The sequence below is a fragment of the Macrobrachium rosenbergii genome, chromosome 44 (genome assembly GCF_040412425.1).
Source record: "Macrobrachium rosenbergii isolate ZJJX-2024 chromosome 44, ASM4041242v1, whole genome shotgun sequence".
In the NCBI taxonomy this organism is placed as follows: Eukaryota; Metazoa; Arthropoda; class Malacostraca; order Decapoda; family Palaemonidae; genus Macrobrachium; species Macrobrachium rosenbergii.
The window spans coordinates 1,072,161-1,216,339 of NC_089784.1; the positions used below are offsets into that span (position 1 = coordinate 1,072,161).

Here is a 144,179-nt window from a genome sequence, read left to right on the forward strand (position 1 = left end):
CTCTCTCTCTCTCTCTCTCTCTCTCTCTCTCAACATGTATTTTTCATGTAATAGCGGCGGCTGCAGAAAGTGTAAGCAGTTTCAACTTCCTAATTCACCCTTTAGCTATTGGCACATGGATGAATCCTTCACACACACACACACACATACACACACACACACACACACACACACATATATATATATATATATATATATATATATATATATATATATATATATATATATATATATATATATATATATATATATATATATATATATATATATATATATATATATATATATATATATATAAACCCTACCAGTCTTTAGGCTTTAAAGATAGGGCCCTGTTTTCCGTTCCTTTCCATGGAGGTCTTTTCGCCATTCTGACTTATCCGGAGCGGCGAGAGGTGTAATCGTCAGTAAACATCTTTTCATTTCCTTCCCCCCTAATTCATTCATCCGAGAAAAAAAAGAAAAGAAGCTGAAGTAATTCACAGGAAACTTTTAACAATTTCCTTCTTACCAAGTTCAACAGTTCCAAGGAAATGAGAAAAAAATAATAATACCAAAGAAACCTTCGCACTATTTCCACTCAGTAATTCGAAAATAAGTAAAACACGAAAACAAAATCTGTATGAAAAAGGGTGAGAGAAGAAGAAGAGCAAAGAGTCAAAACTACAAAAACGTGAGTAGAAAAATTATTCATGAAAACTATTTTTTTTTTTTTTTCTAAAATTTGGAATATTTTATGGCGTGTCACTTTTTTCGAAATAATTCACGGTGCTCGACGGCGAACTGAATAGATAACAAAGCGGACGTATAAAAAATTTGTCTGGTGAAACCACTGCGAGAACGACTTTCATTTTTGCATCATTCCCGGATCCGGCAGATGCAAAAAGCTGCAATTAAGTACTAGCTAGTTAGAAGAGGAATGTATGAGGGGAAAAAAATACGTCTAAAACTTACAGAAATATCTGTATCTGTATAGATATAGATGTGTAATTGAATCACGAAAATATGGAACGTGATGAATGTATATATATAAAGACAAAATCCACGGAGAGAGGGAAACAACGGAGTGCTGCAAGGCCTTTCGACTTATGGTCCTTTAATATAAGTCGAAAGGCCTTGCAGTACTCCGTCTTTCTCGTTCCTTCGTGGATTTTGTCTTTGTTATAGATATAGATATAAATATGGATAAAAATAAAAATAAAATGAAAATATAGACAAAAATAAAAATATAGCTAAAATATAAATAAAAATAATATAGATAAAAATAAAAACATATAAACAAAAATATAGATATAAATAAAAAATAAAGTTATAGATATAAATAAAAATAAAAATAGAAATATGCATATAAATAAAAATAAATTCGAAATTTATAAGCACAGTTGAGGAAAAGACAAAATCCTTATTGAAATCGCTGCAAGAAAACTCTAGGGAAGCTTCTGCAATCAAATAAAAAGTCAGCCACAAATTCTCGCCGTATTGTTCTCCAGACATCCAAGAATATCGTCCAACCTTTCCTTTATTATTTCTCAAAAGGCAGCAAATCATTTTTATTTAGTTTTCCAGTCTTAAAACAATTGCAGAAATAAACAATAACAATACTTGAAGCTGCTTTTTGTTAGGTAGTGAGAGTAGAAATTTGAGAACATTTCAAAATCGCTCAAGTAAAGCCCATAGTTTCGTAACTTCAAGCTTTGACCTAAGTAGGCGAGAGAGAGAGAGAGAGAGAGAGAGAGAGAGAGAGAGAGAGAGAGAGAGAGAGAGAGAGAGATAATGATAATAAATGAAAACCCATAAGTCCCATAACAAGAGAAAAACACTCATTTCATCGTTCTCAGATTAACTTTAGGGATGTTTGTAGTTTTATAGAGCTGACATGGAATGAGATCTGCGCCAAGGTTAATTTTTTTTATTTTGGTACAAAAACTTGGAGATTTTCTCAAATCTACGCGAACAACTTTTCATTTCACCAAAGGCATGGTCTTAGACAGCTTGCAAATAATAATAATAATAATAATAATAATAATAATAATAATAATAATAATAATAATAATAATAATAATAATAATAATAATAGTGAAGGATTTAACAATGATAACTGAACTGCAAAGGATATTCTGAACAGTCGTGGCTATTTATCTATGTGCAAGAGCCCAAGAATAAATAAAAAAAAAAATATAGTGTATTCCAGATCTAAGATTTTTTTTTTTTTTTTTTTTTTTATAGATAGTGAGTCGTCCTTTCATCTGAGCTTTCATTCAGTAGTAGCTCTTTGAAACAAGAAAGCCCCTTCAAACCCAAACCTCTTTTAAGGTAAACGAGCAAAAAACCACTTCCTAACCTCTTAGAGATTCTGGACTGACAGACCTAGAAGTCAGCTGGTGTGATTGTAGAGTCTCCGTCTAGTGAATAGGTGGTTTTAATGCGAAAGTTCATTAAGATCTTGATTTTTGTGACCTTTGTGTTCAGCTCACGGAAGTCTTTGTCTTGGAATTCATGAATAATTTAAGTGAATTTGTTCTTTTTTTTTTTTTAACCTCGACAAAGCCACTGACTCGTCTTGTGCTCAGGTATTACAGAAGTATTTAAATGTCTACCACTTCAGCGGTGCTTATTCAGTTTTATTTATATATATATATATATATATATATATATATATATATATATATATATATATATATATATATATATATATATATATATATATATATATATATATATATAGTTTCAGTATGATTAACCTTCTTGTGTCATCAGTTCATTCTTCCAGGTCGCCATTGTGTAATTAAATTTCATTGGGATTATTTTTTGCACAGTTAGCTTTCATGTCCTCTTTCTCATTTTTCACCCAGAGGCGTCAATAAGATTCATCCTCTTTATATCGGCAGTTCACTTCCCTTTTATATTATTCTTTAAAATTTCAGTAGATTTACTTTCGTACGTGTTCCCAATTTCCCAAAATTTCGTTAATGTGAACTCGTTAACTCTCTCTGCATCTTAACTTATTGCCAATTACTCTCATCTCGGCCCCTTCCGCGAAGTCTTGGTGGGAAAATGCGTCACATTGAGAAAATACCGAACGACTTCGCCAAAAGGAAAGGACGTGGCATTTAATGCTCGTTCCTTATAAACTAGTGTTTCTCCCACGAGGGATTTTCATAATTATCAGCTTTTATTTTTCCTTGCATTAACCTCTTTACGTTTTAGCCCGTTGGAGTTGGTTGCCCTTCTGCAGGGGAAACACCCAAGGCTTTCTGTAATGCAGATTGCTGTAATTATCACAAATGAGTTGAAGGAGACCAAGTGATCATTTACCTTTACTTTCCTAGAGCTGATCCGAAGGATTTGCTCTTCAGTGTGGGGTGAAGATTACTGCAAAACAAATTTAAAGGAGTTGGACAGTTAAGTGGAAAGAAACCAAAGGGAACCAGTGAACAGTGCGTAGCGGAAAGAATCTTCCCTGCTACCTACAGTGAGCCGGGCATGTCCCAGAAGTTTTAGACATAGGGCTGCAACAGTCTACAAGAACGGTTCAATTCAAGTCAGCTGGACTACCTGAACTATCATTATCTTATATAACATTTCGATCCAGATAAAACGAACGACTCAATATAAATATAAATGTCATGAACATTTTTATTTCATGTATCGTAATATTTCAAGGGTTAATGTTACTATTTAACTATTTATTTTCAAGACCGAAAAATCTCAGAGCTAGCTCTGGGCAGCCACGTTAAAACTGGAGATTAATCTGTCTGCTATCATCCCTCGTTGTGACCTAAAGATGATTCCTCCAGACGGTAAGGTTTTCTGCAAGTTTTATTACAACCTTCGTTGTCAAAATGCAAGAAGACCCTTCGCCTCAGCATAACCTACAAGAGGGACCACTATTAACAACAAGGAAAAGCATAGCTTGAAAATAATAGATTCCAAGACGAGAAACTCACACCTCGAGCAGGGGAGATTTTCTGCTTTCCAGACGAACTTCCAGACACCAGGAATGGAAGCGTGACCTCTTCCAGCGAGAAGCACTATTTCCAGCTCATTCAAGCAAAACTCCTTCCTCGGCCTTTGAGGCGCCTGGCCTCAGGGCGTTCTAAGTCAGCAGATTATTCAGTGGCTTCCGCGTGGGATCAGTTTCACGACCGAGGTTTGTATGAAGGTGAAGCGTCTGCTCATTTCACTGCTACAGAAATAACAGATGATCGTGTACAGTTTTAATGGAGTAATAATGAGAGCATTCACGTCTCTTATTCTTTCTCTCAGTTTCTTACCATCAGCAGCGAACCACGATAATGAATTGAAAGCCTAGGGTACTTAATTTACAGTTCGGGTCAACGTAGAGATATCAGGTAGTAGGAAAACGTGCCTACACCATTCATTTCATTTCTTGTCCTTTCTATTGAATGCTGGTCTAGTCTCTTATTGCCTGAAGGCACTACCGCCTGCTCTGAGAGAGAGAGAGAGAGAGAGAGAGAGAGAGAGAGAGAGAGAGAGAGAGAGAGAGAGAGAGAGAATGGTTTCAGGTAAATAACTAAGACTTCAGAAGTCGTAAATCTGAGAACTCGTAAACTCTACCAGATGATAGTGCAGCATCATTAACACCCACATTACCTCAGTAATCTTAAATAAAGTCCAAGATCTTCATTAAACTTTTGCACACTGTTCATAAAGGACTACGTGTTCCGTACGACACTGCACGTGCATTCTTGAAAACCATTGCAAAGCAAAAAGTGGAAAACAGAACTCTGGTGAAATTATGATTTTTCTAAGAGCAGAACCAATGGGATGGGTAAGCTAAAGTGCTCTTCTAGCCCAGACCAGCAAGGAACACAGAAAAACGCAAAGACAAAAAGGCAGGCCTTAACCAAAATGGATGCAACAGGGAAGAACTGTTGATTCAGGGAAAACAGGTGCAGGAAGAAAGTACCAAAGCTTGGTAGCAACAAGCAGAAGGCAGTTGGGGAACTGGCAATCCGGAGATTGCTTATACTCACCAAGTAATTGTAGTCAAAGATTGCCTAAGCATATAGCGCGCTTTACTTACGAATAGGTTATACCTTCCCCAAACCACCTACAAACCCAGTATATAACCTATTCCAGACTGTTGCCTATCCCTAAACTGGCCATCTACCGGGACAGTGACCTGCATCCAGTATTGTGTATGACGAGACCACCCTTGTTTTTCAGGGCGAAAGTTACAAAAATAATTTCATACGGGCTACATTTTTCCAGCTCCATGGATGCTTGACAGAATTTCATACAAAGAAAAAAAGTAACGTGCGATTTTTGTTGACCTGTCAGTCCATTTGACAATGTCATAGTTCTACGGTCAGAAAACAATTTTTTGTATATTGATTTGCAATATATATTTTCCTTCGCCCCCTTTGGATTATTCACTTATTTTTATTCGGGTGGAGTGAGGCGGAGAGCGATGGCTTTCTCTCAGGATATTTTCATTTGTTAATTCATTATTGAAGATAGGTAAATTTTTTTCACGTTTTTTTATTACGGCGGTTGCATTATTTTAGGTGAGGCGAAATCCGTTCGCATTGCTGATAAAATCAGTATCTATTCTATGCTTCAAAAACATGTGATTTTATGAAGGCGGGATAAAGGTTATCAGCCAATAAATCAAGGGGCTAAAATATCCTGGTGTTTTTATGCAGAATCAAATCTGGTATACGTGCGCAGGGAGAGAGTGCGAGATCGATCACGGAGGTTAAGCGACGTAGACTAGCTCCCTCTATTGCCTACCTCTGAGTGAGGCATCTGGTAGTCAGTAGACATTTTGGAGTCGCAGCCAAGGGTAAAGGTGAGGGACTAGCAACCTCATCCCAAAATACTTGCTTAGAGCAGGACGGTTAACCCTGGAGCCTCACTGTTTGTCCCTCTACGTCAGTGGTTCTCAACCTGGGGGGCGCGCCCCCCTAGGGGGGCGTCAGCAATTTCCAGGGGAGGCGCGAGGCCTAGGGAAAATTTATAAATTCTAGAATTATATTCGTTATTTTCTTAACAAGAGTGAGGAGCTAATATTCAGAAGTTTATAAAAAAAAATGAAAAAGTATCGCCTTTTAACGTTAGATTCCTTTAGTCTACCATTCTAGCTAGACTCGCTAGGCTTACCATTATTTTGTAATTATTTACCTCCTCCCAACCCCTCGAAACCCCTAATTTTCCTCTTAATCTGGGAGGGAATTTTACTCATAGATGCAAGGGGGGCGTGGAGGGAAGGACCAGCTCTTAGAGGGGGCGTGGTAATAAAAGGGTTGAGAACCACTGCTCTACGTGCTAAGGAGAGCCATAGACCAGTATAGAACAATAATAAGGAAATAGAACAATAATAAGGAATGGATGAATGGGAGGAAGGGAAAAGAATTCTAAGACGAGAAGCTTGTTGGATGATGAGCTTTTGTAAGAAACTGTTTCACTGATAATGAATAACAAATTTTGTAAAAGAAGGAATATTAAAACCCTGTTAATCATTGTTTTATTAGAAACTGACTCCTGAAATTATTTACTTTTATTCTTCGATAATTCCGTCTCTTCTCACAAACGCACAAAAGTGCAGGTAACATCACATGACAGTTCGGTGAACATCTCTTTAAAAAGTATGTCTGTCTTGTCTGTCAATCTGTCTCACAAACAGACGAGCACAAACACAAACGCGTATAACGTCTAGTGCAAGTGAAAATTAAGTTACTCCCGTGAGTTAATGCTAAATCTCTCTCTCTCTCTCTCTCTCTCTCTCTCTCTCTCTCTCTCTCTCTCTCTCTCTCTCTCTCTCTCTCATGGCGGGCCATGATGTACTGTACTTGCGAGTGACTGGCATAGAATTTCAATGGCATTTTAAAATTCCAATTGGATATCGCCAGCACTCCATTTTATTTCAATTCCGGCGCTTCGCAATAAAGAATGAGGAAAATTTTGCTTGATAACATTAATAATTAACGCATACACGTGCACACGCACTCATATATATACAGTATAAATGTGTGTGTGTGTATTCATACATAAATATATATATATATATATATATATATATATATATATATATATATATATATATATATATATATATATATATATATATATATATATATATATTGGTGTGTGTGTTATTGCTCCCAACATCAAGCGCGTGGCTAAGGGCCTCTGTGAAATTCTGCTACTCATTACCTGAATAAGCCTTATTTACTATATAAATCTCCACACACCTCACACCTTCCTTCTCATAGTTTTTATCGAAGTAGATCTCTGGATCGTCCAAATCCTATGATGGCCACTGGAGCCCAGTTGTCACTATCACACACTCTACTGGGAATTGTGCGAAGGACATGTCCAAGCTTTATCTCTGTCTCCCTCTCATTAGTGCGTTACCTGGATATGGAACTTCCGTGTTTCCCGTATGGGGATCATTCCGGAGTTTCTCCTGCCGTCAGATTCCTAATACCCGCTCGAAGGCTTTATTCCCAAGTCGAAGAAAATCTTTTAGATATACTTAATTGTCACATCATGTTTTATTTCCGCAGAGGAAAATAGATCGAAGTAACACACATACACACATGTATATATACATATGCGTGTGTATGTGTGTGTGTGTGTGTGTGTGCGTTTGCGGGAAACGGTATATATGTAAATGCTTTTAACGAATTTCAGTTACGTCCTGTGAAAAGGTGGACGAAGGGTCAAGGAAGATGTGATTAGATTTTTTTTTTATTTCATGAATCCGAATCTGAATGCGTTTCCAGAAGGATTTTTATTCTCATTTGATTTAATTTTTCTTTTCGCGATATGTCGGCCGAGTGAAGCTTACGAGGTTCCCGGCTGCCTTTCGTAACCCGTAAAACTTAGAAGTGCAAATTGCTGGGGAAAAAATCTCAAACGTACTGTAAAATGGCCTGAAATTGAATACTGAAAATTGAATTTGGTTTCCATCTGCTATTCAAAGGGCAGAAAGAACTGGGCAGTTGTTAGGAATACCAAACTTTCTGGAACGGAGTGAACAGAAAGGTACAGAAGAGCAGAGAGGCAAAGGGAGGAACGAGGAATGGACCGCTTAGCCAAACGGCCAGGTGACTGAACAGAAACCAGTTGACAACCGAGTTGCGCAGGTCATGGCGACCAAATGTGTGCGCATGCGCAGTTCATGCAGTTATCACGTTTCATTGCTAACATATTCATCGAAATGATTTTTGTTTAAACGTTTTTGAGGATAACACACACAAAAACATATATATATATATATATATATATATATATATATATATATATATATATATATATATATATATATATATATATATATATATATATATATATTGCTACAACGTTAGTTTGATTGCAAGTTCTTACCTTGGAAGTTAACACATCTAATTGGGAACCAACATTTTGGGGCGAGAAATAAATGCTAGGAGAATTATGATTCGAGTAAATGGAAGAACTCGGGAGAGAAATTTCAGGTCTAAGTAAATTGAAAATGTATTTACATTAAATCAGAAGATCAATTACAAAGAGCCATTACGTTGGGCTATTGGCACCTCTCAAGTGAAACGAGACAAGATTAAATAACTAGGGCACCACACAGTTAATAATAAGACGTAATTAAAATCAATTTGAGGGCTTGATTGATGGACGTAGGGGCACAGAAGGGTACAGATGTTCTACAGCGTTTCAAACACCCCCTTCTGTAATTTATGGAGACTGTGTAGGCAGCCAAGGAAATTAATATAATATATATGTATATATATATATATTATGTGTGTGTGTGTGTGTGTACAGAATAAATCTCTCACGCAATTAAAGTGAATGGTTCCATCATCCCGGGCAAATTCCCGATTTTCATGGGAGAAACCTTAATGGCATCCAGATATTTTTTGGCAGTGTCCACTGCGATATCTGAGGGGAATCGGAAAGAAAGAACTTGAATATAATGACATTTCACATAACAATTCCCAGCACTTCTCTTTGACAAGTCCTTTTTCCTCTTTCTCGTATCGACATTTTTTTCGTGGGAGTCTGCTGAACAGGCTAAAAGTATAATGCCTGTTCACATGATTGTTTTCTGATGTCTAAATAATGATTCTAATAATTATTGAACGCTGTTATGTAGATGTTAAAGGCCTCCATAGTTTGTTCGACCCATATTTATATTCACATTTAATAATAATAATGTTATATTACAACTTGCATCACCATATTACCTCGCATCCAACTGCACATCAAGGTTACGGTCAGTAAATCTCCCTATTAAGGGATTTAGAAAACTTTTAAACGAGGCAAAACCCTATGAAGACCCATCATAACAGCCGCTTTGTCCCAAGTTATCCCTCTGATTGGTTTCATTAACAAATAATTGGAGTTTTCAAAAGGAACATTTAATGAATGTCGATTCACTGTGCCCACCTGAATTTGGCTTGACAAGTATTCTTAATAAGGGGAGCCAATAGATTTCATTGCGTGTAAAATTATGATATATTGAGTGTATGCATGTTTAATTTGGATGCAAAATACAATATTATTATCTGTATATCACGCTTTTACCCTTGAAATTGTTTTAGTTATGTATAATTTCATGTTGTCAATGTACATGTTTTGTATATTGAACTTTACAACTTACCTAACTATGTATAGTTACCATTACTGTTGAATATTATTAAAATTATTTTCTGGTTTTGGTAAATTTGGTATATTATGGACTAAATGTTTATAATTGTAATTCAAGAAAAATTAGATTGCTTTTGAAATGCAAAGACATTGTGCCCGACCTTATGCGGTCGTTGGTGGTTTAAAAGTACACTTTTTCAAGATATCATTTCGGGACTTAACTCGATTCCACCGAAAGAATGATGAAAGCACGAATTGTTTCTCATCTTGCAGTCAGCCAAAGAACAGGCTGTACTTTGAGTAAGGAGTTTTCCATCATTAGAGAACGTGCTGACGGGTGTATATCTTGAATATCTTATGATGATTTCGAAATCATGGAATAAGCCACCGGTGAGGTCTCTCTTCTTAATCTCAGTCCTTAAATATCAAATAGCTGGTTACATTACTGAACAGTCAGCCATCCTGTCCCTGTGTGTATACTACAAAAAAATGTTTCTTTCTTCTTTTCTTGGTCCATATCTTGAGGCTTTAAGTTGACTTAATTCGTAGGTCACTATTGCATGTAATTATAATTTAATGTTGTATTTAATAGAACCCTTTTCATTGATTTAAATTTTTTTTTTTACCCCTGATGATGAAGCATATTTTGAGATGCTGGCAAGAAATTAATCCGCTTAAGCGTCACCTGCTTTTCATATATAAAGTTATTAGTAATAAGCTAAGACGATCTTTTATACAAAATTGGTGTAGGATTAATAATAAGCTAAGACGATCTTTTATACAAAATTGGTGTAGGTTGTATATCCCTTCACCTCAGCTTGAAGCCTAATTTTAAAACCCGATTTAACAACATACCAAAATAAAGTCAAGTCGAATTAGATTAATACGTTTCTTTATGTGGGAGACATTTTCTCTGTCTTAAACTCTTCTGTTGGTTTTAACAAATAGTAATTTGCTTTGAGAACTTAATAGCATTGTCACCTGGTTCCAAACCAGTGTAATGATAATGTAATAATATTAATATTGATAATAGTATTTGGAAACAGAGTGAGATGGTTGAGACAGTCATTAAGAAAAAGGTTGTGACCTTTTGGTCTCTGACAAGATGAAAACCGTGATTGCTAAACTTTCTGCATGTATTACAGCAAAACTTTCAAAACAATGAATTTTGCTTTTCGGAATATTTTGTTGAAACTGCAGACTGCAAAAAAGTAATTTTTGACTTATTCAAAGGATTACATATTTTCCCATCTGAGAAGTTAAAATTCCCGTAACAAAAGCAATTAGTTGAGGATTTTGATACAGTTTACAAAAATTTTCATCTTCGTCGTAAAGACGATATATAACAATAATTCGGAAATTTGAATAGAATTCACGAAACGATTCATGGCATTTCGTCACAGGTACAAAAAAAAAAAAAAAAGGCCGGGTGGGTATTTGGTGGATCTGAGAATAATTCAAAGTATTTTTCGTGAAACTTAATTAAAAAATATGAATATTTCGAGGGTCTGAATATTATTCACATTTTCGAGATTTTATGACTCAGCTTCATCTTTGATAATAGATATGGTCACAAAAATGACGTATAATAGGCTTGAACCCCGTTTTTTTTTTTTTTTTTTTGACAAAGTGACATAATCAAGATGCTAAAAATACTGAAAAATACAAAGTGACATAAGCTTCAAGATGAGAGACAAAAAGTAGTAGTATGAGAAATGAAAAATAGTATGAAAAATGCTACATGAAAATACTAAGAAAAAGAGAGAGAGAGAGATGGAGAGTACCTGAGAGATAAAGAGAAGTGGTAGAGAAAAAGTGAGATATAGAGAGAAAAAATACTGCGAAAAATAGAGAGAGAGAGAGAGAGAGAGAGAGAGAGAGAGAGAGAGAGAGAGACTGCAATAGCTCTTATTTGCACCTGGGAGACATAGAAAGAAGCTATATGAGCAAAAGAGAGATAAGTATGAAAAATGCTCTGAAAAACATGGAAAGAGAGAAATAGAAAAATCAAAGTGACAATTCATCTAATGTCGTATGACCTCTGAATATTCATTTCATTTGCAAACAGCAGTGAAGAGGAATATTATACCAGACATAGTTTTTTTGCCAGATAGTTTGCATGCAAGTTCCTAAGATGATTATTATTATTATTATTATTATTATTATTATTATTATTATTATTATTATTATTATTATTCAGAAGATGAAACCTTGTTATTATTATTATTATTATTATTATTATTATTATTATTATTATTATTATTATTATTATTCAGAAGATGAAACCTTGTTCATTAGGGAGAAGTAAGAGGAATTTCTCGCTCTCTCCTTCGCTGATTTCCTCTATTCATTTTTTATTTCCTGTTACAGAGACTCTCTCTCTCTCTCTCTCTCTCTCTCTCTCTCTCTCTCTCTCTCTCTCTCTCTCTCTGTTCCCTTACATTACTCATCCTTTCTCACAAAATCACAAACCATCTCATGTGTCCACCAGTCAATCATTATCGCTTGTATTAACATTGGCCGTCACATTAAATGGATGTGTTTGGTTCACTGGTCAAGCAGTGACGTCAGAGAGCCCTTTTTACATTAATGATCTTCGTACCATAAGCAAATAAAATCATACAGTTTTCATAGATTGGAATCAAGATAAATAAATACTAACGAAGATAAAAGAGCCCTTTTTACATTAATGATCTTTGTGCCATACCCCGAAGATGACTGATAAATAAAAGCATACAGTTTTCGTAGGTTGGAATCAAGATAAATAAACATTAACGACGATAAACAAAACTCGATAAAACACCAACGAAAAAACATTTATATTTAAAAGAGAAGGAAGATGTTTTACAGATATGTTATCCACTTGATGAACTGGATTTTTCTGGGGGGAAATGGATGTCCGTTATGCTCCCATAACAAATTAAATCTTTTATTTGAGTACATGTTGAAAAACATGTGATATCCATTATTGGCTAGGAGAAATTTATGATTGTCATTTGTCGACCACGGTACAGAATTGTAACGATGCAAATTGAAATAAATCCCCCCCCCTTCGGTATTCCCGTTAAATCTAAACCATCAATAGTGAGCTTCAGCATGGGACCGTTTTTAATGATACGTTCGTTTATGAGTAATTTTTTTGTTTTTACACACACACACACACACACACACACATATATATATATATATATATATATATATATATATATATATATATATATATATATATATATATATATGTATATATATATATATATATATATATATATATATATATATATATATATATATATATATATATATATATATACACACACACATACATAAATATATACACAGTATATCGACGATACCGAGGGGCTTAAGTGCTTCAATCATGCCAAGCCACTTTTACTTCAAAGTGATAAGGAAATTCCTTTAAAAAACCCGGGTAGATTTTAGGGTTCGCAAAACTCGGTCGATACCTCTTTACGATGAGTATCCATTACCGCGGACTGTCCTTAATTACGGTCGTTTTTGCCAGAGCGACGACGGATTTGGTAAAAACGCGATTCCTAGAACGTGCAGGCAGGGAAAGGAGTTCCGCCAACAGAGAGCCTTGACTAGTTCGCCACAGATAGTTCTTCATTCCTTTGTAGGTAGATTTGAGCCCCAAGAGCATTGCTTCATGTCTTTCACTGTCAGCCGTTCCCACTGGCCTCTTCTAAATTGCTGTCCAACACCTTTAACTCTACCTTGCCTCAGTTTTCTCCTCCTACAAAGCAATAAGTCTCTGGGCTATATGCACGTCTAAAAATGCGACTCAGTAGTTACGCTGAATAATAATAATAATAATAATAATAATAATAATAATAATAATAATAATAATAATAATAATAATAGTAACTGCCCTTTCAACGGTATTCAGCTTATACAGCCTTCACTGTTTTTCTCATCATATTCTTCTCCTCAGCAAGGAAACAGTGTAATAAAAACTTCCCAAGAATATTGAAAGAACACTCCGCTTTCGTTGCTTATTTTCATGTTTGGTTTCCACTCACACAAGCGGCCATCAGCCGAGAGAACGAATGAAACATAAAAGTGGACAGGTTCTTATGGCGGGGAAGCCGGTTCCAGTTTAGCGCCTAACCTGCTTTTTCAGAATGACCCCTTTCCTACTTTTGGTAATCATATTGAGGAGCACGTAGTAGTGGTTGTCGCTTCGAGACCTAATTTAGCTTGGGAGTCTTTTTCTTTCCTCTCCTCGTCCAAATGGAGGAGCGCCGGAATAAAGTTGGTCAGGCGCTAAACTAAAACCGTGGGTATTTGTGGCTCCACCAGTTTAAATACCCGCCTTTGTGTTTCGTTCATTCTCTCTCTCTCTGTAGATGACCGCCTATGTGTGTGTGGGAGTCGAGACCTGACGGTAAATATAAACAATGAAAGAAGAATATCTTTGAACGTCATTAAGGCGGTTTATTAAACATTTTAGCCGATGATGAGAAGAATATAATAAGCAAAAGAGTGGAGATTCTACCAGCAGAACGCCGTTGACAGTGCAATTGTTTTCAGTAACACTGCGCTAAAAGATGGACTCCTTGCACATAATAATAATAATAATAATAATAATAATAATAATAATAATAATAATATTATTATTATTATTATTATTATTATTATTATTATTATCATCACTGGCAAATCACCGATACCGGCCTCAAGGCCTACATTGGTTTTACCTTGGCCGCCAAATCCTCATTTGCATACAGATTGACGTGAAATGAAAAACGTCACTCGCCCTCGTATGCACCCGCTGCGTACGAAGCATGTAGTCATTTCCTCGAGGAGTTCTGAAGACGAAGCTGTCTGAACTTGTTTTTAGGTGGGAAACATTTTCTGTTATGGCAGCCACGTCACAGGACAGTGACATCAGATTACATACCCACTGTCATTTAGTCCTCGTAGCTATCCGCGCTCGTAACACCAGTGAGCTGGGTTTGGCTAAATGCAGATGCACACGCATATATATATATATATATATATATATATATATATATATATATATATATATATATATATATATATATATATATATATATATATATATATATATATATATATATATATATATATATATATACTGTACACATATATATGTGTACAGTGTATATATAGTGACCTCTTCACTTATCCGAAGAGCGTGAAGAAATCGTGAAGTTAAAAGGTATTAGATCTATTAAAAATACATATAAATCTGGTAAGAAAGTAAACAATAGATTTTGTATATTTAGAACAACAATACATTGACACGAGCTTATTTAAAGAACTCTCCCGACAGTGCTAAAGTATATATATATATATATATATATATATATATATATATATATATATATATATATATATATATATATATATATATATATATATATGTATGTATATCAAGGTGAAGATGAAATCATTTTATTAATAAATATTCGACACAAGTATATACATACCAGAAGAAATAAATAGCCATTTCTCTCAAAGACTTAGTGTACAGATACCGCCCCCTAAAAATGCATAGGTTACCATGGCATTTCAGAAAAGACCTTACTAACGAGCGAATATTTTTACGCTACCCAAAGGATTTCTACCCCTGAACGAAAGGACAAGAAATTACAAAGGAATAACTAACAGTTCCCCTTAAATGGCCTGACCAGTTTCTCCAGAGAGTCAGATCGTCTGTATCAGACTCCGATGCCTGGGAAAAACAACAATGATAATAGCGGCCGCTGAATTTCAGGGGGAAGAGGGAACGGCCAGACGTATTGCCGTATAAACGATGTGAAACAAATGTGAGCTGAATATCGTGCAGAGTTCAAAAATATACCTGTCTCGGAAAAAATCGTGTCAGTTGTACCCCTCTTATGGTGAATGTCTGTTTAACTTTTTGCCAAAATTTGGCCGTTAAAATCAGTATCTGGCAACTTAGCCGCGCCGTACTTTGCAAGGGTCCGGTAATTGAAACTGGTACCGTTGTTAATACAAAAATGAATCTGTTACAAAAGTTATGGAACACACATCTTTTTGAACACTGAGATGAGACGGAAACTGAATCGACTTAGCCCCAAATTGCCTGCGAATTAGGCGCTATTTCCTTTACAAACATTGCACACTCATATTACTATTTTATAAGAACACAGACACACATTATTTATATATATATATATATATATATATATATATATATATATATATATATATATATATATATATATATATATATATATATATATATAAATGTATTTATATATATGTGTGTGTGTGCATTATTCTCACAAATTTCCAAACAGAAATCATTTCGATGCATATATGAATAATGAAGCCTGAAAACTACACGAACTGCGGATCCCTTTGGTCGCCATGACCTGCGCATCTCGTTTGTCAGCCGTTTTTCGCCCACTCAACTGCCCGTTGAGCTCAGCAATCCATTCTTCGTTTCTCCCTTTGCCTCTTTGCTTTTCCATACCTTTCTGTCCAATTCATTCCAGAAGTTTGGTACTTCTAACGATAGCCCAATTCCTTTTGCCCTGTGAATAGCAGGTGGAAACCAAACTCAATTCTCAGTAGTCAGTTTCAGACCATTTTACAGTGTTTGATTATTTTCGGCAATTTGCGCTTCTTCTAAGTTTTATGAGTTACAAAAGTCAGTCAGGAATCTCATGAGCTTCACTCAGCTGATGCCCAACAAAAAGAAAAATTAAATCAAATAAAAAAAAACGTCTTCCTGGAAACGTATTCAGATTCAGATTCGTGTGAAAAATCTAATCACATCTTCCTCGACCCTCTGTCCACTTTTTCACAGTGTAAGTGGAATTCGTTGGAAGCACTTTCATATATGCCATTTCTTGCAAAGGCACGCGCACATACATACACACACGTATATATATAAATGTGTATATATATACATATATATATATGCATTGTGTCATAAATTCATGGCGCAGTTTAAAATACTTGTAACTCCATAACTAGGCATGACAGAGTTAATCTGTAAAAAGGATAAGAAATGGTAGTGTGTCTAGTTATTTGTTCTTCTGAGCTTTTATTAACATTTGCTAATAATTTCCAATATATAACAATAATAATGATAACTAAGATAAAACTTCACCTCCATATACTAATATACCTTTGAATTTTAATTATGGTTTTTGATCCATCCCAAACCAAACATTAATGTGAAGGGAATTTCATCAAGTTATTATGTGAATAGATGATAAGGAATGCGATCTAAAATTTCAATAATCAAATTAACGTTTGATAGAATCTTCTGAATCGGAAATCAAATTACGGTTTGGATTAGCAGGAATCGAATGAAAAAATATTCAAATTTGGAAATAACGGGACACGGGGTATTTGAGCCCCATTGACAATATATAATTCCTGAAGAACACAGAACAATTATTTGATGATTATTGTTACCCGGATATTATTATTATTATTATTATTATTATTATTATTATTATTATTATTATTATTATTATTATTATTATTATTTGTGAATAAAACCACGATGATGCCAGTGTAAATATATATATTATAAATATTTCTAAAATATATAAATATAAATGTATCAGTTGATAAAGAGAGTCAACGGGTTCTAGACGACTCTTGTTTTATTTATAATACATTTTTACACAGATATTATTGTGGGTTTCTTCACTATTTCAGTGACTCATGACGTCATGAGATTATTATTATTATTATTATTATTATTATTATTATTATTATTATTATTATTATTATTATTATTATTATTATTATTATCATCATCATCATCTTAATGTTGAATCATCCACACCGTTTCAGGACAAATAATGAAATTATTATTATTATTAATTATTATTATTATTATCTTAAATCAAATGCATTCTAAACTAACTGAAAAAATGTTCAACATTTTAATTTCATCGCGCTAAATTTGATTACTATACTTTTTCTCATGAAAAGCTTTGGGCGGCGATTACATTAAACTTGTACTGTGGAGCGAACATATAAAAATTTTTATTTTAGTTTTTACTTTTGTTAATTTTCCTCGCTCTTCTTATCCTTGAGCACATTTGGAGGACTGCAATTACGCTTTTCTCTAGAGAGATTTGGTTAATTTTCAATGTTACCGAACACAATTTTTCCGTGCTCTTCAATGTAGTGGTGAAGCGCTGGAATTGAGATAAAATGGAGAGATGGCGATATCAAACTGGAATTTTAAAATGCGCTCGAAATTCGGTGCCAGTCACTCGCGAATACAGTACATCGTGCCGCCATTTGAAATTGTGGCCCACCATAGAGAAAGAGAGAGAGAGAGAGAGAGAGAGAGAGAGAGAGAGAGAGAGAGAGAGAGAGAGAGAGAGAGAGAGAGAGAGAGAAATATTCAGCATTAACTGACAGGAGCAACTAAATTCTCACGGGCATTAGACGTTATACACATTTGTGTTCGTGTCGAGTATTTGTGGGGCACGGACTGACAGACTTTTAGAGAGACGGTCAGTAAAATTCTTATGAGTAATCTAATTCTCATGTTATCTGCGTTTGTGTGCGTGTGTGTGTGTGTGTGTGTGTGTGTGTGTGTTCTTGGGAAAGAAACTAAATACGCAAAGAACAGGGGTAAATTATGTCAGAAGTCAAGGTTTGTACAGGAAGAATGATTGACGGGGCTTTAATATTTATTTTACTACAAAATGTATCTTTGATTATTAACGAAACACTTCCTTGTTGAACAGCATCCAACACTCTTCTCGCCAGTGCAGAGTGAGAGTACTCTTGAAAATTTCAGAAGTACTTTTCTTACCTTCCTTTCAGTCTGGTCTGTGGTTCTTTTTAACCCCTAGAGTCTCAGACAGTGAGGCTGGAGGTACAACCTCCCTATTCTCAACGAGATTTTTGGGTTGAGGTTGCTTATAGTTCCTTACCTTCACAAATCCTGGCTGTCGACTGACTACCAACTGCCTTGTTCACTGGTAGTCAATAGAGGGAACGTGGATTTTTCAGTGAGGTAGTCTAAATCACTCATCCTCCTTGATCGGTCTCGTACAATCTTCCTTTGTACGTACATCAGATTAGAATTTGCATAAAAACTTTAGGAGACTTTAGCCCCTTGATACATTTGCTGATAACCTTTATCCTGCCTTTATAAACTCGAATGCTTTTTGAAGGACATTGCGAAGAAAAGAACGCATGTTGATGTTGCATTTCTCAACAAAGCGAATGAATTTCTCTTCACTGAAAATTTTATAATTGTCGCCGTGAAGAAAACTTTATCAATTTTACGGATCTTCAGCAAGGAGAGTGAATAATCTAAAGGGGTCCAAAGGAAAATATATATTGCAAATGAATATTCAAGAATTTGTTTTCTGATCGTTGAACTGTGACATATTCAAATGGACTCTGACAGGTCAACAAAAATCGCATGCTGCATTTTTCTTTACATGAAGTTCTGTCAGATATCCATGGATATGGAAAAATGAAGACGGTATAAAATTATTTTTGCATCTTTCCCTCTGAAAAACAAATATCGCATACGATATATGTAGAGATCATTTTATTTATGTACTGGTTTCTAGGTTGTCTAACCCTGTTCGTAAGGAAATTGCACAGCATGATTAGGCAACCTCTGCCCACACTTGATGAACATCTGCAATCTCCGGACTGACCGGCCCCTTAAATTTGTCTTTTAACTGACGTTACCAAGCTCTGGTATTTTTTCCTGCTTTTGTTTTCAATGACTGAACCTTTCTTCTTTTGAGAGACATGGCTTCCTTCGTGTATAAGGCCTGCCTTTCTGCCTTCGCTTTTTTCTTTTCTCTGTTCCTTACAGATCTGGGCTTGAGAAGCGCTGTAAGTTACCCATCTAGATGGGCCTGGTCTTAGAAAAAACCATAATTTCACTCGAGCTCTGCCTAGCCGTAGTTTGTGTTTGTTAGTTATGTTTTGCACGAATGGATATACAGTGTCTTGTGAAACTCATAGACCTCTGTGAACAGTATGAAAAATGAACTTATAAACTGAAATAGTTGATATGCATGACAGTATAAACTGGTAACTTAAACGCATTCTGTAAATGCCTGCTTTAAATTAATCAGATTTAAATGAAAATCTCTGGTATTTCTGATGCATGAAGTATAAACTGGTAGTTGATAATGCTTTAAAATGCCTGCTTAACGTTTATGGGATGAAAGTTGAGATGGAGTAGATGGAGAGGCAAGTGTGTGAAATGAAATGAGTTCTCGGTAACTGATCATTGTGTTTGATGATGACATTGGAAAGAATTTGCAGAACGTCGTGAAAGCATTGAAATGATCTTTTACCAGAAAGTAAAAAGTGATATTAGCGGGCTAATACAGAAGATTTAGGAACGCAAGCGCTTTCTAATCTTTGGATGGTCGGAGTGAAAGTCGGTTCTGCATCATGGAATGTCGTTGGTGATATGGGTGGCCGGCACCTTCCTCCCCGCCCGTGACTCAGAGCAGAGCTCCCACACGCCTTTGCAAGTGGGTCGACTGAGTAGCCGCTAAACAGCCCGAAACAGCCCATTTGGATAGGCGGAGGACCTAAGCAAGTGGCTCAGCCATGTAAGAAACGCGAGAGACGAGATCTGCGATAAAGATATGACCTACAGAATCACAGGGAACTGGACAAGGGAAAACATTGCAGTCACCCGGATGGATGGATGGTCTGTCGACGTACTGAAGTAAATGGAAGATCTTTTCAACTGATATCCTCAACTCTCTCTCTCTCTCTCTCTCTCTCTCTCTCTCTCTCTCTCTCTCTCTCTCTCTCTCTTTTACTTCATTTAAAATTACTGCGGTAATGTGGAAGCTAACTCTCTCTCTCTCTCTCTCTCTCTCTCTCTCTCTCTCTCTCTCTCTCTCTCTCAGAGCAGGCGGTAGTGTCATCGGCTAGTGACTGAAAAGATCCTTGTTCAATAGAAAGAACGAGAAAGAGATGATAAAGGCTTGTTCTCTTACTATCTAATCTCTATCTGTTGACCCGGCCCGCAAATTAAGCACCTGGATGCAAATTCACTGTTGTTGTCCGGCCGGTGAGCGTAAGAATACAGAGAAAAAGTAACAGGCGTTATTTCTGTAGCAGGGAAATTGACATATCACATTCATACAAAACTCAGTCGTTAAATCGATCACACTCGGGAGTCGCTGAATATTCTATCGGCTTAGAACGCCAAGAACCCAGGCACTTCAAAGGCAAAGGAAGGAGTTGTGCTTGAATAAGCTGGAAGGTGTTTTGACAAAGTTCCTCGCTGGAACAGGTCTGGCTTCCATTACAAGAGTCTGGAAGTTCGTCTGGAAAGCAAAAACACTCGTCTGCTCAAGGTCTGTGTGTTTTTCGTCTTGGAATTTTTTTTTCAAGGTATTTTCAAGTTAGTTTTTTCCTTGTTATTGATGGTATTCCCTCCACTAAGGTCATGCTTTGGTTAAGAGTTAATCCGTGTACTTTGGAAACGAAAGCAGTAATTAAACTTGCGAAAAAACCTGAGTGTTCTGGTTTATTCAGCTATGGGTCACAATGAGACCTGATGGCAGGCAGAACAAGGTCTATTTCTAGCGTGGTTCTCAGATAAACAAAGAGTTAGTTTTGAAGTTATGAAGCACCTTAAATGTGTTGTAACATTAATCCTATGTATAACGACATCCAGAGTAAAACTCATTCTGACATTTTTTTCTTACGATTTTGTGTCGTTCATTTTATCTGTATCGAATTGCTATAAAACTTCTGCGTAATGCCCGGATCACTGTAGGCATCAGTTCAAGTTTTTTTCGCCGTGCAGTGTTCTCTTTCCACAAGCTGTCCAACTTCTTGAACTTCGTTTTCCTCTAATCTTCATCTAAACAATGAAGAACAAACCCTTGGGGCCAGTTCTATGAAATTCGAGGTTAAATGACTCCTCGGTCTCGTTCAGCTAATTTGTGATGATTGCAGTAAACAGCATTACAGAAAACCAACCATCTTTTATGAGCCAAAACGTGAAGAGGTTAATAAAAGGAAAGATAAAGAGCTGGTAATTGGGAAAATCCCTTGTGATGTCGTCACTCCTCAGGGGAGAAGCACATATTTTCCCAAAATATGACGCATTAAAAGTTACGTCGTTTCTTTCTGGTGAAGGCATTCGGTATTTTATGAATGCGACGCCTTTTCCCGTAAAGGCTCCAGATACGGAGGCCAAGATGGGGAGTGACTGGCTTTAAGGTTTTAAATGTAAAAGAGTGAACATTAACAAAATTTGGGAAGATTGGCGATCCCTATTGAAAAAGTGAAAACTTGCAGAAATTGTGCTTAATATCATAGGAGAGAAAATGAACTTCTGATGTAAAAAGGGTCAATTTTATTGAAGGCTTTGGATAAAAACTGGAAAAAAAATTAAAGTTAGCTGTGCTGAAAATAACCCGAACGAAATACGATTATTAAAAGGCAACCAGGAAGAATGACCTGATGATACAAGAACATTAATCATTCTGGAATTATGACATAAAAAATGAAAACATAAAATCAAAAATGAAAACATAAAATCAACGAGAAAATGAAAACGTAAAATCAACGGCAGCTGAAGTGGAAGAAATAAAAATAACCTGACGATACCTGAACACAAGAATTCAGTGGAATTTCTAAGGCTAACAAGAAGAAAAATAGCGAAATTAATTGAATTGTTCGTGAATGCCAACACAAAGATAGCCGTGAGCTGCATATGTAGGTTTCAAAATTCTTAAAAAAAAATTTTATCTACAACTGTCCAACGACAATTTCAGTTCTAAAGTAGTTGTTCAAAAATATCCCTCGAAAATTGCATATAGGATATTCTCTCCTTTATTTCCGTGTCTTGGGAAGGGATTGACTGACGATGAATTGTCCGGGCACAAATTAACCGACGACGAATTAACCAGGGACGAACTGTCCTAGCACCCAAAATCTTGATATTAACTTTTTCATTATGCGTCCGGTCATTTAACACAGCCCTTTCACTAGACGGAGATTCTACAGTACATTTACCACTTTTTTTTTTCTGTCCAAAATCTTAGAAAAAAAAATTTCTGTCCAAAATCTTAGAAAAAAATTTTCTGTCCAAAATCTTAGAAAAAAAAATTTCTGTCCAAAATCTTAGAAAAAAAAATTTCTGTCCAAAATCTTAGAAAAAAATTTTCTGTCCAAAAATCTTAGAAAAACAAAATCTTAGAAAAAAATTTCTGTCCAAAATCTTAAAAAAAATTTTCTGTAAAAAAAAAAAATTTCTGTCCAAAATCTTAGAAAAAAAAAAATTCTGTCCAAAATCTTAAAATTTTATGAAGGGACAACGGATTGTTTGTTGTTTGCCTTGGCAGAGGCAGGAGCCTAAAGGCGCTTGTTTTTGTAACATAAATAGTTATGACTGTTCATGGTTGATATAAATGGGAAAATGGTCCGGCTAAAGTACGTACTAGGAAGCATTGATCTCTCTCTCTCTCTCTCTCTCTCTCTCTCTCTCTCTCTCTCTCTCTCTCTCTCTCTCTCTCTCCCTGCTTGAAGATTTACGTGGGATAAAGTTGATAAAGTTACGAAACTAGCTATAAGTTGCACTCGAGTGATTTTGAAATGTTCCCAAGTTTCAACTGCCCTTATCCAACAAAAAAGCAGCTTCATATTTGGTTACTGTTTCTTTACTGTTGTTATAAAACTGAAAAGTAAAAGTAACTTGCCGTCTTTTTGGAAATAGGAAAACAAGGAAAGATAATTGTGGATGTTTGGAGATCAATGAACCTAGTATTATGTGGCGGACTTTCCAATAATTCCAGATGCTTTCCTACAGATTTCTTGCAGCGATTTTAAATAGGATTTTTAATTCTGTTCTTTCCCAACTTTGCACCTTGTAAATTTCATGCATTTGGAATCACCTGTAAAAGAATATTCAGATTTTATATTTAAAAGTAAATTTTTTCTCATATCTTCCACCTAGTTACTGCTTGATTACGGCTGTTTGTATCTACCGGATCCGGGAATCATGCAAGAAATAAGTTTTTTTCGCAATCATTTCACCCGCTTCATTCATCGACTCAGTCCACCATCGAGCAACGTGAATTATTTCGAAAAGAATGACACAGAAAAAAAAAATACTCTTTCTCTACACACACATCTGTAGTTTTGAGTCTGTAGGGTTCCTATTTTATCCCTTTTTCATACAGCTTTGTTTTTTTTAATGATATCTTCGGATTAGTGACTCGAGCAGAAAGTGTTCGAAAAAGTTGCGTTGATATTTTTTCCTCATGCTAGTCGAAGTGTTGAGCCGAGTAGAAGGGAAAGGTTAGAAAGCTGCCAGTCTGTTATTTCCTTCTTCTCTTATTTTTCTCAAATGAATGAGCTGGGGAGCAAGGAAATGAAAACAAGTTGCTGATGGTTACATCTCTCGCTGCTCCGGATAGATCAGAATGGGGAGAAGAAGATGTCCTTGAAAAGGAATGGAAACCAGACGCCTTAAGACTTGGCTAAGGAGCACTTTCATTCACGAAGATGGTAGCACCGGTGTATATATATAATTTATATGTGTGTGTGTGTGTGTGTGTGTGTGTGTGTGTGTGTGTGTGTGTGTGTGTGTGAGAGTGAGTGCAGAGCGACCTGAGTCATAGGACTTCTGTGCACAGAGGGTTCATCCTTGTTCAACCAACTAAAGGATGAATTGGGACGTTGAAACTGCTAATTCTCTGAAGCCACCGTCATTACGAAAAATGCAAATCGAGAGATGAGAGAGAGAGAGAGAGAGAGAGAGAGAGAGAGAGAGAGAGAGAACGTCTCATATAAAAATGATAAATTTGATATCAGTGACTTCCTTTCATTAGACTTTTAGAATTACAATCTGCAATTAGTCTCACACCTCTGGCCTTTGAGCATATTTGGTTGCAAGATGCTTTCATCGATCTATTTATCCATTATTTGTTTTACAGAAACCAGGGGTGTTAACCGCTTACTCTTCTTCTCATATCGGCTTCGTGTCCCCGGGAGAGAATGTGCTTAAACGGTTAATTCTGAAACAATATTAATAAAAAAAAAAACATAAAATAACTGTGTCAGTTTCAATAATCTTTTACGCTGACAGTATATAAAATAGTTCCAACTCAAAATAACCTTCAGTTGTCGATCATGAAGAGTAGTCATTCGATACATCGCCTCGTTCTCGCGTTACTCGGCTTGCGAATGCAATTATCTCAGGATAAATGTAAACGATAATGAGGCCAAACAATTAGACACACTCCACTTCGGTTTCATCACATTCAGCCAGTCACCTGCCCCAGGTCGGAGATGAAGAGGAAACTGAAATGCGATCATGCACTAAGGAATGCTTGTTGCAAAAGCAATGTAACGGGAGAGAAACGTTCATTGAATCGCTCTCCAATTACGTCAGTCACATCTCGAGGATTATTCCTTTTGCTCTGCCACTTAGCTTTGGAGGTATTTCCGTAGGTCTGTTTTTAAATTTTTTAGTTTTCTGTAGAAGAAAACTATTGAGATAGCTATTTTTGTCTGTCCGTCCGCACTTTTTCTGTCCGCCCTCAGATCGTGAAAACTGATGAGTCTAGAGGGCTGCAAAGTGGTATGTTGATCATCCACCCTCCAATCATCAAACATACCAAATTGCAGCCTTCTAGCCTCAGTAGTTTTTATTTTATTGAAGGTTAAATTTATCCATGATCGTGCTTCTGGCATTGCTATAGGTGCCAACAACACCGCGCCGTGGTTGAAAGTTTCATGGACAGCGGCTGAGAGTTTCATACAGCATTATTCGCTGTACAGAAAACTCGATAGCATTTTTTACTTGTTTCTCTTCATATCTGAGCAAAAGTAAGGACATTAGCTTCCCGTCCCAAACAGCCTCTGAGCAACAAAAGAATATAGCCCAACTAGAGAGAAGCATTAATATTAATATTACCTTCCGGTTACGTTGTCTAGCAAGACTCCAAATTTCATTACATTTATCAGGCTCCACCTCACGGAGATATAATTCTGCCCGAGAAAGCCCTTCGCATCTTGGGCGCCATTCTCATCTCTGTTATTTTTCTCTCATTGTTTTTCTCCATTTCACGTCTTTGCGGATGTAGAATCTGGTTTACTCTTTACTGTAGTCTATTCTGTTGCACATTGCTTCAGTTGATCTGTTGCTGTTGAATTTCTGCTCCACGCCCGGGATCAGTCTACAATGTCGCTGAAGAAGAGAGACTTGTATAATTTATAAATACACTCACATACGCACACACATATGTGTATATATATATACAGATATATAGGCGTACATGTATAAATACATACATATATATATATATATATATATATATCTGTGTGTATGTATGTATGCATGCGAGAAATCGACATTGTCTGCCTAGCTTTAATAGAAACTTAATTCATTATTCTACTAAGAATAATGAAGAGGTCGAACAGCAAATATTTAATATATATATATATATATATATATATATATATATATATATATATATATATATAGACACACATATATATATATATGTGTATGTATATATATATATATATATATATATATATATATATATATATATATATATATATATATATATATATATATATATATCAATGTGTCTGAGACTCTCTGTGGGCTTGTAAATACGGTATAGATAAAGAGGAGGAGACTGCGTTCGTGATACTGATTAAAAATGTATTCTTGAAAGCAACATGAATCTTGATAGACAAGACTTAATAGGCATAACTAGTTTAATAAACGTTGTTGCACCGGTAACCACCCAAAGATGCCCAGGCGTAAATTCCTGAGCAAAGGAGCTCAAAGATAAAACTTTGTCACGCCAAAGTACATTCTAGAGACAGAACCGACTTGACGCTATTATGATCGTTCATCTCCCGTACTTTAAAAGCTTCTGAAAAGGGAAGGGAATTCCGCAAGACATTTTTATCACGTGTGTAACTCCTTTGGTGAAGACCGAATTTCCAACACGACTCGACATTCTCATAGTTTTCCCTCAATGGCGTTGTTTTGATTCTTTCTCCAAGCCTGGAGGGCCGATGAAGACCACCAAAGCTTGCTTTAAAGAGGCCGGATTTTTGTTGTTTGCTTGAAAAATGAATGATACAATTTGAAATTCGTGTTCCTTTCTCCCTCCCACTTTTTCTTAGCGGGGTGGGGGGGTTGGGTATGTGGATGGGGTACCCCTTAAAAAAAGTATTTTTTCCTTTCTTCTCTTAGTACCGGATACCCCTTATAGCTGCTGAATTATTTAGCTCTGACCAAAGGTTCAAATTCTTTGAACCATGCATCAGAGTTCAGGAATTGTTTACGGATACTAAAGGTTGGCGACAAGCAACGTTGCCCCCTTGTCAACCTGGCCGGTGGAATATGTCATCCGACAGTTTGATGGTCAGTACTTGGATGGGTGACCTGCAATTAAAACCGGAGGCCGTTCATGCCCTTGTGAGGGGCCAGCACCCTCACACGGAAAAATTGTAATGAAAAGCAGCGTACATTCTTGATCGTGTGAGGAGGGAGGGTGGGAGAGAGCCTAGCGCTCTCACATGAAAATAGCAATTGGAATCCTGCATCACAAATCAGGAATGTTCTTTGAACGACAATGAGTCTCAGATAGACACGTGAATCCAACAGTGGAAGAGAAGGTATAATATCTCGCAGGAAAATAGAAACATGTTTTTCGGAGCGATGCGGTAATTGGGATCCTCATCGCGCGGTGATTATCGTCCACGTCAAAACTGGACCTTTGCCTAAGGCAAAACAAGAGCTCGGCTTTGCGTTCAAAGGCAGATTTAGTAATGAATAGCGAGGGTTCAAGCGTTGGTGCTACGATCATCGCCGTTTGAAGTTAATATTTCACCGGGAAAGTGCTTCGTTGATAAGCCGCGAATGGTATTCTGCTCAAAAATAGTTTTCACTACCAACAGAGACTCATTGCTGCTCTCTCTCTCTCTCTCTCTCTCTCTCTCTCTCTCTCTCTCTCTCTCTCTCTCTCTCTCTCTCTCTCTTTACTCATTAGCTACCTACATACCTATTTAATCAGCGCATCAAAGGGCGAAAATGAGCAACAGAGATAATAGAATCTCTTTGAGAATTGCTATCACTGAATAAATCTTCTTCCACGCGAATATTAACATCAGAGATGAATGGCAGATAAAGCCGGTAATCTCCCCGTGACAGAAGGAAAAATGAGCCTTCCCGTTATTCATAAAGATATCAAAAAAAGTTAAGAATTTTAAACTGACAACCTTCTGACTTTAGTTGATACAATTAAATAGCTTAACTTTCGAGCAGAAATCACACCCTAAGTCACGAGACAGTATATTTGTCTCATTAATATATAATCTATGATATCGAAGACGACGAAAAATTCACTTGTTGAACAATGATGATAATCGAGATATTGATGGATGATATACTAATATAATTATTATTATTATAATGAGGCTCGTTGTTAACTTATGACACTTGAAGACGACAAACTTCTTCAATGATTATGTTAGTCAAAATATTTCGGGATATTATTATTATTATTATTATTATTATTATTATTATTATTATTATTATTATTATTATTATTATTATTATCCACAGCGTGCCGTCATTTTAAAAAGGTTATTAACTAGCCAGGAAGGTTACATAGAATAGAAAGGTTATAGATCCCATTATTATTATTATTATTATTATTATTATTATTATTATTATTATTATTATTATTATTATCCACATCATCAAGATTCCACAAAATACACAAGCAGTAATTTAACGTGAAAAAAGAATGCCCATAGATAAACTGAATTGCGAAAAGTGAGAGAAGAGATAACGAATAATGTAAAATGCGAATCAATTTCACAAATAGAGTAGATATGATAATCCTTGAACCTTGAAACCCGAGTGACATTTCTTGAAACGAATATTGAAATGAACATGGTGTTTTTGAAGTTGTATCAACGTTCCCAGGAAATAGCAGCGTTTTAAACTCCTTCCAAACAATCTTTCAATACTGCGGAAAGAAATGACATTTCTTTCGTCTTTGGCTTTTCATCTCCCGAATGCAATGCGCTGACATGCTTGACTGATCCTGGAAAATGAGGCTGGGAAAGACGACGCTCACCTCAAATGCCAGAGGTACGATCGTGTCTATAAGCGTTCGGGAGAAAAGTACATTTTATATTCTCTGTTGGGAAGTAAAATGAGTCCTCCTCGGAGAGCCGTTTCGTTGAAAATGATGGCAGTCTGTGCCGCATTCGGTTCAGTGTTTGTCGTCAGGCGGTAGATTGTGCAACCTCTCTAAATTCCATAAAGAAAACCCCCATATTTTCTGTTATTTGAAATTTTTCTGATGTTCCGTGAGGTTGCAGCTTTGCAAGGTCACAGAGGGTCAGGACCTAGCAAAGTATTAGTTGTAAGAGATTGGTCTGGTTTCATGGCGGCACAGGCTCTTTCTTCTGTAGCACCCCATAAGTTTTTTTTTCAGTCTTTGTAAAGAAGAGACGATAGTGTTAGTGATATTAAGAGAAAACTGGACAGGCAGAGTTACAACCCCATTAAACCTTCTGGGACCTGTCAGTGTGGAGAAAGATACACAGAAGTGACTCCCGTCCAAGGCTGACACACTTACAAGGGAGGCAGAAATGGATCTATTGTTAGGGCTTGTTCAGCAATAAAGGTTTGTCGCATTTGAAATTTCCACTGAAGTGCGAGGGTGAGGGAAAGGGAATATGTAAAGAAGGATATGGATCGTGCATTCGCGTGACTCACTCCAGTCGGTTTGCTGAACTTTGGTTAGCTGTTGAAGGGTGCAACGTAGTCTTATTTGCAGCCTTATAGGTCTTATGGGACCAAGTAAGGCATGTATTTTATGGCTGTTTGTGAAGGTGGCAAGTGAGATGTTCGGAGATTCGAGTTCTGTGTCGACCTATGCAATTTTGATGGCATCCGTCAGTAGGGTGTTCAGATTGGTAGAGTAGTAAACATTTCTTCTTGTCAAGTCGTGATGTGGAGGAGTGATGTTGCTCTACAAGAGTGGGTCACTGGTCTTCAGAATCTTATAACACATCATTAGGTTGATCTTGTCATCTGAGCAGGTGGTGTAAATATTGTAAGGGATGAATCTCCAAGGGAGATTGCACTCATTGAACTCTTCCTGCATGATACCTTCCAAAAGATCTGTACTAGTATTATGTCGTATCATTGCTATTACTGCTTTTCGTCCTTGGTGTTATTTGTTCATGGTGGTAATACCTTCTTTTCAGACTGACAGCTGGAGAAACTATTTCTGTAATCTCATCCTTCCATGATGAGCAGTAGGTGAGTCCCCATCTGATGAAAGAATCCGCCACCGATTTCATATAGCCCTTAGGGCACTCCCCGAGTCTGTAAAGGCAACTGCCTAGGTTAGTTGGTTTACTTTGGTTATTCCTTGATTAATTTTCAATCTTTTGGTGGCATTCATCATATCTTGTGTTATCAACAGTCTTTTGTGTATGATGTTCCTTTCAGTAAGAGACTCAGCGCGTAGTTATTGATAACGGTAGTTACTAGGCTAGTTAAACTAATTCTCATTTGCATAGTTTTTTGATTCCTTTTATAACATAGTAGGTATTATTGATTTCTTTCATTACCTCAAATATCAAAGATGCACAAGTTTCGATATACAGTTATTGAGATTGAGATAACTCCTATTATTATTATTATTATTATTATTATTATTATTATTATTATTATTATTATTATTATTATTATTATTATTATTATTATTATGGGAAAGCATTCAGATTGAATAAGTCGACAGTATGAAATTTTGTGCTGTTCTGCCGAAAATGACGAACGAATAATGGTGGATTAACAAACATTGATCCATGACAGGCTTCATCAAGCATTAATGTTCATGCTGTACAAGCAACATTGGCACGAAAGTTCAGGCACCATCTGTTGTGACCCGCGGCTATGCGAATGTCTTCCATTTATCTCGATTTAATTTATCGTTGTTTGTTCAGCCTGGCGCTTCAGAGAGACTGGAACAGTTTTGTGTGTTATAGGGCACAAATATTTAATTTTATGTACAGCTACTCAAAAGTCGTGTTTAGTGCACAACTTTCCTTTCTTCTAACGCTGACAGAAGCTTGCAGTCAAAATGGACTTTGTGATAAATGTGCGAATTTTTAATGTTATTTCTTAGTTGTCTTTCCTCTGCATTTCTCGAAAAACTTTGTAGTATAAATTGACTCTGGAATAAATTACTGAAGTATCATTGCATCAGTTTCACTTTTACTTACTGTTTGTCCTGGAAACGCTTCAGGGAAAAATTGTTTGTCCTGGAAACGCTTCAGGGGAAAACTTTTGTCCTGGAAACGCTTCAGGGAAAAACTCTTTGTCCTGGAAACGCTTCAGGGAAAAACTTTTTGTCCTGGAAACGCTTCAGGGAAAAACTCTTTGTCTTGGAAACGCTTCAGGGAAAAACTTTTTGTCCTGGAAACGCTTCAGGGAAAAACATTTTGTCCTGGAAACGTTTCAGGGAAAAACTTTTTGTCCTGGAAACGCTTCAGGGAAAAACTCTCTGTCCTGGAAACGCCTCAGGGAAAATCGCTCCATGAGGGTATGAAATTTTAACTTTATTTGTAAAATATCCCTGCTGTTTCTTTCTTAATGTAGGCATACAATGAAATTAGGCTCTAGAAGGAATGAATGTAATTCCAATAACATTCGAACGAATTTTCCATTCTAATCTTCGTAGCAGTACACCGCCTGGATTGAAACGGAAAACCGATTGCTTGCGATATCCGTTTGAAATTCTAAAATGCTCTTGAAATTGCCTGCCAGTCACTCACAAACACCGTGACAGTGCTTCGTAAGGCCATTTGCTGTTGTGTCCCGATATGAGGATGAGAGAGAGAGAGAGAGAGAGAGAGAGAGAGAGAGAGAGAGAGAGAGAGAGAGAGCTAAATGCGTGAGAAGAAATGCTCAACAAAACCATATTTTTTCTTTTTTTTTATCATTTTGAATGAGAAAGTTTCTTAAACAATCAACAATCGCCACCCAGCACAGCGTATCCTGCTAAGTTTCAGAAATATCTTTTGTATGTTTTTTTTGTTTTCTGTAAAAGAAAACTATTGAGATGGCTTTTTCTGTCCGCCTCAGATCTTAAAAACTACCGAGGCTAGAGGGCTGCAAATTGGTATGTTGATCATCCACCCTCCAGTCATCAAACATACCAAATTGCAGCCCTCTAGCCTAAGCAGTTTTTATTTGATTTAAAGTTAAAGTTAGCCATGATCATGCGTCTGGCACCGCTATAGGTGCCAACAAACAGGCCACCACCAGACCGTGGCTGAAAGTTTCATGGGCCGTGGCTGAGAGTTTGCACTATACACTGTACAGAAAACTCGATTGCGCTGAAGAAACTTCGACGGATTTTTTTTTTTTTCTGGTTGAAGGTCTGCCGCTACTTAGGTGCTTAGACTGGGTGCTTCAGTATAACCTTCCTGTTCTCAGCAAATACTTTGGGATGAGGTTGCTAGCCCCATGCCTTTTTCCTCTCTCTCTTTCTCTCGCAAAGTTTTCAAAGAAAATTTTTAACAAAAAAAAAAAGAGTGGATATTATAAAAAAAAATGAGCAATGGGAAAGAATTTCTCTGAGAAACAAAATTTACTACTGACATGAAAATAAACACAAACTTATAGAATTTCTTTTATAAAGTCATCTGAATGATTTTGCAAAACTCCGACAGTGAACTGTTTAGAAAAACTGATTCTTTTATGGTAAAATCTGCAAAGCGGTTGAAGCTGCCCGCCCCAGTCAGAAAAGAGGGGCCTCCTAAGGTAAAATAATTTAGGAAATGCTGAATTTTGACCCACTGGAACGAGAAGTATGAAGGTTAAATTCTCCGGTGCGCTACTTTGAATGACAAATGGAGAATTCATACAGTAAGTAAATGGACAAACTTTTTCGTTCTGACCTAAAAATATATGACATTTGGAAATGGGCTTTGACAGCCCAACACGTATTCGAAGTTGCTTTCTCGTGTGGAGTGGTGTCAAAAATCCATGGGGCTGAATAGAAAGGACCCAGACAGGAATTGTTTTTGTATCGTTTGCTTTCCCAGACGAAATTTATGTAGGCTTGTCTGGCAGACTTCCAGACAAGGGGCCCGCCCCCAGCAAGAGTTCGGTTCGGGAGATTTGGGGAAACGTTTGGAATTTTGAATGTATATCTTATCTGAATTTTCACAACGGCACATTTTAAGCAAGAGAAGTCTTTGGTTATTTTAGTCATCGCTAACAGCTGTAACTAGGCAAGTGAAAAATGACCCGAAGTTTCTTCGGCGCAATCGAGTTTTCTGTACAGCCGCCACAGCGTGTCATCAAGACCACCGAAAAAGGCATCTATCTTTCAGTGGTCTCGGTGTAATGCTGCATGAGTCGCGGCCCATGAAACTTTGACCACGGGCCGGTGGTGACCTATCCTATATCGTTGCCAAAAGCACGATTATGGATAACTTTAACCTTGAATAAAATAAAAACTATACTGGCTCTCTCTCTCTCTCTCTCTCTCTCTCTCTCTCTCTCTCTCTCTCTCTCTCTCTCTCTCTCTCTCTCTCCTAGATTTACCTTGCCGGACACTTATATCAACTCTGCCTTAACCGAAGTTACAAGTCCTGGTGATAACATGATAGAGAATTGGAGTACTTTACGGTTTGAGTTACAGATTTTCAAGTCGAATTTATATACTTGAATTTCCACGGTCACGATTATCTTCATGTTGTTGAGTTAACAGCAATACTTATTTCCTCAGATTTAGGTGTTACCAATTTTTGCATGTTTATTATTATCATCATTATCATTTTCTTTTTCCCTTATTCATGAGTACCTACTTTCCCATACGCATGACTTATGATGAAACGAATTAAGGCATCTCTTTAACATATTTTCACATAAGTTATGATTATTGGCTTAATGCTGTGTAACCGACACCTCTCTCTCTCTCTCTCTCTCTCTCTCTCTCTCTCTCTCTCTCTCTCTCTCTCTCTCTCTCTCTCAGAGCTAGTGGTACTGCGATCAGTTAACAAATGAACAAACAGCATTCGATAAAGGGTTGAGGAATAATGTAGGCCTTGTTGGTATAAGTAGTGAATTAAGTTCCTGACTGGTAATCCAGTGCCGTTGTTCGCTGCTGCTATTAAGAAGAGAGGAAGAGAGAAGAAAATACACTAATAAACATGAACGATCAATGCTCCGTCACAATATCAGTAAATTACAGTAACGAACAGGAGGATAATCTAAGCGTGATGACATATATTATTCCATAGACCTCAGTCATGAAATCGATAAGACTCGCAAGTCCATTCAATATTCTATTGGCTAAGAACGCCCAGATCCAAGTCACTTCAAAGGCCGAGGAAGGAGTCGTGCTTGAACAACTTGGAAAGTGTTTTGATAGTGCTTCTCGCTGGAACAGGTCCCTGGCTTCCATTACCGGCGTCTGGAAGTTCTCCTGGAAAGCCGAAAAACTCACCTGCTCGACGTGAGTTTCTAGTGTTGGGAATAATGTTTTTCAAATTACATTCACTCCCAGTCGAGCCTTCTTCCGTAATTATTAATATATTACCTTCACCAAGTAGTTTATTTGTTGTTTGCATGTTTGTCAGCTTGTTAACGGGACTTCTGGAAATGTTTTCAGTGTATTTTTACGAGATTCCATCCGAAGTCGGACCCGGTAACGGTAACAAGTTGTTATAGGTTTTGGGGAAGATAGGCCTGCAGCTTTTGGGAAGACGGAAACTTTTGGAATATAGATTGCTCGGCTTATTAGTTTTCTGTAAAAGAAAACTATTGTGCCGGCTTTTTCTGTCCGCCCTCAGATCTTAAAAACTACTGAGGCTAGAGGGCTGCAAATTGCTATGTTGATCATTCACCTTCCAATCATCAAACATACCAAATTGCAGCCCTCTAGCCCCAGTAGTTTTTATTTTATTTAAGGTTAAAGTTAGCCATGATCGTGCGTCTGGAAAAGATACAGGACAGGCCACCACCATGCCGCGGTTAAAGTTTCATGGGCCGCGGCTCATACAGCATTATACCGAGACCACCGAAAGATAGATCTATTTTCGGTGGCCTTGATTAGACACTGTACAGTAAACTCGATTGCGCCGAAGAAACTTAGGGGCCATTTTTTTAATTGTTTCTAAAGTTCCAAGCTTAGGTTCCTAAGCCCTAGTCAGCATCGCTATGGATTTTGGGTACCAAATCTGGTATTATTAGTTTCCCAAAAAAAAGGCTTCGCTTGGGTCCCCGAAATTATCAGTTTCTGATAGGGAGACTTACGAAGGCGCTTGGCAACGGAAATGCACTCTGAGTAAGTTTTTTTATCTCTCTTATTATTGCTGTTATCGTTGTTATTTTGCTTTTGCGTATCTCATCTTGATATCATTGCTTTTCAAGTTGCAATCATAAGCTCTCCGTAGGGTGAGCCGGTAGAGCTGCGGACTGTCACTCGATGGGCCGGGGTTCAATTCCCCAGGCCGGCTGATGAAATGCTTGTAGTTAGAGGAATTTATTTCTGGTGGTAGAAATTCATTTCTCGCTATAATGTGGTTCGGATTCCACAATAAGCTGTAGGTCCCGTTGCTAAGTAACCAATTGGTTCTTAGCCACGTAAAAGAAGTCTAATCCTTCTCCTAGGTTCCCAGCCCTGGGAGAGCTGTTAATCAGCTCTTCAGTGGTCAGGTAAAACTAAGGTTTACTTAACTTTATTTCAGCTTAGTGTCTCTGGTATCCTGTCATTGCCACCACTAGTTCCTTTGCTCACCACTACTACCAGTGAAGTTACCGTTCCTGATGATGCTTGTACTTAAGCCACAGCTAGTTCCTTTGCCCCTGCTCAGGCAGTGGTGGGGACAGAAATTCCTCCCGTAATTTGTTTATAATTCTGTCATTCGTGTTCATTTTTTCTTATTTTTATTGACAGTACTGTTGACTTTCTCTGTATTTCTTTAACGTAATATTTCCTATCCCGCTTTGGACATTTTCATTCGTATTTTCAAAAATTAAAAATCGTCACGTTTTGGAAACGTTTTTCTTAGAAACGTTTTTCCTACTATTTTCGTTGTTTTTCAGCTTCCTGTGCTGCGTTGATCGTTTTCTATATAGCGTTCATAATTGTTAATTAATATAGATACTTATAGTTTTAATCACTTCATTTCTATATTCCTCCTTCGTTCTAAAAACGTTTCCAGTCATTTTAGTGTCTTCATCATTCGCGTCTATAGAATGTTTAAACGGAAATTGGAGCCGAGCTTTGAAATTCTCTTTTTCCTTCTTTTTTCCTTAACTCTTAACCTACCCCAAACAGATAATCACTTTTGATGAGCAGTTAGACCATTGCCGCCTTCGTGAGTAAACTACCACCTTTCCTCTCTTCTTTTCCGTTTCTTGTTTTCTTCCTGCCTGGGCTCGAAAAGGGCGTGTTGGGGGTGGGGGGGGGTATCCCACCCCTCAGCCTCTGGTGTTAAAATATATAAAAGATATTTAATGGTAACTCTTCGGCGAGAAGAAACAAAAATGACACTTCTTATAAATCTCTGAGGAAGTTTAAGTGCTTTCACAAATACCCCCGAAAGTTCCTTTCTTGGAGTTATGAATGATGAATGAGTGTTCATCTTTTATCTTCGATTTCCTACTCCTTTCTTTCGACTTTGTATTCTTCTCTCTCTCTCTCTCTCTCTCTCTCTCTCTCTCTCTCTCTCTCTCTCTCGTGAGAATTTGAGAGTTTATGCCAGGTCAGAACAAAAGATGGCGGTCTGGTAATGGGTTAGTCGTTGCGTTTTAAGAATAAAAACGTTGCAAAAATTTTCAACAGACCTTAGCGTCTGGATACAAGCGTTCATGGGTTATAGCTGAAGTTGAGAACCAAACAAAGCTCTCTTTTTGAGGGTGCCTCGAAAACCATTGTAAACGAAGAGACGTTCTGGATTTTTCTTGCTTGAAAGAAATAGCTTCCATTGTCACGTCAAACTCCGAAATACTAAAGAAAACAGAATTTCAAAATATGCTTTCATGACGTGTTTATTTTTCATTTAAGGTGTCTCTCATTTTACTTACAGTACGTCATGGCGTAACACACGATCTGTCTTGTTGTAAAATCATGCATTGTTACATCTTAAAAATCAACGTTCCAAATTTTGCCTGATACGACTGGAAGACACTTGAAATGAATCGTAATCTGTGTACTGAACCGTTCGCATGAGAATGACCCAAGTATTCCCGTTCATCTAATTTGTATTGACCTTACCAGCCAGCGTTCAGGAAAATCCTCGATTTTCCCTTACAGAATCACCAGCCGTCTTTAATAGACCAGAACGAAAAGGAGATAACGAAAAAGAAAGATGAAAGTTGGTAATAATGAAAATTATCATTCTTTGCGCTGTCTTGAGACCTCGGGGGAAAACCCCTATTCACAAATAATGAGCTTTAAAGGTCATTCGCTATTCTGTTAATATGACTTACTGTCGTGTAAAGGCTTCGTGAAAGGATCCTGAGAAGAAAGTCAGTAACAAAAGGTTTTAGATGTGAAGAAGAGTTAGCTTTAATGTAACTCAGATGTCGGACTGAGAACATGTAAATGAGTTTTGGTTGCATGCAGCGTAAAATTAATGTAACTTGATTATGAGTTTTTATAACACAAAATGAACTTTAGACAACAAAAGGGTGAGCTTACTGAAACTCAGATACAACATTTTCGTAGATAAAATAGAATTATAAAAGAAGAAATGAATGTTAATTGCAAGAAGAGTAACCCTGGCGTATGACAGATATAAAATGGAAACAGCAGAATTAACTGACGATGCCAGAATTTTAATGATACTTGGAATAGGATACAAAAAAAAAAAAAATGAATAACTACCACCGGATTGGAAGAAACAGAAATGCCCTCGTAATTTCAGGGCACAAGAAGAGTCGGTGGCATCACTGAGGCTTACAAAAGAAAATGAATGAAATCAGTTGAATTATTCATGAATTCCAAGACAGAGTTGGCCGTGGGCTGAATAGAAAGGTCACAGAAATTAAGATCTAAATTAACTTTCACATTATGCGTCGGGTCATTTATTTCCGCTGCCTGTTAACTGGACAGAGATTATGCATTTTTATCCTGAAACATTATTTCGTGCATTATTTGGCTGTTTTTGCAGAGGTTTGCTCTTGAAAGGTCTGAAGAGAAGACGACCTACTTTCTAAATTCTGTTAAGAGATAGAACAAAAAATCTTATCTTTTTATTAATGTAATTTTTGCATAAATTCTCTAGTTGTTAATATTCTCCGTTCTCTTTGCAGTACATGAATTATTATTATTATTATTATTATTATTATTATTATTATTATTATTATTATTATTATTAAAAAAACAAGCTTCCCGTTGAGTGTACAAAGTTAAGAAGAAATACTCTTGAGGCAAAATTATCGTACGGATAGTTTTCCTTTTGGAGTTCTCTCTCTCTCTCTCTCTCTCTCTCTCTCTCTCTCTCTCTCTCTCTCTCTCTCTCTCTCTGCATAAGACAATAAAAGCAAAAAATGTATCTATAATAATAAAATCCGAGTGGGTGACACGAATGGAGACATGACACAGCCACCCACCCAATGCAAACCGGTTTGTCCGCCCCAGGTGGGGGGGTGGGGGAACGGGAGGGTAGGGGAGAAATCCACCCCCCCTCCTGCAAACCTGTTTGTCCGCCCTGGGTTGGGGTGGGGTAGGTAGGGGATTGGGAGGGTAGAGGAGACAGCAGTGGCGGCCAGCGCACGTAGCGCGCACTAACAAGCTCGTATAATAATAATAATAATAATAATAATAATAATAATAATAATAATAATGTGTAAAAAACGCGTTCATTTAATTTTTTCCATTGCGCCGTCTTACAAGAAGCCGCGAGTTTCGTTCCCAGATTGTCCCTATGGAAATGTAATTTTGTCTCAGAAAATCTTTTACATTTCGAGCGCCCTGCCTCTTCCCCTAATGCGCCCAGTCCTATTTCTCAACTGCTGTCCGCGTAGGTTTGGTTTGCTGTTTTGATTCTGCCATTTTCATTAGTATCTCTCTCTCTCTCTCTCTCTCTCTCTCTCTCTCAACGCTGGTGGGTGTTTTAATCAGTCGAATGTAAAAGGATGTATGCACATATCGGTCAGATATTTTTTTATTTTCACATCATTATTTTACTCTTATTTTGTCCGTGTTTATTTTTCTGTACACAAGGGTGGCAATCGTGTGCGTGAATGTTGTGTGACCGCCAAATAATGTTGCTTGCCCTAGAGCTGACCTTTAAGCTTTTAGATTTAAAAAAATAACTTTTTTCCTCTTTTCATATATAGCCATTTCGTTCTGTGGAAGCTTACATAGCAATATAATGACCTATATATTATATACAGTATGTACTGTATATATATAATTATATATATGTATATAATATATATATATATATATATATATATATATATATATATATATATATATATATATATATATATATATATATATATATATATATATATATATATATATTCTCCAGGAGCACATCCTTGAATCCTATACCTTGGAAGAGAAACAGGATTCTAAACCCGGTCAGTAATCAAAATTGCCGTTGAATCATTAGCTACTGACCAAGTGGAGGAGGTAGGGGGGGGAGGGGCTAGCAAGATCACACTAAACCTTATTAATTAGATATTCAAAACATACAATAGACCTCAGGCTTGTTGCGTGAGCGACAAGAGGTCACAATGAGACCCGTGAGTCGAACAGTGGGGGACGGAGATTCAGCGTTTCAGGGCAAAGTACAATTAATGTTCTCGGAGCGTTGCGGTAATTGGAATTTTCACCCGGTGATTATCTTTTGCTTTGAAACCAGAGCTGTGCTTTGGGCAAAGCGAGAGGCAGCTTTGCGTTCAAAAGCAAATGCGGTAATGAACAGCAAGTGGGGAAAGTGCTCCACTGATAAGCACAGTGTTTTACTTTTCAAAAATAGTTTCCAGCATAAGCAAAGTGTTGATTGCTTTCTCTCTCTCTCTCTCTCTCTCTCTCTCTCTCTCTCTCTCTCTCTCTCTCTCTCTCTCTAAAATATATATATATAAATATATATATATATATATATATATATATATATATATATATATATATATATATATATATATATATATATATATATGATGTGATGTGTGTGCATGAGCTACAATAACTCTGAAATGCATCGAGCAATTTCAACCAAAATTGGTAAACATGTGACTTACTATCTAGGAATCAGCACTGGGGTGTAAGACATCACTAGCACCAAAGTGCACCAGAGGCCGGGGGCGGGGGGGGGATGGGGAATGGCTTCCCTGAAATAAGGCTGGTTCTGCCCGTGAAACGGGGCTGGGTATGCCCGTAGACTTAGTAACTTACGAATTTGTCGTAATTCTAATTTCGTTATACATATGACTTACTATCTGGAAAAGAACACTGTGGCACCAAAGGGGGTGGGGGTTGGGAAGGGGGTGACAGAGAGAGATTGAGAGGGAGAGGAAGTGAGAGAGAGAGAGAAAGTAGAGGGGGTGTTTGGGAGAAGAAAGAGGGAACAAGAGAGGGAGAGGAAGTGAGAGAGAGTAGAGGGGGTGTTAGAGAGGAGAGAAAGTGAGAGAGAGAGTAGAAGGGGTGTTAGGGAGGAGAAAGAGGGAAAAAGTGAAGGAGAGAGAGAGAGAGAGAGAGTAGAGGGGGTGTTAGGGAGGAGAGAGAGAGAGAGAGAGAGAGAGAGAGAGAGAGAGAGAGAGAGAGAGAGAGAGAGTGTTTATCAGTTGTCATTCAGAGTTTTCATGGGCAGCACCAGGTTGGTCAGCGTGTATGTGTATGTGTGTATAATATATATATATATATATATATATATATATATATATATATATATATATATATATATATATATATATATATATTGTTACGAAGTGTTCAAGCACCTGGTTATTACACAAATAGGTCAACAAATCTGTTGTACAAATGATAATACCAAAAGTTACCTCACATCGACCAGATACTTGAAACCTCATAACAAAGCTTCGACTGAATCTCTAAAGGTATAATGATCCCAAAAACTTACTTATCACTGGAGAAAATCAACGTAACTTTATCAAGTTATGGATGAGGTAATAATTATTAAGTTATATCCAGATTAATGGAATATGAGTTTCACTTCATTCAGCACTGTAGCTGTCTCTCTGGTTCTATTTTACCTAGATAGCCTAAGTCTTAGGTGAACAAACAGGAACATCACTTACCTTATACACACACTCATTAATGTCTGTAAGTACTGGTATTCAAAATGAAACGCTATGTTTTAAAAACTTTAAACAAACAGGTGTATTTCTAAGTTCAAAAGTTATATGTAAAGTTTACAATCTCAAAAGATTTACCATTAATGGACAACGGTGTAAGATATAAGTATCTCTTAATCAAGTTTAATTCACAAAACTTTGCTTTATCAAGAAAACAATCTGGTTATATAAGAATCAAACTATTAACTATCACTTAAGTGCCAAGCTTTTACCTGTTTCAACAATTACAAACAGTCACCAAAATATTACTGATTGAAATCCACATAACATTCTCCAAAAAATCTCTGTAACAGGTAGGCACTAACAAAATGCTAAGAAATCACCAGCAAAACACGGCAACAATAAAATCACAATAATATGATAGCACAGACATATAAAAATGCGGTACACAAAAACGAAAACACCACAATCACCAATAATGCGTTTAAAAACTACATCAATCTTTTATATAACTTTCCTTATAAAAAGAAAAGTCAGACTCACTTCTTTCTATGACTTATTCAAACATAACAATTCTCTTTTACCAAGAATGCCTTTTAACAAAACTCAAGTCACCACATTACCTTCAGTAAACATTACACCAATATATATCTCCTCTTCAACACTTGTACAAAATATTCCTGAATATCTTTTACAAAATTAACACATTCCTGGGGTGAGTTTAACAGAGCTTTTCAATGAATATTTTCTTGTTATTCCTGTTATATATAACAGGGGAGAGAGAGAGAGAGAGAGAGAGAGAGAGAGAGAGAGAGAGAGAGAGAGAGAGAGAGAGAGAGAGAGAGAATGTTCCTCTCAGAACCCTTTATACCAGACTGCCCTGTCTTTTACAAGACACTGTGGATTTAAGTCTCGTAGGCCGAGAATACACATAGGGTGTTCACACAGAATACACATGTATGAATACACATACACACACGTATACAAGGATACTTGTACACACGATCGGTTCGAAGCAAAACGTTATCGCTATGATTGACACTTCCTGGCCAGGGTTCACAAAAATCTTTTGTCAACCTGAGGGGCTGGGCAAATACTAGATATGAAACAACAGCACTTATTGGCTATTTCCCTATTCTCTTTCTTAAATTACGAATAGAACAGGCATAGGCAGAGTTAATACAGACGGAATAAGCACACAGTGATGAAAACATAACAGTTTAACTCGCCGACTGGGTGACAGTTCGTCAGATAACCAAAAGTAGATGTTTTTCCCCAAAGCACCTGATCAGATACAAAAGCTAACCTCTTCTCTCGGCAAACAGGATGTAGTGACCATCTGATAAGCTTTTCAAAATACAATTTCAAAAGATTAAACAAAAGGGGAAAAATATCCCACAGAATCATGAGTTTATATAACACACAACATATCTGTAAGAAAAGACATTTTAAAATCACGTCTTCACAACAAATGACGAATCTTGTAGCAAAAAATAAAAAATTTTCACAGGGACATTACAAACAATTACAAAATGGTTATAAATATTATATCACCTTTTAATATATATATATATATATATATATATATATATATATATATATATATATGTGTGTGTGTGTGTGTGTGTGTGTGTGTGTGTGTATGTGTGTGTGCGCGTGTCTGTGCAAATACAGTTTCATATCGGACATGGTAGGAATTACATTTCTATATTTTCGATGCTAATGTCATTTGCCTTTGCAAATAATAAATGATTCTGTCCCCTTCACAGCTCTCCTGATCTTAAATTTCCACTGACATTTTTCAGGAGCCTTGTAAATATTGTGGTAATTATTTGCCATCACACATATCACATATATATTTTTAGCCAAGGAATATTCTTATTTATAATGGTTATTTTCACTCAAAGACCAGAATTTTCCTGCATCTCACAAAATGGCATCGAGGAATTTACGTTTCAAAAAATCATTTTAAAGTCTTCTAAATGATAATATCTTGGTTATTTAAAAAAATGCTCTTTTTCAAATCCAGTAGAAATTATCGAGACTTTAATGTCTAGGTATTTTGAGGGTTTTTCATATTCATTAGAATTACCAGGAATCCGCTTTTTCTTTAATAACGGAACTCTTAGAATCTATAAAAATGACCGGTTATCGCTTAAGTAAATAGCTATCGATAGTCGTTCTGAGATGCCTTATTTATCTTTAATTAAAGCTCAGTACATATACCTTTCAAAAGGACATCACTTACCTTCGACCCAGCCAAGCTTGGAAATATTCTCCATTTTTAGTTTTCTGTGAAAGAAAACTGTTGAGATAGCTATCTGTCCGCACTTTTTCTGTCCGCCCTCAGATCTTAAAAACTACTGAGGCTAGAGGGCTGCAAATTGGTAAGTTAATCATCCACCCTCCACTCATCCAACATACCAAATTGCATCCCCCTAGCCTCAGTGGTTTTTATTCTATTTAAGGTTAAGAAAGTTAGCCATGACACTGCCACCACCGGGCCATGGCTGAAAGTTTCATGGGGCGCGCGGCTGAGAGTTTCATACTCGATTGCGCCGAAGAAACTGCGGCGCATTTTTTACTCGTTTTGTATGAGTAGGTTGCTTAGGCATACTTCCCTGTTTGCTATGTGACAGATAGGCTCAGCCGTTTTTTCCTGATTTGCTGAACGAATTAGATATAAATATAAATATAAAATATAAGAATGTTCTATGGGGTTTAGAAGGTCAGTCACATCGCTCATTTTCAACGGGAATGAGAGGTTTAGTCATGTTGCTTCAAGTTCTGTATGGCTTGAGAATATTCTGTTTTCTACAGTAATTGAAGGCTTCATGCGTGATTTTATTTTCCGTATGAATGAGAGGATCAGAGATTCCTATTCTACAGGACTGAGCTGCAGGTAGCCTACTGTACAATGATCTAGAATTAGACGACAAGAAAACTGTGTATTATTCTGGAAAAGACAAAGCGAAAATGATTTCATTCGCTACTGAGTACAACAACAGCGCACCATATCTGATGATTAATTTTTCTTCGTCGTTTTAACGTGCTTTTTCCCATTTTTATATGGGGTAAGCACGATGCCTTCTTTTCGAAGGACTTTGATTTGGCGTTGGGGTAGGCCGTATAGCCTCGATCGGCCGCCCTGCCTGACATCGCTTAGACCCCGGTAACGATGTGTACGTGTATCGTACCAATCCCCAGCTCCCTTTCTCCCAGCAGCGAGGAGAACTGTGCGGTTAGGTCGACAGTTCGAGACATGCGAGGTGTCTGTTATGTTTTTAGATGATGTTAGAGTGGCTTTGTTTATGACCATATCTGATGATTAATACAGAGGAAATATGTTTTGAGTAAAGGATACATCGTTGTTCGAATTTTCTGGGTTCCGGCCTTGACGGGAGGTGGTGCGAAAGAATTAGAAAACGGAGACGAAAAATTTTTTAAGAGAAGAATCGCTTACTTAAGAATCATGAAACGCCCTGCCTTTGTGACACTTCCCATCATGGGCAACGCTAATCCTGTTTTGCCAGAACAGAATTAATTTCGGAAATGCTTGACTGCATGTTTTGCCAACAACGTTCAGTCTTCAGCCAGGACCAGATGAACGGACCTGACAGGTGGATCGTAGTTGAGCTTATCGTTGAGAAGTTCCGACTTGAGCACGAAAGATTCCGGAGAGTTTTCTCTGAGCTTCGCAAGAAGCTGTTTGATTTGCTTATCTTTCCATTTCTTGGAAATCTCTTCCGTTTCTAAGGGAGCTGTAGGTATCCATGAAAACGAGTGTGGAGGTTTCTCCTTTATTCAGTAGCTTAATGAGACGTCTGTCTCGAAAGAGGCAGAGTGATGATCAAAATCAGCCACACCCGCTTGGGCATGAAAAAAACACACACACACACGCACACAATTTTCGAACCTCGAACACAGCAAAACATGCAACACGCAAAACAGAACATGTCTTACACACAAATAACCTATCTGACAGGATATTAGAACAAAAAAAAAAAATAAGACAGCTTCATTATCCTTGATTTAAATAAACATAATCACCGGATAATGGGAAAAGGGTAACCATCTCGATCACGCCACCTTTGACACGCAAGCAACAGGAAGACGCTTTCAGAGGTCATCGATATTTTCATGAACATGATCTCCGAGTACCTTCATCACCACTTATAACACGAGAGATTAAAACTGCTTATTTCCATTTAAAATGGCCGTCATCTTAATTATTATATACTTTCATTTCCACATCACTATTGTTCTCTACATATTCATTACGTATTATAGCGCGTTTGCGTGAGTGTCCTACGCGCTTTAAGTATTTCTGGAACCAACCGACTTTTCTCTCTCTCTCTCTCTGCAGGTATCTTCGCGACGTAGAATCGTTTCCTGAAGCACGGAAAGAGCAAATCGAAGTCCAGAATCAGTCTGATAGCATCGGCAATTTTGTCAAACTCGTGCTCTCCGCCACGGTCCGCTCCGTCGCTCCTTAGTCGAGCCAGAAACACCACTGCTACCAACACCATCATGCACAGAGTTCCACGGGAGGGCATTCCTTGGAAGAAGGTAAACAGCCAGTTCATATTGATTATCAGCGTTAAACTTCCCTTTGATGTGAGGATGTAGAAGACAAACCCGACGAGTGTAGGAATGGTGAGGGGAATGATGATATCCTTCGCTGCAGAGAGAAAGATGTAGAAGCTGAAAAACTTCAGATTGTAGAGCAGATGTCTGCTGGCAGCGTAGTATGCCAGAATCCAAGAGAAGACCACGGCTACTGGACCAGCTACCCATTGCCAGTCCTGTGAGAATGATATAGAATAATGTCAGAAGAAAATGTGCGAAGTTAGTGCGTCTTTAGCTGAAAGTACTGTTATATGCCGTGTTATCTTCTTGGGTGATTCATTAGCCTTTGTAAGGGAAGCAGGTCCATTGTGATGTTTACGAAAAAAATTGAAAAATTACGTTTATTCTTCAAATCATTCAGTACTTGAGTTCATTTCGGTTTCAACCTGACCTAATTTTGACCAACAATATATACTTCTAACACTTTTTTTTTGTTAAATAAGGGATCATAACAACTATTTGTGGATATATTTGCATACAGTGACAAGGAAAAGTGTTCATGAACATTTGGATCTCAAAGGGGCCGAGTCGTTTTACCTACGGCTTCTTCATTTGTTATATGAATTCACCAGACGTTAAAATATTTATTCTTATGCTGCGTTTTACTGTAAATGTGATAGGAGGGTTGGCGAGGAAGAGGTTTCCCACATTGCAATATATATATATATATATATATATATATATATATATATATATATATATATATATATATATATATATATATATATATATATATATATATATATATATATATATATATATATATATAAAAATATAAAAATATATATATGCATACATACACACACACACACACACACACACACACACACACACACACACACACACACATATATATATATATATATATATATATATATATATATATATATATATATATATATATATATATATATATATATATATATATATATATATATATATATATATGCTTACTAATCTTACCTCTCTAACGAACGTCTGTTGTGAGCAATGGCTGAAGTTCCAAAGAAAGGGGAAGTCTGCTACGATGCAAACTGTAGAGAGAATAATTTCCTTCCTCAGCCCCTGTAGCTGTAAAAAGTTCAAGTGTCATCATTTCAACTTGAAGTTAACTTCAAGGCAGGTGACGAATATTGCAAGGTAGAATTTGAAATCATTCTGTTTGCATACATCATGTACGGAACTCGTTAACTGCAAATATATATATATATATATATATATATATATATATATATATATATATATATATATATGAATGTAACTATGTAAACTTGGGCTCTAGGGCGTAGATACAGGTTGGAAACCTATGCAAAAACCTTCCTTCGGTCAAATGAGGGCCGTGTCCAAAATTTCGTCAAGATCGGTCCTGCTTAAAAGAAACCAAATCATAGCTGCGATAAAACCACCCTAAGGAGGAAAAGGTGTAATATTGGATCTGCACATCTACAACAAAACAATTACTACCTAAGAATTTTCCAGAAATGTGCGGCCTTTTAAAGACGCACGTCATCCAAGACAAACTTCCTCAGTGGCTCGTTACTATCAAAAGAATTGGGCAGAGGTCTCATCTCGCCTGCAAGACACCTCCCAGTTTATTGAGGAAAATATTCTGCCAGGTTCAAACTTTCTCAGTGGCTCGTTAGTCATCTATCAAAAGAATTGGGCACAGTGTCCTCATCTCACCTGAAAGACACCTCCCAGTTTATTGAGGAAAATATGACAAATCAGTGGCTCGTTAGTCATCTATCAAAAGAATTGGGCACAGTGTCCTCATCTCGCCTGAAAGACACCTCCCAGTTTATTGAGGAAAATATGACAAATCAGTGGCTCGTCAGTCATCTATCAAAAGAATTGGGCAGTGTCCTCATCTCACCTGAAGGACACCTCCCAGTTTATTGAGAAAAATATGACAAATCAGTGGCTCGTTAGTCATCTATCAGAAGAATTGGGCACAGTGTCCTCATCTCGCCTGAAAGACACCTCCCAGTTTATTGAGGAAAATATGACAAATCTAAGTTCCGAAAACAAAAGTCTTACAGTACTTTCTCAGTCTGTTCCTCCAGTACACCTCCCCTGTTTAATAAGCAATGTTACGCATTGCATATTATCTGTGGTTATAGTTTCCTCTGTCACATTTCCTCTCGTGCAAAGGAATAATTATTACTCTCACCGATTCCTCCCAAAATCTTTTCTAGCCACGCCCTAAACTTCCCTGATAGGCCCTCAATCACGCGTTGACTTTTTCACAGCAGAGCAGAAGCCGCTTTCTTATGCTCCATTTCTTATCCACAGGAGTAACATTTCAAACTTTCCATTCATGAAAACTATAACATTGGGATACTGCATCAGGTAGTTGGGATGATAATTGTACTGTATTTTTAAAAGCACACAACAACTTACCCTTATAATTTTGTAAATGTTGCTGGCTAGCCAGAGAGCCATAATTGCATATAGAGCATATGAGATGCCGTTTGGTATTTCCGCTTCCTTTATCAGCAGCTCAGCTACTTCTGGCCCCACTAATCTGACGTCGAACTTGCAAACTTCCGACTGGTTCAGTCCGTATTTGTCGTACATAGCTCGCCAGTCCCTGATCAAGGTAATCACAGAGAACAGTAAAAATTGTATTTTCATTTCTCTGCTGTGTACAGCTCAGTGTGTGTCACATGACTTTTATATTCACAGATAGAAAGCTACAAATATCGTTTAAGACTGTGTACTGGTTCTAAAAGCCCAAATTCGAGTCCCCTCCGGGGAAGAACTATGTAAGACCCATAATTCCCTTAGGGTGCAAATTATCAAGAACGTGTGGTGAATTCAATATTAAATATTATATATATAAATATATATGTATGTATATATAACATAAAATGGCAATATTACTGTTTATATTTTTTCAGTTTGAAATTGATCTCAGCAGGTCGACTGAAATGTAGAAGGAAATGAGAATACAAATAATTTAGCAGGCTTTAAAAGGGCTCATTCAGAAGGCTGTACAAGGGAAGCATCTTCTCAGAGCCTGGTGATAGACCTATCGGAGCACCTTGGTGTTACCTATTTGATCCCATCTTGATCTGAGCATCCTTACGTTCTGGAGCGTACAAAACCGCTCTAAGTGCCATCAGGCCAACTTCTGTAAGTGTTCCAGAATCCTATGAAATCCTGTTCTTATTCCTTGGAAGAGTTTGAATTTACATCGTCATGATTCTTTTGACATACCGTGCATAGTACTGGAATTCTTTTATTCCCTTTTTCTTGAAAGCTACTGAAAAGCCTTCCCCCACAGTGCATGAAAGCTGGAACTTCTCCCTTATTTCTCAGCAGCTCTTGTTATGAATATATTTTTATTAGATCGTTTTTTACAGGTTTTCATTTTCACCCGTTGTACAGGAATCTGAAAAGCTGAATCTCTTCTAAATTTTATCTGCCTGCTTTGCGAGGTCAGTGCCTGGCGAAGTCTTTACTACGAAAATTAACCTCCGAATTTTGCTTTGCACAGGAATCTGAAAAGCTGAATCTCTTCTAAATTTTATCTGCCTGCTTTGCGAGGTCAGTGCCTGGTGAAGTCTTTACTACAAAAATTATCCTCCAAATTTTGCTTTGCATCTTACCAGGAAACAGCAGCAAATGTTGTCAGCAGAACTGCGTGTGCAGCAGCCAGCGCCGCAGAGATGTAAAACCAGAGCCAGATATACTTTTCCCACTTGTACTGAACCCACCGCTTGACAATTGGGTGGCACACCAGTCTCTGGTGGTTTCCACGAACTGCAACAGCTAACACGTGCTGCTTCCGCCACTCTGAATTCGCTGTGTTTGTCCTCACGCCTGCTTTCAGTTTGCCAGTTCCCGAGTCAAAGGCTTCAGATTCTGAGGCTGAGCGGTCGGGATCACGTAGAAACTCCTCCCTTTCATCCTGAATCCCTTCGTCTATAGAAACAAACATTCAAGTCTGCATTACACAGATTTCGCAGATACCCACCCATTCAGTTTGACTCGTTTTGCAAGTAATGACAAATGATTATAGATAAATTGATCAAAGTGTAAGGATTAATGAAAGTAGAAAGTTGTTTTGCAGCAAAAGTACATCACCAGAGGTTTAGCAAGGTAAAACCTGACACACATTCCGTCTGGCAAAATAAGAGAGATACAAACCTTTTTGTTCAAGTATCTCATCCAGATATTCTGTTTTGAAGTAATCTCTGTTGCAGTCGACATCAGCATTATCTTTTTTGTTCCCCTCGGTCGTCATTTGCTTGGCCATACATTTATCAAATACCTTTTCAGCCAGTTCATGATATTGTCCAACCATACTACTAAGATTCAAGTTGTGTGTTTCATTGCCACCGTCATCTCCCTGTCTGCCTGAGACATAGTAAGGCTGCAGACTTTCTTCCCAGTACACGCTGTCTGTTATACTCTGGACAACTTGTCTGTGGAGGAAGATATGTGTAAAAATTTCAATTACTCTGGCATTCATGAATTCATATTAAAGTTACAAAACCCTTAAAAAAGATGTATATAATTCTTCTCTGACAATGAGCAATGCAGACTTTTAAATAGGGAGCGTATGAACATAAAAAAATAACATTTATATGACGAACTTTAGTTACCTGTTTGAGTTCTGTAGTGCTAATTTTAAAACCTTTCGGAAGTCTATGTCTTGATTCTTATCACCGTGCTTACATTTCATGAGGAGGAGGTGAAATCCGTCAAAGAACTCGTTTTCATACGCTATCCGAACAGGGCTTGGAACATCTTTGGTCCAGAGATCAATGTCTTTTGATTCCAACAAAGCTTCGCAGCATCCTAATAATTTCTTTTCCACAGCTTTGTGCAAAGGGGTTTTTCCATTCTCGTCTGTAAAGGAAACTGAAGCTGGGTGCGCTCTAATGATGGCGCTGATACATGGAATGCGTTCGTGTTCCACAGCTATGTGGAGAACGGAATTCCCTGCTGAGTCAGTTTCCCTTACGTTGTGGCCTTTTCTTATCAGCGTCTCGCAGCACTCGGCGTAACCGCTTTTCGCCGCAAGATGGAGAGCAGTGAACGATTGGGCATTCTTTAAATTCACTTTGACCCCTTTGTCAATCAACAGCTCGATTGTCTGTCTGTGCCCATTCTCAGCAGCCTTGTGAAGTGCTGTTTCTTGATTTTTACAGGAGGAGTTTATATCCACTCTTTTCTTGATCAGAGACCTACAGGTATCCAGCTCACCCAGTCTAGCTGCGATGTGGAGAGCAGTATAACCCTGAGCATCCTGGATGTTAATGAAATGCTCAACATCGACTGTTTTCGTCGCCTCCATATTGAGTATGAAATCCACATGCTTACAAGAATTGTGTTTCTCTGCTGCATAGTGTAAGGCTGTCTTTCCCTTGTTATCTGTGACTAATAAATCGACAGCGCTTGCTTCGAAAACCTTTTTAGTTTCGAACGGCAACGACTGGGCCAAGTGAAAAGGAGTTTTGCCGCATTTGTTTCTTAAATTAACATTGGCTTTTGCATCTAACAGCAGCTTAATACACTCGGGCCTATTCTTCGTATGTTTGCAGTAAGAGTGGAGTGGCGTGTTGCCTTGCTCATCCACTGGATCAACTTGGCATTCAGAAGAAATCAGCAAATTCATACATGCATGAAACCCCCTTCGAGCAGCCAGGTGAAGTGGGGTGCATTTTCTTCTATCTCGCGCGTCTTTATCCGCTCCCAAGTTGATTAACTCCTGGCACACATCCACATGACCGTTTTTGGCAGCTAAGTGAAGGGGGGTTGTGTTCTCATTGTCCTCGGCGTTCAGATTGCATTTGTCATTGCCTAGAAGTAATTTCAGCGTCTTCGCGTTTCCTTTCTCCGCCGCAATGTGCACTGCAGTTTGACTTGACTTGGTCGTTGCATTGACGTTTCCTGAATGTTGTATGAGTAGCCTCGTGACCTCAGATGACGTGTCACCAGAGGATATTGAGAGCAGCAGAGGTGTGTTGCCAGAATTATCCTTCCAGTTAACTACTTTCTTACTGATCCTCAGTAGCTCCTCGCAGCATCCTAAATGCAAGTTCTCAGCAGCGAGATGAAGAGGCGTTCTACCGCGTGCATCCGACTGACTCACGGAGTCTGCATTGTCCCTTAAGATTTCCCGTAGCTCGTTTAATCTTCCTAACTTTGCTGCGTGGTGGATTGACATCTGTTTTGAAAAAAAAAAAAAAAAAAAAGAGTCAGCAGTAACGATTTGTAAATGATTAAGCTGTTACACAGAGAATTTGAAATTTAGATTTTACAATTGATAACAGCTTGAAAACTTAAATACATATTCTTTTTGAAAATTGTACTTGCTTGAAATAGACACTATGTTTTGCATTGCGGAAAATACCTTGGAATTAAAATTTCAACCATTAACTTGAGCTAAAAAAAAATACTTATATTTAACTTTCTATTTTTCTTCATTGGTTAAAGGCTTAACTGAACAGCAAACAATTAGGCATAAGCTAGACCAAAAATCTTAAAAACATGCAAGACTGTAGTGGAAGAATATAAGAAATACAATCTCTTACCTTTCCAATCCCCGAGGTTGAAGACCTGCAAAAATCCTATAGTTAATCTTCAGTTTACTTGAGTGTGTAATAAGCCATTGATCAAATGCTTTTAATCCCAATCTTCTTGACACTAAGGCAATTACATAATACCAGGTTTCACAAGGTTGTGTTTATTGTACTATTGACTCTACAAGACGTCAGTTTTGTACTTTATTGAACTTGGCTATTTAATGAATGGTAAGTACAATTTTTATAGAGCACGAAAAGAGAATTATATTTTATTTACATTACCTAACAATCCAAAACCCCATTTCTGGAAAACAGGAAAATTTAAGGTCTGTCAGTCTAAATTTTATTTGTTCAATTTCCGAGAGAGCAGAAACGCTCTCTACCCATCCAATAATCCTGTTGTTTCCATAGAATTAACAGAGAATTATGTACCTGACAGCGGACTGTGGTTGGTCGCAACTGGGATGGAATAGGGATAGAAATCCCATCTTAAAAGACTAGTCGAGAATCGGAAGGCTACCCACTATGAGGTGGGGGGCGGGATTAGGTGTATGTTATATATATGTATTTCAAATATTAAGCATCAAGTAACAAATTAATATCGAATCCATTGCTCTTGGGGAATAAGTGGCAGCAAATGGGAATTTTAAAAGATAAAAATGCAAGTACCTTGACCAAGGTGTTTTAATTTTGTCTTAATTTTTTCTTTATGGTACATTGTGTTGGTATACTTCACATGTTCCGGTGATTTCAAGCATATTGCATGCTTGCAAGATATGTTCACACAAAAAATGTGAAAGCAACTTACTCATTTTGCTGCGGATTGTTCGTTTCTTCAGGATCATCATCGATGTTCACGACACCTGCAATGACGAGGGGGAAAAGTTGCAACATAACTTGTACTTGACGTCAACATTTGTACTAAATTGTGAGCCGCCTTGTAACCCAGCCCCTCCTCTTCCAACCGGGGACTTTTTCCAAACAAAAATATTCCTGATCTCTGTACTGCATAGAACCCGGAACAAATTGTTTGCCTTGGTTAAAATGCTAATTGGAGGCGATGCGCCCTCTTTATCCCATAAATGAGCTACTGTACTGTGTACAAATTATGACAAAATGTCAGTTTTTAACTATAAAAGTCATTAGGAAATCTTGCTGCAGATCTGAGAAATGCACAGTACATACTTGGCTCAAGTTTCGTTTTCTGCTCCAAATTCCCTGACAAAACACAAGCGCTGTTGTCAACATATGGCTTCCTGACTTTATTAGTAAAGGACCAGCCGCGTATCTTCGCAGTTTCCAAGGCTTAGTTTAAACTGCACGTATTCTGTTTCGTGAACTTGACGTTCTCAGTGTCTTGCTCTCTGCATTTTTAAATGTGGATATTTTGAATATTCGATTCAAAATTAACAACGACGGACCATGCATCTTCAAGTTTCACCGAACGACAGTGCTCTGAACAGACGAAATGGAAAACGCACACGCGCAGACAGGAAGTTCTCCAGTAGCTCTTGACATTTCTGATGTATTGCTGGAATATATTTTTGTTAAATACGGTGAGTAAAGTCATTAAAGTTATTTGCCTGTTGCTTACTACACAAGGCCACATCTCCCCACTTGCCAGAGCCGTAGATTCTAATTATCAAACTCTATCCTGTCTCTTGACATCATCAGAATCAATAATGCCCTTAAAACGAAGGTGTTAAGGAACTCAAGAACTGTGGAGCCCCTTTACTGCCTGTCAAATTAGGTGAAATGACTCACTTTTCAGCGTTTCATAATGCCAGTGCCACGGAATCAGTACAGGAACACAAACTGGAAGTTCAAGATCAGCGATGGAAACAGATACTAACGGAACAAGTATAATAAGAAACTATATATTCGAAGAAAACTTTTATAAAAAAAATTTGATGCAGTCTTCACAAAACCATTCTATCAAGTTTTCATCACCTACTTCAGATTGGGGTTCTTCCTTCGCTATGACGCCTGTTAGTTCTTGCAGCATTAAAGGACCGTTCGATTTTCAAACATCGAAATGGAAGTTATTAGCAGGACTGGATATCGCTCCTCTGCCGGTAAACTACTTGGCAGTGATACAATATACATGCTTTGCAAAGAAAAAAAAAAAAGATATTGTGTATGAAATTATTTGATAAATGCTCTCGCATAAAATAACAAATTTTAAGTATCTCCTGCTCTTTGCACTCACTGTGACCATCCTGTTGTCCACGAGGAAGTTCAGTCATCTCGTCGTCGCCTTCCACCATTTCGGTTGTCGGTTCTGTTAAATGCAAAAAGCGAAAACAAAAATTAGCAAAACTGTGCACTTGCAAATGAGTATGTTTTAGGTGGAGTTATTTTTCAAAAAAAAAAAATCGAGCAACGGTAACTTTATTTTCAATAAATGTACACATAAATTCCATAAAGCCTTTTGTGAGGTCAAACAAATCATAAGTTAACAAATAAACACTTTCACTTATACGTGGTGATTTTTTAGGGGGCTCTTTCATCTTCTCTTTTTGTCCAGTCAGTTGTCTCAAGTGTTTTTGAAATTTAATTCTGGGCAGGAAAAGAAAAGAGCCGTTTAAGAAGCACCACGTTATATATGCGATGCATTTGGTTGTTCCTTCACAACAATATTCTCAAGTCTAAAAAGGGGGAAATTACAGTTTTCCTAGTATTCCTCTATAAATTGTAACGCTGGAGGCTTGGTTAGCTTGGCCAGCCAACACCCAATATAGGTGACCTTGATTGTACGTTGTAGCGGCTGTACAGAGAACTCGACTGCGCCGAAGAAACTTCGGAACATTGTTTTGCTTGTTTTTGAACGTCGTCAGTCAGGCGTCCAGAGTTGAAGAGGGCAGAGAGTATTCGATGTCTATCCATCACCGATGCCAACGATTACTGGTGCTTATCCTGAGTAAGGCCACAAAAACCGTTTTCGGTTTTATCCATCTATCTATCTATCTATCTATCTATCTATCTATCTATCTATCTATCTATCTATCTGTCTATCTGTCTACCTGTCTGCCTGTATATATATAAAAAACTTTGAAAATAAATGTAAAACTGTTAGTAAGACCTCTGGATATGTTTTTTGTACAATGAATAAGACTATATGAGTGATCACGCTATTCACTATCTATCTTTCTATCTTTCTATCTATCTATCTATCTATCTATATATATCTATATACATATGTATGTCTGTGTGTTGTAAAGACGTGTGCACATTGTGTAAAAATACTTAAAATAAAAAACGGCAATTTTCATCTATGCGTGCAGAGATATACGCACAAGAATAAAAGAAATCAAAGTTTTCTTCAGAAATCTATTTGCTAATCATAAAAAAAAAAATCTGGAAAAGAAAGAAAAAAAAAAAAGATTGCATCAAGCGACTCGATCAAAGTCTATAGAAATGAGGAGAAACCAGGCTGACTGGTTGGCTGATAATCAATCGTCATTAACGGTGACCTGGGACAAAGTCAATCAACTCCAGGTCTATAATGAGAGAGTAATTGACGGGTGTCTACTGACCCGGAAACGGAATCTGCGACGCATTAGCGAACAATCAGGCCCGGGCTGAGAAAGGGCGACTTTCTCGAAGGGAATTTATTTTTATTGTTAGCGTAGCAATCTCTGAAATAAGATGGTAACATTTCACTAAATTTGCAATTACATTGCACCACTGATAAACCGAAGGCGTAAAATCTATTATTTATTTTAGTCAACTACATTCTGCATTTTGAGAAAAGTAAGTCAGTAAGAAATTGAGGATGGTAAAAAGGCTTTTTTCTTGGTCCTGTGCCCGAAAAAAAAGATACCGGTATGATAAATGAAACTGCTTGGAATAACTAGTAAAAATCTTAAAATCATTACAAAGGCAACTTGGCGAAGTTTATTGCAGAGAAAGAAACTCGCAACTCTTTATAATTTTTAGACTTACGTGTCACTAGGGAAGACAACGGTTTCACGCCAGCATTCGTAGAACAAATGCTTTTGCAAGGTTGGGCAACAATTTTTATAGCTCGTGTGATTATAATTTTAAGTCGAATTTAATCAATTATGAATTGTCAGCTTTAAATCTGGAGTTGATCCAACGAAATCCTCCAAGTTCTTTTTTCAGAGTGAAGGATAGACTGAGCCCTTCCCTGACACATAACATTATCTGATAATAAAATCCGGGCGGACCTTGTTTTTCTGCCCCGGCTGGGGCGGGGTAGGTAGGGGATCGGGAGGGTAGGGGGAGACATGACCCATCCACCTTCCTCTTGCAAAACCTGTTTGTCCGCCCCAGGTGGGGGCGGGATAAATAAACCTGTCCCAGATGTAGCCTGGGAACCTACGTTGGGTGTACTAGGAGACTTTTCAATATCCGTTTCTGCTCACATCATGGAGTCATCTTGAGGACGGGCTGAAGATTGTCCAGTCGGGAATTATCCAATGTTCGGGACCATTCTCAAATTTGTGGGACCCACTTGGTCATAAATGGTTTCAAAATCGTTGGATCTGCCTGTAAGGACGATGAGTTGATGGTGTTGGAATCTCCTTTTCATAAAAACTAATGTACCTACGCTAAAAACCCAGTCTTCGTCCACCTAACTATTTGTGGCCTAATTACCTGTTTGTTCACATTCAACGTTTGCTATCGGTACCTTTCATGTGTTTATTTTATTGGTCTTTATTAGCCACTGATTAGCTTTTTCCTTGGTGGGTGCTTCTTTCAAGTTCTGTTTGTATTTTTTTTTTATTTTTGTATTTTTAAATTTAAAAGAATTTCTAAAAAATTAAACTGTTCTGGAGCATAATTGGCATTTGATGTATCTATAGTCTGTAATTTTCCATCCCTGAAGATGCCTCATGTGATGTGAAACGTCGGCATAATAAACTTGTTACTTGTTAGTGACATGTCTCTTACCTCTTCATCCTGAGATGCTTGTCGGGTCTGTTTCGCCTGAGATTCTTCTATATATGTATATGTATATATAAATATAAATATATATATATATATATATATATATATATATATATATATATATATGTATATACATATAATATATATATATATATATATATATATATATATATATATATATATATATATTGAGAAAACTTTTCTGGAAATCCTAGGATAGTAAAACATTTTTTATCCTAGGAAATCAGAATTCAGCTTCATGTTTAGAAATTGTCAACTGTCTAAGCTTTCGAAGAAGAGAGAGAGAGAGAAAGAGAGAGAGAGAGAGAGAGAGAGAGAGAAGAGAGAGAGAGAGAGAGAGAGAGAACGATGTCATCAACAACGCAACACAACAGACGTTCCGTTTGAAGTATCATGATTGCAAGACCCTCAGGTAATGCTACAACTTTCTTAATTAATCTAACTTTATTTGTTCTTTCATCGTCCATTTACTAAACTTCTCTTCTTGTGGGCGCTTTTTCGCTCTTCTCTTTCCCACAATGCGGGTATTCTGTTTCTTGGAAGTTAATGGACTTTGTTGTGTGTTCCTGGGCACGCGTTTTGATCAACAGTTGTAATAATATAATAAAATATTTTTTTTTCATTTCGGAAGAATTCTAATAACTGTATGCATTTCCCTTGGGAATTAAGTTATTCATATGAATCTGACTGTTAAACAGATATTCACATAATAATAATAATAGTAATAATAATAACAAATTATATTCAAACTAATGTTCGAAGTACATCAGTCCATTTCCACAAATGGCTGTCCCGAGAGCAGTTGATATAATTACGTTCAAGCTTTGGCCTGAAGCTACTCAAGAACGGGAATGCGGCTGGCATCTCTCTCTCTCTCTCTCTCTCTCTCTCTCTCTCTCTCTCTCTCTCTCTCTCTCTCTCTCTCTCAACTTGTCACGCTAATGCAACTGCAAATTACGAACCAATAGCGATGATTAGCCTCACAAATTAAACCAGTCTAATCACTTTCCGTTAATAGCCTTTCTGCCATCCGATATGAAGAGGTTGCTTCGGTGCCTATACTGAGGGACATTTGCTGCAAGTGTCACGAAAAGGGTATAGGAACTGTGAACTCTGTTGCTTCTGCATGTTACCTTACGATTACATTTGCCTTCAAATGAGACGTTACCTTACGAATTTTCTTTCAACTGTGGTGCTTTGAAAAACTTTTCCTGCTTCCGATTTTTCCGACTATACCCTCTACCCAAATGGTGGTGTCATTATTATTCATAATGTGCGCTTATTCGGATATGTAGTTAATTTCATAAGTTTACTTCGTAAGCCCCCAAAGAACAGAATCTCAAGTAAAATGTAGTAAAGATATTTGATAAAGATAAAAGAACGAACAAACAAAACAACAATGAGTCTAAATGAAAAGTAGTTGAGAATTTAGTCACTCGAAACGAACAGAAATAAGCTTTTGACGTTTTTCACGTTATATTTTTATTCCTAACGCCAGGCCGTTCAACTCAATCAAAGTTTTAATGTCTCCCTGCAGTCGTAGGTTTTCTATTTTGCACTGGAATATTCTCAGCGTGGAAATCATTTATATCGGTTATTCAGTCTCGCGTATTTTCAGTCTTGTTAGTCTGCATTAGGTAAGCTTTCCCTTTTACCAAAACCCATAAAGTAAAACTTTTTTATTGTCAGGTTACTCATAAAATATTATATGTAAGGCTAGTATTCTGGTAATATATATATATATATATATATATATATATATATATATATAATATATGTTACTACTTTCCTTACCAGCCTGAAAACTAACTATAAATGGGCCGGGATTTTTTTGCTCGTGAGGGCACGTTCGGCTTGATAGCGGATTCCTCAGAACGGTTATTTTTCAGATCACAAAATGACTTGGTGTCTGAGAATGTTCACAGCAGTCTGGTATCGAATACACTGGAACACAATGACGTATTCAATACGAACGTTGCTGAAAACAGCTGTTTATCTTTATTTCAAACGTGATATTTTATATTCCATTTTTCAGTTTCAAAAACTTTTCAAAGCACGCGGAAATCAGCGTAATTTTCGGCCCCGTTCTCTTGCAACTACCTAATCAATCGCAAATTGTAGGGAGTCGTCTTAAAAAAAAATCGGTATCTATCACATTTCCTATTTTATGAAAAAAAAAAAAAAAGTATGTATAAATATGCATACATATATATATATATATATATATATTTTATATATAAAATAACGTATATATATATATATATATATATATATATATATATATATATGTATATATTTATATATATATACATATGTGTGTGTGTGTTTTGTGTAATGCTTTTATGTATGTTTATGTATGAACTTTGAATGACCCTTGGTTTCTGTACAAAATATCGTAAACTTAATTGTTTATTCAGTATTGCTGTAAAGAAAGGATGCAGCAATAAAACGTGAAAGATAAATCACAGTACGAATGTTTATCAGAGATGTTTATCACAGAGCATGTATGTATAGGCCTATATCCTGCTGTATATCTCTGTCTCAGACTTCAGCCTAGGAATGTTGTTTTTAGTTGAGCGAACTTGTGTCAAGCATGCAGTCTCAACCTTGATCAACTTTTAAGTCAAGCGAAAAAATTACTTTTCGTTGTTTAATCATCTCCAACGGGAGAATTAATCCATTTACTGTGAAAGGATTGCAAAAATTGGATTTCCATTAAAGTCTAGACTCATATTTCCCTCCTTCTCTCTCTCTCTCTCTCTCTCTCTCTCTCTCTCTCTCTCTCTCTCTCTCTCTCTCTCTCTATACCGTAAACCAGAATTGTACTGGACATTACTCTCTCTCTCTCTCTCTCTCTCTCTCTCTCTCTCTCTCTCTCTCTCTCTCTCTCTCTGAGTGTGTCTGTGTGTGAACGTGCGTGTCAAGTCTGGTCTATAAACATTCAAATATAGAAAAGACTGATTGTCTTTGATAACAATTTTTACGGTCATTTTATGATAGAAATTCTGAGAACAGATAATAATGTTATGATTGGATAATTTATCAATGTCGGAGATAGATTAGATTAACTGGAGTCGAGGTGTATCTAAGTGGTTAGACTACGCATGCGCGCTGCAGTTTTCAGGAAACCCACGTAATGTGTTCATTTCTTTATTTGGAAACTGTGAGCCTTAAGTGCAAGCCACATAAGTTATTTCACGACATGGAACCCGCATTTTACTGTCGTCGTGGAAACTCGGCACAAAGATGGAAGCCAAAGAATTTTACAGAGACCCTTTATCTCATGCATGTGGAACGCACCTCGCTCATTTTCACGCCGAACGCCTGTTATCTGTTGTGGAATTCACAGACTTGTCTCATCAGGTGTAATCCACGTCCTGCTCGTTTCTGTAAAATTCACACATGAATATTAATGCATGGAGCTCATATGCCCTGTTAGATGAGCTCGGCAACAGATTTGGGGAGCCACTTGTGACTGGTTGACTGATTAAGGGACGAAATAGTCTGACTGGATCATCTAGGTGATGCAAATTAGACCCATTGTCTTTACAGGTTGTGAATAGATTAGGACAAAGAAATGGACACTTTCACAAGATATCATATGGCTGAGAATAAGTCAAATTAAAATGAAGCCAACCTTATCCAGGGTTTCTTTTTAATCATTTTTCGTTTTTGAAGATGTTTCGTTAGCTTTTCAGATTTCTACAATAGAATACTATCGAGATGGCTTTGCCTTTCGTTAGCTTTTTAGTTTTCTACAATAGAAAACTATTGAGATGGCTTTGTCTTTCCGTCCGCACTTTTTCTGACCGCCCTCAGATCTTAAAAACTGCTGAGGCTAGAGGGCTACAAATTGGTATCTCCAAACATCAAGCATACCTAATTGCAGCCGTCTAGCCTCAGTAGTTTCTTATTTTATTTAAGGTTAAAGTTAACCATAATCGTACTTCTGGTGCCGTTATAGGTACCAACAACACAGGCCACCACCAGACCGTGGCTGAGTTTCATGGGCCGTGGCGGAAGCCACCACCGGACCGTGGCTGAGTTTCATGGGCCGCTGCTAAGAGTTTCATGGGCAGTGGCTGAAAGTTTCATACACCATTGTACGCTGTGCAGAAACTCGATTGCGCCGAAGAAACTTCGGCGCATTTTATAGTTGTTTTATGAAGCCACCGAGACAGTCATGCCTGACCAAGCCTAGATCTATTTTCTACAAGAAAATGAAAGTTGAAGGAGTTTTGCTTTTTTCTCTCTCGCTTTCTTTTCTTAACTCAAGTGATGAGAACTTTCCTTTGAAAAGGAGATCTTTGGCAAGTGCTTCAGAACGAACAGAGGATTTCCCAACTGACTTTGCATTGTATGAAGGTCTTTATCAATCTTGTGATTACAGATGTATAGACAGACTCTCATTTCCAACTCGATTACGTCATTTGCTGTCAAGACTGACTGGGGCCAGACGGTAATGCTGTTTTTTGAAGGACTTGTACAAACAAACAAATAAAAGCAAATATCCTTGCCCGAACTCTTAAATAGTGACGCCGGCAGTGTGGGAAATTATATACATTATTTTTAGAATTTAGAAATGCCCCATGGAAATTGTAATTACGTGCTTTCATGCGTTTTTAAGGCAACGGAACAGCAAACATTTTCTTGCGCCACGTAAGGAACACAAAGAAAAGAGCATCGTAAGTTTCTTATGAATATTTTGCCTTCAAAATACCAGTAAATTTTTAGAAATAGTTCTACTTTTTTTTAGTCGTCGAAATCTGGTATCTGTCGAGTATGTTTTACACTAAATTATACACACACTCACACACACACACACACACACACACACACACACACACACACATATATATATATATATATATATATATATATATATATATATATATATATACACACACACATATATAATATATATATTATATATATATGTGTGTGTGCGCATATGTAATTATAAATTTATAATTCCGAACGCTTCCACATGATTAAAATACTTCGAAACTCTTTATCATACAGCGAAAGAAACAAATGCAAGCAATCCTGTTCATTTGAATACCATAACAAATCAGCCCTACCTTAAGCATTCAACCAGAAATAAGTTGTTCCTTTTAATTTCAGCTCAGAACTTTACCTCACGAAACACTGGGGATGCAAGAACCCTCTAAAATATGGCTGACAAGATACTGGGTGAGGTTTGACTGGCAACTAACGTTTTAAAAACTGTGGCTGATCAGTTATATTATCTTCGCTTATCGATCGGCATGCTGTGATAGTGAATACTGAAAAAATAAGAAGAAAATCGTGATGAGATCATGTTAGTGATAAAATACATCAACTTCAGAAATTCTTTCCACGCTGTCTGAAGCGAAGAAAGTTGAAATTAATCCTTCAAGGCCACAAATTCTTTATCTAATCATGTTAAAATCAGCATTCTTTAATATTCAAGTTTTATTCGAAGTAGATAATGGTTTTTGTTTTTTTACATATTTCTAGATGAAATATATCATAAATTCTGTAATATTGTAGCTTGGTAATGTATTGCATCGTAATTTTATTTTTGCGAACTTCGGCGTAAATTACTTTGGCAATTGTGCGATTTCCTTGTACTTAATGCGTTTTATACTTAGCTTTTAATCTTGAATTCAACTCTTGAAGTATTTCACAGAGAAGTAAAATTTCTGCAGGATTTTTTTTTTTTTTTTTTTTTTGTCAGAGGTAATAACTTCATAGGCGAAGAATACAATATTCTGCATGATTTTTCTTTTCAATATATGTTTTGCCCAAAACCCAAAACAACAGAAACGTCAAAGGAAAATAGACATCTGAATACACCATACATGCACGTCAAATGAAATTCAGATTTCGAAAGCCTGACGAGAAACTAGTTTTAAAGCTTTTTATGACCAGACTAACTTTAGGATCGTTTTATGTAAGTCATAAAATTAAAAGTTATCTAAACCGCTAAAACAAGCTCCATCAGTGTAAGTAAACAACAAGTAAGTAACTCAGGTATGGCATACCCTTAGCTTTGAAGTCATTACTTTGTAGTAACAAAAAAGACTCTAGAAACAGATATTTGAAGTAACTGATGGAAACAGGACGATTTACCAAAAAAATAAAAAAAATAAAAAAATCTGCCTTAGCTCCATATCACCTAAGAGACCGTCTGTAATGAAAAAGGCTTTTTGGGAAAGGGCAAGATGGCGGACCAGAGGCGTCACTTTTGATAGTTAACGAAACGCCTGCGAATGGTCGTGCTGGTAGGTCGGGGTTTAGCTTGCGTAACAAAGCCTCTGATGACTGCTTTACTGTATATTAATTCTCCTCTCTGATTCTTTTCCGGTATCTGCATATTATATATAGATCTGTATTTTTAGATACTTTCTTTACTCATAAGTAACGTTCCTGCTACCTACAGTATTTCATTTTCCCCGTGTGGCTGCTGTAACTTATATTTCGCATCTTATATTTCGCATCTTTCTCATTTATGGTTTTCCGGACATACGAAAAGAACAGAAATTCATTCTAGACTTGATTATTCTCTTATATTACTTTGTATTGAATTTCTTACTCCATTTGCTTGCATAAATTTAAACTTTCACTGCTTTTTTTGTTTTCTCTTCTGTATTTTAGTGGGCAATTCCAATAATTTCCTATGATGTTTAGGATCTCCATCTCTTTAAATTTCATTTTTTTCTATCAAGTAACTTAGTATGGTTTCCCACAAATACATTTCTTTTACTGACACATCTAACATTATTTTTCCTCTGAATGTTTTTGCCATTTGAGACTGCATTTAGCCACTCTTTTTTTGGGGATGCTTCTATCTTTTCCGCCCAAATTCTCAATGTTACAGTAACCGTAAATGTCGTAGCTCCAAATATCTTTCCACAAAGGCAGTTTCAAGGTATTTGTAATTATCCAATAACCTCTTCTGTAAAAATTATATGATGTCGTTGAAAGTCCGCGCTCTGCCGACATTCTCAAATAGAGCAAAGAAGAAGAACGCCACGATTGTTTTGGTTTGGATGTCGCGAAGCGGTCCGTTAGTTCGTGTTAAATAAGCCAGACGAAAATGTCAGGTCTTGCCTCGCCCAGATCCCCAGCAGGTTCTGGGGACTTTGAATACGACGAGGAAAATGATGCGGACTTTGAGGATTCCAGGGATGACGACAGGGAAACTGATGAAGGTGAGAAAGCCCAGGTTGATCAGTCTTCTCTGAAGAGAAGAGATTTTTGGTAATATAGACGAAGATTAATGTACGTAGGTTTGTTCCTGCGAGATTACAAATCGCTTTGCACGCAGTAGGCTAGGAGGGGCGCGTCGTCGATAAGAACTGGATCGGTTACTTGAGGTAACAGACCCCAGACGTTCTTGGGCCACTGTGGTACAGAGTCTCGAGGTGTCTCTGCTGCTATGAAACTCTTGAAGGGTAGTTTGCAGAACGATGGGATTACCTCTGAATGGAAGCTTACACCCAGGTCCATTACCTCCAGTATTTATTGTTACCGGGGGCCGGGTTCAGGAGGGGCAAACCCCACCATTCAAGTCAGAGCATGGCGCTCTAGGTAAGGTTAGGAAGGTAAGGTCTGGCTAGGTCAGGACATGGAATTCTAGGAAAGGTTAGGCTGCTTTTCGTCTCTGGAACCTGTTCCTGTCGTTCTACACTCGCCTCCTCTTGACTGACTGCTTGGTTGGTGAAATTTTAGTTTAAACCATTAGGCTGTTGCATCTTGGACGTGGAAATATCATTTTCCAGTATTATTGTGTGCTGTGAACATTTCTGATCTTTGTTTCACTTGCAAATAACCCAGCCAACCTCACCCAACCTAACCTATCCTAGGGTACCTGGTCCCTACCTTAGTGCATGATATTAGATTGAAAACATTCCATAAACTTACGTTAATTTGATTGAGAACTATCAGTGGGATTAAGGTACTTGTGTTTCACTCATTTTGTGTTTTTCCCTACCCAAAAACCCTGCTTTCCCACTGTGGTCCCCAGAATTGTATGGCATAAGGATGAGGACTAATACCTCTAAAAGTACTCGTTTACGAAAGACACAAGTTTTAGAAATATTCATAACACACATTTAAACATAGTAAAATTATATTATTTGGGATGAATCTTACGTGTTGTTAAAGTTAGCTTATATCTTCGCGCCAATAGGCGAGGCAGCATTCATACAAAAGATTGAAAGGCTGCCCAGATGACTGTCTAGTACACCTGTTCTCTACCAGGTGTGTTTCGAATGTTTTAGCTCCTGTCAGAATTCTCTTGTTAGTATTTCATGGCTGTTTGCTGCTATCACGGTACTGTACATTTATTTTTCTTAGCATGCCTCCACTGGAATCAAGGCTAAGAACTTTGGGTTCTGTATGAATGATTACTGTACTGTGTTAGCAGGATGTCGATTTTTTAGGAGATACACTGTTTACACTGGCTGCAGTGGTATAAAGTGTGATCTTGAAAATAGTTGGTTCAGGAAAAGCATACAGTACTCCCCCACTTTTTTACGGAGATAGGTTCCAGAACCCACCACGTAAATACAGAATCTGTGGAAATGCAAAATCACCTCTAAAAACCCTTATAGCTGATTATAACTGCCAAATAACCTTTACCCCTAAAAGTAAAACACTTATAACTGTCTATTTTAAAAATTAACTGCGTAATTTAGTAGTTAAAGCAAAAATATACCTTATATTATCGTACTAAAACAATTTCATATTAATTCAAACAAAAATACACCCCAAACCATCATCCCAAAACATCCTAAGTCATCTTAGGTTAGTACCCTTTTACAACTGTTACTCTTATGTATATATGCCACCTAAAATGCTTATAACAATGATTTACTAATTTTAAAATATTAATATTAATGTAAACAGCAAAATATCTATAAAATGTCCCTCAGAAAGGACACTGCCGCATAAACAGGTTGACCCGGACCTGGTTTGTCTTCATGTCAAGACCAAAGCTCTACCAAGAGTTTTCTCTATCCCCGCTTTAGAGACTCTGCCTCCTGAGAAAGATGATCTTCTTTGATGTCCTGTTAGTAGGGCTCTTAAGAATTTATACTTCCCATCTTAACCATTAAGGAAGCAGTGTAGGAACCTGTTATGCACCATCAAGAATCCCTGAGTTCCTAGGTCTTAGATGCCATGGCTTTCTTTATTAATCCTATGTAATCGTGCAGATCGCATTCATCTCCTTTTACCTTGGGACATTACCCATAGGTCCTTGGACACCTTTTCAGTGAGTCCTGTGGTGGATGCTCAACAAGTCATGTAGTTCACCCAGCTCTTGAGGGACAGGTTGCATCCCACCTAAGGTGTGCGACTACAAGGGGAAGGTGTGTGTGGGACTGGCCTCCTCCCTTTCTCCTGTCTTCCTTCCTCTTCCAATGGGCAGAGAGGAACAGTGAATGAGCCGTCACGTGCTGGACGGGCGTGCATGCAGGTGATCTAGATGATGAGTATCCTATCTATAATCTAGCGCCATTTGGATTAGTAGGTGCAAATCCTTCCTTCTCTAGCAAAGGGAGAGAGGGACTCATTATGAACAAACCAGATGGTTATTCTTAACTTTATAGTCTCTGACACTGTGGGTTCATCCAAACCTTTTCGAATCAAGGATATTACATTCCATTAATTCAAAATGCCCAGAAGTCTGACAGTTGAACATCTCTCTTGTTGAGTAGATCAGAGGTATGGTCTCCTTCCTTTACTAGTTCATGACCATGAAGAGAGTACCCAGGTGAGCCGAACTACCAGTCAGTTCAGAGATTTATTCGAAATCATCCGTCCAAGAGTAAAGACCGAGGGTTTGTATTTGTGTAGGAACAAATGGCCAATATTTAATTTGTATTTTTCATAACATACAAACCTGCAGTCTTTACATAAAGTGCCCACCTCTTACTACCCCTCATTCCCTTACCTGGGCCAAAAGGTAAACTGCGTAGAATTGAATGTGCACTGACTTGGCAGGGCGGTGGTTCTGCCCTTTCCATGGGGAGCTATTACCATAACCACCGTGCAAAAGTTTATCTGCCAGTTTTCTAGCTTGCTGAAAGATAATCCCATACACAAAGACCTCAGGTTTGTATGTTAGGAAACTTACAGATTGCATAAAAAATTTGTCATTTTTCTTATATGGGTCATGATACTGTTGTGGAAGATTCTAGGAAGGCGTTGATTTATGTTCTAAAAATTAATTCTGCTTTCCAGGAAGCTGTGGTATTCAATGAATGTGTTGTCTTCATTAATGACGATAAAGTAGTACGAATCGAAACTAAAGATGATTTTACTTTGACTAAGGTTTTATTTTGAGAACATCACTCATCAGGTTGTAGGAAGCTTTTGTGACAGTTGAAGATGATTTTTTCCTTAGTGGATCAACCAAAATCGATTTTATATAGTTCTGCTTTCTTCATGGTACAGGGTAATTACTGTAATATATTTTCTGTTCTCTCCTCAGATAGTGACCTCGGCAGTGAAGGTGAAACACAAGGCAAAGAAGAATATACTGGCATTAAAGAGCAGTAAGTTTTAAATATAAATGGTTGACATTGTGCTGTAGGAAGGCACCAGTCCCTTCTTTATTCGTGATGAGACACAGGTAATTCCGCATGAAATGGTGTTTTCCATTTTGGATGTATCCTACATCAAAAGCAGATACAGTTTAGACTGTAAGTGTGATTAAGAGGATATCCTCATTTTTATAGGATTGAGCTGTATAGGAATTGTGTTCACAAACTGTCCAAACACTTAAAGTTGTGCATTAGTGGTTCCAGCGGTGTTTGTCCAGCCACGCTTTTTCTGTCCGCCCTCAGGTTTTAAAAACTACTGAGGCTAGAGGGCTGCAAATTGGATGCTGGTCATCCATCCTCCAGTCATCAAACATACCAAATTGCAGCCCTCTAGCCTCGATAGTTTTTATTTTATTTAAGGTTAAATTTAGCCATGATCGTGCATCTGGCACTGCTGTAGGTGCCAACAACACAGGTCACCACCAGGCCATGGCTGAAAGTTTCATGGGCTGCAGCTGAGAGTTTCATGGGCCTTGCCTGAGAGTTTCATACAGCATTATACGCTGCACAGAAAACTTTATTGCACCGAAGAAACTTCGGCGCATTTTTTACTTGTTTTCTTTTGGGTATGGTAAGTAGGAATAGGAAACCTGTGTACAGTATTTTCTATTTTTTGAGTTCATGTTGTAGATTTTGGTAGAAGAGTAATGAAACAGTTTTTTTTTTTTTTAGCTATTCTGGCAAGGTTCTAAAGGATTGTCCATATGTGTTGCTAACCTCCTGATTGCTGAACATTTTCTTTTGCCAGCTGACATCTTGAATGAGAGTTCCTGCCTAGAACTATTGTCCAGCAAAGCAAATGTAAAACTATGCCATGTAGAGGACACTAAAATATTAGAGTTGTTTTGAAAAATGGGCCTAGAATCTTGAAGGTGAGTCCTTAAAATAACTGTTTATTATACACACTGCTCTCAGGCAAGTAAGATGGTGTAAGAGAGATCAAAGTAGTCAGGGATTTGGGGGTGGGGGATAGTTTGATTAGGCCGATGTGAATAAAATACCTCTAAATCAGATGTATTCTTTAGATATAGAAAAAAAATGTATGTATTCATCAGACACCAATAGAAAAAAAATAAAACCAAGCCTAATTAAATCTCCCCTCTATCAAAGATAGGCCTATTCATTAGACACCAATCAAAGATGTAAAACATATTAGAAATCTCTCCTTCTCAATCAAAAATATTTATCTGTCACCAGTCAAAGGGAAAGACGCATCAATGAAAACGTTTCCATCTCCACCAAATGAAGAAACGAATGTAAACATTATACACTGGACCCCCGCCTATTCGTGGTTCTGGATTTGCAGCTTCACGTATTGATAGATTTTTCTGTGGAACGTATATACATGTTATTCGAGGAAAATTCACCTATTCTCAGTATTTTTCATAGAGAAATATTCACTAATTACTGTATTTTTGTGACTAAATGCACTTTTTGTGATAAAACTATTAAAATACTCAGGTATAAGCATTTTCAGAAGAGTTTTTTGTGTTTGAACTATCAAAATAGGCAATTTTAAGCATTTTCAGAGGGGTGTCAAATATTCGCAGATTTTAGCTATTCATGGGGGGTTGTGGTGCGCATCCCCTGCAAATACCAGGTGTCAACTGTATTGAAAATACCCTTCCTTCCTTCCATCCTTCTTGTCAAAGGTAGCCTATTCATACAATAATCCAAAGAGGTACAAAAGTTGACATTATTCAAAATACAGTATCCTTCCTCCCTGCATTCCCTTGTCATCTCGACTACTGTCACCATCACTCATTAAGCGTAGATGCCGTATGCCTATGATTCAACAATTCCGCAACGACCAGGCGGCATGACAGAGTATCTGAGAATTCAGCAATCACAAATAAATGTTGCCAGGCAACATTGGCAATAGTTTCTGGATATGTAAAGCCATACAGTACTGCTGTAGGCTAATCATTAAAATTAGGTTACGTGAAGTCTGTTGACCAGTGATTTACTAGTTGAAGGGACTATAATGGTACATGGTTAAATAACTTGCAAGAAAAAATCACAATTAAAAGGCAAGCAATCTGCTTGTGTGATTCGCTTCATCTTCCCTTCCCCCACATACCACCCCTGAGTACTTCGACATCCCGTACTCCATCTTATTCACCTGAGAGCAGTGTCAATGATAAACGGTTATTTTAAAAGTCCACCCCACCGACAAACGAAGCCTTAAAATGCACATTTTTATACAGTAGAGCATTTTCTGCCTAGATTTACTCTTTCTTTCATTTCCCAAAATATTTGCATAAACTCATGTTACACCATGTATAATCCTAAATATGATTAATTGGTTGTCAGGACATATTTTCTTGGATCAGGTAAATGTTTAGTGGTGATCTAGGAAATAACCAGGGAAATATGACCTTGAACTTTCAAAAATGTATATGTTGTACAGTTTTTTTACTACATAAAACATGTACTACAGTATATGCCTTCTTTTTCAGAATGTACCAAGACAAATTAGCGCAGCTGAAGAAGCAGCTGCAACAACTCCGTGATAACAGCCATCCTGAATATAATAAAAAAATGAAAAAAATAGATGCAGCATATAAAGAAAGGTAATTTAACCGTACTATCCAGTGTATTTGATGATGTCGGTGGCCTTTTGATTTTGCTTTAATCTCTCACATACGATATTATTTTTCTCTCAAATTGGGTGCATCACATAAACATCGCACTTTATTAGTCAAGGTTTATTATCTTTGTAGAGTCACATATAATTTTTTATACAGATAATCAATATTTCCAAATACAAACCCACCACTTTACAATATCGTGTTTGTGCATCAGGACAATCCCCAGACACTCCACAGGTGAAGAGTCTCCCTTCCCACTTGTCTGAGTATGCATCCCAGTTCCAGAGTGGCCCTAATGGAAGTTTGTCATTCATGGAGTAGGGGTAGGAATGGGTATGTCTGTGAAAAAATGAATTTTGTATTAAAGTTATGTTTCATATAAGTAATTTACCAACAAGGCACTGAAAAAATCTTATCTAATGAGACAATAAGATGGGTCATAGGCATGCATGCATGAACAATATTAGCTATTCTATTTTTGTCTTTAAGGCATCTGAATGCATGTCTGGGAACACTTGGACCATAAGGACCCCATGTAATTAGTGGCTTTTTTATGAAAAAGTTTCAGATTTTTATAGATGCTAGACATAATAAGAGTGACCGAACATGCTACCAGGGTTACACTAGGACTCCTGCACTTTGGAACCAGAATGCACACTCGGGTAGAAAGGGAGGCTTCTCGTGTGGAGTGTCTTGAGATCACGCAATTAGGCTGTCAGAAAGTAATAGGTGTGTGGTGAAGCAAACTAATTTTACAGCAAACGAAGTGGATTGAAGTCATGATTAGGAAAGGTTTATAGCTAAAATGTATGACCTACAAAAGTAACTGCTGTACTAGTAGTTATGGCCCATGAAAGGGTGTTAATTGCAGCCTTCCTTGTGCAACACTGGTAAATAGCTGCATTCTACTTGTTACTTTCCATTATTTTCCTTTGATCTCTCCACATGTAGTTGCTGTCTTCTTCAACATTACATTGCTTCAATTAAAAAATCTTTGTTCAAAATCAAGTCCATCGGGCTAACTCTGGGCAAAATTCAAAATGTGACACAAGATAAAAACTGGTAAATGTTGAAAGTTCTAGGCCATGGTATTTTTCTTGCAGATTACGACTAAACGACTTATGGCGCGAAGTAGAGATAGAATGCGTGGAAAGGGACTATCAAGCTGAGAAAAAACTGGCATGCAGGGAATTTGAAGAGAAGAAGAAAGAACTGAAAGAGAATCTTTTGATTGAATTAGAAGACAAAAAGAAAATAATTGAACAGGAGAGATATACGCTTGAATTAACTGGAGATTCAATGGAGGTTTGTTACTGACTAGATATTTTGTATCTAACATATTAAAGTCTTCATACAGTATTTTGCATTAGTACAGTTATGTAACAACCCATTTGGTGTAACTGTAGGCAACTTACATCTTGAAAAGTTCTGTCTGTGCAAAAGATATCTTCAGTGGATGTGTCTTTGTGCTTCATTATAGTAACCTTTGTTGTGAATCATCATTAGTTATTTTTCCAACAGTACAAACCTGTTTCAACTCGCAAGCTTCGCAGAAGAGGGAATGAGCCAGCTCCCATTGTTGAGAAACGTAGAAAGCCAGTTGCAACGACCTTGCAGTTACTGCTAGATGAAAGAGAAGTGGATGAAGATTTAAAACTGATAAACAAAAGCAAATTGATGAGTATGAAGAAAAGTAAGCTGTTTAGTAGTTGTACTAATTAGTCACTTGGGGAACGTTGACTACGACCATCATTTTGTTTTGCATGATCTTGCTTGTTTCCTAACCACTGATTGTTGGAGAGAGAGAGAGAGAGAGAAAGTACTTTTACTTATTCTAATCCTTTTTCTTGTGCTGCAAATTTTTGAGCACCATCAAAGGGTGAATGTGGGCTTCTTTTAAAAGATCATCCTTTTATTTTAATGGTTCTTTAATATCGTAGTCATAAGTCGAGGTCTGCACTTCTCAGTAGCAGCTTTGTAAACTTCACCCTTTCCTTACTTAGAATTATATAACCTTTGCCATATTTGCACCCTTTGTCTTTAAAGATCTTCTTTTTATACTTGCAAGTTCTTCATATAATTTTGCTTTGCTTTCCCTATATAATTTATGGATTTTGCATTATCTTTGTAGTATATAATTTTTATTGTTTTTTTTGTAGTCTTTGATCCTGTAAGGCAGTGCCACTTATAATGTACCTATGTGACACTGTAGATATTTTGTTTAAAGGTTCTTTGCTTTCTACTTTTTACATCTCATCTATTCTCTTTGGTCTCTTCTTACTTGATGATTAGCTTTCCAAGTTCTAATTTTGCCTTGCTGTAATTTTTACCTTGTTTAAAAACATCCTTTGGGCAAACCCTCAGAAAATCTAGAAATGTGACTCAGTGGTCATGTCAAATTATAATATAATCATTATAATTAGTATTTTAGATGGTCTGTACCAAATTGCTAAGTGTAAAAAGTCAGAAAGGTTGATTTATTATGCAGTTTTGTTGGATTTCTTTAATTTTATTTAGTTTACTTTTGATATCCTTCAGAAGTCAGCAAGGCCTTATTAGTCTGTTGAAACATACCGGCTGCTGTCTATTTAGTAGGTAAATTTGTGAATTAGAGAATGATTGGAGATATAATTGCACTTCATGTGAGTTTCATGAATGCATAGTACAAGAGTGATGTAGTTGCCTTGCAGTTGCTGTCTGCATATAAAAATGATTCATCAGTATTTTATGAAGTCTTTACTATGTATTGCTCTGGACAAATCCTTTCAGTCAGCTACACCACTGGTTTGTATTGATGATATTGTACAAAAAGTTGTTTTTATCTAAGTAACTCACCCAGTACAGGCAGTCCCTGGCTATTAACGGGCTTGGTTATTGGTGATCCAGTTTTACAGCATTTGTCTACCAACAAAAATGTTGTCTGGTTGCTTTTATTTTGGTGCTACGGCCAGGGCAAGGGCGAGCACCTATCATGCTTTGCTAGCCGTCGGAGTACTTCCTTCACTGCAAAGTTCCCAGTAAGTAGGAGGCGACCCATGGCTATACCGCCATGCCACTACAGGTTAAGGTGAGCACCTACCTGAGGCAGTATCCAGAAGCTCTCTTAGCTGATAGGTAACGACAAGCATTGGTTTTCAGTGCCAGCAGTTTTTTTCTGTTTTCAAATTCATTACATACTTATTATTTTCGGAGTAGAATATGTCCATGTATGCCACCTCTTATCATTGTGGGAATCAGCTGTGTAATTACTTTGTAAGTTACTTATATAAAAATGACATTATTATAATAAAATAAAGTTTTATATATACTTACCACGTAATTACGTGATCGGAGCCCACCCTCCTCCCCGCTGATGGACATAAGGCATGAACAGATTTGAAGTTATCTGCTAAAGTCGTTCCTAATATTCCTGCTAGTGGGCGAAACTGGTCACCTACACAGACACGCGAAGTGTTACCCGTGAAATTTTGAATTCAAGCTGCCGTGTAAAGTGAACTAATAGCTATGTAATTACTTGGTAAGTATATATAAAACTATTTTATTATAAAAATGTCATTTTTATATATATTTACCCAGTAATTACAGATGGAGCCTGCCCACCTCCCATCATGTGGACCTTTGGGGCACCAACAAATTGAGCTTTTGGCTGAGTTGTTCCTCTCTCTTACCCCGAAAAAAGTGGGTGGGGTTAGTCACCTACATAAACAAGAGTAGTGCTACTGCGAATTTTCAAAACTTAAGCTGCCGTCAAGTAGAAATCCTTAGCAAAGTAATTGGTTAATGAGATTGCTGAGTCACGTTTCTAGAAACTCGTAGAACATAAATAAAAGATGAAGACTAGAGAACCAGAAAGTTAAAGAAATTTGACAGCCGAGTAGGAAAAGACCTAAGGTAATGGATGAAAATTGTAAAAGGCAGAAAGCAGTCCAGACTGCACACTGCAAAGACCTGTAGCACCATCTACAGTGTGCCTTGTAAGGGACATTGTGAGTAGTATCCCTCTGTAGGAGGATAGAGAAACGTGAGAAGTTCAGTTAATTTTCCTTTTTATTGTTAAGATTATTTTAATGTTTCTGATTTTATGCATTTTTGACGAGAAATATGTTGGCTTTTATTTATTATATTATTGTAAATTTTACAATCCTAGTAAAAAGATCTTTGTTAGAGGTTTGTCTCTCTTGTTGGAGCAACTGTGATACCAAGAGAACAGAAAGTAAGATTCCTGATATCATCTGTGCCTTCATAATACTGTTTACTAAATTGGTATTTATATTACAGGTGCAGTGCCTGTCGCACAGCCTGAGCCAGTGGGCAACGAACCAAAAATTGAAAATGGAAAACTTTACTTTGATCGTAAATGGTGAGTATCTTGCTTTATAAGTCAGTTGTTTTGTTACTACGTTGAAAATACTAATGAATTGAAATATAATATACTTTATCAGGTATCACCAACCTTTCAAATTGTATGCATCTGATGCAAAGATTACTGAAACATTTTACAAAACTTTTTAGGTTATTGATAAATTAATTTATGGAGAGAATAATCAATTTCATACAAGTAACTTACCTAGTAATTACATAGTTAATGTATCTGCCTCCTGCGGCAATTTTTTAAATATCGTGGTAGCTATAGCGCTTCTTTATTGTTTTACCTAGGTGACAGCCCTGCCCAATATCAGGGAACACAGGAACAACTGGGCAGTCATTGCTCAATTTGTTTCTGCCGATCGTGGGTTAACATCGCGCCCTTTGCGGCAGCTTTGTTGGATTTTTCCAGTTGTTATTTCATATTTGAAGTACAACTGTTTGGTTCTGGTTAGCACTCAGGCTATAGTCAGTTTATTGTTCTAGTATTCGCTATTGCAGCGAGTTAGGCTGTAAGGCTAGGTTAACTAAAGTTTGCTATGATTCTCATACAATCTGTAATAAATGTAGGGCAAGATTGTAGTATGGATAAAACTTGTATTTAATGTTCAGCGTGGGGTAGTAATCAGTGGAAGGTTCTTCATTCTTCAAGTCTCATTTAGACAAGTTAGAGAGAGATAGAAAGAGGAAAGCAGCTTCTAGAGCCAAAAAATGCTCTCTTAGCGTAGAGGCTACACCTAGACCTAGTGTAGAGGTTAGCCCTATTACTCTCCCTTCGATTCCTATTCCTATTTTTTCTCCTAATACTGGCCCTCCTACTGAACATCCTTCTACTCCCATGCCTGGCTCCCTTCCTTCCGATCCTAATGCCATTGCCAGTCTCGAATCTAGATTTGGTAAGAAAATTAATGTAGTTGTAAGTACCGTTGCAGATTTGGGAGCTTCCAATAAAGTGATCATGGAAAAAGGGCCGAGTGATAGTGCATTGCAAGTGGAGGAGGTGGCTACTCGTCCCGTCGGTTCTTATAGAGTGAGGTCCCTGTCCTGCTCCCCCAAACCTGGGAGAAGACATACCAAAAGTCTAAGGGAGGCCGATGGGGTTTGCCCATGGATAGACGCCCCCTCGGCTGCATCTGTTGTACAGTTCCAGGTGTTGGTAGACAGCCATGGGAAAGGCTTGTCCAGGGATGTACATAACTTGTCCTCAAGTTCTTCCGACGATTGCAGTGTGGACAGGAAGCGCTGTAAACGTTACCCATACTCTTCCCAATCTCTTACGCGCCCTTCTGCAAGCCTTGGTCAAAGTCCTAGACCTTCTTGCAGTTACTTTGTGGACCCTTATGTTTCTGCTCCTGTCCATCAGCACCCACCTCTTGTCTCCTTTGGACAGTCCGGAGACCTCCTCACCTGTATGCTCGACTTTTGAACCTGGGCGCCCACACCTGGCTCCCAAGCTCCCAGCACCTGCTCATAAATGTTTGGTGTCTCCTTCAAAGTGTTCCGCACTACTTCCCAAGCGCCCGGCAAACAACCTCAGTTTAGTGGTGCCAGGAGAGGTAACTGAACCTGAAGATTTGTAAGATTGTTAGGCATTTGTGGGACTTGCCTCTTGTGAAGTAGTCAAGACGATAGATGCATCTTTGAAACAACCTGGACATACACACTTTCCTTGTATTTGTACTTATCAGGTAGGTTATAACTGAGCATCAAGGAATGTGAAAATGATTGAACGATCCTCTTTGGCTCAAGTGTAAGTGGTTCAGAGCTATTATCAGTGAAGCTTGAGTGTGGAAAATATTTCAGTTTCAAATCTTGTATTTCAGCTTGGCAAATGCTGTGAAGTAATCATCTTGTCACTAGTTGGAGCATGGGTGCATTAGAGCAACATAAGATCTTGGAGGTACTTAAATAGCTGTTTGTTGATAGCAGCAACAGTAGAGTAACTGCAATAACATTTAGCCTGTTTGTGTTAATTTTACCAATGCCTACTCAAGCAGCCACACTTCAGATTGCATGGCCTCCTTGAAATGGTAGAGCATCACACATGGAGGTTATCCAGCAAGGCCTCAAGAGGTAAAGAATCTTGTAGTATGTCAGCAACCACCCTCTACTTGATCTACCTTAATCCAGTTAACCCCATGGTTCTTGCAATTGCAGATCCTCTTTTATATTGACTTTAAAAACTTCAGCCTCCTCAAGCGAGGGTTATAAGTCTGCCCCCTCGCAGGTACTTGAGTTCCCTGTACTAGATATGGGTTCTTCATTAGTGCTAAAGAGACTTGTCTAGTATTTCGGAGAGGTTCTTCTAGGTTTTCCTAAACCCTATGATTGTGATCTCTCCCCCTGTCTTAAAGGGCCTTACTAAACCCCCACATAAGCCATGACATAGAGGCATCAGTGCTGGATCTCAAGTGACTTTATAGTCTTTAATTCAGGTTTCAAAATCATCCACTTTTTGAGAAAATCAAACACTAAAAAAATTAATAATAGTTTAGTTTTCATTTGCACTCAACTTTGTTGCCTAGACCCAACCTCAAGATAGTCAACATTTCACATGAATGATATATTGTCAGGTTATCAGGCTCTTGATTCCTGACTCATACCAGTCCTCTCCTGGATTATGTAGATATATGTAAACGTGCAAGGGATATTCAGCAGTTTGATTCTCTCGCCAAAATTAAATTCAGACATAAAATGATTCGTGTAATTAAAGAAACTAAGTTTTCTCATACAGATCCATCAAGCAAAGTTATAGTGAGTTTCTTCAGACCAGTGTTCTTGATTTTACACCCTCATTTCCAGCCTGCAGGAAAGGTGAGGAAAGTGATTCCTTGGTCCCCTTGAGAATATAATTTTGCTTCTATCTATTCATTAATAATTCATATGAATTTGACAAAAGACTGTAAATGCTGGGGTCATTTGAACTACAAATTTGTGTATGTTTATGTTGATATGTTTGTATGAAAAAACAAGTATGTCTTTAGAAACTCCATTTTTTCTATCTTCATAACGGGTATTAACTTATTTCATGTTACCCTTTGTTTAGTTCCTCCATTCCTAAGTGGAATTGCAACTGTAGTGCTGTATGGATACAGAACTGCAGAATTTCAGCCATTTTTTTGTAATAAATTTATTTTGCTAATGTCTTCATGTGTAAGTAAATGAAGAGACCATTGTATTCTTATGCATCATGGCTGACTAATCAGTTGAAAAAATTAGGTATAAACAATGAAAATACCCAAAATATGACATTCAATGGCAGAGTCTATTAGTTAAATTGTAAAGTTTTAGTGAATATTGGAAATCATTTGACCTGTACATTGCATTTAATTTAATGAAGTAAAATTCTATCATTTTACACTTCAATATTTTGCAACAGGTTTCACAAGGGGCAAGCTGTTATGGTTGAATGCAAGGATGGTACAAGATTTAATGCAATTCTTACAGTTGCTGGAGTTGATATGGTAAATATTTCTTATTTTTCATTCTAATTTGTGATTTTTCTGATGATATGTACAGAATATTACTTAGTATTTATTTGTTTCGTCACAAACCCATCACTCACATATTTGCCCAACTTTTATTGGTATTCATCGTAGGTACCTTTCCTGAATAGTAATTTGTAGATCATTTTTGGCAGGTTGACAATAGGGTGCATGGAAACTTTAGAACTTCAATCCTAGCTAGGCTTGGTAGTGACCCAGCAAGGATTGGTAGTCCTGAATTACCATAATTTTTAATTGTTTTTTGCCCATTATTTTATGTTTTTCACCCTTTCTGTTTGTGTGCTAAAAGATTAAGCATTAATGCTTAATTATTTGAAGTGATTACAGTGGCACCTCAACTTAACAGACAGTTAGGGGGTCTGCTCCCTAACCGTTTTATACGTTTGATTAACAGTTTCCTATTCTGTAGGATACGTAAAGAGCAATTACACTTCTTTTAACTATGGATCAGAGCATGTGCTCACACAGTGAAACAGTCTGTTAAAAAAAAATTTATGTAAGGGTTTGTTTTTGATTATCAATGATTGCCTGTTCTGAAATGCAGTACATTATATATATATTATATGCATGCAGTTACAGTTTATTTAACCAGACATCTCAGAATTTCTGAGCATGTAATTACCAGATAAACAGTGAGTGATACTTTCACTTTTTAAAAAATACCTTTTAAAGATAAATTTAACAATTGTAGCAGGTGAATTACATTATGTAACTAAATTGTGCACTGAAGATAAATTAACCCAAGAAAAAATAACCGCACACACACCTGCAAAACCAAAAACACAAGAGTGTACAAACATTTTATTTGTGGACTCAGTGACACATGCAATAAGTTAAGGTCCATTATTAACAGTTTTCAAGTACTGTAATTTTTGAGCGTGCTGTGTTATTGGTAGCTTGTGTTTCGGTGACAGCTGTGCTTTGCTATCTGACATTACCTCGCTGGATAGAAGTTACCTTTGCTAATATTGTGTGCATTTTCATTTGGTATAAGTAAAATGCTATTACATGTATCAATGTTGTTACTCTAGTATACTCTGGTCTGTTGGGAGAATTTTGATTGACCAGTGTTTGGGGATAAACATCACCCTTGTTGTCTTTACTTTTTTTGCTCTCAGCTGTACTGTGTTTTATATTAGGTTTTGTATTTGTATGTTGTATTTTTTACTCAGTTTGATTAAATGAATTTTTGTATATTTAGGTTGTTACATTAAGTCATTCCTTTCAGTATATCACCACCATATATTTTGTATTTATTACCATACACATCTTTAATTCGTTAATGTAATGTGGTCTTAACAAGACCACATTATATTAACAAGTCCATTAGCATTGTGTGCTTGTTAATCTTGGAAGGTAATGATTGGATACCAGTGTTTGGTAGCTACTTGGTAGACAGAAGAAACATAAAAGATACAAGTGACTGTTCACACTAGAGTGTGTTTAATGTAGTGGCAGGTAGTAATTATCTCATTGTTTAACATTTCTGTTCTGTCAAGAGTTCCTCAGGTTTTTCTTCAGCACTTTGGAGAAGTTGTCTAAATTTTCATTCATTTTGATTCATCCTGTTCAGTTTTTCATCATAGAGTGTAATTATATTTTATATAGTTTTGTCCTGAAATAGTGCAATCAGCAGTTAGTTATAGTTTTTGTCTTACTGGCTTCCTTTAGGGATTACTAGTTATTTTGGTATATTAGTGCTTTACTACTATTGAATTTTGCCATTTTTCTTTTTTTCTTTGGTTTTTTTGTTATAGATTTTGGTATATTAGTGCTTTGCTACTAAAGTTGGATGGTAGTTAACTTTTGGCATTAAGTTCACTCAGTCACTTCTGCTTTGTTGTGTGCTAAGTATTGGTGTTAAAAGGTATTTTTTATTTCTCTTGTTTTGGAAGTTTATAAAAAATTGTTAACTGGTTTTTGCCAGATATCAGTTACATCTTCAGTTGGGATTGTAATGTTTACATGACTTGCAGTGATTTAATTGCATATTAAGTATTTCCACTTTATTACATTGTTTGTATATTCGGGTTGCATGTATAGTGATTTACATTGCAGCTTTTGCAAATAGGCATTTTTATATATATATCTGTATCAGTTTGTTTTGTTTTGCTTGTCATAAGTAATCCTAATTGATCATGGCAGGGTCTTTCCTGTAGGGTCTGCCACATCATTACATCTGTACTGTATATGGATCCTCATCTGCGACACTTGCCAGGACTGGTTTTCTGACCAGTGGCCTTGCTACAAGAAGAGGGCTTGCTATGCAAGTTACATCAAGTCATTTTGAAAAGTTGTAACATTCCTGAACTTACAGCTTCCAGCTCAGAGGTTAGAGGCAATGAAATTAGGGCTACTCTGTCTACTACATAGCAGGTACCTCTTCTGCTTCGGAATCTTTAGTGTCATAGTTAAAGTTGGTTGGGATGAGATGTGAAACAAGCTCATTTAAAATGTAGGTTCTTTATTAGGTAAGGTTACAACAAGGACAATGCGGGTGAGCAACTGAACTCTGAGAGGGGAAGGGACATACTGCTAGGCATTGGATTTGAATGTGTTCGGGTGCCACTTATCAATATGCAATACAAGTGAGGTGAGAATACTTAACACAATGATATATGTTACATATAGATTAATAGTATCTACACACCTTCCTTCATGCTCATATTCCCATCTCGAGCAGGTTCTTCATGTGGAAAACCCAGAGATCAACGTGGGGCTGTCAGAGGACTCTTTTGTGTCTGTGAGGTATGGGGTCAGTACCAGGTGTTTGTGTTGGGTACAGGAAGCACCAGTCTACTCGTCCACTGGGGAGACATACTTCGTAGTCCCTTGACCTGCCGTGGCTCATGACAATCCCGACCTTGTCCCACCAGTGAGAACCACAGTGCTCGCAGTCCTGGGCTTTCTTGAGTCATTCCAAGAGGCCCATGGTCAAAGTCTTCACAGTCGATGTTGACAGAGGGTGCTGTCTTCAGTATACACAGCCTTCACAGTGGCCTTGGCATGGCCATTGGACTGCACTTAGTGCCGGGAAGTAACAAGATGATGTACTCCCCCTCCCCATGGCTCCATGGAACCCCTGAATTCACGGCTGGTGAACTGAGGTCCACCATCAGTTCTGAGATGAAGTGGGATGCAGACCTCCCTGAAATATTTGCAGAAGATCCTTATTGTTGCAGAGGCGGTAGTGTCACTATAGCATGGAGGCAACCACAAGTCAGCCAGAAAGCTGGTCGGTCACGACGTGGAATGACTTTCCTGCAGCGCTGAAGAGATCTGCTGACACAGACATGAAGTGTAATAGTGTGGTCATCATTTTGAAGAGGTTCATGCTGGAGGCTGTGGGTTGTAAAACCTGGCAAGGCTCACAAGCTTGGATAGTACTTGCAATGTCAGCGTTGATTCCTGGCCAGTAAACAGTCTGTTGTGCCTGTCGCTTATTGGCTTCTTGCAGCGGTGAAGGGCAGTAGGAGCTACTATCCTAGGATATGCCCTGATACAGGACCATGGCAATGGAAAACTCTGCTTAGTATAGTGTGGCTTTCGTTTCCTCACCGACACAGAGATGCGCTACACCACAATCAAGTCTGGAGATAACAGTTGTAACCTGGGCTATGTCCAAATGCAAACTGTAGGCCTCCAACATTTTACGCTGATGACAAACCATCACCCACTGGTGACCATTCTCAACCATTACACTCTTGGACAGTACTTGCGGTGTCAGGATTGATTCTTGGCCAGTAAACAGTCTGTTTTGCCCGTCGCTTTGTGGTTTCTATTCGTCTGTGACTGTCATGGAGTCATGTAAAGTGCTGCGGCGAAGGGCGGCAGGAACTACAACCCGTGCTCAATAAAGTAAGAGTTCAGTGTTGACTGAGAGGCTGTCCTGTAGTTTTCAGAATGGGAGTAACGAATTATGTAAATTGTAGCGTTTGGTAGGAAATCCCAAGAGCACGAAGTCTCAAAAGACGGAGGACCCATTGTACATCAGTCTTCAAGACTGCGCTCTCAGGATTTCCTACCTATCATTACAACTTAGATAATTCGTTGCTCCCATTCTGGAAACTACAGGACAGCCTCTCAGCCAACACTGAACTCGTACTTTATTGAGCATGGGTTGTAGTCCCTGCCTCCTTCGCCGCAGCACTTTATCACGACTCCATGACAGTCACAGAGGAGTAGAAACCACAAAGCGATAGGCAAAACCGGCTGTTTACTGGCCAGGAATCAACTCTGACATCGCAAGTACTGTCCAAGAGTGTAATGGTTGAGAATGGTCACCAATGGGTGATGGTCTGTCATCAGCGTAAAATGTTGGAGGCCTACAGTTTGCATTTGGACATAGACCAGGTTTATGGCTATTATCTCCGACTCAGTTGTGGTGCAGCACATCTCTGTGTCAGCAAGGAAACGAGAGCCGCACTATACTAAGCAGAGTCTTCCAGTGCCATGATCCTGTATTAGGGCATATCCTAGTCCGTTGAGGCTCGTAAGGGGTTTGAGAGGCTGAGCTGCATTAACTATATCGGGTGTAAAGTTGGCCAATTTGTTCACTAACTCCATGAACAAAGATCAGTCAAGTTTGTTGGTGTAGGGAAGTCCTTGATTGCTGCTACTTTGTCGGGGTCTGCTAAAATGCTATCTTCGGAAATCTGCAGAAGGTAACGCTGGAGGTAGTGACCACAAACTTGTCCTTGTTATGTGTGATGCCAAACTTGCAGCACCTTGTCAACATCTCATGGATTTGGCGTAGATGGCTGGGGAAATGCTCATCAAACAGCAGGATGTCATCAACTGCCTTGATGCAATTCTTGATCCCTTGTAGAGCCTTGTCTCCTCAAAGGCAGTTGGCATCTCTTGTGGCCACAAATCCCATTGGACCTCTGCAATGCTGGAATCTGACATAGGGTGTTATGAAAGTAGTTAACTTTTGATCCTCCTCTGCAAGTTGCATTTGCCAGTACTCTTGCAGGGCATCTGCAGTGGTGAAGAACTTGGCCTTCGGATCAATGCTGCAGAAGCTAGACAACAGTGAGGGTGACGGGTGGGCTGTGCTTTTTACTTGGCTGTTGAGGTTCTTGAGGTCAACGGTGATTCGAACGTCTTTGTCTTTAGGTACTACAATGAGTGGGTGACACCAGTCTGAGGGTTCATCACCAGTGGGCTTAATGATACCCTGATCTACCATTAACTTCAGCTCTGCCTTGACTTGTTCCCAGAAGGCATAGGGTATCTGGCGAGGTGTGCTGGTGGCAAAAGGTACGGCATCTTCCTTAAAATGGATTCACATTGGGGTCCTTCCATCGGCTTGAGTGGGGCTTTCGTCAATTCTTCCTTGGAGGTCAGCATATCCTTGAAGTCTCGTAGAAAACAATCTCTGGCTAACAGGCGACGTGGCAACATTAAGAGGCTCTGAACACCTATCGACATGGGTAACATCCAGAATAGGTCTGGGAAACTCTGGTGGAATAATGGCTAACTCTTTGCAGTGGCTATATGACAGCAGTGGTGTTTAGAAACCTTCATGGACTTGGATCCTTGCTGAACAGGATCTCTCAGCTAAGGTGAGAGTGGCTGTGAAGGATCCAAAGGCAGGTGTCATCGTAGAGCTGTCTGCAGTGAACACTGGGGTAACCTATGGGGGTTTTAGTGCGCTCCTAGGAATGCGCAGAAGATTAAGATGCTGAAGGCCCATAACAGAGATGTCAGCACCTGTGTCTGGTAACATCTGAAACCTGGATGTGATGTCACTATACAAGAGGGAAACAGAGATTTGCTGCAGTATCTTGATAGAAGAGGGTCTTCCCAGCCAGCGACAGCTGGGGTTCTTGCCTGGAGAGGGTGGTGTAGGTTTGGCACTGGAAGTGGCACCATGTTTGGCATCCCTTTTCTTCTGGCACTTTTCGTAATGTCCCTGTCAGTTGCAGTGCAGGCTCTGGACCTGTCTGGCAGGGCACTTCTGTGCCTTGGCCCAATGCCCCTTGTGGGCACAGTTGCTGTAGGTGCTGTCTGCTGCTGGACACTTCTCTGTGGATCCATGTGTGCGGTTGCATGACTGGCATGAAACACTGATGGTGTGGTAGGGGTGGCACCCTTTCCATGTTTCTTCTGCTTCCTGTAGTTTGAGAGGGCAAAGCCCAAATTGCAGAAGTGGCCTTCCTGGTGGCCTCATAGGTGAGACACGTGTTGATAATATCCTGTAGAGAGGCGTTGGTGTTGAGGGCTATGAGTTTCTCAGTCAGTTCTTCATCTCTGACTCCCATGAAGATGATCATCTTCATCTGTGTTTGCTCATAAACTGAAGATCTACCTGGACAGACATCTACTTGCTTTGCACTGTTCTTGAGTCTTATGTAATGTTCTTGAGTCTTATGTAAAAGTCTGAAAAAGACTCTCCCTATAACTGTTTGCAGGTGAGCAGCTCCCTATGATGTGGATTCTTGTTGCGAAGGCTCCTGATGTGTTCCTGAAGGGCATCCAAGACTTCTTTGACACTTGATCCGGTGTCTGGAGGATCCTTTGTGTCTCCAAGGCAAGATACATCTTCATCTGGTTTAATTGTTTCTCCTGGGTAACTTGGGCAGATCCACCATGACTGAATAATCATCCCATTGATGTCACCATTCCCAAAAAATCTGAAGAGTTGCATCTGGGCAAAGGGTGGGTGGGTTTTGGGCAATTGCTTTCGATGGAGGGGGTACTGTTGTGGTCGCTGCATCCTCTGGTGGTGAGGTAGGAGCTGCAGGTGTAGACGGCAGCGGCCTGGGGCTTCCTGTGGTTGCTTCCTGTACAAGGGGGCTAGCATTTGCAGAAAGGCACTGTAGTGGTCTGCTTCCTGTTGCCTGCAAATTTCATCCTCCTCTCTGTCTCTCTCTTTCTTTGTCATTAGTCCCTTAATTCTTCATGTTTTTTTCGTCTCTCCTCTTCTTTTTCTCTCCTGCTTTCCTCCTCTTGTCTGATCCTGGCATGATCCTCAATCCGTGATTTCTTCAGGTAATGGACAAGCGAAAGGAAATCAGTTGATTGGGTTATCATCGTCTTGGGATGGAGAGCGTGTTGGGACTGGACGGTAGACAGGACCTTGTGAACGCTGGGCAAGTGGGGTGTCATCCCATTCGTCTTGAGAACCTGGAAAATCCATTGTGAATAATGTTCTGTTTACCCACACATAGGCTTAAAACAAAAGAACTTAACAGAAATGTACAGTATCAGTATTTCAAGTGCAGTGCGTGAAAAATTGGTACTAGTTGGCTTGTTAGCACCACCTTACACAACACACATAATACACTGTACATACCGGCAAATATATAGTCTGTTGCGGAGAGGAGAAGCAGGTAACTGTTGGTTTATGGTCCTCTGTCTGTTTTCTTCCAGTTCACTGTAAGTCTCCTGTATCTTTGCGTGCTTCTTGTAACTTCTTCCTGTAATACCTAACTGCGCCATGTTGGTTTGGACGAGACTCGAAACAAGCTCATCTGAAATGTAGGTTCTTTATTAGGTAAGGTAACAGTGCAACAAGGACAATGCGTATGAGCAACCAAACTCGGAGAGGAGAAGCGGCTTACTACTGGGCATTGGATTTGAATGTGTTCGGTTGCCACTTATCAACATACATGTGAGGCAAGAATACAGTTGCCACTTATCAAATGTTATATACATGGGAGGGAAGAATACGTTACACAACGACAGAAACGTGTTACATATAGATTATAGTATCTGCAGTCAGCCAAAGGATCTTCGGCTTCCACAGTTAAGGTTGATAGCACTAATCTTCCAGCAAGGTGCCATTTCTCGGTATTCAACCTGCCGACTCACCTAGACACTCCATTGCACTGCCCACTCTGCTCAGTGACTGGACTTCTGCTTGACCTGTTTGTTCCTTGCTTGCTCTCCTGCCACCAATTCCTGCTTACCAGGTATTTGCACTTTCAGTGCTTGAGGTACCAATGACTGACTGGTCCTCATACAGTTGCAGGAGAATACCTTTTAAGTTGTTACCCAGGATCACTTTCTGCAGTACCTGCTATCTTACTGGTTACTCCTGCCATTACCACTGTTTTGACTGGGCCTTCTTCCTATGCTGTGCTTACTATGTGGGCTAGCTAGGAAATGTCCTTTAATACTGGAACTTCTGCACATTCTGCTCCCACTCAATTGTCTACTGCTCTTGCTGCTATTACTAGCCAGTTGGCCAGTTATCTTGTTGTCTGATGCTGCCAATGTTGCTAGATTTTAAGTGTGGAGCATTTGCAAGGCTGAAACACAGGACTGTAAACATGAATGTCATCCCCTCCCTAACAAAGCAGAGGTACTACCTCTATGCCAGGTGAATAGGGTAGTGGAAATATACATCCTTGAGCTCCAGTGATGCTAAAAAGTATCCCTTCCTGATGGACCACTGCACCTATCCCATTGTCTCCATCTTGAGCTCCCTTGCCAAATATTGTTTTATCCCTTAATCAGATTATATTCACATTTCTTATCTTCTTTTGATTTCTGTGGTATGTTGTCAAATTTACTTCAGTTACATTTCTTCCAGGGGTTGATAGACCTTTACTTACATAAAAATATTTTTAGATTATGGTGCGGAAGGTGCCTGATAATATAAGACTCAAGATCACCTTGGCTCAGCTAGCTCACGGAAAATACCTCGTTCGCCGACGAAGTTCATCGTGACCCAAAAACAACAGAATTTTCTTATCCTGGAAAGGCACAGAATATTGTGTATAGGTATGATGAGTGGTTGATGGAGTTTCACAGGTACTGTCTGCAAAAGCAAAGACATGAAATTAGTAACATCCTGAATATTCAAAAGTGATTTTGTAAGCTAAATGTATCTATAGTGAATATGATGAAGAATTTTTTAGCCAGATGTTTTTACAGTTTTGTAGACTCTGGTCTAACGAGAAGTAATTTGTGAGAAGTATTTTCAGAAATGAAATAATGGTTCCGTAATGCAGTGATGGTGAATATTTAATAACGTTTTATTGAAATTAGACGTCTACATTGCAGCTTGACTATTAACGAGAGAGGCTTAGTGAAAGTTTAGGTAAAGATTGAAAATGTGAAGTGCTTATGTTATGGATATTGTAGGGATTGAAAAGTGCATATGGAGTATGTAATGTCCAGTATTAAAAATGGTTCTGGTGCAGAGTGTGAACTCAAGATTTTATGTAAATGAGAGTAAAGTTCTGAAAATGTCATGAAGGAAGCTTGTATAAAGAGTAAAGAAACTTCAGCCACATTTTCAGACAACATCCAGAATTATATTGTAATGCCATGTGTCATGTTGTAAAAGATTATATTTTGTTATTGTAGTTTTAGACCATCTGATGGTTTTAACATTGTATTTAAGTACTCCATGTTTTTGTATTAAGTACTCTACATGTATTTTGTTTTCAGTATAATTGACCAAGCAAGTTTATTAAAAAAAAAAACAGTAATTCTGCTGAAAAACCTCTCTTGAGGTAGAGAAATCTGTAAATGCAGCAGCTAGTGCATTTTAGCTTTGAGACAAGACAAAAAGTGACCTCCCATCTTATAGATATTATTTATAAGTTTACCTAGTAAAAGTATCACTATCTTCAAGATGCATGGCTCCAAAAGATTTTTTAAACCAGTTTGTTGTCTTAACTTTTTACTCATCTCAAAAGATACATGAAAAGATTTTTAAAATCGTGTGTTCTTATTTTATTTTTAATTTAGGTAAAAAATTTTATTATCTTTCTGAATTAATTATAGTTTTACATCAGCACTTGTTTGTACCTTAAAAAGTTAACTTTTCTGTATTAATTAATCAACTTTGGTTTTAAGTCGTACAAAGTACGACTTGGATATCTCTACTGTGTTTGAGCTACTTTCTTACCAAAATACAGTGTTAAACTACTACCAATTAACCTGGCCGTTTTCCTTTTCTATCATGTCATCAGCAACTTTTGTGTAAATGGTAAGGTGATTTTTCTCCTCGAAAATTACACCCTTGAAATAGGTGTTTATAATCAGACCCCAATCTAGCACTAGTTTAATAAGTTGAGAAAAATGCATCTGAAGTTTTTCAGACTTTGAACAGAATAACTTCATTATTCTTTTTGCTAGGAAGTTAATTTTCTTAAATACAAGCTTATCAAAAGACACTTATGTAATACTATATGTATAAATAATGTTGACATAGAAAAAAAATAATGGAAGCTAAAAGATATTTTGAAGAAAGCATCAAATGTATGCAAACTTTAAGCAGTTATCTTTATCAAATGAAAACTTGCTAACATGCACTTATTCACTAATACTGTACTGGGTTTGGTGCATTAAAAACTTTTGTCATGACAGGTTAATGAAGTATTTTAAAGAGTATATGAGGGTTTGCAAACTTTGGAAAGTAATTGATTCATTACCTATGCTAGTCAGCTAGTTTTTTTGCAAATGTAAACTTAGCAAAAGACACATATTATGCAGTAATGTTGAAATAAAAATAATTATAGTAGTCAAGAGAAACTGAAAAGAAAGCATCAAAACTTTTACAAACTCTGAACAGTGATAACCTTGTTGTTTTGATTGTTAAAAAGCTACTTGTTGTTTTAAACTGTGTAATGAAAACATTTTGATGGCAGTTAAAAAAAATATGGAAACAGGGTTTTGCAAACTTTTAGAAGGTAATAACTTTATGCAAGAAGGCTACCAGTGTTCTCAAAATAAGGCCAGCCTGTCAAAAAGACACATTAGGCAATAAATGAATAGAAAACCTTATCCAATCAAAAATTGTATTCTGTGGTAAAAAAATATTTTACTCTTTAATATCCAATGAAACCCAGTAACAATCATGACAACATTAATAATGATAGAGAACTAAAACTAAAATTAATGAATAATCAGAGAACTAAATATAAAATTTCTTTACATTGAATAATCACTGACTATTCACTGACTAGTAAATGCATAAAACTAATGAATTGTGATTGAAAGCAGTTATGGTGGTTTTAAAAGTGGGTGAGTGACGTAACCATTATACATCATTGATTAATACCAAAAAGCATTGTTTAATGACTGTGATCACTGTACTAAAGTAAATTATGTACTCACCATTGCAGAACGCTATTTTTCTTGTTTTGTGTATTGTACTGCCATAGTCCTGTTACCAATGCCAAGGTTGGGATCAGAAGAGGGGCCACAGTTTGAGGAGTTGGTACTGTAATGAAACTAGGCCTAGTTTTTTTAGGCTTTGTTGAACACAGAACTTCAAACAATACATCTGTAACGAAAGAAAAGTTTTGTAAGAACTAAAGTAGTCCAGTCCATTCTCATCTCCAGACATATACACCACCATTTTACATTTATTATTATGTAAATGTTAGTACTTATCTCAGTGAACTAGTACTTTATTAAAAGGTATCACATGTAACACTGGCCGTTGTGCCCACAATGCCTACTACTGGTATTGTTGCCAAATCTACAGAACAGGACCACAGTACAGTGTTGCCAACCTACAAAATAACAATCACAATATTCACCCCCTTGTCAAAATTACTCAAACCAACATGGGGTCATTGGATACGTTCAGATCTCCTCAGCATGGGAGATTCCTCACTTGGAGCCAAGTTTGGAAGTAATAGAGTATCTTGTCGAACAGGTTCCTCGGCCTCAATTGGAGTATTGTCTAAAGACTTTTTTGAAGACTGTAGAACATTTCCCAGAACATTTCCCACAACTTCTACTGGAGTATTCTGAAATTCCTCATTAACAGGGTCTCCACCGGAGCTAAATGTCATGTAGATACTGTAGTCATGCCACTGCTTGGGTAACAAATGTGGGCATAATGAGGATTTACTTGAAGGAGTTCTACCTCCTCCACAAGAGGATCTGTTTTGTTAGCTCTCACATGATGTTTCAAGCGGATAGGCCCTGGCTGACATAACCATGTGGGTACATAAGTCCCAGTAGAGGATCATCAAGCATAAACCATGAATCTTTCTTGGGGCATTGCATTAATAGCAATACACAATAGTGAGTGTATAGAGAGCAACACATCAGGTAAAACTGCCAGTATCGAACATCTAGGCCTCTTGACTTCAACGCCACTGTAATAGCTTTCCATATGGTACCACTGAATCTGTCAGCTTGACCATTTCCCTTGGGTTGTAACTAGTTATCCTGCTGCATGATATGCCTTAACCTGTCAAGAAATGTTGGAGTTCTCTGTTCATGAGTGATGGGTCTCTATCTGAATGAATATAAGTGGGCATGCCAAAAATTGAAAACAACTGAGACAGCCGTCATATCAGTACAAGGGAATACAAAAGGAAATTGTGAGTGCTCATCAACTACAGTGAGAAAATATTTGTTTTTGTCTGAACTGGGTAATGGTTTTAGTAGCCTTTATAAAGTGTGTGTTCTCAGGCTAGTAAAAGTTTGGTTTACACCAGGCATAAACTTTACATGATTGGACTACTTGTTGCACTTCTACCAAGTAGGTTATGTTCTTAGACTTCACAAAATTATATAATCTGGTGACTCCTGGGTGGCAAAAGAACTCATGAAAGCTAATAATGTCTTCTGGTTGTGGAGTGCGGTACCATAGAACGACCTGGAGAAGATGTCAGGAGAAATGTTTTCCAGACCTGATCAATATAAGATCTCAAAATCATAGTAGGATAATTGCATCCTCCAGCGCATTATCTTATTTTTAATCTTACTTTTATGCTTCATATCAAACAAAGCTCACAGATCTCTGGTCTGTCCTAATTGTAAAACGCCTATCTGTTAGATAATGTCTCCAATGACAAACTACTTCAATAATAGCTTGTGCCTCCTTTTCAACATCCACATAGCACTTCTCAGGACCTGGAAATGTTCTTGAAAAGACAGCCACTGGACGTCCCCCTTGAGAGAGAACTGCCGCAATACCCACCTCGGATACATCAGTTTATACCTCAAATGGTTGATCATCAACAACTTGAACTTCAGATTTCTCGATATCTAGTTTGAGAGCCTGAAAAGCACTTTCAGCTTTCTTCATTACAGGAAATGAGGTGGTTAGTACTTAGGAGACTAACTTTACTTGAGAAATTATAAATCCAGGGAGAATAGTAGGCAAAAAGACCCAGAGCTCAACAAAGCGACTTTTTGTCTTGAGGTACAGCAGCTCACGCAAATAATCCCCATGAAAGGATGATATCTTTTTAAAGTTTTCAGGTTTATTATTATTTTTTTTTTTTGTACCCCTCTCAGATCTTTATGTCTAGCATTTAAAAGGATTCGAGTACCCCTGGACCCTCTGATGGTGCTGTTCTGGCACAGGTGATGGCCTCTGCACCCACCTTGGAGATTGAAATTTCTCCAAAAGTTGATGACTTCTCAAAAAATAAATTGACAAAAAGCAGTAATAACAAATATCCTGATCCCCCTCCTGACTTCCCTTCCCCTGGACCCTCTAGCCATGCTTCATTGATGACGACTTCAAGCAAGGACACTGACTTCTCTAAGAAATTTTCATCCAAAATTAAATCAACACAGCCAGGTTGTGTGAAAAATTTGAGAATGCTCCATATCGAAGACTTACCAGTCTGTTGTGATTATGAAATGAACTCGACAGCTCTGAAATCATTTGGAACTTAAAGAAATTAGGATGAACTTTATTGATATTGAATCTAGATGAGAAGCATGGGTCACTTTTAGTAGCCATGATGAGGCTCTAAAGGCTAGTAGTATGATAAGTGCCATACAAATAGGTCAAGCTACAGTACGAGGAGCCTTAACAGACAAAGTTCCCAAAGACATGGACGTTCATGTGCCATCTAAATGGGCTCAGGATAAACCAGAGAGAAACCAGAATGCAGAAATAAGGACTCCTAAACCTCCTTTGTGGGTGGTAGCTTCAGCCAAGGACGAAAATTATAACTACTAAAAATTTTGCAGGTTTCTTCAGGAAAAGGTGGGAGGAACAAAGAGCAGTGATATTTCTCGTTTTGGGAAGAACACTGTTGTTATTCATGCCAAATGCACAACCCAAGCGTATATGCTGACCTTGTTGGACATACAAAATGATGAAATGATTACGAAGATCAAGCCCCACTTAAGCTTTAGTTATGGGAGAGGAGTACTATTTGATAAAGACCTTTATGACATGACAGAAGAAATTCTAGAAATTAGTCCCACTTCAGTTTGGAGTGTGAAGAAGGTAGCTATTGCCAACATGATAATTGTAACTTTGTAGACTCTGAAGTACCTTCTCATTTATATTTGAAAATGAAAGGGTACAAATACGTCTTTTCCAGCAAGGACCAATGCAGTGCTATCATTGCTTGGCCACCCATCTAAAAACTGCGAAAATGCTAAAATGTGTAAAATGCTAAATGATGAATGTATAAAAAGCAAAATGTGTTAATTGCCAACTGGAACATAAATCCCAAAAATTGTGAAATTTAGAACTGTCTGCACCAATCAATACAGGGCATATAAGTGCTTTGCAAAAGACAATTAGAACAACCATCTAGAACACAAGTTCTCCAAGGAGGACCACTAGGGATGGCACACCCTCTAATGTAGCAGGTGCATCAACCCCTGTGGTAGTGGTCCAGCCATCTGGCAGGTGCTCTGCCTGATTGAGGCTAGAACACAAGTCTCCAAGGAGGATAAGATGGCACTGTCCTAAATTTAATCGCCTTAAGGCAAAGTACTTACTAACTGGGAAGACTATTTTAGGAATTTTAAATGATGACGTTGAGGTAGATAACCTTATGAGTTATCTGAATCTGGTTGTTTTAATGAGATATGATTTAAGTATATTTAATAAAGATTCTAGTCATTTATTCTTATACCAAGTATATAATCTGAATATAAAATTTTAATATATACTTATTTTTTGTTGGTTCTATCTAATATTCTTCATTTTTACATTCATGTTTTAACACTGCATTTTACTAGTATATCATCATTCACCTATTCATTATCAATCATATTAATTTATATATTTCACCTTCGTTACGGTGCTGAATAATCCTGATGGGTTCCAGCGCTTGGTCTTAAGACCTAAATTTCATAATCAATCAGTCAATGTCCACCCTCGTAGACCTACAAAGTAATGCCTTCCGTACCAATCCACATCCTCATCTCAACAGTTGCACTGGAATATAGTGGTGATACTCTCTGAGCAGGGCCCAGTTGACAACGTCAGCTGGAGTGACTGCTCAACGTATCTCAAAGAACTACTAAGTGACCGCCAGGAAGTTCTCTCCATGTTACATGCTACACTCTTGGGGACCAGAGCAACACGAAGCATCCAAAATATTTTGCAAAAATCATATTCAAGGGGCAAGACCTCCCACAAGACGTATACATCGGAGGTTAGCATTACAAAGTCCAAAAGTATATATACTCCTCACCCAAGTCAGTGCCAAAAGTGCTGGCGCTTTGGCCACCCAGCCAAATTTTGCAGCTCACCAGATCATGATCAAGCAAATTGCCACCCACAAGGACATCTGCGCCAATTGTGCTGGCAAACAATGTTTTTTTCTACTTTTTCTTTTTTACCGTGGTTGCCCTATGTACAAGTTTGAATCAGAGGTGGCTGCTCTCTGCTTCAAGCATGGATTGACCTTGAAAGAAGCTAAACTGGAGGCTCGCCGCCTTGGCTTTACCACTGTCACCCTGGCCCAGATCGTGACAACAGCAAAGCAAAACCACCTCCAATATCACGCCACGACCAACCCCTCCCCCCTCCTCTTTAATACCCCAATCCACCACCCCCTCTAATGCTTCCTTACCCACGCCCCTTTCTTTGCCCAAACTGCCGCATACCTCTAAAAGCACCATCATCCACCACCTCTTCTTTTCTCAAGTGCATCTTTGTCAAACCTTTTGAGGAGTTAAATTCAGAAACACCCATACTTCTACAACCCTATTTTCCCGTCCCTGGTGCCCTAAGCCTCCTCTCCTAAACACAACACCCACATGATATAAAGGCCAATTTGGAACAACTCCAGAGACCAATAAATTCTCCACTTCCAAGTTTTCCCCGTCACTTCCCGTTTGCCCTCCACCCAAGAAAACCCTTACAGCCAGGTCTCATCCGGGAACCATGAAGGACATTGAGGATTGCATAAACCCAAACCCAACCTCATCCTCCACCTCCTCCCACACAAAGTACGCTATTGTCCATCATACCACTGCTGAGGTCCACAACCCTCCTGCTATCCTTCCCCCCCCCCCCTGCCCGTTTCCACAATCTCCACCCGCCTCACCTGTCTCCTCTCCCACCTAACCTTCCACTCAGACCTCTGTACAGAAGAAAAAGTATCCTTGACCTTGCTTTAGCACCAGGTTATACCCGTGAGTCTCTCTCTTCCTATCCCTCCTCACCCTTAGACTTCCTTTCTACAAATTATGAGTAAAATAACGGCGCTGGTTGAACACGTTAAAACAACAAGAGATGGACACTTATTTGTAAGGTTTCCAGACAGGAAAAACGTGGAAAAGGCAAAAATGGAACTTCTGAATATCAACAATACATCAGTAAATGAGTAGGGTAAACTTAAACCAAAAATAAACGTAGTCTATATCCCGAAGGATGAAGATGGCATTGTCGATAACATCGTAAAGAAAAATCCATGGATAGGTAACGTAATTTCTGAAAATTACCTAAAAATTGTAAAGGAAATGATAGCCAAAGATGACAAATATAAACACTGTATCATCAAATGCACACCACAGATACGAAAGGCTATCTATGATAGAGGTAACAAATTGTTTACACTGTATAGCCGTCGCAAAGTACACGACTGTTACTTGCCCTATCAATGCTATAAATGTCAGGAATTTGGTCACAGCGCAACAAATTGTGGAAATGACCAAGCTTGCCCTAGATGTGGTGAAAATCACAAAAATCAAATGATTGTGCTAGCGGCATCTTCAATTGTAAAAATTGTGTAAAGAAAGGCCATAGGCCTATTGATACTAAACAGAAAACATGTCATGGCAATAAGTGCACAGTATATGTAAAGAATGTGTCAAAGATGAAAAATATTAGGGACCATGGCTTTGATTAATAATCTTCTATGCAATTTAATAAACATACAGTCCGTAGGAAATAAAACTAACACTATTAGAAATCTGATAAATGATCCGGAAATGAAGAGCATACAAAAAGTATGCAAATTTAAAAAGGAACTAAAGACTCTCCTATTCTGCAGGAGCTACGATACTGACGAGAAAACACTAAGACAATTAAAAAATATAAGAAGCACCTTGTTTCGAAAACGTACATGGGTCCGCCAGAGAGGGAATTATCCCTGTGGAGGGCTGTACATAAAACCAAAGTGAAAACTCACCACCAAACTGCCAAAAAAATCCTGATAAATACCGAACTGCCAAAAAAAAAAAAAAAAAAAGCTCGAAACCATTTCCTATCTAGATAACTATCTTTCTATTTGTAGATAACTTGACAACTTATCACCAAAATGCCGAGCTTGAAGGTTTTGTCAATATGTTTCATTCATTTCGACATTTTGTTCATACTCTTAAAGGGCTCATACAACACAGATGTATTTTCGGGTTTTTTACGCTGACATTGTTTCCATTGAAAGCGCTGTGACTACCTTAATTGAAAATGGATTAATGAAAGAGAGGAATATTTGTCATTAGTGCGATGGTCCTGTCATTCAAATTACTAAAAAATCACGAGGAAAGGATTGGCCACTATGGAGGTGCAGGAGAAATGGTTATCAAACAGTCAGCTCTGTGAGTTGGGTTGAGTTGAATACAGAATTTAGGCTGGAACGGAAATTGGCGGTAAAAGTTTGAAAGGTGTAACAAGAGGAAAACTTCGCTGTTGCAATATGAATCAATTGTTACGAGAGGGTGGAAAGTATGATGGAAGAAAGAGAATATGAAAGGAGGTACAGTAAAGGGAACGGAAGGGGTTGCAACTAAGGGCCGAAGGCATGCTGCAAAGAACCTTCAGTAACGCCTACAGTGCCCCGCACGAGATGCACTGACCGCACAATACCCACCCCTACACCCTAGTCAGCTCCGTGAAAAAAGGCAATCATTTCTTTTCGTAAACGGATTTAAATGGAAAACGACATTGCAACTTGAGCCTTTGTTCAATCGTCGAGCTAATTTTTTTTTGTGGTCTATGGAACTATCAGTAGTACAGGTTACAAAGTATATTGGATTATCATCCGCTACTGTGATTGACTGGTTCAATTATTGCCGGGAGGTTTGTTCTAGTATAGTTTCTGTCGGTCGAAGAGGGAAAATGGTTTGAACGGAAAACAATCTAGTTCAAATCGGTGAATCAAGATTGCCAGTCGGCGAAAATACATCAGGGGTCGGATTTTGGAAGGAGACTAAGCATCAACTATAGTAGATCCAGAAAATGTCATAATCAATCATGGTAAGCGTATGATCCTTGGTCTTTGGTTTATGCCAGGGCAACGAAGTGCGATATTTCTACGTAGAAAAGAGAAATGCAGCAACTTTGTTACCCATCATTGAAAGATAAGTAGCGAGTGGATCATGGATAGGCCTACACTCTGATGAATGGCCTGGATATCGCAGACCCTCAAAATTGGGATATGTACATCGCACCGCAAACCACCGGGTCGGTTATGTAGATCCTAAAATCCTGCTCATACCCAACATATTGAAAGAACTTGGCTAGAAAGCAAGATTAAGACAATGAAGAAAAAACGAGGATTGCCTAGCCATCACCTGAAGGGACATTTGTGACGAGGTCTTTTGGAGGTTTTCAAAGGGAAACGATACGTTAACGACATTCTGAATGTTTTTATTTAAAGGATTCAAATATCTTGTTTTGTGAATTTTCAGTCAAACTTCTTGTTTTATAATTTTTACCGCTTTTAAATTTCATAATACAACAATAAATGGCAATCCTCCTTCCGTTTTTGCTCTCCCCCCTACGTTAGATAGTGTAGGATACAAAAGTAGTGGTAGGATACACGCTAAAGTAGAAACTGATCGGTAAGACACACGATATCACCATTTCATACATGCTGTGGCAGTTCTCCCACTTGCTATTCTTTAAACTCCTGCTCCACAGACCACAGTCCAGTGTGCTCCCAGGTTCAGGGGAATGCTCTACCCAGGGTCTTCTTCATTTGGACTTTTAATGCATTTTTTGGCTCTTTAAATTCCCATTCCATGTATATTTTGTTATCCTGAGCACATTCTGTGGCACCATCTGTCTACTGTAGAGTTTACCCCTACACCTATCCCAAATGACCACTTTTTTCTTGGCTCTCTTTTCTGTACCAGAGGTTTTGTAAATAAAGTGTCTGTGGTTACTTTATTCCAACTTGATAATTTTGTGGAAAATGGAATTTAAAGTTGTCAAAAAAATGTATTTTAAACTAACTTATGCCGGTTTGATCGCTTTCTCAATCAAATGAAGATCTTGGCATTTTACTTAACCTTTGCTTTGTCTTCCACTGTCAAGAGGAGTCACGCTAGTATTTTTTTTTTTACAAGTGACAGAAGGAAAGTAACAGTGGACACATAGCAACGAGGAAGAAGGGATGAATGAACAAATAACCTAACTAATACATAACAATTATTTAGTTTATTTACCTGCTCTTGTTGTATTGTACGCCTAAGTCAGCTCTCGACCTTAATAAACAAAAGAACACTTACGCATCACACTGACAAAACCATAATCGAGGGCGATCACTACCTTTTTTCAACACAGCAAACTCCTGACTAAACTCACCGTTTGGTTTTCCAACTGCCGTAGGTTTCATGACGTCACAACAGCCACCATTGCCCCATTCCAAACATGACGAGAGGACTGGCTTGACAAACACCCAATAAAATTAACAGCATACTTCGTCAAGATTTCGTAAATGTATAACGCCTACACCTTCTTCACTAACCCATTTCATGAAAGTAATAAAACGATAATGGTTAAATTGATAAAACTTCATATTAGAACTGAATTACCTGTCCCCTATTCACGTGAATAATGAGATTTAAAAGCTGACAGATAATCACACTTATCTCCTTCTCCCTTCCCCTAACCTCTTCTTACTAATCCCCTCTAATCTCCATTCTCTAATTCTTTACCCCCTAGGTGATATCTGATATTTTTCCCCCGAAACTCTTGCTTTGGTCAATACATCAGCTATTTGGTGCTTTCCTTTTATCCATCTCACCTTTATTTCTCCAGCTTCTATCGTTTCTCTTATTGCTGCAATGTCAATTTTTAATCTCTTACTATTTACTCCCGTATTTGATTTAATTGCAGTCATTAGTGTTTTACAAGCAGTTTTAACCAATGCTTCTAATTTTCTCTCTCCTACTGTCTCTTCCCACCTAATTTTGCTTCACCCGATCTTGTAAGAGCGATATCGAAGAAAACGGGTGGTTCGCCATAGAAAACCAGCTCAGCGAAAACTTTATAGATTTTGCTAAGCTTCTTGATTTTCTGGATTGTCACCATATGGGACTTCTCCCCTTACCATCTGTCAAGGATGTCACATAAACCAATCGTGTATGACCATCTTCAATATTCCCAAATGAAGCATCTGCATAGACTTCCCAATAGTAAATCTTGTATTCTTTTAACTCGTTTATTATCACCTCTCCCAGTATGTGCTTAGCTTGTCTTATTATTATAATCAGCATTTTCATATCCTCGTCCAAACCTCTAGCTACCAGTCTTGCTTTATACAGTATATCCTTTCTCCCCCTTTTACCTTTTCAGTTGCTATCCATCTTGCAGATATAGCTTTTTGTCCAAAATCATTTACCTCCTCATGTACAGTTTTCTATCCAACTTTAGTTTTTTTCTTTAGCTTCAATTGCGCTTTTATTTCAACATCCTAGTAAAACCTCCTCTTCATCTTCACTTTTTCCTACATGACTATAGGCTAATCTCTTAGGTTAATCTATCCCTTGTCACTTGACTGTGAGTCTTGTACATTGTAGGCACGAATCGGCCCAAATTTGCATGATCTTTTTCCTGCAAGATTTAATATAGTCCATTCTTCTACCTGTCCTGTATTTTTGTTTATAGCTCTAACTCTATTTCCCTTGTTGATTTTGGTATCTTTTCCACTAACTCTGTCCCCTTCATCTTCCCGTTTCTTCCACCAAATCTCTTTAAATCCTCCTCCTTATCTGCATTATTTCCCTTTTTTTAACTTTCTGATTCAAACCCACGATAATGCGTGCATGTCACAATTCCCCACAAACTGTCTATTCACATCCAGAGCCTAAAATCGCATCCACCTCTTCCCAAGATTCTTCATCTATTTTACTAAATTCTATGTAAACTTTCTCCTTCTTGTCCAGTTTTTCTTCTTATTTTGAAAATTCTGAAGACAATCCCTAGCCCAATGCCATTCCGATTTGCATATCGCACAAAAAGTTACTTTGCCTTCTATATTTACAGGATTTCTCCCACCTCTACCTCGATTCCATTTTCCCCGGTATCTTTGATTTTCCCTCTCCCGAAATTCGCATAACCTTCTTACGCCCACCATCCACCTTCCTCTTTATTCCCCAATCCATCAAATATTCTTTTCATTATCTGCTACACTGTTGTTTATTCCAACTTTCCTTGCCCAGAAGCCGCTAATACTACTTGTTTTTGTTTAAGACTCACTTTTTTAGTACATGAAAACCCTTTGCTTCTTCTTATGCTCTTCTGTACAGCTCTATATTACAGATCTGAGGGCGGACAGAAAAAGCGGGACAGAATAAAGTGAGGACGGACAGAGAGAGCCGGCACAATAGTTGTCTTTTACAGAAAACTTAAAAAGCAATGGTTTGTATTCCCAAACGAAAAAATAAATGTTCTTTAGGTAAATTTTAAGAAAATGGTTGTTTAACTGGTTTTAAATTAATTATCAGCATGACTTAGTGCACGTGCACCATCACCTGTATAGATGGCAAACCAAGTATGCTAGATGATTTGTTCTATGTCTGGGCGTCCATTAAATTATGAGCTTAGAAAATTTATTCACACAAAAAAAGTGCTAAACATGGTTATGTTCTAATGCAAAAAATATTTTCTGATGCTTTATGAAATGCCAATTTTTTACCCTAAAAACTTTTGTGATTCAGTAAAAAGTGAAAACCAATTGGATCTCGACAAAATGCAAGGGACAGCATACAATACATATTATATAAAAAATTTAATATACAGTATATGTACCAGATGACACTGGCTGCTTACAAAAATTTCAAAGCAACTTTCAAATGTCTCTAAATTAAAGAAAATTTAAAAGGTGTCTGAAAACAAATATATACATTTTTAAGTCCTTACCTAACTAAGTTAACTTTCTGTATTCAGCACGAACATTCCAAATTACAGTACTTAACTCCAATTTTATCATAAGAGTCACTTATTAGTATTTGCATCTCAATTTCAGAACAAGAATATTTGCATCTCAATTTCAGAACAAGAAGTCTTAGTAAACAAAGACTATGTTCACATACCACCAGGAACTTGCAAAATACATGTGAACACAGAAATTAGAAGGCCTGAACAATAATCTTTCTCTTGCTGTCATGTGTAAAATTGTTGGCCTTGAATATTTCGCTGTCAAAGAAGGGCTGCAAGTTCATGATACTGATTTGACGTGCCTGAAAGAGAAAACAGTTTAATTTACTTTCTTCGAAAACTGCCAAGCATGAAAATAAAGAAATGCACAATTAAATTTTAAATCTAGTAGACAAATATTTGATACTAGTTCAATCAATAAAACTTGGATATTTTTATATTCACAGTTCATCCCTCTTTTTAACTGTTCCCACTAATATGAATCCAAAGCAAATATCTTACACCTTTCACAACTGGACCATTTGCTAGAAGATATTTTGGTCTTATGAAAGCCTGTACACTACTTTTTCTTCAAAGAATTCACAGCAGCAAAGGACAAGAAAATGTTAAAACAAAAGTGACTAATAAAAATAACACTCACCCTATCTAAAAGATCCTTTTCTGAAACTTGCACAACATCATGGTCGGGTCCATATCTTGACCGCATGTAGGTAGTTTGTTCATGTACCAACTGCCTCAGGAGGAAGAACAAAAGTTCATTGTTGTCACGCTTGAAGGACAAGTACCGAGCAAAATTCTGAAAACCAATGCATCAGTTAATATCTTGCTACTGACATAACATTCCCATCTAGCACCTGTACAACAACTCAGAAATCAAACATGACGTCTATCCTCACAAGTGAGACAAAGGGTAAAAGGTTGACTTAAAATTTCATATATTGGACCTATCAATGACAATTAAATACCTACAGCCAAACTGCAAAAAAGAGGTCCCATTAAAGACATTAAATTTTTAAGCAATCTGTAATTTACCTATGTATAGAAACCAAGGCCTTTCATGTATGGCATGAGCTGGGATAGCAGCTGAATATTAGTAAACAAGATACTAGTCACAATGATATAGATGGGAGAGAGGGTGAGGTTACCCATTCTCTCCTCATGCTTACCATTCCATTCTTTCCTTCAGCCACCATAATGAAGCAGGGTGGATGAGGTGGGCAAAACCTATATCAAACACTCTGTTTCTATACCTAGGAAAATTCTACCATTGTCTGTACGTTTTGTAAGATTGTACTTTCTTTATCAAAGGTCCTGAAGGACGAATTCTAAAACTGCAGTAAAATATTTAGTTTCCAAATACTGTACCTTCCTCATGGTTCTCATAACTGAGAACTTTTGAGTGTCGATGAATGATTCCAACATTACTCTAATGGCCATATTTACATCATCTTCATGAACATACTCACGAAGGTGCATTCTAGCATGAGCTTCAGCCATTCGAATCATACTTTCAATGTGACGTACAGTGATAGGTATACTACCTGAGAATGGGGGAAAAATGCACGTTATATGAGTGAATTAATTTCTCCTACGGCATGTAGTTAATAAAATTAATGCACAAAAATGCTATTGTTACTTTTACATTCCAGATGAAAAAACTGTTTCTAGGTGTACGATGCACACCTCTTATTACATAAGGCATGTTAAGCTGAAAAATTACTTATGACAATGGTTTATCAGTGTGTGCTAAAGATTATTCAACAATGACAAACCAGTGTAGAATAACTTAATAAATTCCACAATTTTATAGAAGTAAAATACAATAGATCTGTGTCACTACACTAGCGTACTGTTTTACATTACTAACCAGTGGCCATAGATTCTCTTCTCAATTCAGAATACATTTTTGCCACTTTATCCTGATCCATTTGATGCAATTTAGGATGAACCTTCTCTCTGCCATATATAATATACTTTTTCAACAATTCTTGTGGGATTTTTTCTAATCCTGCCAAGTTTGAGGCACCAGAAGAACCATCCTGCAAGGAAAAATATCAAATAATCTAGGCATGATACAATTTACATCACAATATCTGTTGTTACCAATATTATCACAAGAAACCTATGAAAAACAAAGTTGCACACCATACAGTCAACACTTATTGGGAGTGCCCTTTACTGTCCCTAGTGAAACTAACCTAGCCTAGGATATAAGAGGTCCCATAGCCTAGGCTACCCTAGCTACGAGAGACAGACGTACGTGAATATTTTGACATGAAAATACAGTAACATGCTATTGTTATCTACAAAACAAGAAAAATAAATTAAGGAAACAATTCAGTGCATTTCCTATTATGCACATAACAGGATGTTCAAAGGTACCACCATAAGTGTAATTGGGTCACCAATCAGGAAATGAACTGGGACTTATTTCACAAAAATGATATTTTATAATAAAATTAAGTTGTAGTTTCTAATTTGTGTGTCAGCCTTTATTGAAAAATAGCAGTATCACTTTGATAGTTTAGCGTAGATGACAAGCCCCACCCACTAACGGGAGTACTGGAAACGACTTAGAGAAAACCTCATTCTGTTTGTGCCCATATGTCCAACTAAATCATGCAATCTTAAAAGCTTCTTGGCTAGTGCTCTCACCATCCAGTCCAAGAAACTCAAAGAGGTCTTTGACAAGGAGGTCAGGTTCTACCGATGAAAAACAATTTTCGGCGACAACGCTGAGGTCAAGGAGGAGTTTCCCCGGTGGTGTAGGAAAAGAAACCTTCTATGGATTAAACTCGAGGAAGAAAAGACAAAGAAAGCCTTATCTTGCTCCCTCTTGATAAAAAAAGCACCAATGTGGCGAGCCTAGGTCTGTCGTCTGGATGGTTCCTCATCAGGTAGGTCGAGGTAGGCGAGACCAGGGGGTAGCAGGAGCCAAAAAAGGGGATGGAAAGCTCGCTCGTAAATACCGAAGGAGAACTGTATGGGCTAGGAGATCTGTGGTTGGCAATGAGCACTTGGCACTCCAAGCAGTAGATTGAGACTGAAGAGTTGGCACTGGGCGTTCAGAAGCTGGCAATGGGCACTCGGGAGAGGGTGCCAGGTACTCGGAAACTGGCGGTGGACGATTGGACGAAGACAACGAGCGCATGAGAGGGATCGTCAGGCATTTGGGAACCAAATACTGGCCCCCAACAGAAGTACGCTCAGGAGAGAAATACTCTGGACTGTCCCATACGCTGCAGGGAGGTTGAGGACTGCACCCAGCTTGACTCTTCAATGGACAAGATGAATCTAGAAAGCACTTGTGGCGCTTCCAAGTCCGGGGTGGAGTCTTGAGAGTCGGACAACTAGTGCACATCCAAGACGCCTTTCCAGCGGCTGTCTGTCGAAACCTGGGATATTCATACAACAGGTTCGACTGAGGGGACAGCAACCCGCGGGCAAACCCCACTTGCCTTTCTTGGACTTCTGGCATGTTTTCTCCCAGGTTTAGGGGAGCAGGACAGAGACCTTTGTCTGAGAGAGCCGGTGGGACGAGAAGCCACCTCCTCCACTTGCACAACACTACCACTTAGCCACTTCAGTGACGCACCCAATTCCGCCACTGTATTCACTAGTAGGATCATTTTCTTATGAAACCTAGACTCTAGACTGGTGGTGGCATTGGGTTCAGAAGCGAGGGAGCCAGGCGCGGTAGCAGGTGGATTAAAAGTAGGAGGGCTAGTGGCAAAAGAAAAAATTAGTTAGAGGGGAAGAAGGAAGAGCAGAGCTATCTTCTAACCTAGGCTAGGGAAGAATACTAGGCTAAGGGAAGCTTGTTTCTAGGCTCTAAAGGCCACTTTCCTTTTCCTATCCCTATCTAACTTGTCTAGTGGTGATTAAGTACCTTCTTGCTAATCATTACATTTAGACCTTCTTGCTAATCAATACATTTAGCATAAGTTTTCTCCCTACTATATTTCTGCCCACTACATTTACTGCAAATTGTATGAGAATCATATGAAAATGTGATTAATCTGGTTTTCCAACTTTTGCTACAATAGCAAAAGTAGGTGAACTTGAATCAGACACAATAATAACCAAAGAACTAGGAAAAATTATCCTGAAAGCTATTAAAGCTTGAAGGCTAATCAAACAGCAACAATACTTCACCAAAATAATTTCAAAGTACCAATTTTTTTTCAAACTAAATCTTCAACAGTCTTCCATTCACACATTTTATCAAGCTTTCTTTGTTTACTCACACCACCTCCAGTGCTTCACAAATCTTTCTCCTCTGCTGTTTCCTGTGATTCATGATCATCTCATAAAACCTTCTAAAAAAAATTAGCTAAGGTGGGTTTACCTTCAATTACGATACAATAAGCATTACCATATTCACTACTGTCATTATCTTGTTTGTTCAGGTCTACAATTATCATGGTCATTTGCAAACAAGAGCCCATGTACTGGTTCACCACTGAGAGAAATCCCCCAGTTTTCATGGTTACCAAAGGTTTAGTACTTGTCCTTAGACTAATTATCCTGTGAGTCGGAAATCAAATGTTGCCATTCATAGCCAGAATATGTACAAAAGCTCCTTATAATGACAAGGGAAACATTATCTATTACAAGCTGCCTAACTAGAACTAAAAGAAGGGCTGAGGAGATCAGTTCCACGTCATGGATGAGACCTTTTAATGACTGAGGAGATAAGTCCCACACAGTGAAAGGGTTAAGGCCTACCTTTGTAATGTAAGAGGTTGGAAGGACAAACAAAATGAGACGGCCACAAACTAAGCAGTGGTTTCCCTTCACTTACATCACTAACCGTGTAAGAGTTGCAATCACAAGATAAGCATTGTGAATGTATGTTTAGCTTCATACAAAGTTTGATTAAAATTGCTCCAAATCTGTGGATGTTGCAATGACAAGTTACAAGTAACATACAAGCTGATGGCTCAACAAACATTAGGCATACAACCTCATCCTGCTCATCTATGCCTGATGGCATACCTTTACACAATTTTTCCTGAAATCCCTTATCTGTACAGGAGTTACGATGAATTGGTATAATAATATGAACACAGAAAAGGGTGAAAAAACTAGTTCAGTTCCCACAACTGTCAAAGCATAGTCTCATACAAATATTTTTTATTGAAATAATCCCATAAACCTGGCACCTTTGCAGGCAAAATTTCTCATTTCAGACGTTCAAGTAGATAGGATACTTGCACTATGTACTCATGATTATGAATTACTAAATATGTAGAAGCAGCAAGCAATTTACTATTGTGATGGTACCATCACCCCAGAAATAATCTATAGGTACTATATGGAAAACAAAGTGCTGAATGTGGTACTTCACTGTTAGAAGAATTGGTGTAACAGCATTTATATGCCAATCAAAATACACTTGCATATAACTTGTGATTTTTCTGAATAACAATCTAAACTCTAAACTGTTTTGTAGTTAAGTATACCTTAGTTTTACCAGACCACTGAGCTGATTAACAGCTCTCCTAGGGCCGGCCCGAAGGATTAGACTTATTTTACGTGGCTAAGAACCAATTGGTTACTTAGCAACGGGACCTACAGCTTATTGTAGAATCCGAACCACATTATAGGGAGAAATGAATTTCTATCACCAGAAATAAATTCCTCCTAACTCTTCATCAGCCGGCCGCGGGAATTGAACTCCGGCCCATCGAGTGACAGTCTGAAGCTCACCGGCTCAGCCAACAAAGGGCTGCTGTATATACACTGTTAGTCAATTCTGACAAAGCCTAACATGTGATCTCTAAACTCTTCCCAATAAAGAAAATGTTAAATGACTATCAATTGTTATGGTGCTTTCTAGCTTCATCCAGAGTAACCTCGTAAAGTAATTGAAATCATGGTTTTAAATTCATTTAAACCATTCTAACATTTCATTACCTGTGTAAATGCTGCTGCATCAGCGGCAGTAGCTCCCGGGTGATGACGAATGTGTGATCCAACAACAAACCTTGCAAGCTGCTCATCTTGCACCGGATCAACTGTATCTCTAACGACGCATAAAACATCAAAACGAGACAAGATGGGCTCGGACAGGTCAACCTGTGGAAAATAATAAATAAATACCGGTCCACTTCTTCATGTCATTTGACTAAAGTATAGTACTGTACTCAACACTTCCCAATTTCATCTCTCTACATTACTGAAGCAACCCCCCACCCCAACACATACACACACACACTGTAGCACCTACATTTTCAGCAAATGTCATGGAGGGGTCGTATCTTCCACCAATAGGGTTAGCAGCTGCAATAACAGCACAACGAGCTTGGAGTGACGCCACTATTCCAGCTTTAGAAATCGATATGCTCTGCTGTTCCATGGCCTCGTGAATACTAGTACGGTCAGCATCATTCATCTAAGAAAAAAAAAAAAAAATTATTAAAGTTGAGTTTTCAGCACTAAATATTCCAGTTCCATACATAAAGCATGTATCATGGAAGACATCCTAAAGCATACCCCCTTCAAACCATCCATGTTAGGCATTGTATCATACTGAAAGAAATTTGCATACAAAAAATAAAAAATGATGAACTAAAAACTGAGCCAACTTTATTAGCACTGTAAATGACGACATACCAACCTTGTCAAACTCATCAATCAGACATACACCTTTATCAGCCAAAACTAAAGCACCAGCCTCCAAGGTCCATTCTCTTGTTACTGGTGACCGCTGTACGTAGGCCGTCAAACCAACAGCGCTGGCACCCTGACCTAAAAGGTGAATAGGTTTATGCTGAAACTTTACCAGGATCAAACTTGAAAACCCTTTCTTATATTCTTGCTGGGGAATGCAACGAACAGATTACATTTTAATGACATGGTTAATTTGTAAAGATCTGGGGCACAGACCATCCAGATATTTTCCTTGAATGTTGCAAAATTGTGACAATAAAGCTCATTTTGAAACTAAAGCATTACGTACTTTCATTCTACAAAACAATTATTCCATTTTTATGCAAATGGACAGAAAAGTAACTACTAATGCAGCTGCACTGTTAACTTATAAAAAACAGTATTTCAAGCATTACAACACACCTGTTGTGAATACTGCTCTGGGAGCTATTTTTTCCACATACTTCAGAAACTGAGACTTGGCTGTCCCAGGATCACCACAGCACAGGACATTGATATCACCTCTAACCTTATGTTTCTTTCCTGGAAAGATAAATTAAATTATTAAAGAACAGCAAAATCTGAAGAGAAAAAAAAAAAAAAAAAAAAAAAAAATGCAATACATAACAAACATAAGTCACCATTAAAAGCAGTGTAACTACATGCACATCAATGTAATTAACTGATACTTCTCATCTAAAGCTTGAATTGAGGTAGATATGTACCAAAGAGATCAAATCCAACATAGAAATAATCTGCAACAAAGGAAGAATACCTAAAGCTGAAAGCATATAAACTCACCTGGATTTTTAGTTTCTCCACCAAAGAGGGATAGAGCAATGGCACGTTTTATGTCCTCGTGACCATAGACTGAAGGTGCGACGGAAGCAACAATCCTTTCAGCAATACGCTCATCCTTGCTAAGGCTGACAATAGCCTTGATGTCTTCATCAGTCAAGGCTGGTGTGAAAGAAAAAGCATCAACCTAAAATTTCACAAAAGCAATTCTGCCTGACTAGAGCTTGTGTGAAAACAGAAGGGGTGAAGAGCAAGGACTAAGTACTACACTCCCTCTTTCTAAAGTAATGTTTTCTAAGAATGCATGTGAAAACGAGAATAAAATTTCCCTTTTTACAAGTGTAAGAACACTGCATTCTAAAATAAAATACCATAACCTTAAGCTCAATTAAATTATTTCCAATACAACTGCTTCTGTAAAATTATTAGCCTTAACACTTCATCCATTCATCATCAGCACCACTTCCAACCTATGATACATATACCTTGTGCCCAATAATGTAGAAAAGTTTAACTAGACCACTTTCTACTTTAACAGGATTCATTCTTATAAAGTGAAAACTGACGCAGACAATGAAATGGGGTAGATAAGCAAGAGTAGGGTGCAAATAGGGCATATATCTATATATATATATATATATATATATATATATATATATATATATATATATATATATATATATATATATATATATATATATATATAGCACTCAGGGAATATTTATGAAGTATCATTTAGCCAGTTCAGTGGTCTTAAGTTAATATGAATCATTTTCATGTAAAATACAGAAGTACATATCTATACGACTCAAATTTTATCGAGACTCATGGAATGACAGTAAAGCAGAGGTAATATCTGCCTAAAATTTCTACCACTTGAGGGTTTTATACTTTATGAATTACATTCATAATCATGTGGGAAAAAAAAAAAAAAAACACTACAATACAAATTCCTAAGCAGTTTACGTATGGTGTTAAGAGTAGAGCAAATGTGATAACACAAATACAACTATGATATAAGAAATATCTAAACTGAAACTTATTTACTCTCTCATATGAAAGTTAAAACCATTTTATGTATTATTTCAGGATATAAATCTAAAAGTTAAATTCCTATGCTAAGGAAAAAAACAACATCTACGACATTACCTTTCATGGCATTGGCATTGTCTTTTTTGGCAATGTGGTTTGCCATAACAACTGTAGCAAACACAGGGAAGCCTTGATTCGTGTTTAGCGAACCATCGTAGTTGTTGGTGTACACCCCTGTAACTTCTATTTCATCTCCCGGCTTGCAAGAATCACACAAATCACCCAGGAGTATAATCTCCTTTGAACGAGGCAATCGGCCTGCTGCAACCTTGCCAGGGGATTCTTGCAAGGTGATTCTCTGGTAATTCTGATAAACGGTCTGCTCCATGTTAACGGTGAAGGGGCCTCTACTCTGACATTCTGGGCAAGACCCTGGCTTGACTTCTGCATTCTGAGCCTGCACGAATGGCCCAAGGACATAGCTACATTTGTTACAATCGTATTTAACCACAGACAACTGAGGGAGAATTCCTGTGGTCGAAGTCACTACACCAGATGTACGGATCAACTGGTTCAGATGTAGTTGTCTGAAAATTTGTAAAAATATACTGAGTGAATATCCTTTACATTATGACAGTCAAGATATTAAATAATACAACTTTCATCCATAATACAACTGAACAATGAGCATGCTGGAGGAAAGGCTGAAAAAAATTGGTTAAACTGATGACTGTCCATTTGGCTTCATTCTAGAGATGCCAATGACAAAAGCAGTCTTTACCATGGAGCAGCTATAGCAAAAATACCAGAAACATGGGAAAACATTACACATAGTTGTGAATCTTGAAGACATTTGACATAGTACCAAAACCAATAACTAAATAAGCATTACATGGGCAGAGGATACAAGAAAGATCCATTAAGCTATTGATGTCACACTATCTTAACTAGATCTAGTGTGAAGATGTGGTAGGTATATCATATGAACTTGAGATAAATCTTGGTGTCCATCAAGGATCAGCCCTGAACCTTTTGCTGTTTATCACAGTAACGCAAGAAGCCAAAAAGGACCGCAGAAAAGGGGAGTTGCTTACTACAGTTGACCTAGTATTAACAGCAAAGTCTAAAGAAGAGGTGGTTGAAATATCTGAAAGGTGGAAATGGAAGAGGTGGTCAAAATGTTGAAAAGGTGAAAGAGTGGAATGGACAAGAGAGAACTGAAAATCAATGTAGGCAAAACAAAGTTTTTGTTGCTGAAACAGAAGCAAAGGAAAAAGTACAATAAGGAAAAGTGTCTTTGTAGATTGTGGGAAAGGTCTGAGGGGTAACCATGCACTGTATACCAAATGTAACAGGTGCTCAGGATTACAAAATATACATTGATTTGAAAAGACTTTCAATACCTGATGTACACTATGAAAGAAAATGGGGTAGAGAAGGAAGTTGAGAATGCTTTTGTGATAGGTGAGAAGTTCTTAGAAGAGGAAAAGTATTTCTGTTACCCTGGAGAGACACTGTACTAAGAAGCAGGAGTTTGGAGGGCAGTAAGAAAACAGCTGCAGCATGGATAAATTGGGGGAAAGAGCTAGACTGCTTGTAAATAAAAATGTCCAGTTAGCAGAGGGCAAACACTTGAGATGGATGCATAAGGACTGCACCTTATGCAGTGGAAACATGAACAGACATTTACAAGAGAGAGGATTTTGAAAGTGTGACCACGGAATGTTAAAGATTCATACCTGGCATAAAGTGAGAAGATTGTATTACAAATGAAGAACTGGAAATGTGGCATGTTCGAGGCATGAAAAATGACCGACACCTCAAAGATTGAGATGATTTGGACAAGTGATGATAAATTATGAGGAAGAGCTGGTTAGAAAAACAGTACAAATGGAAGTAGCAGTACGAAGGCCTATGTGTTTTATCACATAGAGTATATGCCAGAATTCTGGAGGGGAAGTTCCACTGAGATTCCTAACACCCCATCCAGTAATTTATATCACTAGACCTTAAGTGACTTTCAAGAGGCTTTTGGTCCACTGTAATGATGGAAATCCCTCATTCAAATTACTGTAATGCTAATATCCTTCGTAATTGGTGGACTGGAAAAGCAAATTGGTTTTAATTTTAACAAGATGTTAAGTTAGCCACATCAAACCCCAGAAATCATGGAAAATGGGACAGATGAAAACCTCAACCTTCTGAGTTCACACAGAAAAAATATAAATTCACTTTATCCCTAACCCAATTAAGAGAAAGCAAATAAACAAACATTTACAATGATGGTGATGTGTATGCTCAATTTAGGTGTTCAAAACTTAAAACATACATCACTGACATAATGAATATGCCTTACCTGAGTGAACGCAGCTCTTCAATTAATGGCAAGTCTGTGATCCGAACGTGAATTTCCCGGGTGATCCTTTCATACTGTGGAAACATGGAAAGTGTCACGTCCTTGGCCGCAGAGTCCATGATTTCCAACATCTCTGTTGGAGCCTCGGGCAAGAAATAAGCCAGAACTTGTTCTTCAGAGGCTATAATATTATAATCAACCTCAAAGGAGGACTTGTTCTCTTCGCACATCTGACGGATCTTATCTTTGTACAGGTTGTTTCCTTTGTCGTTGACGTAGGTGCGCAAGAAATTCTTGAAGCGATTGTAAATCTCATGTCTTGGTCCGAGCATTGAGACCCATTCGCGAACGCTGTGTCCTTTCATATCTTCTAGATTTTCAATGGACTCGATCATCTGCGATGGAAGAAAGGTCATGCTTACTGGCTCGAGATATAGCGTCTTACATACTCAAAATTATGTAATAATTTTTTTTTTTTTTAATGCAACTCAAACTTAACAACATTCATGCCTCACACGCCCATGCCAGTTTCCTAAAGGTAAGGTAGATTCTGTGAAAAAGTGCATACTGCTGCAGTTTTTCTTTAACTGATGAACATAGGTCAGAAAGAAATGCTTTATGTAAATCCTGTAAAGTAGCCTTATAAGCATTCACAGAGCTGGCCCAAAAGTTTTGTTTTTAATGAATATGTACTAGACTCTATTCAATATATTGCAACTCCTTACTTGTTCTTATCAACATCATTATTATTTAACAGTTTAACCAAATCACTGATCTACCATTTTTAAGATGCTTTCAGTGTAGCAAGTCCATTAAAAAAAAAAAAACAAACAGACCTTTTTATCTTGTCACTGCTGCTACATTGCTCACCTGTCCAAACTGTCAAATATTACTAAAATTGTTACCTTAAACTTTCACTTTCCCTTTCACTCATAATTAACTACAATTCACTTTCATAAAGTATCAACTCTGTAATCCTTTGCATAGCAAAACTACCTTATGCTTTCCTACACATTTTCATGCAGCAAAGCTTATTTAGGACCTGTGTGACTATATCTGCTTAAACTATTTCCAAACACGTAGCATGTCTCACTGAAATATAGCTATAAAAATATTACAAGAGAGCTTTCCACTCCCCAATATCTGCAAACTGTACAGCAATGACTACCAAATACAGTAATTCTCAGTAACTGAACCAGTGAACCAGAATACAATACTAGACAAAATTACAAAGTGGAACTACGGACACGTACTGTACAGTATTTTTAAGAATTACACAGTTCCCTCAAGGATTAGCCTGTAGATAACTTTCTGCATCTTTTTATCCTTGACAAACTGTACAGTAGAGCTACTCAATGAACTACAAAAAGGTTACATCTGGAAGCAACCACACAACTTTCAATAAAGTCCTTAGTTCTTTCCTTTAATATGCATTTCAACTCATTTTCCATTGGAAGATATGATCAACTTCACGTTTCACAAAGCTTTACAAAACGAAACCATGTCAAATAGCCAAAGGCCAGTACTCACTTCCTCATCATCTTGAACATCGCCCTCAGCTGCTCTTTCAGCCATGCGCCTCTTCCGAGCAGGTCTGTCCTCGTCATCGTCACTTTCATCTGGAAAATACATTAACATGACACCAATGCATCACATGTCATTCTCTAAGAGACATAAAACACTAACTCCCAATATTACATTATCTACGCCTATGAAGTTGTCTTGCTTTACGCATTCTATCTAAGATGGCAACAAGCCTGAGGAATTCTTAAAATGCATACCATACAGGAGACCTCTCCTCATTCGACCTGTGAGACGACCTTCGTCTCTGTCTCGCTTCCTCATTTGAGTTTCTGCTGCTACGCGATCCCCTTCGCTCATCATCGAATATTCCGAGTCATCCAGGTTGTCGCGATCATACACATCCAGTTCTGGGATGTGGCGGTAGTCACTATGGATTAAAATACATTTTTTAGTAAAAATGATCAACTACAATTCAACATTTGGGAAGGAGAAATGAGCTGGTCTATTAATGGTTCTTGGTTAAAATAAGAACATTATAAAATATAGTATAATATAACATGGCGCTGTTCAGTACATGACAGTTTATAACACACCGCTAAATTAACAATCTAATGGGAAACTGACAATGACTTTTCAAGAGCATTACTTACTTTTCCATATTGTCTCCAAACAGTTCTTCCCCGTCTTCTTCTTCAACCGGCACATCATTGCCAAGCAAATCACTCTCATCTTCAAAAGCGGGTAAATCTCGCCCAGGAGAGGAGGTAACAGGGTCGAAATTGGAGCCACGAGACGAACGTCTTCTGCGGCGACTGCTGGAAACGCTCGACAACCCAGGTGTGGCGGGCTCTGGAGAGCTCATAGCAGCAGAGGGTGATGTTGGTGTGTCCTGAATTGAATACCAAGCGATTAAAAATCTACCAATAGCTTTTGAAAAAATGTAGGTCACTAAACAGATTTCTATACGTATCAACTACGTTATTATGATGGCTTCTTTGCTAAGCTACCCTTATACAGTGAAGCATTATGTTGGCAAATCACTCAGATTGATTGGGTTATCAAGTAGAGTTTAATTTACACTAAAAATCATTTGGAGTTTTGCACTGAAATGACTAGACAGATGACCTAAATCAACAAAAGTTCACTAGTTAAAAAGTGTATACGGTATATTCAAACTGATAAGCTATTACAGTATTCAAATTTCAACATTACACTAAAGAATAAAATGCTGTACTACAAAATTTCTTAAAAATGTCAAATCTTAGTTTAAGTATTAGTTCACTGTACGGTAAATTTAAAGTGAAGAAGGAGAGGTGTCAACAGACTTCACCTAGTGATGTGAGACCCACATCTTGAAAACAAGTAAAATAAATTATTAAAAATTACAACACAGAAACCACAGAATTCCATACTCTGAAGTGAGTGGTATGAAAGATTGGTTAACCAGCAAAATACTACTGGCTTGGCTTAATTATTTGCATGGTGACAGTGTTATATCACCAAATGTCAGATATGATTTGCTACCTTAACTCTCGGTTAACAATCAGTAACTTCTTAATGCAAAGTGATTAAGTTAGTAGTGTGGCAGCATAAGTTTTTTAAACACACAATCCTGAAATAGCAGTGGAGGGCTCTTTCAGAATAAACTAGCAAGAAAACCTAGATTATACTTCAAGATCCTAGTGCAAATATAAAGAAGGTACATTTCAGACACTAAGGAAAAAATCAGCCACACCCGATCAATATTGTGAGGAAGATCAGAATCTTTTATCTAGGCACTGTTTAACTGACAAAAAAAAAAAAATAAATAAATAAAAATAAAAATCGTAAGAATAAAATGAAAGCAAAAGTATATAAACTAGGACATTTAAGGTGTTTGATATCAGAAGAAACTGCAATCAATTTCAATTACAAATATTTTCTGTGATACCAATGTAACAAATTTAACCAAACTGGAGAAAGAAAACTACTAAACAGTACCGAATGGGATTTAAAGAAAGTTATAAGGAGCAACTAATGTAAGGTTACAGTAGCAATACGGGTAGAGATAGAAGCATCTAATGGTGACTTGAGGCTGAAAAAAATGGCACAAAGGAAATACTGGACACAATAATCATGGAGGCTGCGAAAGACAAATGAAATATGGCAGAAAAAGACACAAAACAAAAATACATACAAAACTTAGATATGAAAACAATGACAGAAATGGACATTGACAAAAGCCAGACAAAGGAATACCACAACTATTATAAAAATCAACTTAAACTGTCCGAGATTCTTTTGCCAACCTATTCACGACCCTTCGCATTCTGCTGACGTCATCCGACAGCATCTGCTGCAAATATCAAAAGAACTTCACGTCACCTTTTTTTCTTCTTGTTGAGGCAGGCTCGGGCCTGCCTACGTGCGTTCAAAATGACACCGAACATGGCTAGCCTATGAGGTGTCTGTAATCGACCTGCGATTTACTACTAAAATTTTGGGACCTCCAAAATCTCCGGGTGGATTCAGGGATGAGCGTGAGATATCTGACCACGAAAACGGGCCATACCTAAACCATCCCTAAAATGCTGTGTCCTGGCCTAACCAGAACTTAACCTTCCTAGCCTGACATTGGACACTGTGTCCTGACCTGGCTGGGGGCTTTGGCACCTGGACCCCCAGAGTAACACTTTACATCGAGCAACGGTTACTTAGAAATGGTTAGTTTTCGTGGGAAAAATCAATTGGCAAATTATCTAAAATTAATAAACAATTAAATAATTTTTTGGGGGTGATTTAGAGAAACTAGTTTTCGATAGGGGGCGATTATCCCTACCATGCATACCCTAGGCTACCCTAACACCCAGCATTTTCACACGATAGGTTATCCTACTAAGGCGGGTATCTAAGTTGGCCTGTCAACCAGTCAATTGGAAATCGAGAAGTGTATTTAAATAAAGAAATAAAATTACCGCTCCCGAAAATGGCGCAGATTAAATTTGACGCGAATTATCCCCTTAGTCGCCTATCCTATCGTCCAATCCTACTGCATGACTATATCCTGCATGCTACTCATCACCTCGTACATCCTAATCTCCAGCTACAAATTAAAGAACCTTAAGTTTTCCGGAGACACGTAATGATTAAGCGCCATTTCACACCACACGACCTCGAGCAGGTTTGGACGACCTGGTTATTTTGACGTTAAACACCAGTAAATCAGTCACGTCTAAGTGGTTTCTTGATCTCTAACACTTCTTCGACACTTTAAAGTGCAAATCGAACGTTCACTAACGTTAAAACAGGCGGCAGCTTCACGTAAAATAGGGTGCACTTACGGACATTGTTGTGATGGAAATGCGAAGAATTGCGCGGGAAAGAGAGCGACAAAGAAGGAGGCGTTTTCTACAACAGTTTTATACTCGATCATTTTTTTTTGGTATATGTTGTTTAATCTTACTAAAATGTAGATATTTATAACGTTCATCATATGAATAATGAAAATTTCTTACGGGAAGAAGGCTTACATAACGGTATGATGTGGATGATTGCGGTATTTTTGTAACAAAAATAGTCCTCATAGTTTTTTTTTTTTTGGTAAGCCGTGTTTTTATCATCAATCATTTTTTAGTGATATATATTGTTTAATCTCACTCAAATATAGATTTTATAACGTTCATCATATGAATAATAAAAAATTCTTACGGGAAGAAGGCTTACATAACGGTATAATGAGGAAAATTGCAGTATTATTGTGACACAAAATAGCCCTCATAGAGCTTTTAATTTTTGGTAAGCCATGTAAACAAGATTTTTGTGGAAATAATATAATATAGTACAGTAAAATATAATATAACAACAAAAATTAAGCATGAATCATTCTATCTTGTGTGAGCACGTGAAAAATACTATATGAAACGCTACTAAGACAAGCGATTGAAACTGTCATAAATTTTTTTGTGACGTTGATACTCTAAAGTCTAAACCAACGATTTTGCTATTAAATGTTGTGTCATAGCATGAAATATTATTTTAAAAGTACAATTCAAAGCGAAAAGTGACCATTCACTGGATTCTCACGCTTTGTAACGAAGCTAACAACGCCTGTAAATAATCGTCCCCAGCTTATGTAACCTGCTTGGGAAATGCGTAAACTTTTTTGAGAAATGGCAAAGCAACTTATTGCTGGAGGCGATTCTCATCTTTAATATAACTTTCAACGTTTAACTATAAAAATACACTACAGTCTGAACATTAAGTTAAATATTCTCTTCAAAAAGTTTCATTATAAAGAGCCCGCGTTTTTTATAGAATAGCTGTGGACGAGAGTGAAAGTGAACGGCGGTAAAGTTTGACTATATAGGAACTGAGTCTGACAGATTGGTTGTATTTACAACACTACATGCATGAGAAAGTTTTTAAATGTTTTAAGTATATTTATTCAAAAAACTCATTTACAATAAAGAGGCTTTGTAAAATGAGACAAAATATAAAAGGAAGATGCTATGAATACGTGCGAGGTTGTGAAAAGTGAAATCAGAGAACAACATTGTGGGATTTGTCATTCTATGTAAAGGCTCTTGCAAATGGTGCTTGCCTTAACATACCATAAAAATGCTCCATCCTACGGACGCAAAAACGGCTGATATTTTTACTTGTCATTGCTTATATTCTCTCTCTCTCTCTCTCTCTCTCTCTCTCTCTCTCTCTCTCTCTCTCTCTCTCTCTCTCTCTATAACTGTATTGGCCATCAGTTAAACAAATTTTGTTTGAGCAAGAAATTTATAGCTGATAGGCCTAATCGTGATCGATAATTGTTGATTTCGTAAATAGTAAAGCATCACAATAAGAACAGTGTAGCATTTGTTCGATTGTTGATACGTGCTACATACAAATCAGAACTTTCCCAATAAAAAATAATGGCCAAATATCTAAAATATATCAGCATAATAAAAAATATCAGTATATGACAAAATATTTTGAACAATACCTTAGAAACGATTTCATCGTTTCGTTCTGTAGTTCACGTGGAAAATTTAAAAGAAAACGATACTCATATCATAATAGAAAATGATACCGGTTAAATACTAGCGCACACTATAAGTAGTCTCTAGTCGTCAACTTTTTATCAGTTAGACTGTTAGAGGTAGCTTTAGGCCAATATAAATGCTCTATCTCTGAGATCAGGCCACAGGTAAAACAAAAATGCATAAAACTTATTATGAATGATAGAAAGGGGGCCATCAGCATGGGGATAAAGATGAAACCAAAGTAATATAGCCAAATGATCGAATAAAATAATAATAATAATAATAATAATAATAATAATAATAATAATAATAATAATAATAATAATAATAATAAGTAAACTTAATTTCTTACATATAAAATGCTCTGAAAATTAAGCATTCGAATATTTTTCTTTCTTTTATATTAGAATTTCACATGACTGAAGAGGAATGGGGTACGTATAATGGCGATCTATTACACCACTGCCCCCGGGGGTAACGATACCCCCAAAAATTTGAGAACCACTGCTTTAGATAATAAGTACGCTTTCATTTCGCTTTTCCTTAGACTAAAAGCACGAAGCATCCAGAAGTGTTGCTTCTAACAGAAACCTGACAACAAAAAAGCTTGCCTTTTCAGACATTTGTATGTAAATGTTGATATGGTGACGTTATGTTCCTTATTCCACCATAGCTCAGGGACTATTGCCATACAAGAAAGAAGAAGAGACCCGATAGAAAAGGACGGAAGGTATGAAAGTGGAAATGACTCAGGCAAGATAAAGAACCGGTGTTTGTAGGTTAGCCGTTATCTACGGGTTATCAGTCTGTTTATTTCCGAAAGACTTGCTGAGATTACTTCAGTCGTCTTGGCGAGGTGACAGTGTCGTCGCTTTGAAAATTCACGTCTGAAAGTTCGTGTATTGATTGTTGTTTGCCGCTTGTTCTGTAAAGTGTAGAGGTCAATGGGACAGGCAACTTAATGCTTTTCCTAGCCTAGGCCCGTAGAAAGAAAGAAAAATGAAAAGAAAGGAGAAGAGTAGGCCTAAAACACGTTTTAGTTATAAAAGGATAATTGCCGTAGAACCGTCGCAACCAGGAAAAAAAAGGTTGGTGAGACATTCCTAAAAACGTAGAAGAAGAAGAAGAAGAAGAAGAAGAAGAAGAAGAAGAAGAAGAAGGACAATACTCCGTTAATTTTTTCTAAACAAATATAGATGAACTCAGCGTTGTATAGATATTACGGTTCCGGCGGCAAGTGAGCTTCGTGTGATGAGTGGAGATAAGTCTGTGTTTAGCACAATAGAACGTTGTGTATTAGTAAACAAATTGATAAACGTTGAGAATTCTGAGAATGCATCGATTGTGATAAATGTGAAAGCCTGGCAAGTGGATATTATTAGTTTTAAAATATTTGCAGAGTGCTAAGAGCAACGATTCGCAACTTTTAACCTCGTTTCTTGAAAAACTACGTCGCTAATACTTACTATATACTATATATATATATATATATATATATATATATATATATATATATATATATATATATATATATATATATATATATATATATATATATATATATAATATATATCATTATATATATAATGGTCAAAACCTATACCTTAGCTGCTGAGCTAAGGATAAAACATCTTGTGTAAGAAAAATTCCGCACCGTTAGTTGTTTCATACACTTACACTGAAGGCTCATCAGCACACGTTAACAACCATAAGAACCGTTCGCCTTTTTCACGCACGAATTCTTACTCTTCCTGAATTTTAAGGTTCCTTCCTTTCCGTTACATCTTTCATTCCAGATATCTGGCGCTATCTAGCACAGGTTTTCCTATTTTTGTCAGACTATCATCCACTATCCTTTCCACATGACCGCGCCATCTGAAAACACCCTGATCCATTCTTTTTTTCCTGCGTCTATGTATCTTATTGTTACTTATTACCATTTTACTTTTTCTTAAGGTTCGTTCCTTAACAATTATAGCTCATCTTAACAATATCAGTTTTTATTTCTCTCATTTGCATTCAGCATCTACACTTCATTTCCGTAAAGGAGAGTTGACCCAACACTCATTTCATTCACTTTCAGAAATGACACCTGCTCTTCTTAGTACACATGACACGTACAGGACGTGAAACACGTATAATTGAGGTGACAGGCTTAGAATTGATTGAGCGACTGAATTATCACAGGGAACAAAGCATAACTTAGTACATTCTCTAGTCTTCGCCCTTATAAGTAACAGATCACCAGTCATGTAAGATGTATGACTGCTTTGCGAAAGCACTCAAAATGATACACTGGATAGTAGGCCAGTGCTTTAAGTTGTAGGATTGCTTGATGGTCAGTGGTAAGTTTTGATTGCAACTATTTCATTCCCAATTAATTTCAGGACCTTGTATCAATTTAATGCATTGCACACAGAGCAGGAAAAAACAAGACTAAAGTTGTAGTATATCACACAAGTTTGTGAGATCCAAACGTAATTTGTAATGATCTCTTTCTAGTACTATGAGCGGTAGTTTGTGCTGACTTTGCAATATAATTGTGACGAATCATTCTCGAAACTACTAAACGCATTTGAGATGCCACAAAAAACGAAGTCTTATTATCTAGAAAAGTCAACTCGACTTCCTCAGAGCCACGAAAACGTTGCTGTTATCATGTTTTTGCCTTCGTGTCACAGACGGAAACACTGACTGTGACAAATACAAACATCTCACAGCTGTTTCCTGTAGCTACATCCAGTCTTTATTCATTATCGTTTAAGCATCAAACCTCCGTAATGAAATTTGATTTGGAATATGAATTTTAGATATGCTTGACAAAATATTTTAGAAATGCTTGACAGAGATTTCTTAAAGTGAGATATTTTCAGAACACTGATACTGGAAACTGCGCCATTCATATGAGATTTGAGGCTTGTCTCAATAACTTCTGAACGCGTTCATCTGAACATTATCAAAAAGTTTTTAAATCTGTTTGAAAATAATAAGAATAAATGGTATTATTTCAAGCCGGTCAAACTTAGCTGCTTCGTCCCGAGTTGCCTATAGATATAAACAAGATGACTGGGAGTTTTCTTATATGCCTTTGACAGACTACGAAAATTAAAGGTTGGTAAAAATCATTTGAAAACGAGAGAAGAACTTGGTCCAGTGATGTAATTCATTGATAAAATAATCACACAAAATAATGATGACTCCATACAATAAGCGTTGCAGAAAAATAAAATCCGCGTAAAAGTGGTCTGACTGAAAAAGGCGAGTAAATTTTGTTTATCAGCTTAGTAATTCCACCAGAAAAAATTAATTATACGTTTTTTTTACTATCAGTGCATCGAAATGACTAAACTGAACGAACGCAGAAAAGAAAAAACAGTGAATTCTCGTTTGAAGTGAGACAGAATACCTCACGCGAGTTTATATTCGTCTGAGAAAAAAAAAAATAAAAACAAAAAACTTCCTCGAGCAGAGAACATGCACAAAAAGGGGATACCCAGCGAATCCGCCTCGAAGTGGCATGTGAGGTTGGATGTCCCAATCCTGAATTCGACTCAAGAAGTACCCGCAGTTCGTTACGGAGTCAGGAAGGGACTTGTTTATGAGGCGGAAGTACCCGCAGTCCGTAACGAAGTCGGGAGGGGACTTGTATATGAGGCGGAAGTATCAGCGGAGGTTCTGGACTTCGAAGAACCGCGGAGCCCGAGAATTGTGGAAGTGAGCAATGAACTCGGAATTCCCATGGTAGGTCCATAAGTGAATACAGTTTTTGTGGCTTTTAAAGCATAACTTCACCGAGGGTGCATTGTCGCTGTGATTTTTCATGATATAATTTGTAATGCATGTCTGGCGCTTGTAATCACTAAATTGTTGCTTACACATATCTTTGGTTAAACCACAATGCGTCATGTTTCTCGAATACAGGATAATTCATATGATACATACATATATACATACATGCTGAAGGGCATCCCGTAAAATTTTAAGTATAATTTATCAGGTATTTATACCAGTTAATCAATCATTTCTGTGATACATAAATGCATATACACAAGGATGCTATGTAGAAATCTTTTAGTCAGCAACAAAATTTTGTTAGGTATCTATATTAGTCATATTTTAGTGATACAACACATAATGATACGTATGTCACATCCTTAAGGAAATCCTTTCAATAGAAGCTTTTCGCAAACAATAATTCATCATCTGGTTGTCATTTTCAGAAGTTCGCTTCGGTGGCTCATGCATTCGTATGTGTGCAAGTATAAAGATACGAATGAGTCGAATCCACTGATGCATATATGTGTATGTGTAGGTGTGTTTATGGTGTGTATTTGGTATAGGAAAGGGGTGATATTGGTTTATGAAATTGGATAGCCTTCCTTAAATTTTTCCCCCAGACGAAATGTAACGCAAATGTTTGTGTTGGACAACATCCGACGTTAAGTCTGACGAAAGGCAAATCAAATATATGCAGTAAGATGCATAAGTGCTGTTTTCTATTTCGTTCTATGATGAGTTCCTGAAAACACCGCCTAAAGTTGCAGGGCGTTGCATGGTAATGGGCGTTCCCTCTAAACAATACGCAACGAGTTTGCTGTACAGTCACATGGGCGTCGGAATAGAACAAGTAAAAAATGAGCCAAGGCTTCTTCGACCCAATCTAGTTTTCTGTACAGTGTGTAATGCTGTATGAGACTTTCAGTCACGACCCAAGAAACTCTCAGCCACAGCTCGGTGGTGGTCTGTGTTGTTGGTACCTATTGCGGTGCCAAACGTACAATTATGGCTAACTTTAACCTTAAATAAAATAAAAACTACTGAGGCCAGAGGGCTGCAATTTGGTATGTTTGATGATTGGAGGGTGGATAATCAACATAGCAATTTGCATTCCTTTAGCCTCAGTAGTTTTTAAGATCTGAAATTTCCATGGGCCGCGGCTGACAGTTTCATGAGCCATGGCTGAGAGTGTCATACAGCATTGTACGCTGTACAGAAAACTCGACTGCGCCGAAGAGGCTTCGGCACATTTTTTACTTGTTTCAGCTATGAGTTGTGATTGGTCGAGGGATTAAAGGATGAACCACTTTTTTTGGGGCTTGAAGTTTTAGGTACAGCGTGTATATATGGAAAGAAGCGTAGATTTTGTAAACAAATAGTTAAATAAATATTTAAGTTACAATACAAAGTCCATAGTATTTGCATAACCATTTGGTATATATATAATTCTTAAAATCTTAAAGTATGTCCACAACTGAAAATTATGTACAATAAATTATGCAGAAAAATGGTTCATTTATAATGGTGTATTCTTATTCAATCTCTAATCATTAAACACAAACTCGATGTCTTGCCTAGACATTGCGTGGCCATAAACACGATTAGAACGTTGTTAACCTTTTGAATTTCCTGAAATTTTCCACCAAATGTGCATTTGCTCTAACTTTCAAAGCCGCAAATCCCACTGATTTTCTTAGAACTTTCAACTAATACTGCTTCAATGCCTGCTTCACTTATAGCATTGTCTTGCCCCATGATTTTGCCTGTCACGCTGAATACGAAAGGATTTTTTTTTTTTTTCAATCAAAACTGAAACAAATATTCATCCATAATCATTCTTAGAATAAACAAGTGTTTAAGTATCACTAACGAGAAAATAGATCCTTATATATAATTTTAATAAGTGTTAGATGAAGATTATTTGAGATTTCCTTCTGCGTCTGCTATGTGTTGACTTTTGGGGACAGGAAATGAAAAAGGTCAGGCGTGTCCGGAGATCTGTATCCACACACACACACACACACACACACACACACACACACACATATATATATATATATATATATATATATATATATATATATATATATATATTTATACTGATTTTTTCCTAGTTACTACTAATAACAGACTTTCACTTTTACCTCACAGTACAAGATTGGCATTTTAGTTTGGTATTACTGTTAATAATCTTGAAACGTTATATCATATCGAAACTCAGTCAACGATCTTCCGTCCTCGGCAATGAAGGCATCTCCTACAAGCCTGGAGAGTGATTTAAGACTATCGCTAGAAACTGCTTACATTTATAACGATTTGGTTACTCCAAATGGCTTCCTTTCCTTTTTCCGTTACATTTTCCATTGGAGTGGTAAGTTTAGCTCCTTAGCTGAGATTTCGAAGTGTTTGTGCAAGTGTGTGTGTGTGTGTGTGTGTGTGTGTGTGTGTGTGCGCGCGCGTGTGTGTGTTTGTGTGTTGGAAGATAGCAGATAGTCCGTGGTTAGTCATTTGAGGATAATTTGACCATACAATAAAAGTTAAATATTATTATTATTATTATTATTATTATTATTATTATTATTATTATTATTATTATTATTATTAATTAGCATTTGGCTGCCGTAATATTTGACAGCAAAAGGTGTTGACCAGCTCTCTCTCTCTCTCTCTCTCTCTGGGTAGTGCTGCATTTAAAGGTCATTATCTTAAGCCTTATGGAGGTATCAAAGCAAATCCTTCCTTTTGGGTTGCTGAGAGAGAGAGAGAGAGAGAGAGAGAGAGAGAGAGAGAGAGAGAGAGAGAGAGAGAGAGAGAGAGAGAAGGCAGTTCCCCTTGTTAGTAACGAAGTGAATAAGTGATATAATTTGGATTAGTGGCCTGGGCGATCTTCTGACCCTGCCTGTGTTTATATCGTAAGGGTGGAATTCCTACAAATTCTAAAATAACTCTGACCTTTATAACGTCCTCAAGTATATTTCAGCGAGGAGCATCAAGATTATCGTAACCTGCGGACAGACGAAAATAATTAGAAAGGAAGAAGAAAATGAACGACTATGCTGGAAATTTATAGAAATTTGCCGCAAACAGTCTGAAAGGAAGTATAGGGCGAGAGAGACATTCCCACTGGGATTACGCGCAACTGATCGAACAGTTGAGTTCCACCTTCCCGTCCAGTATTGGGGGAACATGAGGCCTGGCGTATGACTTGGGCTAGGATTGAAGGAAAAAGGATGAGTAGCGAACGATAAGAGATAAATAGACTAATAGAGCGGAAGGGGTCATACTCGAACACACGGTCTTTAAAAAAAAAAAGTCCGTCTTGATCTACGGAATGGTTGCAGACGAAAGAAATAAAGATATGCATGAAGATTTGTAAAGAAAGGGGAAGAGGAACGCTAAGATAGACAACGAAGATACCGATGTTAAAGAAGAGACAATGAAGAGTAAATAAAAAGAGAAGATAAGATAGTGGAAAGGATAGATACAATTTAGACAATAAACAAAGTGTATGAAAAGATACGAGTACAAAGAACGCAGTGAGTAAATGAAAAAGTTTTTGAAAAAATGTTACGGGATCAACAATCATCAGAATACGAATAAGCAAAGAGAATAATACCCAGAAAAAGATTGATCGCCACAATTAACAAAATAGAGACTCTGTGGGGGAAGGCAGTAAGCAGAACAGAGACATGGTAAAAGGACGATAATAAACATCGTACAGAGAAGAAACGAGGAAAGATAATAATCGGAAGAAATATTACGTGACAAGTCATAACAAATGAACAAAAAAAGTTACGGTAGGCAATTTTCAAAATAAAGAAAATGTGTCAGGAAGACAATTCGCTGAATCAAGTTACCGAAATGGCAATAAAAAAAAAAAGTGATGTATCAGCAAAGACAGGAAGCATAAGAATAGAAAGAATAGATGAATGTTGTCAAATTGATCGAATATAAAAATTGTAGTATGAAATCAATGATGTCATAAGGAAAAAAATCGACGTCATAAGACGAGAGAATCTTTTTTTTTTTATTCAAAGATAAAATAAGATTTTTGATGAGATAGAAGATAACAAATGGTATGAGATATGAATGTAAAAGTTATCAAATATTAGCACAAAACTTTAGTGTCCTTGCAAAGCTCACATGGCCTTGTGGCGCAACGAATAACCCGTCTGGCTACGGATCAGAAGATTCCAGGTTCGAATCCTGGGAAGGTCGCGGGAGAAACGTTTTCGCTGTTTTACCGGCGCTAATTATTGTTTACACATTCCTGAAAAAAATCTGAGAGGGAAACGGTCAATTTACAATGGATTAAGGTGAAATCATCTGGACAGTAGATGCCATTTGAATCAGTTAATACTATGTTGCTATTTACTTTGAGAAATATAGAATTATATCCGTGAACTGATCATGACGAGAATAATTCAAATTCGTACCAATGACAGGTTGCAAACTTCCAAGGTTTGCTTTTTTTCACTGGATTGAAAAACTACAAGAAATGACTCTTGTGATTCGAATCATGGCAAGTTTTATATGTTAGTCTGTTTGACTCGTTTCACGAAAAGAATCCTGTTGGAATTTTCGTGAAACGAACCTGATCAGAACGCTTCATTTGAAGTATGACTGCGTGGAATGCCTTTAGTGATTCGACTTTTAATATATATATATATATATATATATATATATATATATATGTTTAACTTTTTTCCTTGAAACGAAAAAATGAATAACAAAATCTGGTTAAAAATTTGTCACTGTTTACAAAAAATCAAAAACTACAAAACAACCGTTGCGACCTTGCCAGGATTCGAACCTGGAATCTTCTGATCCGTAGTCAGACGCGTTATCCGTTGCGCCACAAGGCCGGTTGACGGAGACGGGTGATGTTAATATCTTATGGGCACAAGAGAGTGATATTTTAGATGCAGAATAGTTTACTTATAGTGGGGCAGACTATTAATTGTTTCTTACGAAACATAATTATTACTGTTCTATTCATCGTACATCGTGCAATAGTTTTATTCCATCTGTTCCTTGATTACATATTTTATATCCACTGCTTTCTGTAATTTATTCTTTCTCTGTTTATTGCCTAATCTGCAGCACATTTATTTGCCATCTTTTCTATGGAACATTTTATTTTATTAATTTTCTTCTCTGTAACATATTTCTATTCTGTATTTTGTTTCTCTAACTATTGTAATATTTATGATATTAGTTTTCCCTCTCTGCAAAATACATTCATTTTTGTTAATTATCTTCTGTGTACCACAATCGTATTTTATTTGTTTATCCTATATACTAAATTTTACACTATTAATTTTCTTATGCGTAATAAATTCATATTCTATTTACTTTCTTCTCCGTCACATAATTTTATTCTATGCCTTGTCATCGTCACTGTATTGGCGCTCTCCATAACATATTTCTAAATTTATTTATTGTCTTCCCAGTAGCTCAATGATATTCTATCGATGCTTCCTCTGATACGCATTTTTGTTCTGTTGATTTTTTTTATGACAAATTTTCCTTCTATTCATTGTCTTCTCTCTGACATTTTCCTGATACATTTACTTATCTTTCCTGTAGCGTAATTATACTCTATGTATTTTTCGGTGTGACGCTTTTATCGCACCAGTTTATCTCTATGAAACAAATATTTATTCTATTTATTGTCTTCTGTGTTTATTTATTCTATGTATTGCTCCAGTCACACACTGCCCTATTAAAGTCCAAGCTTTATTCTACTATGTCTTAGAAATGCAGAAGAGAGCTTGCTCGTATTAGGTGTCCTCAGACCACAAAAATAAAAGCAGTAAAGAGAAATAGGGTATATTTATTGTCGTCTCTGTAACATGTAATTAGTGTATTTGTTGTGTTCTATGTGTATTTTTCTTCTGTTTGTTTTATTCTCTATGAAACATCTTCGTTCTCTTTGTACTATTTTCTTCTCAGCGGTAGCTTAGCCCGATGCCAGATCATTATCGACAAGGCCAATCATTAGAAGCCTTTTCAAAACTTTAATTTTGATATGCACGTTGCCATTACCAACATGGTTAAATGACACAAGTAATGTAAAAATCTAAATTCTATTTATATATATAAATATATATATATATATATATATATATATATAGTGTAAAAATCTAAATTCTATTTATAGCGACTGGAATATGACTGACCGAAAACAAAACCTTATCTAATGCAGAAAGGCTAATACTTTAGTACCTTCGCCACGCTGCCATGCAGGAAATTGATTGATTGATTTACTGTAAACTAGCGTTACTTGAAACCTGTTTTTAGCCTTAAGTGATATCAAGGGAAAATTCTGACATTTTTATTCATGAACTAATTCAGCCCACACGTACTTCATCAATACTTCCACACACTGCGGCCTAAAACAGGTTTGCCAGAACTTTATCTTTGTGTCATTACCCAGATGATTCATTTTAGCCATCGTGATCAAGTTATGTGTGTGTGGATGAGAAAACAGGCTCCATTTTTAGAAGCGAGCTACTTTTTTTTTTTTTATTAGGGTACGAACTTTTCAGCAGATAGTATGACTCGGCAGTCTGTCTACTTGACAGTTCTCTAGCCTTCAAATTGTTGATGTTTTAGATCAAGGCAGTCTTGTGCTAGCACAGACTCTTGCGCTCCCATCACTTCTTTTCGTTATACTACCGTGGGCAAGAGGGGATGCCCGCTGAACTTTGGTTAATAATAATAATAATAATAATAATAATAATAATAATAATAATAATAATAATAATAATAATAATAATAATAATAATTATTATTATTATTATTATTATTATTATTATTATTATTATTATTATTATTATTATTATTATTATTATTATTATTATTATGAAGCTTCAAAAAAATCTGTGCAACCTGGCACGGATGGCTGGGTCATTCCCACGAAAAAAAAAAAAAAAGTACCTGAAAGATTTCCCCGTCCGTAGATTTTACATTTCCAAAGTTTTATCGCTTGATGTCCGGAAAAACTCGGGAGAGACTTCGGAAAAGTAATGATAAATCCTTTCCGAGCGATTAACTTGGAATGAATACTTAAAAGTTATCCTAACCTTTTTCCCCACCAAACCTTTAGGTCTCTGCCTCTCCCAGTCTTCCGGTTTTTTTATTATTATTATTTTTTTTATTAGTTTCCTGTAAAAGAAAACTATTGAGGTGGCTATATGTCTGTCCGTCCGCGCTTTTTCTGTCCGCCCTCGGATCTTAAAAACTACCGAGGCTAGAGGGCTGCGAATTGGTATGTTGATCATCCACCCTCCAATCGTCAAACATACCAAATTACAGCCCTCTAGCCTGAGTAGTTTTTATTTTATTTAAGGTTAAGTCAAGCCATAATCGTGCGTCTGGCGCCGCTGTAGGTGCCAACAACACAGGCTACCACCGGGCTGTGGCTGAGAATTTCATACAGCATTTATACGTTGTAGGGAAAACTAGATTGCGCCGAAGAAACTTTGACGCATTTTTTACGTTTTTTTTTTTTTTTTTTTTTTTTTGCTACTAAGTAGATTGCTGAGGCTGATACGTCCACTACTGCTACCAATTCCTATTTCTGGACCCGGAGAGAATTTGTAGAATTCACCATCTGTCTTTCTCCCACCTGACTAATTCTTTATCTCTTCATTTACGTTTTCTCTCGATATTACTACTTCCACCTCTAATGATAATAATGGTCTCAATTGCATAAATAACATTATTATCTATTGTGCATCACTATACTGTGACTTGAAAAAATGAGTAAAAATCTTAGTTATGCAAATGAGCAAGTCTGTATTTATCAATATTTTGAGGCAGAATAGCTCGCACATATAAATGTGTATGTTTAACGTAATTTGAAACAGATATGATAGCACAGACAGAGTGTTATTTATTCTTACATTTTTCGCAGACAAATTTTCCTTAGAACCCAAAGAATAATCTATTTATTTCATTTGTTATTTCTGACTTTTCTCTACCCGTGTCTTCTTAACCTTTGTCCTTTACCCCTTCACTTATAGGTATTTTAATCTGTGGAAGTTTGATTTGCAAGTTTGCGGTCCCAGTCTCTTCAAGAATGAATGATCATTATGAATGAATAAAAGCAACAACGTTCACGCGCACTAGCTTGATTCAGACGGGGCACCGTTTCCTTCGTACATAAAAATGATTCATCTTAAGACGGACGGTAGAATACGGCCGCTTCTTTCATTCCAGAACGATGAAACGGAACGGCGCTGTGCGATTCCTTTTTAAGATCAGCGGTAGAATACCACCGTTTCTTTCATCCAGGAGCGATAAAAAAGAATGTTCCCTCCGAACAAAACTTCCCGAAACCGCTCGGGCTCCGAGAGATATAGGTTCAGAGAAAAGTTAGGCCGAAGTTTTTGAAATTTACCGACAGATGTTTGAAGATCTATCCTCAAAGACGCGCACGACTTGTTAAGAGAATTCTTATTTATTCCTGTTTATTCTTCTGTCTTTCTTTATCGTTCTTATTTCGTTCGAACTTCCGCCATGAATTTAGCCTCGGGGTGTCGTTGTTTCGGGCAATTTTTAGCCCCCGGGTGGAGTGCGTCATCATTTACTCTCAATCGTAAGTTAAAGGCGGCCGCTTTTCCGTGGATAAGTATCTCTGCAAAGGTTGTGTAGAGGGGGCAAGTAAGAGCTGGTTGAACTCAGAAAGAGCTCAGTTCAAAAAGAAAAGGAATCTCCGAATCCACCTCTAAGCCTCGTCAAAGTAAAAATATAAAATAAGCGAGCCAAAACAAGTGGAATATAATGTAAACATGAAAGCACTTATCGATGGCATCCTTCCAACCTCCGGGAAGAAGAAGCATCTTTGATTCACATCTAGATCCAGGTTCATCTCAAATTCTAATAAAACTTTCCTTTGGCCCTTGACTAAATCTTCCCCCCCAAAAAAAAAAATTTCATTAAATCAAATGATTAATTTTTTTCCGTTAAAGATATCTTAAGGACATACAATCAGGACTGAAATAAGCGAGCAGACACCAGTGTTTATTAATAAAATAAAACGGTTTCAAATTTAGATAGCGAACAGCACGGTAATACGACTCAGGTAAGGGAAGATGACGAAGATTCAAGATAATTTAATTGCATTTTGTCTCGATCTAATGTAATATCGTCAACGAAAGCTTAGATAAAAAAAAGAAGCAAAACCTGATATATGAGGCAAATTTAAGAGCAGAAATTAAGAAAACTTAATTAAGAACGAAAATGCAAGGTTAAAAAATGTTCACGCGTCTCATTGCAAATTCTGCAACAGCGAATCCCACACGCCATAAATCAGCTGCGGTGATTATTTTCGACTGGGAACGAGAGAAAAACCCCGCTAGTAATTAATGAAGTGATTGCAATGAAATATTGAAAAGAATTTCTATCTCTTTACCTCTCTCATTGTAGGATCGTTTATCATATTCCGGAGGACGTAGTGTGGATGACGCGTACTGACTTCGGCATTCCATTACAAGCTCGTACTGAATGATTCTACACAGCGGAATGGTACGGTTCAAACTTCTGGTAGCGCAAGAATGATGAAGGTTTAGAGCGGTGTTGTGGAACAAATCAAAGTTTCATTGGCTTATTGATTGATCATGTCTCTTAAAACTGGCGCCACAACATCTAGGTTATTGGCGCAGTAATCAATTCAAACAGAAAAATAAAAATAAATGAATAAGTTTAAAAAAAATTTCGTATAAAACAAAGTTTCATTGGGTTATTGATTGATTATTGTCTGTTAAAACTGGCGTCACAACATCTAGGTTATTGACGCCGTAATCAATTCAAACAGAAAACTAAAAAATAAATAAGTTTAAAAAGAGTTTCATATAAAAATATTTAAAAATATATATGCATATAATCATATTTATTCGAATATATTATCAATACATGCATGTACTTTATATGTATAAATAATCTGAATTTTGTTGAGGAGGCCTGCCTCCCACTTAAAGATATATAACTGCTCTATATTAAAATCCTCACCGAGAATTGTAAATAGAACAAAATGACCTTCTCTGTCACGTCCCCAGGACAGAAACCTGTGTTTCAAATTCCCAAGGCTGGGACATTCGACGAGCAAATGTCTCTCACGAGGCTGAAACATGACGATTTGGTACAGAGTTCCGTGGAATCAATCATAGTTTTAGCGGCAGAAGAATAATGGCTCGGAGAGGCGTTTTGTGGAATAAATCAAAATTTTGTGGCCCAAGAATGGCGGAAAGAAAAACTCGGGCCACTGTCAGTGTGACATCTCGGAACCCAGCCAGGAGGCAAGAGGCCCTCCCTTATGGGAAGATGGTTGCAATATTCAAGACAATCTGATTACATTTTTTCTGGAACTGAAGTGATTCAATAAAGGCTTGATGTGAAATGGACGAAATGCGAAATCTGAGTCAAATAAAAAACCTTGACTGAATTGTGAAACAAGTCTATAAAATTATGATTTATTTTTTTTCAGATCCACTGAATATGATCAAGGTTTTTAACATTCAGATGTGAATATACGAAAATTCGATCACATTTTTAACTGAGATATGACGTAAATGTTCCATATTCCATGCAAAGGATGAAATTCTATCTCACACGAATTTTGTGTGCACATACATTCATATATATATATATAATATATATATATATATATATATATATATATATATATATATATATATATATATATATATATATATATATATATATATATATATATATATATATATATATGAATTCCTGCGACACCCCATGTGATGTACAGGGCCTCAATTGATTCTCAGCAGACGCGTATGTCCTGCGCCATTTCCCTTTGTCCAACCTGACATTCCTCTCTCAAATTTCTCGTCATTGTTCCCAGTCAGTCCTCCCGAGCAGTGACCCTCATCCTCGCGTCTTCCCAGTGCATTCCACCGAGGTACTTCCTGCATCAATTTCCCTTCTTCTCAAGCAAATGCGCCCGCCCATATACGTTGGATAATTTCACACATCGATCAGTGAGTTCAGTCCTAGCTCATTCTCCTATTCTCTCGTTGGCTATCCTTCCCCTCAATTCCTAATATCCTTCTCAGGACCTGTCTTTCAACTCCTTCATCCAAGTTCGTGTCAGTACTACATTTAGATTCAAGTTTAACAATAGATTTTTAAATTATTACTTTAGTTTGTCGAACGTACGTTATTCCCCCACTAGTTTCAGTACTCCAAATTCATTTTCCACTCTTTTGTCCCCTACTCAGATTCTTATTTAATCAGCCAACTTCGCGGCAATCTTGTTTGAATATTTAAACTCTCGACCACTCTGGTTCTTTACGTTCAAATGAATTGCTTCGGTTTTTGTTGAGGTAACAACGTCATATTTTTCTTCCGCTCTCTGACCAAAGATTTCAATACCCGCCGCGTTTCCTCAAACTTCTGGGTATCGTTACTACGTCGGCAATATGGACAAGATCCAATAACATTAAATTTTCTTTGTGATTAATACGCTTTTCTTCCAGCATAACGCTATCTAAACCCAAAAGGCATGTTAACAAATGTGGTAGAGTCCCTACCTTCATCACACCAGTCCTAACTTCAAATGCATCACTCAGTTTCTCTTCAATCACAACTCTACAAGACTGCCTACATGACAGCTCGAAATAATATATATATATATATATATATATATATATATATATATATATATATATATATATATATATATATATATATATATATATATATATATATATGACTTTTATCACATCACCGTGATTCATGTATACAAGCATTAAGCTACAAACGTCCTCTAATATCCAATTCGCTCTACCTCGGAAATAATATATTTTCATATATGTTACCGAAGGGGAATTTTTTAGTTGATAATAAGTTCGCCGTCCCGTGGGTTCGAATCAGAACTACAGTGACGCCTTTACCCACACGGCCAACAAGTGAGGTATAAGTTGATATCGGCTCCCATCTATACAAATCCCCGTCGAACTCAGGTATTTTGTATTTAGAGTCGATATATATATATATATATATATATATATATATATATATATATATATATATATATATATATATATATATATATATAAAATTCTGAGCACTCCTTTTTTTAAATTTCTTGACCTTCTACAAACGTGAAGGAAACAGACAGGACTTACAGACTGATGTCTAACGACGGATGCCTGTCCTGAAACCAGCTTGTTCATCGCTCAGTAAAGTGTCGAGTGCTGGTTATATAGCCTGTTAAAAATAATTTTCGTGCCGGGCTTATATTTTTAGTCGCGAGAGTCTTCCATTCGTCCTGTTTCGTACTGAGCTGATTTCCATAAAAAAATTTGAGTCTAACTTATAATTGCCTCACCCTCTCACCTTCCCCTTCTTCCATTTGAGTTTGTAAAACGTTAAGTCTATGCCTGCTTTTCAATTCTGTCCAGCTTAGTCTCTCTCTCTCTCTCTCTCTCTCTCTCTCTCTCTCTCTATATCTATATATATATATATATATATATATATATATATATATATATATATATATATATATATTTATACATTATGTATATGTATATATATATATATATATATATATATATATATATATATATATATATATATATATATATATATTTCATATGTGTGTGTGTTTGCCTATGTGTAAAAGTTTTGTCTAATAAACAAAGCAGTAAAAATCATACCTGGTTTTCTTATCGTATTATCCGTCCCAGCCAGACAGGTCGATCACTTCCCTAAATTCCTCATACTGAGAGTTTGCTGACTGACGCAGAACGAACACGAATACTCAGACGAGAGTTAACACGATAAACAATATTTTAATGGTCGTTATTCGCTAAATGCTCATCTTAGCTTTCCAGTTAACATTTTCTTATTATTACTTATGGAAGGGTTAAGGCTGTGAGTAGTTTGCGAAAGTGTTTATATATAAATTCGCAAAAGCAAATAATCAATGATAATATAGGCTTCATCGGCTTTGGGTAAATTTCTAGATTTTCGGAAGTTTCTGACCATAAGATCTAAGTCAGATAGTGAAATAAAATGACTGATTTTAGTATTGTACCAGATCTATATAAATTTTTATAGAACAGAACAAAATGGCCGATAACTATGAAATGCTCATAGTTGAGAGAGAGAGAGAGAGAGAGAGAGAGAGAGAGAGAGAGAGAGAGAGAGAGAGAGAGAGAGAAGAAATTCGGAGTAAACCGGAAATGAAGACAACAAATAAAGACAGAACTAAAGTTAGATAAAAATTTGAACGCGTAAGCGGAAGTTGAGATGCTTGAAAAGTGAGATGTATTTTTCTATACGTGCGTGCGTCAGTCTAATAGGATGTATACCTTCCCCGCCCCCGCCCCAAAAAAAGTGATAGTGTGGCAGTCTCTTGTATACACTAAGGCTAAAGCATTTTGCAAGTTTTCCCACGGGCTCATGCGTAGGATCAAGCCGTTATATATATCCTAGCGTGCAGCCTGCCTGCAAGCACAAATTCTCATGGGGAAAGTCCGTAACATGAAAACACGAAAAATAACTTTCAGACAAATCCCTCAGCATCGGGTGAGGAAGGTCATGGTCCCAATTAAGGTGCCGACGGGTTTCCAACAAATCGAGTTTCTATTCGGGCTAGTTCTAGATGCGAATACTACGACTGAAATGCATCAGACGTTAGGAAAATGCACTTGAATACACGATGCTCCCTTGTTTGAGGTCACGATAATGAATAGCTCTGACGATTCCGAGAAGACGATATAGGTTTTTAAATTGTTTCGTTTACAGAGAAATGATTACTATTATATTTCGGACATATGGTATAAGAAGACTTTTAAACGCACTATCGTCTGAATATTCGTTACGATTCCCCGAGAATTAAAAGATGAGGAGACTTGGAAATAATAAAAAAGAAAGTAAGAATGATATACAAAAAAAAGCAAAGTCAATTTTAGCAAATCAATTTTAGTAAAGTAAATTTTAGCAAAGTCAGTTTTAGTAAAGAAAATTTTAGCAAAGTCAGTTTTAGTAAAGCAAATTTTAGCAAAGTCAATTTTAGTAAAATATATTTGAGCAAAGTCAATTTTAGTAAAGCAAATTTTAGCAAAGTCAATTTTAATAAAGTAAATTTTAGCCAAGTCAATTTTAGTAAAGTCAGTTTTAACAAAGTCAATCTTAGTAAAGTAAATTTGAGCAAAGTCAATTTTAGTAAAGCAAATCTGAGCAAAGTCAATTTTAGTAAAGTCAATTTCAGCAAAGCCAATTTTAGTAAAGCAAAAGGGGTTCGCCGATAGGAGGACCCCCAAAAATAAACATGGGAATGGAGACGAAAGTTAGGAGTGGAAACACTCCCCCAGTGCCTTTTGCATATTTCGCCCCGTACATGGAAAATAAATTTTCATTTTTAATAATGTGAAAGACCCACGTGGATGAAAGCACGTAAAATTAATGTTTAATTTCGGCCCTCGCAAAAAAAAAGGGGTCATTATCAAAGGGATAAAGCTACACACTTTTATTGCTCACAATTTTTTTTTTTACGTTACGCCATCCAATAACGTTGCCTTACGAATAGCGTTATGTTTCGTTATGTTTCGTGTCGCTGACCTGATGTGTCTTGCCTGTTAGGGAAAGGGTTGGACCTGCAGGGTGACTGGACAGTCTAAGGCTTCTGCAGGTCTACCCGTAGGTCTCTCCGAGGCCTTGGCAACAAAGACCTTTGGTGATTGTCGTCAGGGGACAATAACAAACGTTCGGGCTTGTTGAGGAGACCGAGTTGCGTGTATATCATGAGTAATATCGTTCGTTGGAACCGTTCGTTCACTTTTTTCTTTTGTTTTCGTGTTTCTAAAGCAACCTGGAGAACTTGGAAAGCCAGAGAAAGGCTCAAATTAATCTCGTTCAATAGATAAAAAGAAAAAAGAAGCGGTTTCCCTTGATTCCCTTATTTACTAAGTTTGGTAACGAGCAGAGAGTTTAATCAATATGCCTTCAAGTTGAAAGAAAGTAAAGAAAGAACGAATAAAAGACCGAAATATAAAGGAAAAACTATATTATATGATCTATCATAAGGCACGAAAAATCTTTATAAGAAATTATGAGGGCGAGCGAAAGGAGAGATGAAAAATGAATAAATAGGTAAAAAAAAAAGGGGCGTAGGCAGCAGTATAGGACTATGAATCAAAAAGCACGAAAAATCTAATTCAAAATAAATAAGATTTTGAACGGCTAAGTGGAAAAAAAAAATCTAGGCCCCTTGATCGAAAATACAATTCAGGATAACAAACGACAGAGGCCTTGCATTCTAAAATTCCACCAATCGCAAGAACGCCCTTAAACGCAGCTTAAAAATCCACGACGCTTCACGAGAACAAAGCATTAAAAAAAAAAAAAATGACAAGAGTCAAAAGATAGAAATAACCGAACGAGTCACTATTGGATTTGCCACCGGGCGTTAAAGATCTCCTATAGCAATCGGACATCGATTTCCAATTTCTGATATTATGTTCTTTGCGGCTGATACAGTACGACCTCCAGAAGGAGATAATGTTGAGAGAACTGTTCCAGTGATTATTGAGGTGTGCGGTTTGATTCCATCAGTTTTTTTTCCAGTGGGGCTGGAACTGAAGTTAAGGAAGCGATGTGGGAGGAAATGCAGAGATTAATTCAGTGACATTTGACCTTCCCTTGTTTTCAAATTTTGTATGTTTCCGTTCTATAGTGGAATGGGGAAGCAGGTTCAGGAAGTTAATGATGCCTTTGTATTCTTCCATGTGTGTCAGTGCCAACTCTAGAAGACGTCTGGCTTTTAACTTTTGAGATGAATGAGGAAATGGGGAGAAAATGCAATAAAATTGGAAATTCGCTCTTTTTTCCTTTTTTATATATTAGCATTCCATTTTGAGGAATTTCAGCAAATCAATGGTCTTTTTAACTAATACCCCATTATCCTGATCGCCGAAAAACACCGTTATCAGTAGCAATATGACTTCAAGAGACATTAATCTTAATTAATACCTTGACTGACTGCAAGAGACGAGCAAAGAACCTAATAAAAATACCATAAATAATAATTCTTTTACCTTATTCAGAGATCAAATACCCACAGATGAATTATATTTCGTTTACTAAAAAAAATCGACAAATTGTTTTGTCTGGTTAAAAATGATAGAGTTTGGATCTTCATTTTTCCACTTCTAAAGCATATAGTAGAAATTAAGTTTCTGGTCAGCAGGGAACTGCTGACATAGAATGGCTTCTGTCTGTGTTGGGAAGTCTTTTCTGATGAATTAGGCAACCAATAGCAAAAGTAGAGAAAACAAGCAAACGATATCATAATACGAACAAGTGCCTCAGGGAAAATGAGATGCTCTTCTACAAGGAAGTCAGTTCAGAGAGAAAGGTTAACTAGGAGATGGATCTCTGAATAAAAAGTGTAAATGCAAACGTAGTCTGACGTAGTCTGACGTGGAAGCAGCCTTGGGTCGATAGAGGGGGTTTTTTGAAGGCTCGTCGATTTTGGAAGATGGACGAAAAGCGAAGCTGAATGGCCCAAGAGTAGAAAGGGCTGATGTAGGTTTGAGAATGATTGTGGAAGTGACTGCTTAAGATGTAGGAATGATCTTTTTAGAAAGTGGTATGAAGAAGCTATTCCTGTGGTAGTTTTGTTTATAAGGGATTCAATCACGGTTAAGAACTGAAAGTTGAATATGCAATAACATTTCTAGAAGCTCTGTCGTAAAGACTGCAGAGGAAAATAAACATGAGAGGAGTTAATGGCATACAATGATTAGGGCGAAGGAGGACGCGAGGAAGAGGACGAGAAGAAGAACAAGGGAAGGAAGGGAAAAGGGAGAGTGGGAGGATAAGAGAAGAGTCGGGAGAATGAGAGGAAGAGAGATGTCAAAAAAATCCTTGGAAGAAAATTGACACCAAACGTGGACGGGTCTCTGATGAGAAGATTTAAATAGAGGGAACCCTCCGACACTTTAGCCTCGGCCCACTGGCTTTGAATATTGTGCGAACGAGTTCAAGAATAAGGTTGATTGCTCCGTGATTCATTACGGTTGATTCAGGGTGATTCATCACACTCTAGCTGCGGAGGGAGAGAAGCATTCAAGGGTTGTGACGCGGCACGTGACACCACGACACGTGTAACAGGTTTGATGGTGGAACGGGGAGTGTGATATATATATATATATATATATATATATATATATATATATATATATATATATATATATATAATTTGGTCTCAGGATCTTTGCAATAATAGTAACATGTATAGTTTGGTCGCTGCTGGCCTCAGGAGTGAATAATCACCCACTCTGGGGAAATTATTTTCTCCTTTCCTGAGGTCCAAAACCATTCACCTGCTCTCCTCTATTTCGGGAACCTCATTTGTTTCCCAAGTCTTAGACACTTCCTAGAGCAGAAATGTCCAAGTTGCACACCTCATTACCATCATGATGTGGCCAGCAAGTGGCATGATATGACATATGAGGTTGCCACAGCTCTTCCTTCACTAAGGGATACGGTTCATTAGAATCCATAACCAGCTATTTATTATCACTGCACCAGTAGCAGTTAATTTCAACCGCAAAAGCAGGAGGGTTACAGGGTACCTTATAATTTGGAAGGGACTTACTGCAACCATGAAAGCCAGGGTTGAGAAGTATGAAGGACTTGTTAAGTCATTGCTTTATAAACGTGAAATTTGGGCGTTCCGTGAGAATACAAAAATTGGATTGCAGCTCTTGAGATGACGCTCTGATAAAACCTCGTACGACGAGACATTTTCGACATTTTGAGAAGGGATGGATACCTGTTTGAAAAACAGTAGATCTGGATGTAGCAGGGCAGCGGAGAGAGACTTAGATGAAGACCAGGACGAGACGGAATTCTGACGGAGAGCGGTTCGAGGCAGGAAGGGAAAAGCTGGTGTAAACACCTTCATGATGGCTCGTTATCTTTGCGGGAATCTTTCTTTCAGCCGAAGCCGCCGGTTACGGACGCGTTTACGAAATCGTCCGAATGCGTTTGATGCAAGTTCACTTTTGAAATGCTGCAATGCAACGGTCTGAGATTCGTTTCAGATGCTGGCGGATGAAATGACCTTGAGCGTTTCTTTTCAGCATTTATCTCGAAAGGAGTCACTGACACCGGAGCCCTCAGAACGATTTATAAATATAGGCAACAAAACAATAACAATGATTAGAGAATGGATCGTACCTTGCTGACGATCGTCTTCCAGCGTATTTGCATGACGTACGCCTCGCTCAAAGAGAGAGAGAGAGAGAGAGAGAGAGAGAGAGAGAGAGAGTTTAATCAATACTTCATGACTTCAAGAGAGCTGCGTGAATGAGGCTCCCCCTCTCCGCAGCGGGTGACTCGTTGTTTCCTACTCAGTTTACGTGCATATTTTTCTCTTCCATTTGTTTGTATAATATTTCGGGTTGTCTTGGTAGATATGCATCCTGACTGCTGTTATAACATTGCTATGTATGCATACATACATAGATGCATCCATGTATATAAATATATATACATATATACATACAGTATATATATATATATATATATATATATATATATATATATATATATATATATATATATATATATATATATATATATATATATGTATATATATATATATATATATATATATATATATATATATATATATATATATATATATATATATATATATATGTGTCTTTTATCTTGCAGGAGAAAGTTACTGATCCAATGCTCTTTCCAAACCAGCTGAGACCCACTATAGTTGGGGCTCTCTATTAGGTAAAACTTCAGTGCTTCAGTGAACTGAAGTGCATAGAATTTTTTTTTTTTTTTTTTGGAACAGGACATACGATCTCGTATCTACGCTGAAGTAAGTGCGGATAATTTCGTTTATTTAGCATACTGTTTGTTAAATTGATTTTATTACACTTTTGTATAGAGATATTTGTCGAGCTTATTCTTAAACACATCTACGCTCGCTCCTGATGTGTTCCTCAGATGAGCTGGTAGCGCATTGAATAGACGCTGCATTATCGATGCTGGTGCGTGGTGGATTAATGTCCTGTGTGCTATCTTTAGTTTTCCTGGTATAGCTGTAGGCACTATTAATCGACCTCTGCTTGCTCTTTCTGATAGTTTTAGCTCCATGATGTTTTGGGTAATTCCTTCTATCTGTTTCCATGCCTGGATTATCATGTAGCGTTCTCTTCTCCTTTCGAGACTATATAAATTTAAGAACTGTAGTCTTTCCCAGTAGTCAAGGTCCTTAACTTCTTCTATTCTAGCTGTGAAGGACCTTTGTGTACACTCTCGTTTTATGATATGATCCACAGAAAAAAATATCGTTTTGGGGTATGATCCACAGAAAAAAAAAATGAGTTCTTGAGAGCAGTAGCTAGGATACTACACTATTAAAATCATTAATTAACCTTATTTTTTTAATATATTTTAGTAAATATATTTTGTATTAAATTTCACATGTACCATTAATTACTTTTAATTGCTAATAAATACAAAAAAGAGTACATTTTACTATTATTGCCATAAATAACGTGAAAGTCAACTATACTGAACAGCATACTAAAAATATTCTGAATGGTATATTGGAAAATATTCTAAATGCCATAAATACTGGTTTTAGTTTATTTAAAATTATGTGAAAATTTCAAAAGTCTACTCATTCCCGGGTGTCAGTAACCGAGTGTGAACTTAACAAATTTCTAGGAGTCAAAATAATGCTGTATGAGTCGTGGCCCATGAAACTTTCAGCCACGGCCCGGTGGTGGCCTGTCCTATAGCGTTGCCAGATGCACGATCACGGCTAAATTTAACCTTAAATAAAATGAAAACTACTGAGGCTAGACGGCTGCAATTTGGTATGTTTGATGACTGGAGGTTGGATGATCAGCGTACCAATTTGCAGCCCTCTAGCCTCAGTAGTTTTTAAGATCTGAGGGCGGACAGACAAAGCCATCTCAATAATTTTCTTTTACAGAAAACTAAAAGCAGACGTAGAATTAGTTACATACAACACAAAGCAGAAATAATTCATAAAGAACTATTTTCTGATTAGAACAATGAACATTTCACACTAGCCCAAAAGTAAAAAAAAAAAAAAATTTTCTCAATTCTTCACACGTGTTTGATTCCACACATCTGTCGCAGGAAAACTACTGTGCATTAGTATCACAAACACTATTTTGAATTGTGGATTATACATGACACTGCAAAATTAAAACAGATTCCATCTCACACCTTATATTGCTTCTTAGACCTCACTGTGATCCACTGCTGCTGACACCAGATACCTAAAGGCTGCAGCAATTTTCTCATAATTCATTTATGGAATCAGGCTGCTCTAGTCTCATGTTCATAATAATGCACTTTTAGAAAATTTAATTTATGTGTTATGGTTCCCTTAGAAAGCATTTGCTATCATTTTCTATAACGCATTATGACAGCTAAAGGAAGTTACAAAATCTGAAAGATAATAGTTTACGAGATACTGCATACTCCATAAATATAAGCTAGCAATGTAATAATGTATGCGTTTATGATTTATGGCAGAGATTTGCCACGAAAGTTAGATTTAATTATGACTGTATTTTTGGTACCCAAATTATACATTCGTGAGCGTCAGGGGATTTATACAACACTGGCAAACATTCAGGTTCTCTGACAAGTTTCTTAACGAATGACAGACTGTTTTAGACAAACCTGTCGTCCAAGCATTTCACTCACTTTATTTTGCGTCCCGAGAAACACTGAAAGGTCTTATGTAATCAGTGATCCATTTTTGACGATTCTTAAAACTAAAACTGTAACTATAAAACGTCTCTTCCAATTCTTATTGCGTAAACATATCGCTTACATTAATGTATTCTTTGTCGCGGAGGCCGTCTTTGCATGAGAGAAAGCTGCCCTCATGCTTTCGTATTAATGCTCAGCCTTCAACTGAATGGAATTTTCATGCTAAATAGTTTTCGTGTCTAAATCTTGAGTTTGATGAATGCACAACGAAATCAAATGAATACAAATGATTCCGCAAGGCCGGTTGAGTGCGCCGGTGAAAGATTGCTCGAAATAAGATGAAGATTTCGGTCTCAGGAGGTCGAATAATTCAATATTTCTTGGACAAGAAGCGATTCTTGGCGTCCTGTGCGTGTATGTGTATGTGATGTCTATGCGGTATGTGTTGTTTGTAAGGATTCTTTTCGGGAAAACGTTTGTTTAAACCATATATATATATATATATATATATATATATATATATATATATATATATATATATATATATATATATATATATGTGTATATGTATATATATATATATATGTGTGTATATATATATATATATATATACATACATACATACATACATACATACATACATACATACATACATACACTGTATACATATGTGTGTGCACATGAGAAATATCTGTGCTATGAAGATGGATACCAACCAGAGCTTTTACCGGAATTTGAGCGGCATTGAGCGAAAAATTGTCGCAAACTTTCTGTATGACTTTTTAGGTGGAAGTGAGAAATATACTTTACTTTCCTACTAAAATACACATTATCTACGATAAAAGCTGGCTCTCTCTCTCAAAAAATATAATATCAGAGTAAAAATGTATCTATGTATCTCGATATCGCCCTGTGAGCGACATTGTGCGACAAATTGTCGTACAATGTCTGTATGACTTGCCAATTCTGGAAAGCAGAAAGTGAGACGTTTACTTTAGTATCCCACTAAAACTATTCATTTTCTACGATAAGATCTTGTTCGTTCTCTACAAAAATATCAAACAAAATATAAAAAAAGTAAATATATATCCATATATCTCGATATTTTGAACTCATTATCACAGATTCACCACGCTAAATAGTATAAATATAATATTTTATATTTATTGACATATTTTTACTACGTATTTTTGGAAATATGAAATTATATCAGTAGGTAACAGTTCCAAACACGCCGTCGGGTTTTACCAGTAAACAGTGACAACAGTCTCGATTTGTGTGTGTTCAAACGATAACTTAGTGCTTTGTGACGCATTTCCTTTTCGGATATTCGTACATTTAGTGCATTCAAGCAATTCCATTGCCGTAAGCAAGAGAAGTACCGCCCTTACGAGGGAGAATTTGAACGACTGCGTCTCGGAAGTCTGTTACAAGAGATGGACGAAGAAAACTGGAATTGTCTTCCCCAGGATAGCAACAACGCCGGAACGCCCATATGTAAGTAAGGGATTTGTTTTCCTGGATTAGTGATATTCTAATTAGTGGTATTCGAATTAGGGATGACTGTTTTTCACAATATTATAATAATTATATGACACCACAAAACTTGATTTTACTGCGGTGGTTTGTCACCTGATTCGTGACTTGTGTCGGCTTGGTTTTTCGACGTTTGTTTATTTTCGACGTTTGTTTACTTTATCCTGCAGTTGTTTGTTTATTTGCCTCTTCAATATCTGAACGGAAAACACGTACAGTGGTAGCGTTATAGGTTATGTAGGAAATTTATATTGATAGCATATACTTTTATAGGGCGAGTGTGAAACGATGGGAACAAACCTTTCCTAGAATACCATGTCCGGGCCTAACCTCATTAGGGCATTTATATTTCTATAATTTGTATTACGAAAAA

At 37.4% G+C, this 144,179-nt stretch overlaps 3 protein-coding genes, 1 long non-coding RNA gene and 1 other non-coding gene across 8 annotated transcripts; 1 reads left to right on the forward strand and 4 right to left on the reverse strand.

The window, feature by feature from the left end:
• Positions 1-44,677: 44,677 nt before the first annotated feature.
• LOC136829251 (ankyrin repeat, PH and SEC7 domain containing protein secG-like) lies at positions 44,678-62,216 on the reverse strand. 2 transcript variants are annotated; one of them, XM_067087594.1, is made up of 10 exons: positions 62,129-62,216; positions 54,266-54,337; positions 52,865-52,919; positions 52,066-52,090; positions 50,131-51,698; positions 49,673-49,950; positions 49,132-49,447; positions 47,921-48,110; positions 46,484-46,591; positions 44,678-45,696 (listed from the first exon to the last, which is right to left on the reverse strand). In XM_067087594.1, exons 2-10 carry the CDS (start codon positions 54,321-54,323, stop codon positions 45,169-45,171), a joined length of 3,126 nt encoding a protein of 1,041 aa, XP_066943695.1. In that variant the 5' UTR covers positions 54,324-54,337; positions 62,129-62,216; the 3' UTR covers positions 44,678-45,168. The 2 variants fall into 2 exon arrangements, with proteins under 2 accessions (XP_066943695.1, XP_066943696.1); XM_067087595.1 differs by having other exon boundaries at positions 62,073-62,209.
• Positions 62,217-62,683: 467 nt separating this feature from the next.
• LOC136829253 (sin3 histone deacetylase corepressor complex component SDS3) lies at positions 62,684-87,947 on the forward strand. 2 transcript variants are annotated; one of them, XM_067087596.1, is made up of 8 exons: positions 62,684-64,187; positions 67,475-67,538; positions 70,046-70,159; positions 71,281-71,482; positions 71,699-71,870; positions 74,456-74,537; positions 77,922-78,006; positions 86,629-87,947. In XM_067087596.1, exons 1-8 carry the CDS (start codon positions 64,073-64,075, stop codon positions 86,725-86,727), a joined length of 933 nt encoding a protein of 310 aa, XP_066943697.1. In that variant the 5' UTR covers positions 62,684-64,072; the 3' UTR covers positions 86,728-87,947. The 2 variants fall into 2 exon arrangements, with proteins under 2 accessions (XP_066943697.1, XP_066943698.1); XM_067087597.1 differs by having other exon boundaries at positions 63,988-64,187; positions 71,699-71,858.
• Positions 84,620-97,760, reverse strand: LOC136829254 (uncharacterized). The gene is made up of 5 exons (XR_010850336.1): positions 97,630-97,760; positions 89,128-89,296; positions 85,867-86,818; positions 85,349-85,526; positions 84,620-85,179 (listed from the first exon to the last, which is right to left on the reverse strand). It is a non-coding gene; the product is annotated as an uncharacterized lncRNA (long non-coding RNA).
• A 2,421-nt stretch (positions 97,761-100,181) lies between these two features.
• Mcm2 (DNA replication licensing factor Mcm2) lies at positions 100,182-116,103 on the reverse strand. 2 transcript variants are annotated; one of them, XM_067087598.1, is made up of 15 exons: positions 116,030-116,103; positions 113,360-113,598; positions 112,967-113,136; positions 112,716-112,804; positions 111,186-111,580; positions 108,947-109,416; positions 107,801-107,959; positions 107,423-107,542; positions 106,968-107,098; positions 106,578-106,742; positions 106,265-106,426; positions 102,213-102,384; positions 101,711-101,886; positions 100,986-101,141; positions 100,182-100,647 (listed from the first exon to the last, which is right to left on the reverse strand). In XM_067087598.1, the coding sequence occupies exons 1-15, from the start codon at positions 116,033-116,035 to the stop codon at positions 100,537-100,539; spliced, it is 2,721 nt and encodes a 906-aa protein (XP_066943699.1). In that variant the 5' UTR covers positions 116,036-116,103; the 3' UTR covers positions 100,182-100,536. The 2 variants fall into 2 exon arrangements, with proteins under 2 accessions (XP_066943699.1, XP_066943700.1); XM_067087599.1 differs by lacking the exon at positions 116,030-116,103 and adding an exon at positions 115,808-116,015.
• A 10,187-nt stretch (positions 116,104-126,290) lies between these two features.
• TRNAR-ACG (transfer RNA arginine (anticodon ACG)) lies at positions 126,291-126,363 on the reverse strand. Its single transcript has one exon. It is a non-coding gene; the product is annotated as a tRNA-Arg (tRNA).
• Between the last annotated feature and the right edge of the window lie 17,816 nt (positions 126,364-144,179).

Excerpts from the sequence above, each read along its gene's own strand:
- LOC136829251 (XM_067087594.1), bottom strand. The coding sequence starts at position 54,323 with ATGGTGGAAGGCGACGACGAGATGACTGAACTTCCTCGTGGACAACAG. Across the intron at positions 51,699-52,065 it reads CAACCTCGGGGATTGGAAAG|ATGTCAATCCACCACGCAGC; the intron begins GTAAGAGATTGT and ends TTTTCAAAACAG. Across the intron at positions 46,592-47,920 it reads ACATTTACAAAATTATAAGG|CTACAGGGGCTGAGGAAGGA; the intron begins GTAAGTTGTTGT and ends AACTTTTTACAG.
- LOC136829253 (XM_067087596.1), top strand. The coding sequence starts at position 64,073 with ATGTCAGGTCTTGCCTCGCCCAGATCCCCAGCAGGTTCTGGGGACTTT. Across the intron at positions 74,538-77,921 it reads CTTTACTTTGATCGTAAATG|GTTTCACAAGGGGCAAGCTG; the intron begins GTGAGTATCTTG and ends ATTTTGCAACAG. Across the intron at positions 78,007-86,628 it reads CAGTTGCTGGAGTTGATATG|ATTATGGTGCGGAAGGTGCC; the intron begins GTAAATATTTCT and ends AAATATTTTTAG.
- Mcm2 (XM_067087598.1), bottom strand. Across the intron at positions 107,960-108,946 it reads CAATGCCAATGCCATGAAAG|CCTTGACTGATGAAGACATC; the intron begins GTAATGTCGTAG and ends CTTTCACACCAG. Across the intron at positions 106,743-106,967 it reads TGATTGATGAGTTTGACAAG|ATGAATGATGCTGACCGTAC; the intron begins GTTGGTATGTCG and ends TTTTTTTCTTAG.